The sequence below is a fragment of the Cervus canadensis genome, chromosome 24 (assembly GCF_019320065.1).
Source record: "Cervus canadensis isolate Bull #8, Minnesota chromosome 24, ASM1932006v1, whole genome shotgun sequence".
Classification (NCBI taxonomy): Eukaryota; Metazoa; Chordata; class Mammalia; order Artiodactyla; family Cervidae; genus Cervus; species Cervus canadensis.
Genome location: NC_057409.1, coordinates 37,183,455 through 37,327,633, shown reverse-complemented (window position 1 = coordinate 37,327,633; position 144,179 = coordinate 37,183,455). Strand labels below are relative to the sequence as shown.

The 144,179-nt window shown below is 39.1% G+C and overlaps 1 protein-coding gene and 2 pseudogenes across 4 annotated transcripts; 1 reads left to right on the top strand and 2 right to left on the bottom strand.

The window, feature by feature from the left end:
* Positions 1-75,894: 75,894 nt before the first annotated feature.
* Positions 75,895-75,992, bottom strand: LOC122426993 (annotated as a pseudogene).
* A 507-nt stretch (positions 75,993-76,499) lies between these two features.
* On the top strand, positions 76,500-103,892 carry LOC122426819 (gamma-crystallin F). 4 transcript variants are annotated; one of them, XR_006265236.1, is made up of 6 exons: positions 76,500-76,701; positions 76,921-77,098; positions 77,836-78,426; positions 79,558-79,846; positions 82,828-82,942; positions 101,590-101,682. XR_006265236.1 is itself a non-coding variant. In XM_043446007.1 (4 exons), exons 2-4 carry the CDS (start codon positions 101,502-101,504, stop codon positions 103,823-103,825), a joined length of 525 nt encoding a protein of 174 aa, XP_043301942.1. In that variant the 5' UTR covers positions 101,190-101,330; positions 101,433-101,501; the 3' UTR covers positions 103,826-103,892. The 4 variants fall into 4 exon arrangements, 1 of the variants encoding a protein (XP_043301942.1); XR_006265237.1 differs by lacking the exon at positions 82,828-82,942 and having other exon boundaries at positions 101,590-101,695; XR_006265238.1 differs by lacking the exons at positions 82,828-82,942; positions 101,590-101,682 and having other exon boundaries at positions 79,667-82,151.
* Positions 103,893-103,913: 21 nt separating this feature from the next.
* On the bottom strand, positions 103,914-137,908 carry LOC122426135 (annotated as a pseudogene).
* Positions 137,909-144,179: the final 6,271 nt, after the last annotated feature.

The window sequence follows — 144,179 nt, the reverse complement described above, 5'->3', positions numbered from 1 at the left end:
AGGAAATGGTTTGAAGACTGTTTTCTGTAGAGCTCCACGGCTTCTCAAACGTGCCTCTCTGCCATCTCAAAGAGGAAGAGTCAGAGAGAGAGAGGAGTTGTCACTGCCCTCTACTCCTCAGAGTAGAGTAATTTTACCTGCTTTATATAGCAGAGGAAACATGGGATTTTCTTTGAAAGTGTTTAAAAATAGTATTTTGTTAAAAGAAAAATTTGGAAACCATTAGGTTAATGTATTGTGCAGATACTAATTATTTTTAAATATAAGTGAATTACCTGCAGATGACAACATAGAAAGAAATGAATATTTAAAAAAGATATCAAGAATAGATGTTCTAGTTCATAAAAGAAAACACGTTTATCTAGTTGGCCTGTGTGTATCTTAGTTGCTCAGTCGTGTCCAACTCTTTGGGACCCCATGGACTGTAGCTCGCCAGGTTCCTCTGTCCATGGAATTCTCCAGGCAAGAATAGTCGAGTGGGTTGTCATTTCCTTCTCCAGGGGATCTTCCCTGACCCAGGGATCAAACTGGGGTCTCCTGCATTGCAGGCAGATTCTTTACTATCTGAGCTACCAGGGAAGTCCTAGTTGACCTACCATTTACAAATAAGAAGGTGACTATTTAAAAATTAAGCATATAGATGAAAGGTTTTGATGTGCAAAAATCAGAAAACTTTTGGCTTGTGGCACAATTCTAAAATGATCAAGAATGATTGGTGTCTCTCCATTGAAGCTCCTGGCAATCAGGTTTCAGTTAAGGATACAGAACCCCAGGGTTAGGGATTCTGAAGGGATGGGAAAAAGAATATTATGCAAACGAGCTTTTACACATTTACAATTGGATGTAGATGATGACTTCAGTTTGAACTCTATTTTAAAGGTTTTTTTTTTTAATGGTTGCTTTAGTGATATTTGAAGATGTGCTTAGGACTTTTTCTGTCACTATAAAGTACTTTAGCCTTCCATGATATTTTTTATTTCTGAATGTAGCATCAAACTTATACAAAATTTTCAGCTGAATATAGGTTTCCATGAAATTAAAAATAAATAGCATCAGTCCTTTTATGAAGTAGGAAAATCTTGATGAAATTATTTTATTTTCCATGCTGACCTGTGAAGACTGAGAAGCATGACCATTGTACAGAGTTTAACAGGCACAAAATCTATTTTTGCCCCCTAAGGCCCTTTTTGATACTCAAGCTTATGATTGAGTTGGGAGTCATTTTAAAAGGAAATAAAGCAAAATGGTGTAAATGGAACCTGCAAAAGTTTAAAGAAATGAACACATTCCTAAGTGACTTGGCAGAGAAAATAGACAACAGTGACCCCAAACTACTTTCAGCTAAAGCTTTTTTAGCATGTGTTCTCAAAGAGCGTGACAAACTTAATTTCTAATCAATAAGTAGTAGGTGGCTCAGATGGTAAAGAATCTGTCTGCAAGGCAGGAGACCGGGTCCAATCCCTGGGTCAGGGAAGATCTCTTGGAGAAGGAAATAGCAACCCACTCCAGTATTCTTGCCTGGAGAATTCCACGGACAGGAGAGCCTGGCGAGCTACAGTCCATGGGGTTGCAAAGAGCCAGACATGACTGAGCGACTAACACACGTTGCTTTTTTACTTCTATCTCTCTGATTTAATACTGAAGTTATTTATGTCCAACATACAAACAACACATATTCTAGTAAATATATTCTTATTAAAGCAGGCCAAGGGTAAAATATCTGATGCCCTCCCTACACAAAATCATCTATAATTTAGTAATTGAAATGTTCCCAGACAGAGGCAGCTATAATTCCCTGACATCAATCACAGGAAAGTGTTGAAGTTCCCAACAGAAATATGACACATAAAAGGCAAAGTGCTATTATTAGCATAGGAATTAATAAGCTGCATCAGAGAATGCCTCTTATCCTCCACAGAAAAACCTCTCCTATAAAGGAAAAATAAACCATTTGCAAATGTAAATAGAACTGTGCTTATTTTTGAAGTTTGTAGTGCCCATATTCAAAGGAGGAAATTACATGAAGGCCAGTCACTTTTTGACTCCATCTGTGAAAAATATCCTGAAATGCCTCTTATACAATAAGCAATAATGATATAAAATTCCACTTGTAGCAGCATGCTAAAAAAGATGATGCCAAATAGAAGCATTGCATCACAAGCATCTCAAATTTTTCAAAACATAGACAACATCTATGATGAAAGTATAATGGAAAGGGATTCTGATAGGAGAAGGGTGAAATGAAGAAAAATGAAAAAATTAATATAAATTCATTTGTTCTATTTTACAGCAACTAAATTATTTTTAATGTTATCACATGGTAATAAATTAAACTATTTGATTTCATGTAAATTCAAAGAAAAAGATGAAAGCACAAACAAACCCAAGGGAAAAATGGCTATGATAATTTATTAGAAATTTTCCAGCCACTAACAAGCCCCATTGAATCACTAAGAGTTCAAGTAAGAATTAAAAAAGACAAAAACCACTTGTGTCTAGCAAAAAGATTACCCAAGTTGAGAGATATCAATATACAGGCAAAATAAGAATTCCAGTAGGAATCTGTTCATATTTCTACTTTTCTTCTTTGAGCTGTGCATGCTGGTATCCTTTAAAGCAGCACCTATATATCAGAGGTATGGGTAACAATATATATAACTGAATCACTTTGCTGCATACCTGAAACTAACATTGTTAATCAATGATACTCCAACATAAAATACAAAATTAAAAAAAGAAATTTATGGAATTGGACAGTAAATCAGTATTTATCTACTCAAAGAGCCACTAGCAATCATAAATACTCATAATCTTGGATCAAGTATTAGATTGTGGCTTAAAACTGCAAGTACAGGGTAGCGTGGCCGAGTGGTCTAAGACACTGGGTTAAGGTTCCAGTCTCTTTGGGGGCGTAGGTTTGAATCCCACTACCGTCAAGTGATTTTTGAAATAATCCAGGCCAAACAGCCAGGACGGTGCTGGTCCTGCCACTTTAAGACAGTTTCTAGGACTTTCTTGGTGGCTCATATTGTAAAAAATCTGCTTGCAATGCAGGAGACCTGCATTCAATCCCTGGGTCAGAAAGATCTCCTAGAGAAGGGAATGGATACTCTCTCCAGTATTCTTGCCTGGAGAATTCCATAGACAGAGGACCCTGGAGGGCTACAATCCATGAGGTTGCAAAGAGTCAGACACAGCTAACGCTTGAAACTCCAAACCTACACTTAACTATTTTTTTTTCATTTATTTTTATTAGTTGGGGGCTAATTACTTTACAATATTGTAGTGGTTTTTGTCATACATTGACATGAATCAGCCATGGAGTTACATGTATTCCCCATCCCGATCCCCCCTCCCACCTCCCTCTCCACCCGATTCCTCTGGGTCTTCCCAGTACACTGGCCCAGAGCACTTGTCTCATGCATCCAACCTGGGCTGGTGATCTGTTTCACTATAGACAATATACATGCTGTTCTCTCGAAACATCCCACCCTCGCCTTCTCCCACAGAGTCCAAAAGTCTGTTCTGTACATCTGTGTCTCTTTTTCTGTTTTGCATATAGGGTTATCATTACCATCTTTCTTTTTTTTTGTTTTCATTTATTTTTATCAGTTGGATGCTAATTACTTCACAACATTGCAGTCGGTTTTGTCATACGTTGACATGAATCAGCCATGGAGTTACATGTATTCCCCATCCCGATCCCCCCTCCCACCTCCCTCTCCACCCGATCCCTCTGGGTCTTCCCAGTGCACCAGGCCAGAGCACTTGTCTCATGCATCCCACCTGGGCTGGTGATCTGTTTCACTATAGATAATATACACGCTGTTCTCTCAAAACATCCCACCCTCCACTTCTCCCACAGAGTCCTAAAGTCTGTTCTGTACATCTGTGTCTCTTTTCCTGTTTTGCATATAGGGTTATCATTACCATCTTTCTAAATTCCATATGTATGTGTTAGTATGCTGTAATGTTCTTTATCTTTCTGGCTTACTTCACTCTGTATAATGGGCTCCAGTTTCATCCATCTCATTAGAACTGATTCAAATGAATTCTTTTTAATGGCTGAGTAATATTCCATGGTGTATATGAACCACAGCTTCCTTATCCATTCGTCTGCTGATGGGCATCTAGGTTGCTTCCATGTCCTGGCTATTATAAACAGTGCTGCGATGAACATTGGGGTGCACGTGTCTCTTTCAGATCTGGTTTCCTCAGTGTGTATGCCCAGAAGTGGGATTGCTGGGTCATATGGCAGTTCTATTTCCAGTTTTTTAAGAAATCTCCACACTGTTCTCCATAGCGGCTGTACTAGTTTGCATTCCCACCAACAGTGTAAGAGGGTTCCCTTTTCTCCACACCCTCTCCAGCATTTATTGCTTGTAGACTTTTGGATAGCAGCCATCCTGACTGGCGTGTAATGGTACCTCATTGTGGTTTTGATTTACATTTCTCTGATAATGAGTAATGTTGAGCATCTTTTCATGTGTTTGTTAGCCATCTGTATGTCTTCTTTGGAGAAATGTCTGTTTAGATCTTTGGCCCATTTTTTGATTGGGTCATTTATTTTTCTGGAATTGAACTGCAGGAGTTGCTTGTATATTTTTGAGATTAATCCTTTGTCTGTTGCTTCATTTGCTATTATTTTCTCCCAATCTGAGGGCTGTCTTTTTCACCTTGCTTATAGTTTCCTTTGTTGTGCAAAAGCTTTTAAGCTTCATTAGGTCCCATTTGTTTAGTTTTGCTTTTATTTCCAATATTCTGGGAGGTGGGTCAGAGAGGATCCTGCTGTGATTCATGTCAGAGAGTGTTTTGCCTATAGGCAAACCTACACTTAACTATTTAGATACAACAATCAAATATAACACGTGATTCCTTATTTGAGCCTGGTTTGGAATAAAACACATGCAAAAATACTTATGGAATAAATTTATTTACTTATGGAAAAAAGAAAATTTAAACGTCCTGTTAATTAGGGAAGTATGTTCGGTGAATAGTCCTTTTTTATATATGATACTTTCATATTAATATTTTATAGGCACATGTGAAGCAAAACTCTCTGAATATTATATCTTTTTTTCCAGAAGAGGAAATAGAAATGCAAGCTACAGGTGAAAGTTTATTTGTGCTTAGTCGCTCCGTCGTGTCTGACTCTTTGCGACCTCATGGACCGCAGTCTACCAGGCTCCTCTGTCCATGGGGATTCTCCAGGCAAGAATACTGGAGTGGGTTGCCATGCCTTCCTCCAGGGGATCTTCCAGACCCAGGTATGGAGCCCAGGTCTCCTGCATTGCAGGCAAATTCTTTACCATCTGAGCCTCCATTTATTTAGATATTGAAAAAGAAACAAGCACACAAATTAAATCTTGGGAAATTCGTCATTAAGAAATATGAAAAAGTAAACACCTATCATAATTATTCCAAGAACACTGTAACAGAGAACATTTTACAATAGATTTTGACACATTTTAGTTGGGAGTTGTGGCAATAATTATCAGTGTGATCTTAGGTAACTTAAGTAACCTTTCTAGTTTCTTTCTCTAAAAACTGAGGGAGTTAAAACAAATGACTTGAAAAGCACTTTCAAATCTCAACATTCTGTCTTATTTTACAATAAGGGGGAGGAAAAGGAAAATTCAAAAATAAACATTCCAAATCACTTTTGAATCCTCTTTATTTTTACTTTTTGTAGGAAATATGGTTTTAAAAAATTAACTTGATTAGATTGCCTGTAATTTTTTTTAGATTACATCTAATTTTAACACATAAAATCTACTGATGACCCTGGAATTATGTAACACGTACTATTATTCTTTAGAGAAAATTACTTCAAAAGCCTTTTATCATGTTAGTGTCAAAACAAACTGTCTATTCTTAAAGATCAAGAAAACCAATCAGCCGTCATGGTCAAAATTTTACTCTTGGAAAATATTTCTCTCCCAAGTTGGAGTATAAGAAATATTTAATTTCTAAAATGATTTTCAAATGGCCTCTTGCTCCCATTTTTAATTTTTTCTTCTACCTGGAAAGAATGGACCTCATCTCTCCAAGCTGGAATTATTAATAAATAACCATTATTAGTAATTCCTGATGTAATGTAAATCGAATAAAAGTCAGAACAGAAGTTAATAAGTTATAACTTATTACAAGAGTTGTAAAGAAAGTGACCTTGCTAGAAGGAATGTAAAGATGGGAATGGAAAATATTCTATGCTTTTTCATTCAATAGGATCTGAGCCCGTGATCCACATGGTCTCCTCAATCCTAGACGCTACATTTTCTATTTACTGTCAGAATTCAACAAGGGGGAGTACCAAGAGGTGACAAAGAGAGTTACCTGGATGCCAAATGTGATATGCTCTCTTCTTGACTGCTGGTCCATTGACACATGGATTCGGGCAACAGCCTTAGCTGGTAGTTTGACAAGATGCATGCTGCAGACTCTGGTATAACTGTTCAGTTTTGAGAAACAGGATGTCTAACCTTGGTTAGATAGGAGTACGGAGACAATAAGCACAAATTCCTTAAGTTGGTCTTTAAAAGGAGTGATAAGTGGAGTCACTCATACTTCCATGCCTTTACTTCTGGAACAATGTTGGGGACTTGGCATTACATAAAGTTCTATGATTGCAGAAGCACTTCTGGATGATGACTGATGACTATGACCAGTGGATCCATGATCATAGACCCTTTCCCACACCTTTTTTTTTTTTTACTGTGCAGTGATGTTCTTGGTCGATATGATGTTTTACAAGATCCTGTGACAAAGGATCAAATGTTCCATAAACCCCTGGCTAGTGGTACTAGCCAAGGTCTCACATACAGAAAATTCAAAATCATATTCAGCTGGCTTATTTCTTCCGGTCATGGTCAATCACTGACTTAAGGCAGTCAGCTTGCACCAAGAGACTAGCAGTCTTCTCAAGAGAAATGTGCCATACTGGGAGCTCAACATTACCCTCTGTTGATGGTATGTTATGGGCAGTTGCAGAGCCAGTAGCTAGATGGTTTTTGGAAGGGGACAAGGCACATCGTTGAGTATATGCATGGTCTCCATCTCTGTCAGCACGGCCACTTCATTCATGCACCCATAGTGCCAGCAGCCCTAAGATGCAAATGCCATTTTATGTCAACTCAACGAGGCATTTTATCTATGTGTTTATTTTTGTGCCTCTTGATTGCACATGGTCTTTTACAACACCAGGCATTTACATGTGATATAAAGATTTCTATACTTTGTATCCATTCTCATACATTCATCCATACACCTCTGTTTCCAAATTTCCAAGTTTTTCTTTTGTTACTACTAACTAGCTGGCCAGATCCCTTGCTACTGCTCACATCAGTTCAGTTCAGTTGCTCAGTCATGTCAGACTCTTTGCAACCCCATGGACTGCAGCATGCCAGGCTTCCATGTTGATCACCAACTCCCGGAGCTTGCTCAAACTCATGTCCACTGAGTCCATGATGCCATTGAACCATCTCATCCTCTACCGTTCCCTTCTCCTCCTGCCTTCAATCTTTCCCAGCATCAGGGTCTTTTCTAATGAGTCAGTTCTTCACATCAGGTCGCCAAAGTATTGGAGCTTCAGCTTCAGCACCTGTCCTTCCAACGAATATTCAGGACTGATTTCCTTTACGATTGACTGGTTTGATCTCCTTGCAGTCCAAGGGACTCACAGGAGTCTTCTCCAACACCACAGTTCAAAAGCATCAACTCTTTGGTGCTCAGCTTTCTTTATGGTCTGACTCTCACATCCATACATGACCACTGGAAAAGCCACAGCTTTGACTAGATGGATCTTTGTTACTTCTCACATAGTCCTGCACATTTTAAACAGTGATCACTTATCTGCCCACAAAAAATAAAAAAGACTAGGTACATTGCTCATAATACAGCTCAGAGGGAGGATTTCATCTGTCACTGTCTTTCCAGGACATTCATTAGTGAGGGTATAATGCATCTTCCACTGTCCACTTTCAGTTTGTACCCACATATCAAGATGACCTATCCATGACCCAAAAAGCTGGGTCATTTCCTTCTCCTTTAGCTGATCATAAGTGATTTCCCATATAGCTAGAGGAATGAGCCAAGAGAGAGCTGCTGATGTAACCATCATGGAGGACATGGAGATTCGGAATATTTGTTGGCAATTTCTTATGCCAACTGGCATAAACTGCTACAATAGTATTCCCAAACTGGACTATTCCATCTCAAGGAAGCAAAGAGTCCTACCAGGATTTGTACTAGTGTATGGTTTTTTATTGCTGTGAAGTAAGTTACCACAGAATCCATTTCTTACAACATATGCCTATGATCTCAGTTGCTATGGACCAGGAGTTGGCAATGTTGGCAGAGTCTCCTATTCAGAGTGCCACCAGGCTGGACTTTCTGTGTCCTCTGGTTATATCTTCATCTTTAAGCTCCATTCATGAAATATGTGCTTTGAAATCCCTCCAGTTGTTTGCAGAATTCATTTACCCGGGACCCTGTAACTGAGGGTTCTCTTTTCTTGCTGTTGGCTGGGGTGCACTCCCAGTTCCGCAAGAGTACTCTCAGGACTTTGCCACCTGGTCCTCTCCAGAGGCAGTTCTCAGTATGGACTTTTTTATTCTCCAAGGCCAGCAGAAGAATGTCTCTACTTCAAATCCCCCCTTTCTAAGGACTCACCTGATTTGATCAGGTTCATCCAAGATAATCTCCCTTTTGATTAACTCAAAGCCAGCTGATTTAGAACACTAATAACACCTGCAAAATCACTCCACCTTTGTCATATTACATACCCTAATCAAGGAAGTAACTATATCAACTGTCCACACCCAATGGGAGGGCATAACAAAGAGTGTGTACCTCAGGGGATAGGAGCCTTAGGACCATCTTAGAGTTCTTCCCACTACATGTATCAGTCACAATCACTCCTTTATTCTTCTAATCACCAATCAATGATGTACGCCTTAATCAGGTCCATGAAACTAACTGCTGATTATTCTAATTTTCAAACTCTCAACGTGCCATCCATATTCAAGCAGTTGTAGGTAGTGCTGAGAAGTACTAGGAACTGATCTTGTTGCCAAGGATATTTTTGCATTAACACAGTGAGGTCACTAAAGTGCCCATTTTGCTAAGCGCATCAAAGTAAAACTGTTACCAGTGAGGGGGTGATATGACTCAGTCAGTTATTTCAACAAGAGATAATGTGACAGATTGGTACCAGCAGGATAGAGTGCTTTGAAGAAAATTATAGCACAAAGTAAATATGTTTTGATGAAGATAGAAAGGTCTCTAAATGTCTGGGACCTACAGGCTCTGAGATGAAGAGGGACATAAATAAAGATGCAAAGCATACAAAACTTCAAGTGATGCTTTGTATTGTCTACAAAAGCATTATTAGCATAAGAATTTAGCTGTAAGTTAAAAAATAATTTAGCATTGACAGTGTGGCATTTCCTTCTCCAGAGGATCTTCCTAACCCAGGGATCGAACTCACTGCTCTTAGTCTCCTGCATTGGCAGGTGGGTTCTTTACCACTAGCACCACCTGGGAAGCCCAAATGTAGAGTAATTTTAATCTACATCAAAGTAGAAGTTATTAAATTTGAAGTGTCTTAATTAGAAAAGCACATTCTAAGACCAGATAGCAAACAACCAAAAGTCTCTAATGCTTTGGCTTCCATTTCAAATCTGTACACTAAGGAATTCATCAGTAAATATGAGGAATATTAAATAAATTATTCACTAGTTGAATAATTTCAGAATATGTAAATTGGTTATCCATTGTACAGGTGTCTTTACCCTATTGTATGAACGTGTTAATGAACCAAGCGAGGCTGGTAGTTGCGTTTTATACCTTTGGAGTATGTGCAGCTCACAATTCCTTTTTTGCTATTGTCATCCACCATGTGACAGAGGATTATGTTGTGCCATCCAATCAGAATGTTAATTGATGACACTGAAAGAATACTGTCCTATTGGCTTCTGAATAAACTAGCAAGATGCTACTCAGAATGCATTAAAGGAAAGAGAGAGGGGAGTTTGAGTTTACAGTAACAGCTGAACTCTTTTTGAAACCTTTTCCTGGTAGATTTCTTTGGAGTGTGGCATACTTTTAGAACTCAAGACCTTTTAGGACTAACACCCAAAAAAGATGTCCTTTTCATCACAGGGGACTGGAATGCAAAAGTAGGAAGTCAAGAAACACCTGGAGTAACAGGCAAATTTGGTCTTGGAGTGCGGAATGAAGCAGGACAAAGGCTAATAGAGTTTTGCCAAGAGAACGCCCTGGTTAGAGCAAACACCCTCTTCCAACAACACAAGAGAAGACTCTACACATGGACATCACCAGATGGCCAACACTGAAAGCAGATTGATTATATTCTTTGCAGCCAAAGGTGGAAGAAGGTCTATAAAGTCAGCAAAAACAAGACTGTGGCTCAGATCATGAACTCCTTATTGACAAATTCAGACTTAAATTGAAGAAAGTGGGGGAAACCACTAGACTATTCAGGTATGAACTAAATCAAATCCTTTATGATTATACAGTGGAACTGAGAAATAGATTTAAAGGGCTAGATCTGATAGATAGAGTGCCTGATGAACTATGGATTGAGGTTCATGACATTGTACAAGAGACAGGGATCAAGACCATCCCCAAGAAAAAGAAATGCAAAAAAGCAAAATGGCTGTCTGAGGAGGCCTTACAAATAGCTGGGAAAAGAAGAGAAGCAAAAAGCAAAGAAGAAAAGGAAAGATATACCCATCTGAATGCAGAGTTCTAAAGAATAGCAAGGAGAGATAAGAAAGCCTTCCCCAGTGATCAGTGCAGAGAAATAGAGGAAAATAATAGAATGGGAAAGACTAGAGATCTCTTCAAGAAAATTAGAGATAACAAGGGAAAATTTCATGCAAAGATGGGCTCAATGAATGACAGAAATCGTATGGACCTAACAGAAAAAGAAGATATTAAGAAGAGGTGGCAAGAATACATGGAAGAACTCTACAAAAAAGATCTTCATGACCCAGATAATCACAATGGTGTGATCACTTATCTAGAGCCAGACAACCTGGAATGTGAAGTCAAGTGGGTCTTAGGAAGCATCACTATGGACAAAGCTAGTGGAGGTGATAAAATTCCAGTTGAGCTATTTCAAATCCTAAAAGATGATGCTGTGAAAGTGCTGCACTCAATATGCCAGCAAATTTGGAAAACTCAACAGTGGACACAGGACTGGAAAAGGTCAGTTTTCATTCCAATTCCAAAGAAAGGCAATGCCAAAGAAAGTTCAAACTACTGCACAATTGCACTCATCTCACACGCTAGCAAAGTAATGTTCAAAATTCTCCAAGCCAGGCTTCAGCAATACATGAACCATGAACTTCCAGATGTTCAAGCTGGATTTAGCAAAGACAGAGGAACAAGAGATCAAATTGCCAACATCCACTGGATCATCGAAAAAGCAAGAGAGTTCCAGAAAAACATCTATTTCTGATTTACTGACTATGCCAAAACCTTTGACTGTGTGAAGCACAATAAACTGTGGAAAATTCTGAAAGAGATGGGAATACAACACCACCTGACCTGCTTTTTGAGAAATCTGTATGCAGGTCAGAAAGCAACAGTTAGAACTGGACATGGAACAACAGACTGGTTCCAAATAGGAAAAGGAGTACATCAAGGCTGTATATTGTCACCCTGCTTATTTAACTTATATGCAGAGTACATCATGAGAAACGCTGGGCTGGAAGAAGCACAAGCTGGAATCAAGATTGCTGGGAGAAATATCAATAACCTCAGATATGCAGACGACACCACTCTTATGGCAGAAAGTGAAGAAGAACTAATGAGCCTCTTGATGAAAGTGAAAGAGGAGAGTGAAAAAGTTGGCTTATAGCTCAACATTCAGAAAACTAAGATCATGGCATCTGGTCCCATCACTTCATGGCAAATAGATGGGGAAACAATGGAAACAGTGGCTGACTTTATTTTTTGGGGCTCCAAAATCACTGCATATGGTGACTGCAGCCATGAAATTAAAAGATGCTTACACCTTGGGAGGAAAGCTTTGACCAACCTAGACAGCATATTAAAAAGCAGAGACATTACTTTGCCAACAAAGGTCCATCTAGTCAAGGCTATGGTTTTTCCAGTGGTCATGTATGGATGTGAGAGTTGGACTGTGAAGAAAGCTGAGTGCTGAAGAATTGATGCTTTTGAGCTGTGGTGTTTGAGAAGACTCTAGAGAATCCCTTGGACTGCAAAGAGATCCAACCAGTCCATCCTAAGGCAGATCAGTCCTGGGTATTCATTGGAAGGACTGATGTTGAAGATGAAACTCCAATCCTTTGGCCACCTGATGTGAAGAGCTGACTCATTGGAAAAGACCCTGATGCTGGGAAAGATTGAGGGCAGGAGGAGAAGGGGACGGCAGAGGATGAGATGGTTGGATGGCATCACCCACTCAACGGACATGAGTTTGGATAAACTCTGGGAGTTGGTGATGGACAGGGAGGCCTGGCATGCTGCATTCCATGGTGTCGCAAAGAGTCGGACACAACTGAGCAACTGAAATGAACTGAACTGAAGCCTTTTCATGGTAGATTTCTTTTGAGTGTATCATACTTTGATTTAGGACTTACTTTCATAGTAACTTCTCATGAGGTACAAGGTTTTGATTTCTCACCTTCTTCTTACCTGAGAGGCATTTGATATTAATTAAAAATAAACAATTATGAAAGACAAAGTTGGCTTAGTCCAATACACAACTGAGGTAAATGCAATCACTATGCCTTATATTTCTTTTACAATGTCTACAATTAAAAAGATTGAGCATAAAAAGTAAATACTTATTGATGAACACAGTTTTTGACTCTTGCAGATAAAGCTGACATGGATATTTGCATATAAATATTCAAATCTTTGTATGAACATAGACTTTCATTTTTCTTGAGTGGAGTGGAAGGGTGGGGTCATACGGTAGGTATATGTTTAAGTTAAAAGAAAAAACTGCCAAACTATTTTCCAAGCTGGTTGTATGATTTCACATTCCCATCAGTGGTGTCAGCAAGTTCCAATTTCTCTTCATAATCACCAGTACTTTGTACAATCAGTCTCTTTAAGTTCAGAAATCCTAATAGGTATATAGTGATATCTCAGTATAGTTTTAATTTGCATTTCTTTGAATAACAAAAGATATTGAGGATCTTCCTATGTACTTATTTGCCATCTGCATTTCTTCTTAGGTAAGTGTCTGTCTAAATATTTCCCCCCATTTTTGGTGGGAAGGGTGAGCTTGTTTTCTTCTTACTGAGATTTGAATGTTTTTTAATATTTTGGACAAAAACAACTTACATATGCGACTGCAGATATTTTCTGCCAGTCTGTGGTTTGTCTTTTCAGTAAGAGCCAGGACTTATGTGGTATAAGTCCTTCTTATACCACAACTTCTCACAACTGGATGAGTCTTGGGGACATTATGGAAGTAACACATAGGTGTATTTTCACACGAGAGAGAGGTGAATTGTTATATGCCCATGGGAAAGACTACAGTAGGTTGTATTTCCAAAAGATGACCATCCTGATCTTATTTCCACTCCATATGCTATTCTTACAATGAGACTGTTACACTCCTACTCTAAACGGCTGGGTCTTTTTCCAACCACTCTGAACCTGCTGGACTTTTGTGACCTTCTCAGCCAATAGCAGAGGGGAGAAGAAACACTATGTGATGATTTCTGGGGGTTGATCATAAAAATGCCATGCATCTAGGTTTGCTTTTTGAGAAGCCTTGTTCTTAGCAACCACTTGGGCATGCTCTGAGGAACCCCAAACTAGCCACTCAGAGAGACCACAGAGAAAGGTCACATGCAGATATTCTATCTGAAAGCTCACCTGAGATCTAAGATAGACTTGATCATAAACCCTGAAACATGAGTGAAAACATCACCATATTCTTCCACTCACCATCTATCAAGTTAGCTCAGCCTTCGAGACTTTCCAGCTAAGGCCTCAGAGACAAGTTGTTCTTGATGTGTGTTATTCTTCTTCTTGACCCACAGAACCATGAGTATAATGAAAATATTGTTTTACACCAGTAAATATGGAATAATTTTTTTACACAGCCATAGATAATTAACAAACTTTGAAATAATTTTGAAAAACTAACCAAGTACATTTTACTTTGATGTTAAAATTTTTTTCATTGTAAGTTACATATTTTAACAGAGTTCATTTCCTATTTCTTATAATTATGAAGGTTTTCCTAAAGTTCTGAGATATGACCAATATACTTGTCATGTATTTGAAAAATACATGAGCATATTTTTCTTTAGCAATGTAGGAAAATTTGCATTTTTTATTTTTCTTCATGAACTCAGACTTCTCTCACAATTCTTTTACAAATATCATACTAATGTAACATATGGTATTTTCAATAATTTATTTTTGACAGCATTTTGGAGCATTAAAATTTGACACTTTGATAAATAGGCTTAAATTGCACCAATTCCACCTACTCACATTGCTAGAGAGGTTTTTGATTATTTGATTACTTGTGTAGTTAACATCTTCCATTTGATGGATTCAAAGGATATTTTTAAAAATTCCACAGATATTGTTGACTTATAGCACAGTAAGATTCTAATTTACTAACATTTATAGTACTTGTCCTTTACCTCAGATGGGTTTCTTTGAGAGTCTCTTGTCTCTTAAGGCTGAAGTGACTGGATTCAGTAGAGTCAGTCTCTTACTGGGGCTCTCTTAAGTAAGGACAGTGCAGTTCATTTGACACCCATTTCTATCTGGAAGACCCAGCATCTCTAGTCACAGCTTTACTACAGAGAAGATCCAGATTATTTGTTACCACACAGTGGTGGCTCTAGGCCAGAGTGAACATGTCTTCCTTTGCTTCAATTTCCATCATCTGTGGAGAAGGTGATGGAAATGCTCTGGGTTCAGTAAGAACTAAATAAAACAGAACACAACAAAAAACCTCAAAATGTAATTATTAAAGCCAAAATGATTAGTGAATATGCACCAAGACTTTATGTTTTTGGGCTCCAAAATCATTGCAGATGGTGATTGCAGCCATGAAATTAAAAGACGCTTACTCCTTGGAAGGAAAGTTATGACCAAACCAGGCTGCACATTAAAAAATGCAGAGACATTACTTTGCCAACAAACGTCTGTCTGGTCAAGGCTATGGTTTTTCCAGTGGTCATGTATGGATGTGAGAGTTGGACTGTGAAGAAATCTTGAGTGCTGAAGAATTGATGCTTTTGAGCTGTGGTGTTGGAGAAGACTCTTGAGAGTCCCTTGGACTGCAAGGAGATCCAACCAGTCCATCCTAAAGGAGATCAGTCCTGGGTGTTCACTGGAAGGACTGATGCTGAAGCTGAAACTCCAATACTTTGGCCACCTCATGGGAAGAGTTGACTCATTGGAAAAGACCCTGATGCTGGGAGGGATTGGGGGCAGGAGGAGAAGGGGATGACAGAGGATGAGATGGCTGGATGGCATCACCGACTCGATGGACATGAGTTTGAGTAAACGCCAGGAGTTGGTGATGGACAGGGAGGCCTGGTGTGCTGCGATTCATGGGTTGCAAAGAGTCGGACACGACTGAGCGACTGAACTGAACTGAACTGATCCCAAAGAGATTGGGAGAAAAACATTTCTAACTTGGCTCTGCTGAAGAAAAATATTTCAATTCAATGTTCCTTTACTAATTTTAAATGTTCAGATAACTTTATAAACCCTAATAAAATAAAACTAAAAGGAAATGCTAAAAAAGAAAAGACTCCAGTTTTATCTTTAGATCTAATGACTAAGAGTGAAGCTGAACACAGTTAATAACAGACCCCTGAACAGATGCCACAACTTCTAGATGTTGAGCTCTTTGTGTGAATTTTAATTTTCTACTAAATTAAAACTCTGATCTTGGTTCTGAAACCACATTTCTGATACACATGACAGTCTTTCCAAGCTTAGACTTGACTGGCTGCAAGACTGGCTAGGGAACGTGGAGAGAGCTAGGGTTCCATCCTCTTTGTAAACTGAGACCCTTAGAATCAGCTTTGGAAGTATCAGCCTCCAGTGTTGGAAACCAAAGGACCTCCTTATCCCCAGAATTGGTTTTGTTTTTCTATTCTTTGTTTTAAATTTCTACAACTAAGAGTATGGGAACCCTGGGAGACTTCTGAAAATGTTTTTGTTTTTTTCCTGTGGCAAACATTCCTCTATTTTATTTGTGCTTCTGCCCCTTCAATTATTCTGCAGGGTATCAGAGGTAACAGTGACATTCTGGAGCTGGTTCAAACAGCCTCAGGAGACAGACTGATAAACTTTTAAGAATTTTTGAGTTTGTTGTTAAAAGATTGTCAACTTGGAATGGGTCATGCATGGCAGAAGTATTTCTACCACAGAAACTATCAGTTGCAGAAATACCTTGAGTAACAGGGTCACCTGATGATAATAAGCCTAAACTTTTCCTACTCTACCACTCTTTCTGTCCCAGAACAAGTTTCCCTGAAATACAAAATGAGAAGTAATGTAATACTGATTCATTCTTAAAAGGAAAAAATGCAACTTTCTATATGCAACTCATCAAGTTAAAATTCTCTACATGAGAGAATAATATATACTTGATCATAAATATCTGGATTCTAAATATCTAGAAACACAAAAACTATTCAGTATTTCTTTTGTATTATTTAGTGTGTTTAGAGAGTGAGACAGTTTGACTAATAAAAATACTATCATTTCTTAAAGTGGCCTAAATGCCTAGATTTGGATTCCTAACTTAGAGGAAATCAAACACAAAAGCATATACTTAATAAAATTGTACAGTATACAACTTCATTTTGTGATGATTCAGATAGTTCTTCACTAAATAAGAATTCTCTCTGTGAGCAATGTATTTCATATTTTAAATGTTTGAAGATTACTAATGAGCAGAATGTCAGGGACAAAATACACACATGTATGTCACAAGCAGAGACATTACTTTGCCAACAAAGGTCTGTCTAGTCAAGGCTATGGTTTTTCCAGTGGTCATGTATGGATGTGAGAGTTGAACTATAAAGAAAGCTGAGCGCCGAAAAATTGATGCTTTTGAACTGTGGTGTTGGAGAAGACTCTTGAGAGTCCCTTGGACTGCAAGGAGATCCAACCAGTCCATTCTAAAGGAGATCAGTCCTGGGTGTTCACTGGAAGGACTGATGCTGAAGCTGAAACTCCAATACTTTGGCCACCTCATGGGAAGAGTTGACTCATTGGAAAAGACCCTGATGCTGGGAGGGATTTGGGGGCAGGAGGAGAAGGGGACGACAGAGGATGAGATGGCTGGATGGCATCACCGACTCGATGGACATGAGTTTGGGTAAACTCCGGGAGCTGGTGATGGGCAGGGAGGCCTGGTGTGCTGCGATTCATGGGGTCACAAAGAGTTGGACACGACTGAATGACTGAACTGAACTGAACTGAACTGATGTCACAAAGGTGATAGTGGAGAAATTCAGATTTTAAGAGAAGTCACTGTTAGAGATATTCTGCCAATATTTGGAAGCACTTAGTACTCAATCATGGAGAGGGAAATGGCAACCCAGTCCAATATTCTTGCCTGTAGAATCCCATGGACAGAGATGCCTGGCCGACTACGGTTCATGGGGTCGCAAAGAGTCAGGCATGACTGAACAACTGACACACAGTACTTGATCAACCTAGCTTTTCAAAAATTTTTTCTCCATCCCATATATTCTAAATATGTATCATTCAGGGTTTCATGAGAAGAATAGAGATGCTATAAACATAATGGAGAAGAGGTTAATATAGGAAAAAGTGCTTAGTTAAATGATGAAGTTGCTGAGAGAGTAAAGGTTTGGAATACTGAGGCTGGGTGGTTGGAAAGTCAGTCAGCAACACCCTTCGACTGAAGCATTGGACTGAGTGGGGGCTCACTGCTTTTGGGAAAGTCAAGAGGCCCTGGCCACACAGCTCTATTACTCCATCAGACATCTATGAAGCTACCATGTTTGGGCAGCACAGTCTCCTGAGAATGGTTGTTTCTTCTTCACTTCCACATTCCAAATTTTTCAGGAGTTTCTGTCACTGGCAAACTACCATCCAGAGTCAAATAAGGAAGAGATTCTGAGAAACACAACTCCAGGACTTAGAATGGAATGATTGGTGGTTATCAAGTTGACCACATACAATATAGCATATGGCTTCCCTGGTGGCTCAGTGGTAAAGAATCTGCCTGCTAATGCAGGAGTCTCAGATTCAGGGAGATCCTCTGGAGAAGAAAATGGCAACTCACTCCAGTATTCTTGCCTGGGAAATCCCCATGGATGGAGGAGCATGGTGGGCTACACTTCATGGGGTTGCAAGAGTTGGACATGATTTAGTGACAAAACAACAACAATCTAGCACAGAATCTGTATTAGCCATGGTTCTCCAGAGAACCAGATTCCATAGGATGTATACATGTATGGAAGGAGAACTTTCCCTTCCAGGGCACAGCACATCCACCCTCTTGCCCTCTTATATACACATTCTCAAAATTTTTATCAAATTTCCCCAAAAGAGATAGGAAGAAAGAAGTCAGCCAGCACAGCCATTCTGAAACAACCTTTAAAAAGAAGAAAAAATGAATTAAACAAGGCATGAATATTTGTTTCTTTCATTTTAATAAACAAGGAAAAATAAAGGGGGAAAAGACTAAAATTCAGAAAAGGATAAAACTCTCCCATTCTTATGGCTTCATGCTCCACCCTCCACTCACAACAAACTTGATTTTTCTTAAATTTTATAAATCTGAATATTTATATATCTTAGCTTGCAAATTGTTTCTAGAGCAGGTTCAGGGAAAACTATTTAAAAGTGACAAAGCTCTCCTCACTCCGCAGTGAGCAGGTCATGGTCACCGTTTCCTTCACCTCAAATTCCCACCCCATCATCTGGGCATTGGGCTTGCCTTGTGGCTCAGCAGGGAAAGAATCTGCCTGCAATGCAGGAGACCTGGGTCCCGTCCCTGGATTGGAAAGATCCCCTGGAGGAGAGAAAGGCTACCAGCTCCAGTATTCTGGCCAGGAGAATTCCATGGACTACAGTCCATGGGGTTGCCAAGAGTCAGACGCGACTGAGCAACTTTCACTTCACTTCACCTCATCTGTGCATAACTTTACATTCTTATCCCAGGTAACAGTAATACCCGGTGTTTTAAGGTAGTCCTTGGCAACACTGAACCCTCTCCTTCTAGAGTCCAGTTGTTGTTCAGTCACTAAGTCCTGTCTGACTCTCTGCAACCCTATGGACTGTAGCCCACCAGGCTCCACCGTCCATGGGATTTCCCAGATAAGAATATTGGAATGGGCTGCCATTTCCTTCTCCAGGTAATCTTCCTGAATCAGGGACCGAACCCATGTCTCCTGCATTGGCAGGTGGATTCTTTACCACTGAAGCTGGGAAGCCCTGGGAAGCCCTACTACCTGGGAAGCCCTTAGAGCCTGATACCAACCTCTGTGATGCCACACGGAGAGGCCAAGTCTGATGCTTCTGCCAGGAGGGGACCAGTAGCTCAGCCCACCTGGGTGAGTTGCTAAAACAAGGAGACCTCTCTCCCATCTTTTCCCAGCTGAGGTTCCCACTGCACAAGAGAGATCCAGGAAAGGGAGATGTAAAACTTCTGACACAGTGGCAGAAGTGGTAACAGATATTTCATTTAGGGGCAAATCGGATGGAACCCGAGACTTGGAGAAAAAATGACGTAAAGGAAAGGAAACAGAAAATAAAAGGGGGAGGCAGGAATGGAGGGAGAGGAAGACAAGGAGGAAGAGAAGAGTGAGGCAAAGAAGAAAAGGAAGAAAGCAAGATGCTGCTGTTTCTGCCACTGCATCCAGTGAAAGGCAAAGGAGAAAAGAAAAGATATATCCATCTGAATGCAGAGTTCCAAAAACTAGCAAGGAGAGATACAAAACCTTCCTCAGTGATCAATGCAAAGAAATGGAGCAAAACAATAGAATGGGAAAGACTAGAGATCTCTTCAAGAAAATTTGAGATAACAAGGAAAAACTTTATTGTGCAAAGATGGGCACAATAAAGGGACAGAAACTGTATGGACCTAGCAGAAGCAGAAGATAATAAGAAGAGGTGGCAAGAATACAAGAAGAACTATACAAAAAAGATCTTCATGACCCAGATAACCACGATGGTGAGATCACTCACCTAGAGCCAGACATCCTGCAGTGTAAAGTCAAGTGGGCCTTAGGAAGCATCATTATGAACAAAGATAGTGGAAATGATGGAATTCCAGCTGAGTGATTTAAAATCCTAAAAGATGATGCTGTGAAAGTGCTGCACTCAATATGCCAGCAAATTTTTCATATTGAGTTTTCATTCCAACCCCAAAGAAAGGCAATGTGAAAGAATGTTCAAACTACCACACAAATGCACTTATCTCACACGCTAGCAAAGTAATGCTCAAAATTCTCCAAGGTAGGCTTCAACAGTATGTGAACTGAAAACTTCCAGATTCAAGCTGGATTTAGAAAAGGCAGAGGAACCAGAGATCAAATTGCCAACATCCACTGGATCATAGAAAAAGCAAGAGAATTCCAGAAAAACATCTGCTTCATTGACTATGATAAAGCCTTTGACTACGTGAACCACAAAAACTGTGGAAAATTTTTAAAGACATTGGAATACCAGACCACCTGACCTGCCTCTTGAGAAATCTGTATGCAGGTCAAGAAGCAACAGTTAGAACTGGGCATGGAACAATGGACTGGTTCCAAATTGGGAGAGGAGTATGTCAAGGCTGTATTTTGTTATCCTGCTTACTTATATGCAGAGTACATCATACAAAATACCAGACTGGATGAAACACAAGCTGGAATCAAGATTGCCAGGAGAAATATCAATAACCTCAGATATGCAGATGACACCACCCTTATGGCAGAAAGTGAAGAGCCTCTTGATGAAAGTGAAAGAGAAGAGTGAAAAAGCTGGCTTAAAACTCAACATTCAAAAAACAAAGACCATGGCATCTGGTCCCATAACTTCATGGCAAATAGATGGGGAAACAATGGAAACAGTGGCAAACTTTATTTTCTTTGGCTCCAAAATCACTGAAGATGGTGACTGCAGCCATGAAATTTAAAGACACTTGCTCCTTGGAAGCAAAGCTATGACCAACCTAGACAGCTTATTAAAAAGCAGAGACAATACGTTGCCGATAAAGGTCTGCCTAGTCAAAGCTATGGTTTTTCCAGTAGTCATGTATGGATGTGAGAGTTGGACCATAAAGAGAGCTGAGCACTGAAGAAATGATGCTTTTGAACTGTGGTGTTGGAGAAGACTCTTGAGAGTCCCTTGCACTGCAAGATCAAACCAGTCCATCCTAAAGGAAATCAACTCTGAATATTCATTGAAAGGACTGATGCTGAAGCTGAAACCCCAATACTTTGGCCACCTGATGTGAAGAACTGACTCATTTGAAAAGACCCTGATGCTGGGAAAGATTGAAGGTGGGAGGAGAAGGGGACGACAGAGGATGAGATGGTTGTATGTCATCACCACCTGAATGGGCATGATTTTGAGCAAGCTCCGGAAGTTGGTGACAAGCAAGCCTGGCCTGTAGAAGCCCATGGGGACAAAGACTGGCACAAAGAGTCGGACAGGACTGATTCACTGAACTGATCCGCCCAGAGGGCTCACAGTTGAACCTGTCCAGTCTGCGAGCAGCCAGAGGCATCACGCTACAGGCGCTGCCGCCCTGCCCCCAGAAGGCCCACCTCCCTCCCTGGAAAGCCTGGTGCAGCCGGATCTGCGGATCTGCAGCGTGGCAGGGCCAGCATGGGCACAGCCTCGGTGTCCTGGAAGAGAGCTTGGCCTCCCATCCTCCAGCCGCAGGCATCCTGTCACTGGCCGGTACTGTTAGGGTGGCAGCCTCAGAGGCACTTGCGTGCCTGGTGATGGGGGGCCTCCCTCTACTAGGGAATCCCCCTCTACCACTGCCACCAGCAGCAAACTGACACCAGAGCCCCTCTGGACAGAGGGTCCCAGGGGATCTTCCTTTCTGATATTCTTGGGGAACTCAGGGGTGTCAGCTTTAGTCTTTCAGATAGGAGTCCCCCACAGACGTCCATCCTTCCCATGCTTCTTCACTTTGAGGCTGGGATTCTGGTTATGCCTCCAGGAGAAAGCTCACTGGTCTTATCTCCACAAACCCAACAGTTGTATCCAGAGTTTGTTGTTTAGTCGCTAAGTCCCATCCAACTCTTCTGCAACCCAATGGACTGTAGCTCACCAGGCTTCTCTCTCCATAGGATTCTCCAGGTGAGAATACTGAAGTTCTGCAGGGGATCTTCCCCTCCCAGGGACTGAACCTTTACCACTGAGCCACCTGCGAAGTCCAGAATAGGCAGAGGGAATTGGAGGAGTACGAAAACAGAGAACAATTCTTGCCAATATAAAAAGTGAAACAGAAAACTTTGCAGAACTAAATTCTATTCCCATTTTTTCTTCTAATCAGATTCGTTGATTAATCTCAAATAAAGTTATTGGCACCCACTGTGTGCCAGGTATTGTTCAGCGCTGGAAATACATGTGCGACCAAAATAGATCAAATTACCTGGCCCTATGGAGTTCTCCTGATTGTGAACCAGGCTAGTGATTCAGGGACCAGTCACTCCTAATCAACCTCTCTCTGCTCCTTGCTCTCCCTCCCCACACTTACTCTCTCTTAGTGGTGAAAGCCTGTCCCACAAACCTCACGTATTAAATTTAAGAAGAAAATGAGAGAATATATAAGAACACAGAAGGCTCTTTGAACACTACAGAGAACTCTGCAAATGCAGCACATTGAACTGCACTGAAAAAGAAAAATTACCTCCTTACCATTTTCTGAGTTCAAAGTCTAACAAGAAAAAATGGACAATAAGTGATAGCATCTGGCACTTTGATCAATTACAAAAACTAACCAGTTAAAAAATGAAATTTTTAGATTTTATTTTAAATTTTGAGTTACTGGATTTCTCTCCTGTCCACACACAGAAGGTAATCTCAGAGTTCCTGGAATTGCCTTTGCTTTGGAGCCCCTGAGGTTAGATATCCCACTCTTCTTGTTGGTGGAAAATGACGGCAAATAAACACATAGTCAGATGGTGAAAGATTTTCATAAACAATATCATGACTTCACACAGTTGCATAGCTGTATTGCTTCAAGGAATTTTTTTAAAAATTAAAAATTGAATTACCATACAGTCCAGCAACTGAATTTCTGGGTATTTATCCAAAGAAAACAAAATAATTTGAAAAGATAAATGCATACCTCTATTGATTACAGAATTGTTTACAATAGACCAGATATGGAAACAACCATTGAGTGCCCATCAATGGATGAATGGAAATCGATTTGTTATTCAGCCATAAAAAAAAACACATGAAATCTTGCCATTTGCTAAATGAATGTACCTAGAGAGTATTATGCTAAATTAAATAAAGCAGACAGAATGGAAAATACTGAATTTTTCCACTTATATATGCAGTCTAAAAAACAAAACAAATGAACAAATATGACAAAACAGAAACAGAGTCACAGACACAGATAACAAGCAGGTCTTTGTCAGAATGGAGGGGATAGGGAAGGAGAGAAATAAGTGAAGGAGGTTAAGAGGAATCAACCTCCAATTGCAAAATAAATGAGTCACGGGTATGAAATGAACAGTATGGGGAACATAGTCAAAATTATGTAACATCTTTGTATATTGACAGGTGGTAAATAGACATTGTGGTGATCATTTTGAAATTTTTCAGTTCAGTTCAGATCAGTCGCTTAGTCATGTCCAACTCTTTGGGACCCCATGAACCGCAGCATGCCAGGCCTCCCTGTCCATCACCAACTCCTGGAGTTTACTCAAACTCATGTCCATTGAGTTGGTGATGCCATCCAACTATCTCATCCTCTGTTGTCCCCTTCTCCTCCCACCTTCAATCTTTCCCAGCATCAGGGTCTTTTCAAATGAGTCAATTCTTCACATCAGGTGGCCAAAGTATTGGAGTTTCAGCTTCAGCATCACTCCTTCCAATGAATATTAAGGACTGATTTCTTTTAGGATGGACTGGTTTTATCTTCTTGCAGTGCAAGGGACTCTCAAGAGTCTTCTCCAAGACCACAGTTTAAAGGCATCAATTCTTTGGCGCTCAGCTTTCTTTATAGTCCAACTCTCACATCCATACATGAGCGCTGGAAAAACCATAGCTTTGACTAGATGGACTTTTGCTGACAAAGTAATATCTCTGCTTTTTAATAAGCTGTCTAGGTTGGTCATAACTTTTCTTCCAAGGAGCAAGCGTCTTTTAATTTCATGGCTGCAGTGATCTTGGAGCCCAAAATAATAAAGTCTGTCACCGTTTCCATTGTTTCCCCATCTATTTGCCATGAAGTGATGGGACCAGATGCCATGATCTTAGTTTTCTGAATGTTGAGCTTTAAGCCAGCTTTTTCACTCTCCTCTTTCACTTTCATCAAGAGGCTCTTTAGTTCTTCACTTTCTGCCATAAGGGTGGTGTCATCTGCATATCTGAGGTTATTGATATTTCTCCAGGCAATCTTGATTCCATATTGTACTTCTTCCAGCCCAGCATTTCTCATGATGTACTCTGCATAGAAGTTAAATAAGCAGGATGACAATAATAGCCTTGATGTACCCCTCTCCCGATTTGAAACCAGTCTGTTGTTTCATGTCCAGTTCTAACTGTTGCTTCTTGACCTGCATACAGATTTCACAGGAGGCAGGACAGGTGGTCTGGTATTCCCATCTCTTGAAGAATTTTCCTCAGTTTGGTGTGATCCACACAGTCAAAGGCTTTGGCATAGTCGATAAATCAGAAGTAGATGTTTTTCTGGAACTCTCTTTGTTTCTTCAATGATCCAACGGATGTTGGCAATTTCATCTCTGATTCCTCTGCCTTTTCTAAATCCAGCTTGAACATCTGGAAGTTCACTGTTCACATACTGTTGAGGCCTGGCTTGAATTTTGAGCGTTATTTTACTTGTGTGAGAGATGAGTGCAATTGTGCGGTAGTGTGAGCATTCTTTGGCATTGCCTTTCTTTGGGATTGGAATGAAAACTGACCTTTTCCAGTCCTGTGGCAACTGCTGAGTTTTCCAAATTTGCTGGCATATTGAGTGCAGCACTTTCACAGCATCATCTTTCAGGATTTGAAATAGCTCAACTGGAATTCTATCACCTCCACTAGCTTTGTCCATAGTGATGCTTCCTAAGGCCCACTTGGCTTTGCATTCCAGGATGTCTGGCTCTGGGTGAGTGATCACACCATTGTGATTATCTGGGTCGTGAAGATGTTTTTTGTATAATTCTTCTGTGCTTTCTTGCCACCTCTTCTTGAAATGCATAGAAATATCAAATCACTTGTATAAGAAGAACTGACATAATGATGTAGATCATTTATTCTCCAAAAACATACAAACACATAAACAAACTCATTGAAAAAGAGCTTATATCTGTGGTTACCAGAGGTAGGGGTTGGGGAAGGGATTGGATGAAAGAAATCAAAAAGTACAAAATTCTGGTTATAAGGTAAATAAATGCTAGAGATATAATGTACAACATGATAAATGTAGTTAAAGCTACTCTATGCCAAATATGAAAGTTGTTAACAAAGAAAATCCCAAGGGATCGCATAACAAGAAAAAAATTTTTTCTATTTCTTTAATTTTGTATCTATAGGAGATAGATGTTCCCTAAACTTTCATGATTTATATAAGTCTAATCATTATGCAGGAAACCTTAAATTATACAGTGCTGTGTGTCAACTGTGTTGCAAAAGATTCCAACAAGTGAGTAGGATGAACCACTGACAGGCACAGACCTACACTGTGTCAGCGCCTAAGCCAGAAAAAAAGCAAAGAAATCAGTGTAGTCTCTAATGAAGTGTAAAACAGCTGAACACAAAAGAAAAGCCAACACATATTCTGCTGACGTGGGTTGCCATTTTCTTCTTCAGGGGATCTTCCCAACCCAGGGATCGAACTCAGGTCTCCCACATTGTAGGCAGATTCTTTAGTGTCTGAGTCACCAGGGAAGGCCAACACATGTCCCCTGGAAAGCGTATCACACCAGTCTGAGATCAGCAGTTGAAACCGGAAGGGCTCTGCTCATTCCCATACTAGGCGCAACAAGCAGCTTGCCCTGAGTACAAGGGAATTGCCGTAGTATGGGTCTTAGGGACTCTCAAAACTGATCATCCAGGATTCCCTTTCACAATGTGGCCCTACAATAAGGAGAAATTGCTAGGAGGAAATAAAAATCAAGACAGAGACAGTAGAGATAAAGAAGAGAACGTCCAGGTACAAGTGATAGCAAGCAACTGCATCAGAAAACAAGCGGCTGTGTGTGTGTGTGTGTGTGTGTGTGTGTGTGGTCTGTGTGTGTGTGGTCTGTGTGTTAACACTGCCTAAAAGGCGCAGAAGGTTATACTTTCTAAAGTTAACTTTTCTAGACTTCCACTCTAACTCCCTCCTTTCAACAGCTTAAGACAAACTAATTGGATTCCCGTGGATTTAAAAACAAATAGAAAACCGTTCTGTTGTTCCACAGCATTTAGTCAGAGTAAACCACATCAGTTAGCAAATGAGTTTGGCAAAAGTTTTCATCCTCCATTCTGAAACATTTTTATGAGAAAACTGAGACACTTTGAGACATTTATGCAAACAATATTCAATAATATTCGACGTGCATTTTTTTCTGCAAAGAAAGTATAATTCTCTCTGTTTTGAGCTTCAAATGAATATTTTGAAAACCTGTACTGAGAAAATGACTGAACGCATTATCTTTTATTCCCTAAAATGAAATAGCTTCTCCTATGCTAAGTATATACATAAACTATAAAATATCAGATGAAAGAGATGCTGGCTTTATTGGATGAGTGAAGTGATTTTTTTCATTGAAAACACATACTATTTTTTGTTTATCTGAAAACTGATAGCCCCTATTTATTACATTAATACTAGAAAAATCAAGGGTCTTTTTTTTTATAGTCAGACAACTGATTTAAATGTTGATTTCTTCAATGAATAAAATGTGGAAAATAACAACCATCTTTCAAGGTACTTGTTATGTTTAAAATAGGTAAGGTTGACATTATTTTAATCAAATGCCCTCCACTTTTTAAAGTAGGGAGCATGTAGAATCAGAGTTATTAGAATAATTCCACTCTTTGCTATTTCATTGAAATAACTGATTTTTCTGGATATTGTCTGTATAAGCCTCAATTCTTGTTTATTCGGGGATTTTTTTAATTAAAAAAATAATATTTTCCATGCTAAATTACACCTCAGAAAATTTACTCACCACCCACTGAGTCAGGCTTCTGTTCTCATCATGTTACTAAAATTAATTTCAAAGACATCATCAGTGACTTCTTTTAGCCATCCTCTCCTTTTCTTGGAATATTTTGGTGTCTATAGTGGGCTTTTCTCCTTGTCTTTTACCAAGCTTTCTGGTTACTCCTTTTAAGGTTTCTTTTCAGCATGTATTATACTGCCCTTCTTGTTAAAATGCTGATGTTCTTCAGGGTTCTAATAACATCATTTTTATGTCTCACTTTCCACACTAATTAGGAACATCCACTTTCAATTACTTTCTATAGAGTAATGACTGTAATCATTTTCTCAGCTCTGATTTGTAGCATTAACATCCTGCTGGACATCACTCCCCGGGCGCTCGATACGCTCAGCTTCCCATCCACACGACGAAGAGGCTGTGAGAAACTGACTCACAAGTTCCATATCAAAACAAATTCAGAACTGATTGTACTCAGTTATGCTTTTATTTCATCTTTCTTTGTTCCCAATATGTATTTAATTTGAGGATTAAAAGGCAGAGGATCTCAGCCTTCGGGGGAGGAAGAAATAAGTGGAATAGCTCTGAGCCATTTAACCAGCCTGGAGAAATAAATGAAAACCTTTATTCTTGACAACAGTGACTGAGGGTAAGTGGTATGAGTGGATGAGACCTTCTGTAGATTATCAAGAGTTTTAGATTCTGTTATAAATGCTGTAAAGAATGAACTCTAGAGACAAGTTGCTTGGGCTGAAATTCCTACCCCCTCGTTTCCTAATTGTGAGGTTTTGGGTAACTTAGATAAACTCTCTTTCCCTTAATTTTACAATAAGAATAGTAATAGTCCTCATCTCATAGAGGATTAAATGAATTAAAGCCTTAGAATGTCTGGCATGCAGTAATTTGTGTTTGATATTTTATTATTATTATTTTGGCTACACTGGGTGTTCATTGCTATGCATGGGATTTCTCTAGTTGTCGACAGCGGAGGCTACTCTTTGTTGCAATCTGCGGGCTTCTCATTGTGGTGGCTCCTCTTATTGTGGAGCACAGGCTCTAGGCGTGAGGGTTTCAGTACTTGCAGCACGTGGGCTCAGCAGCTGTGGCACACGGGCTTAGTCACTCCATGGCATGTGAGAATCCTCCCAGACCAGGGATTGAACTCGTGTCCCTTGTGTTAGCAGTCAGATTTGTAACCAGTGGACCACCAGGGAAGTCCTGGGCTTGATGTTTCTTATATCAACCTAGCTTCATGATGCTAACTTAAGGCAGCACAATCCAGAGAAAGGAACATCAGGGTGAGGATGAGCACTCTGGGGTCACCTCTGGCCTTGTCAGCATGGGCAAATCACAGTCTCTCTGGTTCTGCAATCAAATGAGGATTTAGCATGGATGATCCTAAATCCCCTTGTAGCTTTTTATTGCAGACAAAAAGTTATTTTTCCTGAAAATTGCTGCATGACACTTTCACATTAAATCATATGTCAGTCTAGTAGCCTGATTGAAAAATAAAGGACAAATACGAGCTATCATACTGTACCTTAAGGTTCTGATTGCTTATTAGAAAGAAGAGGAAAATGAAGAGTTATCATATCTCTAAGAATATAGAATTTCTTTTTATTTTATCCAAAAAGAAAGTTGGTGTCAAGTACTATTAAACCATCTATAAAAAAAGGAGACTACATTTTAGGCTCTGAGTCAACTGCATCCCAGATATAATCTGGTATTCTAAAAGTTACTGAGACAAGCCTGTCTACTGACTAATATTTTGGAGCAACTTCACTATAGCCATCAGTTACAGCAGTCTCTCTAAAGATAGTGGGCTTCCCTGAGGGGTCAGTGGTAAAGAATCTGCCTGCAATGCAAGAGCCACAGAAGACACAGGTCTGAACCCTGGGTTGGGAAGATTCTCCTGGAGGAGGGTATGGCAACCCACTCCAGTATTCTTGCCTGGAGAATCCCATGAACAGAGGAACCTGGCGAGCTACAATCCATGGGGTTGCAAAGAGTCGGACATGACTGAAGCAACTTGGCATGCACTCTAGAGATAGTAGTAAACTAGTTTAAAGGTGAAAAGACTATATGGAGCTTCCTTGGTGGCTCAAATTGTGTATATATATATACATATATATATATATATATATAAAATGAGAAAAAACTTTGATGTCATGAGTATGTTTTGGCAGAAAAAATTAAATGATAGAATGCATTTTATTCAACTAAGATGAATGTATTTTCCTGTTACATCAAAACATAAATGCACTCATTTTTAGAATTGCTTTTTAAAATTGTTCACAAGAAATGTAAGATTTTCCTAAATGAAAACAGAGTGGGCAGTAGTTTTAAATTTTAAAATGAAACATTGTTTTTAATTAGTAGAAATTACTTTATAATGTTGTGTTGGTTTCTGCCATACAACAATGCAAATCAGTCATATATATATATATATATATATATATATATCCCCTCCTTCTGGAGTCTCTTGCCCCTCCCCCCCATCCTAACCCTCTAAGTCATCACAGACAGCCACGCTGGGCTCCCTGTGTTACACAGAAACTTCCTACTATCTATTTTACACGTGATAGTGTATATAGGTCAATTCTACTTCCTCCATTTGTCCCACTCTCACCTTTTCCCACTGTGTCCACAAGTTCATTCTCTACTAAGTGCCAGGAGCCAGCACACGAGATCCCACCCATGACAAGGTCATGGGGAGAAAGCCTGACCGGCAAGGCGGATCAGGTTTTCAGGGATTCCGAAAAGCTGCCCCAAAGCTGCCCCCGGCGCTCACCTTAAAGATGGTATCTGTTCTTCTGATGCTTGCTTTAATAGATGACTCCCTAATTTCTATAACATAGGCAGAAGGCCTTCCCAGATTTCTTTCCAAAAAAGAATCAATTTAGAACTTTAATCTATAAGTTTTTTGGGTGGTGGTATTTTATGAGATTATTTAGGGTGAAAGGAGTGTTTTAATTTAAGCTCCTTTGCTGGTAGTTTGTTAGCCAAATGCATTTATGCCCTTGGTACTAATATGCATGATTGCTTATAATATTTTAATCATAAAATAGCATAAAGACTCTGATTATATAAAAGCCCTAATAGACATAGAGCATTTTTGAGGGGTGAAGGAGTTTTATTAGAAAATATAAGAAAAAATTATTATAAAAGTGTTTATTGAGTTGACGTTTGCTTGCTGTGTTTTGCTTGCTGTGTTTTGCTTGCTGTGTTTTTGCTTTTAATGTGCTAAGGTTGTGTTATAGAAACCACTGTTAATATAGTTAAAGATCTAGAGAAATAAGAACTTAGCCCTAGTGTGGTAACAATGAGATGGTTGTTAATTGTCAGCCAAGAGTGCTAGGCAGAAGCTGGCTCACCAAAGTCGTAGAGTCAGTGTGGGGTAAACTTCTTAGATAAACGCAACTGACAACTTCTGCAGAAGGATTAATTTTTGTGTTAACAAGGTTATACTTCTACTCTGTACTGTTGCCCTATGAGACTGCTACCTTTCAGTTAAGGTCACCATAGAAACAGAAAATAGGTTTACATTGACCTGACCTGCATAAAATGTTAATAGGCCCCAAGGCCAGAAGATAATGTACAAGACCCTCATAAACAAAGAAGTATGCAGAAAACACCCTGGTTTTGTGAAGGACAAGCTGACGTAATGTTAAACGATCTTCCCCTTAGAAATGTACTAACTTAGGGTATAAAAGCTATGGTAAAAAATAAAGGATTGCCAGACCCTGCCAGCTGCACCCCCAGTCTGGTCACTCTCTCTCTCTCTCTCTCTCTCTCTCCCTCTTTCTCTCTCTCTCCCTCGCAGACTTGGCCCTATCAAGGCTGGTCTCACGTGTCTTCTATCTCTCGCCGACGCCATTCATCCTGAGGGTACCCCCTGGATCCTGCTGGGGCTGGACCCCAGCAACTAAGTTCATTGGTACAATTTTTCTAGATTCCATATACATGTGTTAATATACAATACTTGTTTTTCTCTTTCTGACTTACTTCATATTGTATAAGAAGCTCTATGCTCATCCACTTCACTAGAACTGACCCAAATTCATTCCTTTTTATGGTTGAGTAACATTCAATTGCAATTCTGTACTGCATATTCTTTATCCATTTATCTACCAATGGACATCTAGGTTGCTTTTATGTCCTGGCTATTGTAAATATTGCTGCGGTGAACACTGGAGTACATGTGTCTTTTAGATTGTGGTTTTTCCAGTAGGTTTGCTAGGTCATATGGAAGATTTACGCCTAGTTTTTTAAGGACTCTCCATACTATTTTCCATAATGACTGTATCAGTTTACATTCTCACCAACCGTGCAGGAGGGTTCCTTTTTCTCCACATCCTCTCCAGCATTTATTGTTTGTAGATGTTTTGATGATGGCCATTCTGACTGGTGTGAAGTGATACCTCATTGTGGTTTTGATTTGCATTTGTCTAATAACGAGTGAGTGATGTTGAGCATCTTTTCATGTGCTTATTGGCTATCTGTATGTTTTCTTTGGTGAAATGTCTGTTTAGGTCTTCTGCCCAATTTTTGATTGGGCTGGTTGTTCTTCTGATATTGAGCTGTATGAGCTGCATATATATTAAAGTGAAATATTTTTAACAGAAGAAAAATTAAGCCTTATAAAACCTACTACAGGCCAGGCACCATTCTAAATGATACCCAAATATTAGCTTATTTATTTTATCCTCAATACACAGGATTCTCATCTTAAAAATGAGAAAGTTCAACTCTTAGAGTTTAAAAAACTTGGCTAAAGTCACTCTCAAAAGTGTGAAATCTGGGATAATACGTATTTTTAAAATAAGTTTTTCTCTAATTGTAAAGTAAAATATTTTTTAAAAGATAGAAAGTACTAAAAATATTACTAATAGAAATAGTAGCAGTAAGATATTAACCAGTCTTAGTATTAGCAAACAACCATAATGTCATGTTGCTAGATAACAAACAGAAAAAAAATGGCTTGCTTGGCTTTATTGATACAAAAAGAGACATGAAGTGAGAGTGTTTGGGAAGTACATTCACCAATCAGGAGAGCCTTTTGTTACAACCTGTAGAGCCTCTGTCATACCAGCCAGAGGAGCTTACAACCTGCAGAGTTGTAAAAGCAAGACAACACCTGGCATTGATATTTGTACACTACCATGTATAAAATAGACAGCTAGTGGAAAGCTGCCGTATAACACAGGGAGCTCAGCCTGGTGTTCTGTGACAACCTAGAGCAATGGGATGGGGTGGGTGGGTGAGAAGGAGGTTCAAGACAGAGGGGATATATATATATATTTACGACTGATTCACATTGCTGTATGTCAGAAACCAACACAACATTGTAAAACAATTATCCTCTAATTTAAAATTTTTTTTTAAAGATGAACTTAAAAAAAAAAAAGATAATGCCTGGGAGGTTTATCAACTCTGTCCAGCCACTCTTATAGATAGCTGGGTTCTTCAAATTATTTTTGTACAACATTTTTGCTCTTTATACAAACTCTACAATTTAGCCATTATTTAAAAAATATTTTGTAAAGGTTTTAAGTACTGTCCCATTGAACAAACTGACTCACTGTTTACAGCTATCCTATTAACTGATATTCTATTCAAGGTAAATGCATGAGTCTGTTGAATGTAAATTTTCTCCATGCTGTTTTATCTAAACTATAATTAAGGATCATATTCTAATTAGTAAAGGTTTATTTTTCTGAGTATCAATTCTAGGTGATACTAGAATTGTCTTAATTTGGAAGATTGTTTTCCATTGTCTCCTGTTTTCCATTGTTGATATTGGGAAGTTTACTGTAGGTCTGTTATTTCTTTGATATCATTGTTACTCTGTGGCTGCTTTCAGGAGTTACATTTGTCTTTGGTGTTTTGCAGTTGTACTCTCATGTGTTTATGTGAGGATTTATTTGTTTCCTGTATCAAAGAATTGGGGTTTTCTATTAAGTATGAAAAACTGTTAGGTGTTATCTCTGAAAATATTGTGCCTCTTCCATTTTCTTTATTTTCTTCCTGAGACTTACATATGTTATGTATTAATTTTTTAAATTCCATTCCCCATATCTTCTTACTCCTTTTTCATATGTTCCATAATTTATGCTTTTCATAATTTCCTCATTCTCTGGCAAGCTAGGTAATTATTGGGTTCCAAAATCATTGCAGATGGTGACTGTAGCCACTAAATTAAAAGATGCTTGCTCCTTGGAAGGAAAGCTGTGACACACCTAGACAGCATATTAAAAAACAGACATCACTTTGCCAGTGAAGGTCTATACAGTCAAAGCTATGGTTTTTCCAGTAATCATGTATGGATATGGGAGTTGGATCATAAAGAAGGTTGAGCGCTGAAGAATTGATGCTTTCAAATTGTGGTGCTAGAGAAGACTCTTGAGAGTCTCTTGGACTACAAGGAGATCAAACTAATCAATCCTAAAGGATATCAACTCTGAATATTCATTGGAAGGAATGATGCTGAAGCTGAAATTCCAATACTTTGGCCACCTGATGTAAAGAGTTGGAAAGACCCTGATGCTAGGAAAGACTGAAAGCAGAAGGAAAGGGTCAACGGAGGATGAGATGGTTGAATGGTATTACTGACTCAGTGGATATGAGTTTGAGCAAACTCCAGGATATAGTGAACAACAGGGAAGCCTGACATGCTGCAGTCCATGGGGTCACAAAAGGTCAGACACAGCTTAGCGACTGAACACAACAACAGATTGGAATATGATACATACTATTTTCCATTGTTGATATTGGGAATAACATTAAATTATTAAGAGATTCACTGAAAAAAGTTGTTTTCTCTTTTAGATTTGTCTTATTTCTCCTCCATCCATACTGTTGCAACAGTGCCTTCTCTTGAGAAGCACATTAAAATATTTTTGTTTTCATTACATTTTTCAAGAAGCAATGCTATATGCATTTCAATACACTTAAATCTCCATGTGTCCCTAGGTAGTCCATAAAACCAGCATAAAATTAAGATCCTAAAAGGACTTTAATAACTCTATAGCTGTGAATGGAACTTACAGTCAAAATTTAGTTAGGAAAATTTTTACTTAATCTACCAAAACACTCAAATATATAAATATTTTGTTGAATCTAAAAGAAAAAAACAGTGGTCTGAGCTATGGTGGTATTCTTCTGATAGGATGATCATGGAAAGTCTGCCTAATGGTTTTCTTTAAACTGAGACCTGAAATAAGAAAAGTTAGCTAGTTAGTGATGAGGAGGAGTTGTATACCAAGAATCTAGGATACTCTGCACAAAGGCTCTGAGGTAGAAATAATTCATTGAATTTTTGGAACTCAGTGAAGATGACTATGCTTACTGGGGCAAAGTAAATGAATGAAAGGAGGATTGGTGTGTTATGAGACTGGAGGTGAAGGCATGCATTCTGCTGAGTCCTCCAAGAAGCAGACACCAAGATGGAATTAAAGGTACAAGAGATTTGTTGGGAAAACATGAGTGACACTTGGGGAAATATGAAAGATAAGTGAGAGGCGCAAGAGTTGGCAGGGAGAAGCTTCAGGCCATGATGCAGGTCTGCCATCTAGAAAGGAGTCTGGGGAGATAAGACCAGGTAGAAAACAGTTCTCAGGAGTTTTCTGTCAGGTTGATGGAGTATCTTGGAGCCAAGCTTGCCCATCAGAGGATCCCATGTTTCAGGGAACAAATCTGAGTTAACACTTTGTCTACATTCAGTCCTTGGCTGGAGGCAGTGTAAAGAAAGATGGGTCTTAGTGAAAACGTGGTGGTAGATACAGACGGACAGCAGCTAGAGTTGCCGCACAGCTGCGCTCATTACAGCAAGTGGTCAGGGTGGTGCATTTTCATGGCCACCATGGTCCACTCTTGGCTAAATATTCTATATATAAGCTCATAGATAGTTTTGAATCTCTGGAATTGGTCTTGAGTGCTAACAGATTAAAGGGAGTAGATGGTTTCTGTATGGGTTGTCTTATTGTCAGCTCCTTTTATTAACACTGTTCCGTATTCTTCCCATCAAATATTTTTGTATACAGGAGGCTTTCACAATTTTTAGAAAATAAAGATTTCTCTCAGTTTTAGTACTTATTTGAAGCTGAGAGTAGTGGGATTATCTTTTTTTTTTAAATTATTTATTTTACTTTACAATATTGTATTGGTTTTGCCATACATTGACTTGAATCCTCCATGGCTGCACATGTGTTCCCCATCCTGAACACCCCCCCTCCCACCTCCCTCCCCATCCCATCCCTCTGGGTGATCCCAGTGCACCAGCTCTGAGCACCCTGTCTCATGCATCGAACCTGGATTGGCGATTTGTTTCATATATGATAATTTACAAGTTTCAATGCCATTCTCCCAAATCATCCCGCCCTTGCCCTCTCCCACAGAGTCCAAAAGACTGTTCAATACATCTGTGTCTCTTTTGCTGTCTCGCATACAGGGTTATCATTACCATCTTTCTAAATTCCATATATATGCGTTAGTATACTGCATTGGTGTTTTTCTTTCTGGCTTACTTCACTCTGTATAATAGGCTCCAGTTTCATCCACCTCATTAGAACTGATTCAAATGTGTTTTTCTAATGGCTGAGTAATATTCCATTGTGTATATGTACCACAGCTTTCTTACCCATTCATCTGCTGATGGACATCTAGGTTGCTTCCATGTCCTGGCTATTATAAACAGTGCTGCGATGAACATTGGGGTGCACGTGTCTCTTTCAATTCTGGTTTCCTCAGTGTGTATGCCCAGGAGTGGGATTGATTGCTGGGTCATATGGCAGTTCTCTTTCCAGTTTTTTAAGGAATCTCCACACTGTTCTCCATAGTGGCTGTGCTAGTTTGCATTCCCACCAACAGTGTAAGAGGGTTCCCTTTTCTCCACACCCTCTCCAGCATTTATTGCTTGTAGACTTTTGGATAGCAGCCATTCTGACTGGCATGAAGTGGTACCTCATTGTGATTTTGATTTGCATTTCTCTGATAATGAGTGATGTTGAGCATCTTTTCATGTGTTTGTTAGCCATCTGTATGTCTTCTTTGGAGAAATATCTGTTTAGTTCTTTGGCCCACCTTTTGATTGGGTTTTTTATTTTTCCGGAATTGAGCTGCAGGAGTTGCTTGTATATTTTTTGATATTAATTCTTTGTCCGTTGCTTCATTTGCTATTATTTTCCCCCATTCTGAAAGCTGTCTTTTCACCTTGCTTATAGTTTCCTTTGCAGTGCAGAAGCCTTTAATTTTAATTAGGTCCCATTTGTTTATATTTGCTTTTATTTGCAATATTCTGGGAGGCAGGTCATAGAGGATCCTGCTGTGGTTTATGTCGGAGAGTGTTTTGCCTATGTTTTCCTCTAGGAGTTTTATAGTTTCTGGTCTTACATTTAGATCTTTAATCCATTTTGAGTTTATTTTTGTGTATGGTGTTAAAAAGTGTTCTAATTTCATTCTTTTACAAGTGGTTGCCCAGTTTTCCCAGCACCACTTGTTAAAGAGATTGTCTTTTCTCCATTGTATATTCTTGTCTCCTTTGTCAAAGATAAGGTGTCCATAGGTATGTGGATTTATCTCTGGGCTTTCTATTTTGTTCCATTGATCTATATTTCTGTCTTTGTGCCAGTACCATACTGTCTTGATGACTGTGGCTTTGTAGTAGAGCCTGAAGTCATGCAGGTTGATTCCTCCAGTTCCACTCTTCTTTCTCAAGATTGCTTTGGCTATTTGAGGTTTTTGTATTTCCATACAAATTGTGAAATTATTTGTTCTAGTTCTCTGAAAAATACAATTGGTAGCTTGATGGGGATTGCATTGAATCTATAGATCGCTTTGGGTGGTACACTCATTTTCACTATATTGCTTCTTCTGATCCATGAACAAGGTATATTTCTCCATCTATTTGTGTCCTCTTTGATTTTTTTCACCAGTGTTTTATAGTTTTCTACATACAGGTCTTTTGTTTCTTTAGGTAGATATATTCCTAAGTATTTTATTCTTTTTCATTGCAATGGTGAATGGAATTGTTTCCTTAATTTCTCTTTCTGTTTTCTCATTGTTAGTGTGTAAGATTGCAAGGGACTTCTGTGTGTTAATTTTATATCCTGCAAATTTACTATATTCATTGATTAGCTCTAGTAATTTTCTGGTGGAGTCTTTAAGGTTTTCTATGTAGAGGATCATGTCATCTGCAAACAGTGAAAGTTTTACATCTTCTTTTCCAATCTGGATTCCTTTTATTTCCTTTTCTGCTCTGATTGCTGTGGCCAAAACTTCCAAAACTATGTTGAATAGTAATGGTGAGAGCGGGCACCCTTGTCTTGTTCCTGACTTTAGGGGAAATGCTTTTAGTTTTTCACCATTGATGATAATGTTTGCTGTGGGTTTGTCATATATAACTTTTATTATGTTGAAGTATGTTTCTTCTATTCCTGCTTTCTAGAGGGTTTTTATCATAAATGGATGTTGAATTTTTTCAAAGGTTTTCTCGCATCTATTGAGATAATCATACGGCTTTTATTTTTCAATTTGTTACTGTGGTGTATTACATTGATTGATTTTTGGATATTGAAGAATCCTTGCATCCCTGGGATAAAGCCCACTTGGTCATGATGTATCATTTTTTTTAATATGTTGTTGGATTCTGTTTGCTAGAATTTTGTTAAGGATTTTTGCATCTATGTTCATCAGTGATATTGGCCTGTAGTTTTCTTTTTTTGTGTGGCATCTTTGTCTGGTTTTGGTATTAGGGTGATGGTGGCCTCATAGAATGAGTTTGGAAGTTTACCTTCCTCTGCAATTTTCTGGAAGAGCTTGAGTAGGATAGGTGTTAGTTCTCTAAATTTTTGGTAGAATTCAGCAGTGAAGCCGTCTGGTCCTGGGCTTTTGTTTGTTGGAAGACTTCTGATTACAGTTTCGATTTCTGTGCTTATGATGGGTCTGTTAAGATCTTCTATTTCTTCCTGGTTCAGTTTTGGAAAGTTATAATTTTCTAAGAATTTGTCCATTTCTCCCAAGTTGTCCATTTTATTTGCATATAGTTGCTGATAATAGTCTCTTATGATCCTTTGTATTTCTGTGTTGTCTGTTGTGATCTCTCCATTTTCATTTCTAATTTTGTTGATTTGATTTTTCTCCCATTGTTTCTTGATGAGTCTGGCTAATGGTTTGTCAATTTTATTTATCTTCTCAAAGAACCAGCTTTTGGTTTTGTTGATTTTTGCTAAATCTCTAGCATCTTTGACCTGAAGGGATTTTGTGAGTATTGTATATAAGCAGTAAATATTAAATAGCATTTTGAGATTTCCTAAAATACTCTATGTAGTTGTCCCCATGATACTGATTAAGGAACAAATAGGAAAAGTAACTGGTTTAAAACATTCTAGGTAATGAGAAAAATTGTCTGGCTTTCATCTTTTTAGCTAGCTTGTAGGGACAAGCGTACTATTTTAATTATTAGTGAAATGAGTTTTACACTGATGAGAGTTAAAACAAAGTTTTTAGAGCCATAGAGGGAAATAATTGAGTCTCCTAAACCCAGTGTTATTATAAACCTGTTTATTTTCACTGAAATGAGCAACTTCATAAACACTTTTTTATAAACTTCCACACTTAAGATGGTAAAATTTTTCTCAAAAGTTTATATGAAATATCATAGACTCAGTCATGAATAAAATTGAAGTTGTAATCTCAGCCTGAAACTACCTCAATATCTCTTTTACAGGCATTTTTGGAAATATACTGCATTTAGTAAAACAAAATATTTTACTTAACCCACATATGGACATACCTGGGAACAAGCAGAGTTGTCTAGAAGTGACCCCAGGAGTTTACACTGAACAATGAACCAGGAGGAAAGTTTGATGAGTCAAAATAAAATTCATTTTAAAGTTACTGATTTTGACTGTCAAGTCAATGAACATGAAAGCAAAAATCATGGAAATTGGAAACGGGCTCATTATTGGACATTGCCTAGAATTATATACAGGTACATTTTTTTTCATATTATTGAAGATTACAAGTGAAATAAATTACAATGTTATGACAGTTATACAGAACATTACACTTCCCTGGAAGGACTTTATGTTCTAAGAAAGGTGGCTTATACCATGTGATTATAAATTGAACACTGATTCATTAGCTACAAAGTTCTTGGCTTTCATATCTTTCCTTACCAGTTTTTGACATTTTTGTAATATCTTAGCTATGTTCTTCTTTGGGAGAAATACAGTAGATCTATAAATAGCTCTATAGACATTTTGACATACTAATAGTACTGTTCCAGCTTGTACTGCTTGCCACACGACAGGCCAATAAATCGAGACAAGTTTTTAGGGCAATGAATAGCAACTATATTTGGAGAGCCAGCCGACTGAGGAAATGGTGGTCTAATGTCCCATATAACCATCTTACCTGAGTTAGAATTCAGACTTCTTTTATATTAAAAGGGGAGGGTATGTGGTTGTTTTGCTGTAACCTTCTTGGTATCAGACTCCCTTGTTCTTGCAGCTGTCCTTGTCCTTCAGGTGATGATGTTCCTGTAAACTTTTAATAAGACAAGTGTTATTCTTGTTCTGCAACTTTTTATCCCTATATGAATGGAAAAGTGTTACATCTTTAAAGGTCAGAGTCTTAAGAAAGGGCTATCTTGTATATTTCAGGCTATAGACAACATTCTTAATTTGTAGCAAAAGCAATAGAATACAAAGGTTAAAGTAAAAGAAGTAGATCCAATATGGAGTCTTGTTCTTCTCTACTATAGTATCTTTAAAATTAGATTTCAAGATGAACACTGGATTCAATGTTATAGTTCTAACACTACAAAACAGTTGTCTTTTTTAGCAGAAGGTCAAAGCTTGTTGTACCTTAAATCATGCGAAATGGATTTATTCAGTTTACATATCAAAGTTCCAAGTTGGCCACTGATAGAAGAGGGCCAACTAAGATTTTAGACTTTTAAAGGAAACATTATTGATCTCTGCTGTTCTTTAATTCTGCAGTTGCTATATATAGCTGGCTATTTTAATCAGCACTGCAATTAGCAACACAATTCAGAAACTTACCTCATTCATATTTTCATAAAAGGGAATTTGACCTTCATAGGAAATAGAAATGTGAATGTCAGTAAAGATTAAATCTGGATGATGGACGTGTGGGATAGTAGTCTCTCTAGCAGACAGAGGTTCCCACTACGAGATGGAGCAAGAAAGATGCATCCTTTTCACAACGGGATCATGTAGCTGTCTTCTCAATTCAGCATTTGATAGAAATGCATGGTGGGTGAGGAAAGCGTGGTCCTGATATCCAGGCAGACATGTTCCAGGAATGTTGGAGCTTGCCTTTATTATTTTCTTCCCCATTTCTGCCTGATGGTGAGATAAAAGCAGGAGATTCCACATGCGGGAGAGTAACTAAGCCTATGTGCCTGCAACTACTGTGCCTGCACTTCAGAGCCCACGTGCAAGCCACGACTTCCGAGCCGTGTGCTGCACGGGCTGCTGAAGCCCTCAGGCCTGGGGCTGTGCGACGAAAGAGGCCACCACAACCAGAGGCCCGTGCGCCGCAACAGAGTGGTCCCCCCAACTCCTGTAGCTCGCTAAAACTAGAGAAGGCCTGCAGAAAGCATCGAAGACCCATTGCAGTCAAAAATAAATAAATAAATAAAGAGTGAAGGAGGACAAAAATAAGCAAGCTTGTGCTTTTCTAAACAAACCAACACACCAAAATAAAAAAAAGAAGAAGAGAAAATCACCCTTGCTTGAGGTTTATTTATCTAAATTACTCATTTATTTTATCCTACCTTGATCAGATAACATTTTTGGAAGAATTTCAGTGATGGAAGAAATTTCATTTTATTTTTAATGAAGTTTTAATTACTTTCCCAAATTGGGAAATGGCTTCCTTTTCCATTTTTACTTACATTTCCAAAGTATATGGCTTGCTTTTTTTTCCCTGAAGTGCCAAGAAGATGCAGAGAAAATCTTAATTTTAACTCAAAATTCAGATCAGAAGCAGCTGGGTTTCCAACATAGAACATGCATAGTAATATCATTATTTAGAAATACTGAATGCTACTTCCCTCTCAGTTTTTTTATAAGCAAAGCTTTAAGTCAGTCTATATCCAAGAAAAGTTATCAATGGCTTTCAGACTACAGAAGGCTGAATTTTATGAGATATCAAAGTAGTAAAATTTTCAAATTTGACAGTACCATATAAACAGCAGTATATTTATATTTTATAAGCAAAATCCAAAATAAAATAAGCTCAGTTTCTCATTATGCTCCCCCCCCCCAAAATAATATAGGGAATATTAAGTTTTATTTTGAACTGGCCAAGAGATTGAAGTATTTAGAAGAGTGGCATGGTCTGATTTACATCAATACCTTACAAAAAATTTAACTGATGAGGGGTCAATATTAAGCATCTATTAGAGATTTGACACATCATATACCTAACAAATTATTTGCCTAAAAGTGAAAAACCAATAAATCAAAATCCCCTAAGAGCCTCAAAGCTAATTTTTAGTCTTGGTTTATTCATGGTTACCTCCTATTCTAATTTTGTGAGTAGAGATATGCTAAAAGGATGAGTGATATCACGGTTAATTATAAGAACGGCAGTTTTTATCAAGGACTCTCATTATTAAACTGTTCATTTTAATAAATAAAATTATTTAAAGAATCACTAAATCAGATAATATTTATAAAAGAAGCTGTGTGTTTAAAGACACATCACAGAAAGAATTGCCTGATCAACAAAGTATAAAACAAAAAGAAGATAAGAGTGCTGCAAATGAGAAAAGTTTGTAGTCTGTTCAGAAAACACAATAAATGGTTATTAGGCAAAAGCATACCTAAAATACCTAGGAGACAACAAAGGCATACTTGGTAGGACTATTTTAAATACCATGTCATTAGAAACATATATTTTCTTCCTGTCATTCTCTGTATTATCTATTCAAATTATAATCATAACCAAATTATTCTGATTTACTGTCTTCAATGAAGTTTTTGCTACCAGAAAGTAATCAATTAATTTTCCTTCCAACCACTAAAGTACAAATTTCATGAGAACTAGAAAACTGTCTATTTTGTACCACTGTGTCTTAGTAGTCTAGAACATTTCTTGACATATAATAGATGCTTACAAATGCCTAGCCAGTGTTCAGGTGGATTGATGTGTGAGAAGAATATATAAAAGCTGATACTCAAGTAGGGTTTCAAGAACAGCTGAATGAGGAGTGAAGCAGATTCCGTGCTCTGTGGCAGAGCTGGAAAAAAAGGTTCCAGCAGGCATGTGAGTGGGTAAGCAGGAAGCATATAGAGCTAATACAAGGGCTGAGTGTGGGCTAGTGTGTGGCCCAAACAAGAACAGGAATTCACTTGAAGACTGTTGTCAAATGGCCCAACCGGGTGCTAATGAGTGAGACTGGGTCTGGGCAGGAGGACCGAGGGGGCCTGAGAGGCACCAGTCCGCCCTCCCCCAATTTTCCTTCTTATAGAAAGAATAAATAAAGCCTTAAATCACTGCGCAGAGTCAGGAAACGCTGTTGCTTATTTGAAGGAGATTGAATAAAAAGGGAAAACAGGGATTGCTTTATGGAAGTATTTTATACCTTGATTTTGGACACAACTTAGCAACTGAACAATACAACTACGTTTATTTATCAAAATTCATATAAAGGTATACATAAAGAGTATGAATTTTACTGTATGTTAAATATTCCTCTAAGCCTGACTTTAGAAAAGTTATTTTTCAACTCTACAAAGTAATTATTATGCATCTGAACCATTAAATTGCACAGTTTTTCTATATTAAACATCCTTGATGAAACAGGGAATGAACGGTTTGGGGCCGACTGAGAAAGAAGGCTTTCTCCTTGTTTATTTACGTGTGTGTGTGTGTGGATTTTGTTCCTGAGTTTCTTTCAGGATGAAGGAACTTGTTGCTGTTGTTTAGTTGTTAAGCCATGTCCAACTCTTTGTGACCCCATGGACTGTAGCATGCCAGGCTCCTCTGTTCTCCACTGTCTCCCAGAGTGTGCTCAGATTCATGTCCATCCAGTTGGTGATGCTATCTAACCATGTCATCCTCTGCCGCTCCCTTCTCCTTTTGCCTTCAATCTTTCCCAGCATCAGAGTCCTTTCTAATGAGTCAGCTCTTTGCCTCAGGTGGCCAAAATATTGGAGCTTCAGCATCAGTCCTTCCAATGAATATTCAGGGATGATTTCCTTTAGGATTGACTGGTTTGATTTTCTTGCAGTCCAAGGGATTCTAAGGAGTCTTCTCCAGCACCAAAATTCTTTGGAAAACATCAATTCTTTGGCACTCAGTTTTCCTTATAGTTCAACTGTTACATCCATACGTGACTATTGGAAAAACCATAGCTTTGACTATACATATCTTTGTTGGCAAAATCTTGCCTCTGATTTTTAATACACTGCCTAGGTTTGTCATAGCTTTCCCTCCAAGGAGGAAATGTCTTTTAATTTCATGGTTGCAGTCACTGTCCACAGTGATTTTTGAACCCAAGAAAATAAAATCTGTCACTGCTTCCACTTTTCCCCTTCTATTTGCCATGAAGTGATGGGACCGGATGCCATGACCTTAGATTTTTTTCTTTAATGTTGAGTTTCAAACCAGCATTTTTCTCTCCTCTTTCACCCTCACCAAGAGGCTCTTTGGTTCACTTTCTACCATTAGAGCGGTATCATCTCTATATCTGAGGTTGTTGATCTTTCTCCTGGTAATCTTGATTCCAGTTTGTGATCCATTCAGCCCAGTATTTTGCATGATGTACTTAGTGTATAAGTTAAATAAGCAGGGTGACAATATACAGCCTTGAAGTACTCCTTTCTCAATTTTGAACCAGTCTGTTGTTCCATGTCTGGTTCTAACTGTTGCTCCTTGACCTCCATACAGGTTTCTCAGGAGGCAGGTCAGGTGGCCTGGTATTCCCCTCTTTAAGAATTTTCCACAGTTTGTTGTGATCTACACAGTCAAACATGCTTAAACATGTTGAGGAACAAGGGGAAATAAAGCTGGAGAAATTGATGGTGATGAAATAATAGATGCTACTATATAAGCAAATACAAACTACAAATTTAATTCTCCCCATGGAAACTAAGGACAGAACTTTCCTCACTCTGGTTTTGTAGTGCATTTACTTTAGAAAACTTGGTCATTTTAAATTCTTTCTCTGTCTCTTTGAAAAGTATATGAGTCATTCTAAAAACTAAATAAGGCTCTTAGTGGCTTCACAATGCAGGAATGTCTTTCTCAGGAATCTCTTTGAAATGTATCTCTTTGAAATGCAGTCATCAAGGGGCATAGCACCCTATCTCCTAGTCTGTGGGAAGGTAGGAGCTTCATTTCAATGGGCACCTTGCTCCAAATTGCAAAATTTCTTCCTGTCATAAAGATGTGATGTTTATTTTTCCTTTGGACAAAGCCAATTAACTGACATAGAAGGTCATCACAATAGCCAGGTGAATTTAGGGTGAACTATGTGTGACAAAGGATGCCATCAAGACCATTTTGTATGTAATGGGTTATAACTGCTTGTCATAAAAAGACGAGATTTCTGTCTCTGCAGTCTCTTTAGTGGGCTGCCTACGATGTGCCTCACATTCTGGCTTAGTGCTTTTTTAATAACTAAACTGAGTTTCTTCTACATTTGTAGAGAGGTTTTTCAGGGTTGAAAGAAGACATGCTTTTAATTATACTTCCTAAACACTAACTTTTAGAGAAATATTCATCCAGAGACAAAGATGAGAGGACTAAGGGGAGCACAGATGAGTGAGTGAGTGTTAGTTGCTCAGTCGTGTCTGAATCTTTGCAACCCCATGGATCTTAGCCCTGCAGGCTCCTCTGTCCATGGAATTCTCTAGGCAAGAAAACTGGAGTGGGTTGCCATTCCCTTCTCCAGCTGCACAGATGAGGGAGTAGTTAAATAATTTAGAAAACAAGGAAGAAAAAATATTGGTGGACATAAGATTAATTATAAATGTCTTAGTCTGCTCAGGATGCTATGACAAAATATAACAGGCTGTGTGGCTTAAGTAACAGAAAAATATGTTGTCATTACCTGGAGGTAAGCCAATTCAGTTTCTGGTGAGAGCTCTTTTCCTGGATTGGAGAGATAGAGAGAGATAGAGAAAGGGAGGGCAGGGGAAAGAGAGAGGGAGAGAGAGAGAGAGAGAGAGAAGAAAGAGTACACTTTAATGTCTCTGTTTTTAAAGGCACTAATCCCATCAGGAGGGCCCCATCTTCATGACCTCATCTAAACTTTATCACCTTGCAAAGGATCCACTCCTAATATCAGCACACTAGGGATTAGGGTTTTCACACATGAATTTTAGGTAGACATAATTCAGTCCATAGTTACAGTAAACAAAATTTATTGTAGACAAAATGCATCCAGTTATTACAATGGATATGTTATATAACATTGTTTTATATTATATTCTATTAATTATATTGTATATTCATCTTTAGAAAAGTCATGAAAATTCTCATGAAATTCCACAATTATATTTACAGTTATTGAACCAGAGGTATATTATTCTGAATATATTTTTTGTCTCCCTAAAAACCATCAAATTTACAGACAGATAGATAAATAAATCAATAGAAGGTAAAAGTTTAGATGTAGAATGTTTTTGACCAACAGAATGAAAGAAACTTTTCATATACAAAATCAGAGAATACTATAGTAACATACATATTTATGATTAGACAATTAAAGTATGTAAATTTCAAATTAGTAGTTTTTCATATTCATATAGAAGTGAATATGTTTTGGTCAGAAATAGCTTCTTCGATATACAATTTTCATTTCTGCTTAATGAATCTTGATTAGAAAAAAATCAACAAGATGTGTATATCATGTTTATGACTTTTTGTTTGAATTTGCATACACATATATTCCTTCTCCCTCACACACACACACACGTCAATTAAGGATCATTTTTTGAAATCAGAAAATAACTGAAGACCAGCAGGGAAACTAAAAAATTAAGCTGTGGTTTTTATCTTCTAGAGGAACTCTGTATTTACTCCCCGTGTGCCTTTCCTTGTTCCTTCCCTCCTTTCTTCCTTCCTTCCTTCATCCCACTGATGCCATGGGAGTCAAGGAGACCTGCTCCCCACTTGACCTTCTCTGACTGGTACCATTTTGGTCGGGGATTGAGGCATTACATCAAAGTCTAAGAAGGGTGGAAGTTTAGTCTCTTCCCTCAGGCTCTGGCTGGTGGAGGTGACGGGCTGTAGTTTTTCTTTGTGTTTGAAAGTTTTCTGTCTTTCTAGGCTGCCCTTTTCCTCGGATGTTTTTCTGTCTGAGCCCATTGGCAATTCCATGCTACCAACTTCTCTAGTATGTGGGCTGGGATACATGAGGCAAAAGAAACTCATGGAACTTATCAGCATGCTGTTCAGGTTTTGAGGTCCCTAGATGGTCTGTCTACTTGTTTTAACCTTTCAGAGTCTTCTTATGTTTGTTTTATGTATAATGTCTAGGGTTGTTAGCTGTACTTAACAGGAAGAATAGGGAAAATTATATCTATTTTATCTTCCCTGACACTGAGTCCAGAAAATGAGTTTTTGTTTAGGTTCACTTATATTTTCTTATTTTCATATAATAATGTTTTATTCTCATCTGGTAATGAGGTCTGCAACTCTCATAAAAATGTCATATGAAAAAGTAAGTAATATATGTGGATTACCATAGAAAGAAATAAAATTATTGCCATTAAGATCTAAGTGCATTTTATATTATATAAAAAATGATCAAAAGAAAATGAAATAAGTGGTTTTCACTATGACAGCTTGGTTCTTTAAGGTTTATGTGGTTGATCTCTCGGAATATAATTAGTTTTTCTTATAGGAAGTTATTAGGACAATGCCCAAATAAAACTTTCATGTGTCAAGCTAACTACATAAAGATTTCAAAGTGAAAGCTCTAAAATCACATGTTATTTTCAGTTCTATGCAGAACAGTAGCACTATGTCAAGTTTTTGCTGAGCCTTTTAGTAAACAGTTTCCTGCAGATAGAGCCTGATAGCATCACAGACCCTGGAAAATGAGAAAATTAAACAATAACATCATCAATCATGAAGATGAGATTCTGATGCTCTGAATTTTTCCACCAGAGGTTCTTTAACATTTATTACAATAAGAACTGCTACCACAGTATGTACATATCTATGTACATATCTATGTTCAAACAGTGGAGAAGCTGCAACAAAGGAAAGAAGGAAGATGGGTAGGAGGTAAGATGGTGAAATGGTTTTTGTGGTTGCCAGATAGAAATTTCCTATTTGAATCCTAGATCATATCACTGACTCTGAGGTCACTGGTGTTACTTAATCAGTAAGAGCCTTAATTTCTTTATTTATAAAATGGACTTATTATACTCTGCCTCAGAGTATCTTAAAATATAAACTTTTAATAAATAATGTATCTGGGTTTTTGGTCAACAAGATGTGACTAACCTTCCTACCAAGGGGGTAGAGTATGGACATAAACTAATGTCTATTAAATGCTTATTATGAGGACCAGTATTCTAGACAGGTCAACCTTATTGTTGATCTCCCTTGTAAGGGCAAAAACACACAAAGTAGATGTTATAAATAAGGTAACTTAGGCTCAGAAAGCTTGAGCTATTCCCCCTAATTCTTAAAGTTCAATCAGTCAGTTCAGTCACTCAGTCATGTCCTACATCTTGCTACCCCCATGGACTGCAATATGCCAGGCTTCCCTGTCCATCACCAAAAACCAGAGCTTGCTCAAACTCATGTCCATCGAGTCGGTGATGCCATTCAACCATCTCATCCTCCATTGTCCCCTTTCCCTCCTGCCTTTAATCTTTCCCAGGATTAGGATCTTTTCCAAGGAATCATTTCTTTGCATCAGGTGGCCAAAGTATTAGAGTTTCAGCTTCAGCATCAGTCCTTCCAATGAATATTCAGGACTGATTTCCTTTAGGATGGACTGGTTTGATCTCCTTGCAGTCCAGGGGACTCTCAAGAGTCTTCTCCAACACCACAGTTCAAAAACATATCGGGATTGGGAATACATGTAAATCCATGGCTGATTCATATCAATGTATGACAAAACCCACTGGAAAAAAAAAAAATAATAATAAAAAAAAAAAAGAAGAAGAAAAAAAATCTGAAAAAAAAAAAAAAAACATAAATTCTTTGGCGCTCAGCTTTCTTTATGGTCCAGCTCTCACATCCATACATAACTACTGGAAAAACCATAGCTTTGACTAGACAGACATTTATCGGCAAAGTAATGTCTTTACTTTTTAATATGCTGTGTATGTTGGTTATAGCTTTTCTTCCTAGGAGCAAGTGTCTTTTAATTTTGTGGCTGCAGTCACCATCTGCAGTGATTTTGGAGCCCCACAAATAAAGTCTGTCACTGTTTCCATTGTTTCCCCATCTATTTGCCATGAATTGATGAGACCAGTTGCCAGATAATCATTTTTTGAATGTTGAGTTTTAAGTCAACTTTTTAACTCACCTCTTTCACTTTCATCAAGAGGCTCTTTAGTTCCTGTTTGCTTTCCGACATAAGGGTGGTGTCATCTGTGTATCTGCGATTATTGATATTTCTCCCAGCAATCTTGATTCCAGCTTATGCTTCCTCCAGCCCAGCATTTCGCATGATGTACTCTGCATATAAGTTAAATAAGCAGGGTGACACTATACAATTCTTAAAGTTATTAAAGACAGATCTTAAAGTTAGTATACAGCAAAAACAAAGAAAGGGGGAAGAAAAAAAGAAAAAAATAGAAACAGGTAAGTTTATTCTATTTAATATGTTTCAAGCATATTTCTAGGCTCTGGGAATAAAAGAGTAAGCAAATATGATTTCTTCCCTGAAGGATTTCAGATTATAGTGGGGAAAGAGACACATGGATCACACAACTGCATAACAAGGAACTAAGATCAAAGTCAGTGCCAACCTGACATTATGTGAGAGAGACACCAACTTAATGGTGGAAGCCAGAGGGGCTTCCCAGGAGATGTCTAGGGTGGGGTCTGAAATGAAGCTGAAATCTGTGTGACTAACCCATTATATCATGATGTCTATCCATCATGTATCCAACTGGTAGGATTTCCTTCTTTTTTCCCTAGTTGATTAAAATTCCACTTTGTATATAAACATTTTTATCTATCCATCAACAGACACTTAGGTTGTTTTCCTGTCTTGGCTATTGGGAATAAAAGCTGAAATCATAAAACAAAGAGAAGATCGGTGGTTACCAGGGACTAGGGGGTAGAGGAAATGGAGGAGCTGATGGTCAAAAGGTACAAACTTTAAGTTATAAGATGAGTAAATTCTGGGGATCTAATGTACAGGATGGTGACTATGGTCAACAATACTGTATTTTATAGTTGAATAGTGCTACCAGAGTAGATCTGGCATGTTCTTATATCACCAAAAACAAACAAAAACTATGTGAGGCAACTTTAAAGTTGGGGATCTGTATGCATGGCCCAAACCTTCAGCTTTTCAGAGTCACAAGTTGGGGTTCCCTCCAGATGGTAAAGGCTTCTCTTGTAGCTCAGTTGGTAAGCAATCTGCCTGCAATGCAGAAGACTGGGGTTTGATACCTGGGTCAGGAAGATCCCCTGGAGAAGGAAACTGCAACCCACTCCAGTATTCTTGCCTGGAGAATCCCATGGACAGAGATGCCTGGCAGGGTACAGTCCATGAGGTCGCAAGAGTCGGACACGACTTAGTGACTAAACCACTACCACCAGAGGGTAAGGTGCTGGACTATGGGTGAGGTTTACAGTGAGAATGTGTCACAATATTTTGTACCAGATATGATGTGGGTATTTTCTCAGTTGCTTGATATGTAGGACTTACTCAGCTAGTTTCCGGATTTCTCTCAGAGAGAATTGGTCATTGTGGTAGTCAAATATTTGGTGCATCTGTAGATGAAGGAAAACTCAGGAGCCTCCAATGTCATCCATCTTGGTGACATTCCCTAAAGTTATTATTTTTTTTTGTATAATTTCACAAAAATACAATATAAAATCACAAATTAAAAGGCAAGACTTTCTTTTTCCTTGAGAATTTGCCAAGTTAATTTTATAAGTGTAGATGGCCTGTTTCTTCTTCACTGGGTTAATGAAAAATGTGATCAATTATTAAATGATATAAAGGCATACTGCTTTGTTTTAAGAAGCAATTTCATTTCCAACCTTGTTGGTATTTAACAAAACTTTTTTTAATGAAACACTCATAGAAGATACCTTTGTATTGCACAGATCTTTTGTATCAAAATTTCCATCTTAGGTTTTCTCTTAAATTGAACAGTAAAGAATGTAATTAAAGTGTTGTTATCAACAGATAAAGTCAAAATAAAACTGTCCCCAAAATAAGATTACTAAGGTTATCTGAGTACCAGGGTTACTACACCCTGGTACAATCCATATAATAAGGTTAAATTGAAGTGAATTATTGAATAATTAAGTGAATAATGCATTTACCTCTTAAATCAAACCCTCAAAGACTTCTGTTCAAATTTTGCAATTATAATTTCTTAAAGAAATACCATTTCCTTATGACATATTTATGACAAAACATGAAAATTTTAAGCTGAGAATAACAAATTTATTTTCCTAAGAGAATTAATATTTAAAAAGAAAAAAATAACAAATTTCAATTTACCTTGTGCTTGCTAAAGAAATTAAAAGATACAAAATGGTCATCATTCAAGCACAAAGGTGAAGGAAAAATTAAATACAATACAAGAAATAAAATTACTTAAATTTTCTTCCTTAAATCAGATTATTTTCTTCTAAAAAGGTTTCTGAAATCATACGAATCAATTTATCATGTTTTCTCGAAAGACTAATCATTCAGACCTTATCTTTTACTCACACACTTAGAAATGCCATTCACCTCAAAATGATACATTAGCATATTTTTCAAAGACATATTCACAGATATGCATAATGTGACTTATTAGCATAATCCACCTGCTTATGACATTTGGCAGTGTAGTAGCAAGCGGTAAATAGCTATTTAGGGTTAAAAGAAATTCATGATCCATAAGTTATATCTCAAAAGCATTTGAATTTGTGAAGGGAATGGTAACCCACTCCAGTATTCTTGCCTGGAGAATTCCAGGGACAGAGGAACCTGGTGGGCTGCAGTCCATGGAGTCGCAAAGAGTTGGACATGACTGAGCAACTAACACTTTCAGCACATCAAGGTCATTATATGCTTAGTCTTAATAGCTGACTTATTTTCAGATCTTTTGGAGTGAACGTGGTTGTCGAAAAATGTGTAAACATGTTTATTATTAGGGATCACTTTCCACTATTTATCATGTGAACCTTCTGTCTCCTGTATCATCCTTCACATGCTTCCTGTTAGTGCTGCCACAAATATAAATGCCACCTGCAAATGCAGAAATTGTTCTCACCCCAAAGACATCTGTTCCCACCGAATTAGAAGTGACTTGGTTTTTAACAAGTCTATCGTTTCTAGCCACAATCTGTGAGCAATTTATTAAAAACAATGGGATGAACAGTGTCTTCCGATGAGAAAGTTCATAAATATTAACTTTTTCTCAAAAATTCTCTAATCAGAAAATTATAAATCTTTTTTTATACTTACCAGCAATAAAATACCAGACACATTAATTAGCCTAAAAATGTGGCTGGCTTCCCAACTTGTCTCACTGAGCCTTGCTTTTCTGTAGGCTCTTCCATCTAATGTTTACTTTTATTAGACTAATATCCATGGCATCTTGTCTTCAGTTACTGGGTTCTGGAGACAAGCTACCATATCATGTTTTGTCTCTCTTTACCTGGGTAGTTGCTTTTGAAGTTATTTACTATGGATTTAATTTGGAGTCTATGGTAAAACGAAGTGTTGTGAGAAATCTGGTTCCTTTGGCCACATACAGTTTATTGTGATGTTTTGTCATATAACATTTTATGTAGTGGAGAAAAGGGAACCCTCTTACACTGTTGGTGGGAATGCAAACTAGTACAGCCACTATGGAGAACAGTGTGGAGATTTCTTAAAAAACTGGAACTAGAACTGCCATATGACCCAGCAATCCCACTCCTGGGCATACACACTGAGGAAATCAGAATTGAAAGAGACACGTGCACCCCAATGTCCATCGCAGCACTGTTTATAATAGCCAGGACATGGAAGCAACCTAGATGCCCATCAGCAGATGAATGGATAAGGAAGCTGTGGTACATATACACCATGGAACATTACTCAGCCATTAAAAAGAATTCATTTGAATCAGTTCTAATGAGATGGATGAAACTGGAGTCCATTATACAGAGTGAAGTAAGCCAGAAAGATAAAGACCAATACAGTATACTAACGCATATATAAGGAATTTAGAAAGATGGTAATGATAACCCTATATGCAAGACAGAAAAAGAGTCCCAGATGTATAGAACAGAATTTTGGACTCTGTGGGAGAAGGCGAGGGTAGGATGTTTAGAGAGAACAGCATCGAAACATGTATATTATCAAGCAAGGGTGAAACAGATCACCAGCCCAGGTTGGATGCATGAGACAAGTACTCGGGGCTGCTGCACTGGGAAGACCCAGAGGGATCGGGTGGAGAGGGAGGTGGGAGGGGGGATCGGGATGGGGAACACATGTAAATCCATGGCTGATTCATGTCATTGTATGGCAAAAACCACTACAATATTGTAAAGTAATTAGCCTCCAACTAATAAAAATAATTGGGAAAAAAAATAAGTGTCATTCTCAGAAAAAAAAAGAAATAGAAACAATCACTTAAATAGCTTACCTGATAGCTCAGTGGGTAAAGAAGCTGCCCGCAATGCAGGAGACACAGGAGATGCAGATTCTGGCACAGGACGATCCCCTGGAGTAGGAAATGGTAACCCACTCCAGTATTCTTGTCTGGAAAATTCCATGGACTTAGGAGTCTGGCAGGCTACAGTCCATGGGCCACAAAGAGTCAGAAACGACTGAGCAACTAAGCATGCAACTTAAATAAAAAAAGAAAAATCCAGCCTTCAAAGAGGAGCAGAAAGTGAGATGTTTTGAGGATACCATATGTGATCAGATGGGGAAGAAACATTAAAAGTAAAGGAAATCATGGAAAGAAAGAAGAGGATATAAAAGCTATTAGCTACTAAGGTTTTAGAAATTACTAGCAAGACTATATAACTTCATTGTATTTAATTTTTGGAAATGCCAGTATGAACACATATTCAGCATAATACAGATACAGGTGAGTATATATCTAGAAATATTTAGAGCTATTAATATGTATTTATATAGGGGATAGTATGGAAATACATGTTGTCTTTTAATGTCAGCTGATTTGCAGAAATAAAAATACACAGTACAATGAATGCATCTAGCATCCAGATTTTAGTTTCTAACAGCATTTTCCAATCAAATGAACTGACATTTATTTTAGAAATAGATGATGGTATGGTCACTCACCTAGAACCAGACGTCCTGGAGTGTGAAGTCAAGTGGGCCTTAGGGAGCATTACTATGGACAAAGTTAGTGGAGGTGATGGAATTCCAGCCAAGCTATTTTAAATCTTAAAAGATGAGGCTGTGAAAGTGCTGCACTCAATATGCCAGCAAATTTGGAAAACTCAGCAGTGGTCACAGGACTGGAAAAGGTCAGTTTTCATTTCAATCCCAAAGAAGGGTAATGCCAAAGAATATTCAGACTATCGCACAATTGTGCTCATTTCATGCGCTAGCAAGGTAATGCTCAAAATCCTTCAAGCTAAGCTTTAGCAGTTGTGAACTGAGAGCTTCCAGATGTACAAGACTGATTTAGAAAAGTCAGAAAAACCAGAGATCAAATTGTCAATATCCACTGGATCATAGAAAAAGCAAGAGAATTCCAAAAAAACATCTACCTCTGTTTCACTGACTATGCTAAAGCCTTTGACTATGTGGATCACATGAAAAACTGTGGAAAATTCTTAAAGAAATGGAAATACCAATCTTACCTGTTGTCTGAGAAACCTATACGCAGGTGAAGAAGCAACAGTTAGAACCGGACATGAAACAACAGACTGGTTCCAAATTGAGAAAAGAGTACATCAAGGCTGTATATTGTCACCCTGTTTATTTAACCTCTATGCAGAGTACATCATGTGAAATGCTGGGCTGGGTGAATAACAAACTGAAATCAAGATTGCCAGTAGAAATATCAACAACCTCATAAATACAGACAATACTACTTTGATGGCAGGAAGTGAAGAGAAACTAAAGAGCCTCTTGATGCAGGTAAAAGAGGAGAGTGTAAAAGCTGGTTTAAAATCCAACATTCAAAAAACTAAGATCATGGCATCCAGTCCCATCACTTCATGGTAAATAGATGGGGAAAGAGTGGAAACAGTGGCAGGTTTTGTTTTCTTGGGCTCCAAAATCACTGTGGACAGTGACTGCAGCCATGAAAATAAAAGATGCTGGCTCCTTGGAAGAAAAGCTATTACAAACCTAAACAGTGTAATAAAAAACAGAGACGTCACTTTGCTGACAAAGGTCCAAATGGTCAAAACTATAGTTTTTCCAGTAGTGATGTATGGATGTGAGAGCTGGACCATAAAGAAGGCTGGGTGCTGAAGAACTGATGCTTTTGAATTGTAGTGGTAGAGAGGACTCTTAACAGTCCCTTGGACTGCAAGGAGATCAAACCAGTCAATCCTAAAGGAAATCAGCCCTGAACATTCATTGGAAGTACTGATGCTGAAGCTCCAATACTTTGGCCACCTGATGTGAAGAGCTAACACACTGGAAAAGACCCTGATGCTGGGAAAGATTGAGGGAAGGAAAAAAAAGGAGGTGGCAGAGGATGAGATGGTTAAATAGCATCAAATGGACATGAGTTTAAACAAACTCTCGGAGACAGTGAAGGACAGGGAAGCCTGGCATGCTGCAGTCCATGGGGCTGTAAAGTCAGACGTTACTTAGCAACTGAACAACAACAAGAACAAGGGCTGCTGCCTTTTCTGCTCCTCCATCTCCTCTGGGGAGGGGCCATTCTGGGCAGACCAGGTGGGAGGTGCTGTAGGTGGTGCTGGGGGCGGGGGCCCGCCTCCTTCCAAGGCCTCTAGGGCGCTGGCCATGCCGTTGGCAAACTGCGTGGCATCTTCCTTGCTGCCAAAGTTGAGGCCCCAGACCTGCCGGGCCTCGCTCCACTGGTGGAAGTTGTGGGTGGCCTGGTTATACTTGACACCCCAGACGACGGCACAGTTGATGACCACCTGCTGGTCCGGCAGCATCTTGCGGCCGACCACCCGGAAGGAGTTGGCGGTGGGGTTGTGATAGATCTGGACGCGGCTGAAGGCCTGCGGGCCGTGCCGGCGGGCAGCCAGCGCTTGTTGCTGTCATCGTAGAGCATCACCGTGGCCCAGCTGGTGCACACAACCGTCTCCCTCATGGCTGCTCGGCGGGCGGGCGGAGCGCCCACGGGCTAGGTGCTCCCGGGGCGCCCCTGGCTCGGGGTTCAGAGGTTCAGCGCTGGTTCTAGGTTCTGCTCAGTCTCCCCCAGGGTCCCGCCCCATAGCGTCCGGCTTCCTGGGGAGGAACGTGGACAGGGCCGGGGCGGAGATGAGCCCCTGCAGAATAAATCTGCCAGTTTTTATATTAAAAAAAAAAAGAAGAAGAAGAAGAACAACAACAAAGGCAAGATAAGGAATATGCAAGACAATCCAAGAATATCTTCTATCCTGAAAAGAAATGAGACGCTTTAAAAGTAAAAATAGAAAAAGCACAATACAGATGGTATGTCAAATGGACTCAGGAGCTACCTATAAGACATCCAACAACCAAAGTTAGAAAAGTTCAAGCAACAAAATATATAAAATAGTACTGAATTATAATCCAGCATATAAAGTAAATATCCATGAGTTCCCTCTGACGTAAATGATTGAATAAATAACAAATTGAGAAAATTAGACAAATCTATACAGAAGTATTTTAGATAGTCCATGTAGATACTTCAGCCTCAAGGAATTGAGCACAATTCCCTACTGCCTAAGGGTTGGTTACACATAGTGATTTCCTTCCAAAATTTCTAGTATGGAAAGGAAGAAAAAAAGAAAGAGTAACATTATAGTAGAGAATGCTGGTGAACACTGCCTCAGCAGAGGCTCAAGGTTATCATGAAAAGTGGTAAGCCATGTTAATTGTATGTACATTGGGTTGATGATATCTCTGTGGTCTTCCTTCAAAAACCTACAAATCCAATTTAACTATATGAATTCCCAGTTGAGGGACAATCTGTATAATACCTAGCCAGTATTCCTCAGAACCCTGTTGCGGTTTCAACCAAAAGGAAAGTCTAAGGAACTGTAATAGCCAAGAGGAAGTCAAGGAGATATGAAGACTAATTGTAATATAGTATCCTGAATAGGATTTTCGAATAGAAAATTGATGGATATAAATTAAGAAAATCTGAATAAATTCTGGGCTTTAGTTATTACATATTAATTGGAGAAGGAAATGACAACCCACTTCAATATTCTTGCCTGGAAAATCCCATGGATAGAGGAGCCGGGCAGCTACAGTCCCTAGGGTTGCAAAGAGTTGGACACAACTGAGCAATATTGATATTACCTAATGGGTGATGGGAATCAAAAACTTACTTCAGTAATTGTGACAAATGTACAATACTAATGTAAGCCGTGAATAATAAGAGAAACTTGGTATGCTGCACAGTGGATAGAATTGTCTGTATTATATCACAACCTGTCTGGAAATCTAAAACTATTCTAAAATTAAAAATGTATTTAAAAAACAGGGCTCAAAATGATCAATCTTAGAATGATTACTCACCACATGAGTCTTTCAGTAAAAGAAGTTACTTTTCTTTCCTTGAATTCTGCTTAGTATGTTATTTTTCATAGTAAAGCCAGTGTCCTGACAATTACTTTCTAGAATTATTCTATGAATGAGAATTGTATAAAGGGAAATCTTCAGGGGGAGAAAAAGGAAAATAAATCTAAGCAATATTGGTGGGTAAACCAATTTAGAACCAACAAAGACTGATTTATTCTGTACTCAGAATTCAAATTAGCCCTAAGCTTCAGTGAAGAAGAGCAGTGGTGAAGAATATTGTGATTTTTCTTATGGCTAAAAAATGAAGAAATAATGTTGATTGATGTAAATTTAGCTAAGAATTAGATTTTTAGAAACAGAGTACCAAAGAATTAAAATAGGAATCAGGGAGAAATTCACTAAGTGGAGCTAACAGCTAAAAATGGATAATTTTACTGAGAGCTGTGGAAAGTAACCTATACGCTCTTACATCTAAAAATGCTATTCAAGTTGGATGCAAAATAAACACATCAGAATGATTTTTGTTTACCTGCTCTTTGGGTCAGCACCAGAATCAAGTATTATCATGCTAGAGAATGAGTAAGGAAAGAAAAACAGAGAGTACAAAAGGAGATGCATATGGAAAAGGAGAGGAAAGTTAGGATATGAAAAGGAGACTGCAAATGTTAAAACCAGAAGACAGTTTACACAATTCTTTAGCATCTTCAAAAGAGTACACAACTTCTCAGATACGGAAAAAGTTAGAGTACAATAATACTAAGGTGAGGGGATAACAAGGCACGGATGAAAACTGGATGAAATTAAGAGGTGATGGGACAGAGCAAGGGAAGCAAAAGCAAATGAAATGGGATATGGATGAAAAAAGTCATGATTTTAAGTTCCAGGTTGGCCAAAAGTTCATTTGGATTTTTCTATAAGATCCTGTGGAAAAACCCAAATGAACTTTTTGGCCAATCCATAATTCAGTGTCATTGTATTTACCTTGTTTACAAAAGAGAAAAAATATGCAGATGATGTAGTATAGAAATTTAAATAGTATAGTAGGTGATGATAAATGAATACCAAAATCTAACAAAGAAATCACAAAATGAAAGATTATAAAGCAAGCATATAGCTTATAAACCAAATGTGTGTGTGTATATATATATATATGCATATATATATACATACTTAGTATATTATTCTGTGTAGAGTATATATGCAACATATGTGCTATTGTCAAGTATACACACATACTTGAGAGTCCCTTGGACAGCAAGGAGATTAAATCAGTCAATTCTAAAGGAAACAAACCCTAAATATTCATTGGAAGGATTGATGCTGAAGCTGAAGCTCCAAAACTTTGGCCACCTGATGCAAAGAGCCAACACACTGGAAATGATCTTGTGCTGGGCAAGACTGAGGGCAGGAGGAGAAGGGGACGACAGAGGATGAGATGGTTAAGCATCACCAACTCAGTGGATACCGGTTTGAGCAAACTCTGGGAGTTAGTAAAGAACAGAGAAGCACGGCATGCTGCAATCCATGGCTTCACAGAGTGGACACAACTCAGCAACTGAACAATGAACAACACACACACACACACTTGGAATATGTATTCTATATAGAGAGAGCATATATATGTATATAATATATATACTTGGTTTATAACATATATATTTATGTGTAAATACATATATACATTCTGACATAAATATTAGCAGATTTAATACCGTACCAATGTAGTATAACATTTCAGAAATAGCTAACTAGCCTATTTAATATCAATTTTTCCCATCAAGAATAATTACAAAATCTAAGACAAAACCTCAAAAGAAATGTTTAAAGTCAAGGGAAACCTTGTGGGGCCAAAAATCCTACAGTGAAAGGAAACCCAGAGAGGAAGTGCAATACTTGGCACTTCTTTTCTTCTTGAGGAATTTGTTGCTGTGAAATTAGCAATTGAGAGATGGAGGATGTGAAGAGAACTTTAGCAGCCTTATGGGACTGGTGGAAAAACTAGGAGGTCCAAAATTGCTAAGTAGGAGGTGCCATGGTAAATGCCAGACTTTAAGTAGGGACTACCAAGGGATTGTGTGCTAAGAATAACTGAAAAACAGAAATAGACCAGCTTAAGACTTAAGTTCAGGCTCAACTCCCTTCAATCATCATTTGGGTTAAGTTGATTTGTCCCTACCTTTATCCTACTTGGTCTTCAGAAACAAAAGGAAATTATATTTGAAGGAAGATAATACCCATAGCATCAGTTTATCTCCATAATTTTTCATAAACATTATGTGGCATTCAATAAAAAGTTATCAGGAATGCAAAAAAAAGGGATCATAATCCTGGTCCCCTCTCCGTGGTGATCATGGAGTTGGCCACCTAGTTCTATCTAGGATATTCTACAGGGAAAACAGAGCTGACTAACAACCTCCAGTAGCCATGCCTTTGGAGCCATTAAAATGGTCAGATCAAGGCCACACTTGCCCCCAGGCTGTTGTCAGCAACAACAGAGCATGCCAAGGGTATCGGAACTGGGGCATTCCTCCCTGATGCACAGGCCAACTCTTACACCCAAACTTTTTTGAAGCCCAGAAGTGATGGATAAGCAAAACATTTCTGAGCACAAAAGGAAAACATAACCTAGTTCATCTTCCAGTGTTTCGTGGCAAAGAACTGGATCATCCCAATTTGCTAAAGAAATGTGCGACAATACTCTTTACTCTTTATTTGTTTATTTGTTTTTGTGCACCAAACTTTACTTGATACTGTTTGTAGGTAGACAAATACTACAGGCAGGCATGATACAAGTGTGTTTGGAAGGAAATTAAAGGTATAGACTTTTTAAAAATATATATTAACCTTTCTAATTCTGTAAAGCAATTAATCTTCAATTTAAAAAATAAATTTATTGTGAAGTAATTAGCCTCTAACTAATTTAAAAAATAAATAAATAAATAAATAAATAAAATTTAAAAAGATAACAACAAAAATATTAACCATTCTAACTAGGATTTCTAAATCTGAAAATGAAAATGTTTTGTATTACTAATTATAAAGCAAAACTGACTATCATCTCTTCAACAAAATTATGAGATGACAACAATTTCAAAAGTGTTAAATTTGGATGATGCATATTTAGGGACAATAATTTAAAGTGAATGTAACCTAAAAGCTATTAGAAATACATTTGAAATCTGAAATAAGTTTTATAAGATGTGTATGTTCTAATTGATAAGCATTAATTGGATTGAAGTCATCATGTTAAAATCAAGATGATATAGAATAAAACTTTGGATGCTATGATTAATTATTACAATTTCCAGGAAAGTTGGTTTCACTATCCCTTTATTCTTACATCTATGAATTATTCATGAAATAACTTAATATATGACAACAAAAGGTCCTTTTTATCTAAGTGATGAATGTTGATGGCTATTTTTACTGTTATAGTTGAAGGTTAATATATCCATCTGCATTTAAATAATTGCCCTATTCTCTGTTACAAGATTTATTCCAGAGAACAGCTCCATCGAAGTATATATTCAGTTTCCAAGCAAGCTAAAATGGTTCTCATTATGTCTGGATAAATTGTAGTGTGGACTATTCACATTCTGGTAGTTTTCAATGAGTTTATTCTATTTCTGGATTTCCTGGAAAATTATGTAATTAGATTTCAATCTCAACTACAGAATATCAAATATCCTACAAGTGTTAACTGGCACTTTCAGCCAAATTTAGAAATCTTGCCGGTTCCCAGTAACAGGTGACAGAAGGTGTAGACAAGGCTGACAACAGACTTCCTTGGTGTTCATGTAGCTTTCAGCACAACACTTACAAACCCTGAAATTTCACCATATATGGGACAGCAGTATAATAGAATCATTTTAATCTTTTGTGTGCATATCTAGAACTTTAATATTGAATGTCTTTTTATTTCTATTTATGTTTTTTAAAACACCACATGCCTTGTGGAATCTTAGTTCCCTGACCAGCAATAGAACCCTTGATCTAGGCAGTGAAATCACAGAATCCTAACCACTGGACCTCCAGAGATTCCCCTGAATGAATCTTTTAATTTATCTCTGAATGAATCTTTTAATACACACACGCACATACACACACACATGCCACAATGGTGCTTGGAATATAGTCTAACATATTAAAATTTTCTGCTTTTGAAATTCCAGCAACAGTGAGCTATCTTGTTAAGACGAATTTTCCCACTGAGAACAATTAAAAATTTAGGGAAAAATCCACCCCCCCCCCAAAACCCCACCTGTTTGGAATTAAGCCAATACTTGAGAAGCAAAGATCCTGGGGCACCAAGGAAGCCCAAAATGTGAGATACAATTTACCAAAACTGACACAATAATTCTGGTATCTAGAAAGAAATTGAATTATAATTAGAAATCTTCCCACAAAGAAAACTTTAGGCCTAGATTGCTTTGCTGGTGAAATCTATAAAACTTTTGAAGTATAAATACCCAAATTACAACTCATTCAAAATATAGAAGAGAAATCCCCTTTATACATTTTATAAGAGCAGCACAAATCTGTGACCAAATCAATAAAGATGATTTCTAGGGAAGCAAAACATAAACTGACAGCCCTTAGGAATATTGACACCAAAAATGCTCAACAAAATATAAGTGAATCAAATAGAGTGATATATAAAAACTAGTAATGTAACATTGGTGATTTTCCTGAAATTAGTTTTATTTTGAACTCAGACATTAATTATTGAATCCCAGTGTCCACATGGGAAAATAGAGAACAAAAAAGAATTTCTTACAAAACAAACAAAAATTCTTAACAACCTGAGAGGTTGTGATTTTTTTCTTCAACCCATCTGGGATCTGAAGTTGCAGGTCAACCAACCAGACCAAAATCAAAGGACAGATGGAAGCCTTCAGACAAATTGGGGCTGGTGGGCAAACCCCGGTGCAGCTAGATGTGGGCAAGAAGAATTCAGAGTAGTTAACCTGGAGGCCTGTGTGTGATGACGGGAGAGAATGGAGCCCATGGTGACTGAAACCATAAAGGGAATGTGCAAGTAGTCCCCAATTAGCAGGAACCCTGAAAACACATCCCCTCTCAGGGTGTAGACTTGAGAGAGGGGAACAAGAGCTGCTGTGAAAGTGTCATAAAATTTGGCCAAGAATCTCCTCTCCTATTTTCCTCCCTTGTGGCACAGATGAACAATATCTTTGCCTCCAAGATCTCTGAAAGTATGGAATCTTTTAGTTTCTAAATGAGGTAATTTAAAATGTTATATTAACTTCTATGGGAAGAGAAATTATAAAATTTCTGAATTTATATTATACATGTAATGTATAAGAACAAAATATCTTTCTTCTAGCTTCTCTGAAATATATGGCTGTGTTCTAGGCTGATAATTTCATGAATTTATGGAATTAACTTATTAACTCTATCGCTCTTCTAACTGAAGTCTTGCTCGAAACTTCCTGAGGGAAGTCTTACCCTTGCCAGGAAACATTTTGTACCAGGAGGGAATACTGGTTAACTCAGACTAGTCTAAATCTAGAGAAAACCCGTCTTGTTATGATATTTGCCAATTATTAATTTCTATGTTCTTTCAACCAATATTTATGTGGTGCCATTTATGTGTCAGTCACTCTCTTATATAATGGGGATTCATGGCACTTACATACTTATTGAGGGGCAGAGAATTTATCAAATAACGACAAGCATACATTTATCATACCTGAAATGAGTGTTAGAAAGGAGAGACTGGTCATTCTCTGACAGGTTAACACTAAAGACTGATCTGAACCGGGATGTCACAGAGGGCTCCCTGAGAAACAATGTCATTGGGATTGAAAGAATAAACAGAGAACAAGGTTGATTGGGGAATATTCTATAAGGGGGTGCCCAAGGACTGGACAGATGTATGGACAATAAACTTGCAGCAGGAGGGCCACAAGGTCAAGATGCTGAAAGAAGGCAAGTGACTAGAACCTAGAAAGCAGAGAACTGAGAAGGCTGCAGTAAGCCATGAAGACAGAGGGAGCCTGACCTGCAGGTACCTAAGAATCTTTGAAAGAACTCGGTCTTCACTCTAAAGAAAATGAGAAGCTAGCTACTGAAGAGGTTTAAGCAAAGCTTGGAGAAGGAAACACCAACCCACTCCAGTATTCTTGCCTGGGAAATCCCATGGACAGAGGAGCCTGGTGGGCTACAGTCCATAGTTGCAAAGAGCCAGACAGGACAGAGCGACTTTCACTTTATTTCACTTCAGCCACTCAGTCGTGTCCGACTCCTTGCGACTCCACGTGCTGTACAGTCCATGGAATGCTTCAGGCCAGAATACTGGAGTGGGTAGCCTTTTCCTTCGCCAGGGGATCTTCCCAACCTACGGATCGAACCCAGGTTTCTTGCATTTCAGGCAAATTTTTTAACAGCTGAGCTACCAGGGAATCCTTCACTTCAGAGATCTAAGCAAAGCTGGGAACAGCTGGCTCCCTCTAGTGGCCATACTGGGAACAGCTCTGAGGAAGCCAAAGAGGATGTGCGCCAAGTCCCTTCAGTTATGTCCGACTCTATGCGACCCTATGGATTGTAGCCTCCAGGCTCCTCTGTCCATGGGATTCTCCAGACAAGAACACTGGAGTGGGTTGTCATTTCCTTTTCCAGGGGATCTTCGCGACCCAGGGATCAAACCCCACCTTCTTCTGCCTCCTGAATTGGCACTCGACCACTAGCGCCACCTAGAGAACCCAAAGAGGATGAAAGAAGTGTTATTCAGTCAGTCATTCAGTCCAGTCAGACTCTTTGTGACCCCGTGGACTATATCACAGCGGGCTTCCCTGTCCTTCACTATCTCCCGGAGTTTGCTCAAATGCATTTTCATTGAGACGGTGATGCCATCCAACCATCTCATCCGCTGTCGCCCCTTCTATGAAAGTGAAAATGAAAAGTGTTAGTTGCTCAGTTGTGTCCAACTCTTTTTGACCCCATGGGCTGTAGCCAGCCAGGCTCCTCTGTTCGTGGGGTTGTCCAGGCAAGAATACTGGAGTAAGTTGCCATTCCTTTCTTCAGGGCATCTTCCTGACCCAGGAATCGAATCTGGGTCTCCTGCATGGCACGCAGATTCTTCACCTTCTGAGCTACCCAGGGAAGCCCGCCACTTCTCTCCCACTTCGCTTTCCCCAGCACCAGGGATTTTTGCAGTGAGTCAGTTCTTCTCATCAGGTGGCAGTGTTAGGAGACCTCTGTAATCACCTAGCCTCGCGGCCTGAGCCCTTGTGGGTGTGGCTGCTGTTGTCCCTTGGCTTGTTTGATTGAATTTCTCAGCTGACACATAAACAGTGTTGGTTTTCTTCTATTTCAGGAGAAATAAATATGCAAGGTGATGTATAAGAGGAGTATGAACTTGGCTGTGAGTAGCTACCCAGTGCTTCCTGTCGTGAAAATCCCCAACAACAGTAATTTTAATAAACAAAACCATTGCTTTTCCTTAAGAGAACTTGTAAACATTTATTTTATTATCATAGCAGAGATATTTAACTTTCTACAACTTAAATAAGGGCTTCCCAAGTGGTTCAATTGTAAAGAATCCTCTTGCCAGTGCAGGAGATATGAGTTTGAGCTCTGATTTGGGACGATCCTCTGGAGGAGGCAATGGCAACCAACTCCAATATTCTTTCCTGGGAAATCCCATGGACATAGAAGCATGGTAGGCTACAGTCCATGGGGTGTCAAAAAAGAGTCGAACTTGACTTAGCAACTACACAACAACAACAACAAACTGAAATACAGCCAAGAGATACATTTAGAAAATTCTTTAGAACTGCTTTTTTTCCACACCATGATACCCTCGCTGAGGCAATGGCATTATAATTAAATTGTTGAACTTTACTCCTCCACTCAAGGGAAAAAGCTACAATTCTTAATCCACGATATCTTTCGTGAGCATAAAACAGTGTCATTGGCAACTCCAGATCCATTTTTAGAGTGGATAATCAGATACATGAATCAAGGAAATAGCTGCCTTACTGTTAAGTGTTTGTGATTTGTTTATTTTTTTATTTGAGATTTTTTATTACTTGGATTGCTTAAAAAATCATCAAGTCATGCTTATTGCATAATGGCCAGAAGATTTGGAAAACACATCGCTGGCTTGGCAAAATTCTTAATTTCATAGTGAAACAGAGCAGGACTCCCGCCCTGCCCCCAACCCCGCCCCCCGCCCCATGCCAGCAAAAATATCCTCTGTCTGCCTTTTGTCTGCAGAAAATTTTAGCCAAAGAGTAAGTTTAATCAGAGAAGAGCGAAATGCTGAAACAAAGGGAAACAAAGGAGATTAAATAATAATAATGTAGTTGTTAGGCACAGTCAAGGACCTTTAGCTCTTTCTCAAGGGCTGTAGATAATATTCTGAGCCGTATCCTGTGAACTGTCTTATAGATACTAAAACCCTAGCTGGAGAAGTTAATACATGATGACCAGACTGTACCCAGGATATGAGCTGCCACAATTCCAAGAATTGGCCACAAAGTAATGGGAACAAATGGACCCTGGAAGTAAAGATTAACTCTACCTAAAGCTTCCCAGGTGCCACTCGTGGTAAAGAACCTGCCTGTCAATGCAGAAGATGTAAGAGACTTGAGTTCAGTCCCTGGATGGGGAAGATCCCCTGGAGAAGGAAATGGCAACCCACTCCAGTATTCTTGCCTGGAAAATCCCACGGACAGAGGAGCCTGGCAGGTTACAAGCCATGGGGTTACAGAGTCCGACACGACCAAAGTGACTTAGCACACATGCAAAACAGCTAAGGTGATGCTGGTCAGACCACTGGTGACCAGTCTGAAGATGACTGTTAGAGATGACTGTGCTGTTTCTGCATGTAGCCCCTCCCCACCACACACAGAGACACTCTGTAAAAGCTCTCACCCTCTATTGTGTGGGGGGTGTCAGCCTTCAGACAGATAGCTGCCCCCCTGCCCCCCACACCCAACCCCCCCCATCCCCCCACCCTCCCCACTCTACACCCCTCCCCTCTCCCATGCACCAGTTGCCAGCATCTGAAATAAAGCAAACTTCCTTTCCACCAACCTGGCCTGTTTATTGGCTTTTGAGTGGCAAGCAGCCAGGACCCCCTCCCCCAACACCCTTTCAGTAACAATATTAACACTTTCATAGAAGGCAATGGCACCCCACTCCAGTACTCTTGCCTGGAAAATCCCATGGACGGAAGAGCCTGGTAGGCTGCAGTCCATGGGGTCGCGAAGAGTCGGACACAACTGAGTGACTTCACTTTCACTTTTCACTTTCATGCATTGGAGAAGGAAATGGCAACCCACTCCAGTGTTCTTGCCTGGAGAATCCCAGGGACGGGGGAGCCTGGTGGGCTGCCGTCTCTGGGGTCGCACAGAGTTAGACACGACTGAAGCGACTTAGCAGCAGCAGACAAACCATGAACTCCGCTGCTGGTGATCTTGAAGGCGCTCCTTGCCTATGTTTCCCTTCGGGCGGACGTTGGTCTCTTTTTTCTTTCTAAATGGTACGGAAGATACGATGACAATTGCTGCACCTGGGGGGATGGTGCAGTCATTTGGGGTTACTATCAGGGCTGAGGTCCTTAACGTTGTTGTCAACCCATATTTTCTTGAAATAAGCAACATATTTTTAAAAACATTACTGCATCATATTCTTCTTACCACCAAGAAGGCTTCTGTTTCACTGATCAAGAAAACAGATGTCATAATTGCCAAAATAAAAATAAGTGATTGCCTAAATGAATAGTTGACTGGTATCCCAGTAGAGAATAGCTACAGGCTGAAAAGACAAAAGAAACTCATTTCCTGAAAGCCATAGAACCTTAGGCAAGAGCTGTTATTATTGACCTGTGAGGTCAATGAGGACAGGATGGACAGGAAGCTTAAAAACAAAAAAGACCTTGAGACAATATGATGTCCAGATTAGAGCTCTTGAAATCCATTTGGGGAACAACCCTGGAAATAAACAGTGACCAGTGCTTTTCTCGCTGCAACACTTTATTTTCTCCTTGTTACACTTTATTTGGAAGCAAAGGAGAATCAATAAAATATCTTTTCAGGCAATCCATACATTTCAGAAAAACTGTCATAGTCATCCCAGTTTAAAGTTTCTCTTAGGCATGGTAGGAAGACGGGTTTCACAATCACACTGACGGTCAGGAGACTATGGAGGCCTTCGATAACCTCAAATCAGCTCTGCTCAGGTGTGTCCGACACATGTGCTCTGGCAATGATGATGCCATGCCCTTTGCCTCACCTTCTTCCTACCCGTCAGTGATGAGATGGGAATTAAAATGATAAGAAAAGAAAAAAACTGTTCTCTGGTGAATGATTTTATATCAATATATTGAAATATTTAAGAATTTCTAAGAGGGCTTCTGAACAGGAAATAAGTTCAAGGGAAGTAGGTTTAATTTTTCTCTTTGTTCCCAATATACTGATGTATAAGGTATCCTGATTTAAGGGCATGTGGAGTAAATATGGAGCGTTATAGCCCTTCAAAATTGTTTGGAAACTTGGTTTTTTATTAATTAGATTTTTATCAGAGGAAATTGATGTGCTTTTTATTATTTTACCATGACTGTGTCTTTAATTGTCATTCCTAAAGAGTGTGAGAGAACAGGAGTGCTGGAGCCCCTATGAAGTGTGTACTTGAGGGAGTGAGTGTGTGTGCATTGTGTATGTGTGTGTGGGAGAGTTATTTTGGTGAGTAACATGATGACAAATTCCTTCACGTGATGGGCTTCCTTTCTCTTTTTTATCTTATTCCTTTCTGTTTATTGAACACGAGTGGAACAAACGATAAAAATGTTTTTTTTTTTGAAGTAGCATTTTGATGCTAAGCTTTTGCTAAATTATTTTTGGAATGTCATTGTATCTGTGCAGACATATCAGGAATGACTGGGTCTACCTACATGTGGCAATAAATAAGTTCTGTCACGTGCAGCATCCTGAATCAGTGAATCATCAGTGACCTTTAAAGGCAGAAAATGACCTCATGAAAACAAAGCAGATGCAAAAAATCAAAATAGTCTAAGAGCAGTTCTTTCTTCCATTGTGGGGTGACAGCAAATTCAGTTAACAAATGTTTAATGTAACCCATTTTGTTTCCACTGATATTAGTAGTTAATGCCAAATAAAAATATCCAATGTGCAGATAGGCTTTAAAAAGTGAAAGTATGAAAAGGGAGTTGAGATGATATTTAATTTGCACAAAAATGTATCATTTATTTATTCACACCGAAGCATTCCCCCTAAGAATTAAGCAGTTTATTTGCTGTATTAAAAGGCCACTATCTTAGCAACTTCCCTGGTGGTCCAGTGGTTAAAAATCTGCCTTGCAGGGGATACAGGTTTCATCCCTGGTCTGCGAACTAAGATCCTAAACCCACGTGCTGCAACTAGGAGTCCGCGGGCCACAAGGAAAGACTCCTTGGGCCACAACTAAAACCCGATGCAGACAAATAAATAAATACATATATTTTAAAAAAAGAACACTATCTTAGAGCTTTCAGATGGTCTGTGAAAGCACCCGAGAGATAAGAAGAGTTTACGTTAGAAAATGTCCTCAGCATTAGTATATGGAGGAGCATATGTGTTTCTCTGTGATTAGGATGGTGAGGTCTAGAAACCTCAAGCCTCTGGCCGAGTAAGAGGCCCATCATGTGGCCTGAGGTGTTGAATAGAACTCGAGAACCCCTATATAAGAGAAAAGGATCGGGTCTATTAGCCACCTTTATTTTTAAAGACTCATTGCTGAATATGAATTTAAAAAAAAAAAAATCCTCAAGTCTCTGCTTTTATTTTTCTTTAGGAAGAGAACCATAAAATCGAGAGGAAAAACAGCAAACAAACAAAAAACCTCTGGCTAAGCCAGTAGGTGGGCTTTTCTGGTGGCTCAGAGGCTAAAGAATCCGGCTGCAACGTGGGAGACCTGGGTTCAATGCCAGGGTTGGGAAGATCCCCTGGAGGAGGGCATGACAATCCACTAAAGTATTCTTGCCTGGAGAATCCCCATGGACAGAAGAGCTTGACGGGCTGCAGTTCACGGGGTGTCAAAGAGTCAGACACGACTGAGCCAGTAAGCATACACACAAGCTAATAGGTATTCTCTGAAGACTGATGGCCAGGCTTCTGTTGGCTTCTACCAGAGAGTTGAAACTGACTTTTCTTACTTTCTTCCACCAAGAAACCTTCCTTAGGATTTTACCTCTCCAGTAGCTCAGGTTTTGTTTACACTTTAGGGAATGCAAGTAATCAACACAATCTAAAACTATGACACTGGTTCCTTATTCAGTCTTTATAGAGCTTGTGGTGAAGCTGAGATCTGAACATAGGGAGACTCTTGCTTTTTATTGGAGGTAATTAAGATTTCTATTGACTGACTAGGCAACACTGAGCCCAGTGTTTATCATAATGAAGTTCAATAAATTGCTGTTGAACGGGTGAATGGATAGAGGCATGAATGAAAGATGAAGGAGAGAAAAATTAAAAATTAAGGGAGACGACAGTGAATTAGTAGGAAAGGGAGCTGATCTGAAAGGTCAGGGGATATTTGTGAATTCTGATCAACCTTGTGGAGACATCTTGCAATAATTTGGAAACAGAAGTGAAGAGCAGTTGGAAAAATAGGACTAGATTGTTTTTCATAGTCATGGTTTCTCTGGTTTTAAAATTTATATATATATTCATTGTAAAATATTCAGAAAATGAGGCTTCTCTGGTGGCTTAGTGGTAAAGAATCCACCTGCCAATGCAGGAGACACAGGGTCAATCCCTGGAGAAAGAAACGGCAACCCACTCTAGTTGTTCTTGTCTGGGACAAGAGGACAATGCCGTGGACAGAGGAGCCTGGCGGGCTCCAGTCTATGAGGTCAAAAAGAGTTGGACAGTGACTCAACAATAACCACAGCAACAACATTCAGAAAATACATGAAAATGTAATGAAATGTACTCCCTTACCTAGAGATAAAAATTATTAACATTTTCTATACCTATAACTAAAAACAAATCTTTGTAAGTCAGAGAAAAATTAGGTTTTGAAACCAAACTTGATTGTGACTCATCTTATTTTCTAAAGGACATCCCATGATTTGTACTAATGGATGTCTATTTTTTACAGGCATTGATGGGAGAATATGGAAATTTCAAAGCATCGTCCAGTTTGTTTTCTTGCTGTTGTTGTACAATGTCAGTGGTACTGTGGCAGAGCATAGTAGAATCTTTTCATATGCAATGTTGGGTTTGTGACTGAGAGATTTCAGAGCTAAATTGCCCAGTAAAATAAAGTGGAAAAGATGGTATTTGGATGAAGTCAAAGGGAGGAGGCTTTCCAAAGAGATAAGCAACCTAACTGGGAAGGAAATCCAAGAGTGTGGGGATATATGAATACATGTAGCTGATTCACTTTACTGTACTGGAGATACTAACAGCACTGTAAAGCAACTATACGCCAATAAAATTTTTAAAAGAAGAGATGTGTGAAATTCTTTAGAAAGCAATGACACATGATTATAAGATGGGCCAAAAGATATATGATATATTTTATCTAACATTCTTTTTATAAGTTGTATTTTTGGGCATTACTGACCACATGGGAGGAGAAGGGCACGACAGAGGATGAGATGGCTGGATGGCATCACCGACTCAATGGACATGAGTTTGGGTAAACTCCGCGAGTTGGTGATGGACAGGGAGGCCTGGTGTGCTGCGGTTCATGGGGTCGCAAAGAGTCCGATACGGCTGAGCGGTTGAACTGAACTGACTGACCACACCCATCTCCCCTAATTTTCAGCAGAGCAAATATTCTGGGGTCTTTGTCTGTGGAAATCAAGTTAAGAGATGATTTCTCCGATCTCTGGTAACATGGCATACAAGAAGGGCCCTGTTCCTGTGATGGCAATCTGATTCATTTACTGAACTAAAATAACAAATGTTGTGACTTGTACGTGGGAAGAACCTTTAAAAACAGGAACCGATGTTCCCCACTCCAATTCTTTCTCCCTGTGCCCTGTTGCTGGTTACAGTAGGTGATTACACTATAAATTATATAATGACTTTTCCCCTTAACAATACACTTTTGTTTTAAATCTCAAGAGGCAGACCTTTATTGGTGTTTCTCAACTCTGCCTGTACATTGCAATCACTTGGGTAGCTTTTAAAGTACATGGTGCACAGCCCTTACCCAAAGTTTCTGATTTATTTGCTTTTCAACTAATTTAGTCACACCTTGTGAAGATGTAGATTTTGGGGTGACCAAGTCAGAAGAACGTGCATAGAAAGTGAAACTATAGAGGGAAATACCCAGAACAAAGGAGAGAGCATTTGAAAAATACCCACAATGAGAAAACAGAAATAATGTCCAGATGTAGCATCCAAAGGAACAAGGAGGGCAGAGTGTCAGCTTCTGTTGGGAGTTAACTCAAGGACAAATCTCCCATACTTGGTTAGCAGAAGGTCACAGGTGGTCTCAGACCGAAGCTACTTAGGTGTGGATGAATGGGGAGGCTCGGGGCAGGGGGTGTAGGCAGGATCCTCTAAGGGGGAGGGTGGACATAGCAGGTGACGAGCACATCTTCAGTGAGTTCTACACATGAAGGACAGAGCACAATTCAGGGCAGCCCACATGTCGGTGGTGGATTCAAATGAACATTTTTATAGAAGTGAAGAGAACTTGAGAGTATTTGAGAGCAGGTTGGAAGCAGCACTTGGAAACAGAACTTGAAAAATAATTCAGAGTAAAGGGCTATCTTGAGAAGGGACAATGCTGAGAAAGCATAGACTTTAGGGTCTCAGAAAAGAATGCAAGATTCAGGTCAGATTGCTCAGTTTGACTCCATACTGTGAATGCCACAGAGGATGTGAGTGTCTGTGATCAACATGTGTGAGTCTGATTAAATTCCTTCCCTTCCTATGTATCAGTGTTGCTTCTATAAGATGGGCATAAAATAATACGGTAAAGGGTTATTGTGAGGAATACAAAAATAAATACAAATAAATACTTTAAAGTGGTATGCAGTTACATTAGTTTGTCATCATTATTACTTATATCTTTGACCCATACTATTAATAGCTTTTACGTCCATGGAAAGTCACATTTGAAAAACACCCACACTATTTCTAAGATTTTTCTGAAAAGAAAACTGAATTATCTGGAGCTCCCCTAAATTGAATATAGTAAATGAGAGTCAAAATGAGAAAATGAGAATTTAGTAAATGAGAGTCAAAAGCAGGCTGGTGAAAAACCCAAGTGCCTGTGAAAAGATAAGAATGTCCTTCCCTTCACTGCAAAACTGAATAGGTTTTGGAATTGAGGACTGCATGAAACCATTTCCTCCCTTTGATAACTACTTTACTTCCTTTAATGCAGATTCAGTAATCATCCTATGGCTATCCCAATGCTGCTATTTAGTTGCTGAGTTGACGCGGATTCTTTGTGACCCATATCCCACCAGGCTCCTCTGTCCATGGAATTCCCCAGGCAAGAATACTGGAGTGGGTTGCCATGCCCTCCTCCAGGGGATCTCCCCAACCCAGGAACTGAAACCACATCTCTTAAATTTTCATTGCCAGGTGGGTTCTTTAACGCTACCACCACCTGGGAAACCCCCTATGGCTATACTGATCTTTAAAATACAGAGCATCTCACACAAAAGGCAATGCAAAGGGACCTGATGCCATTGATATTTTCAGATCAGGCAGAAAGCTGGAATTACAGAAGCGATTTCTTCTTGCTCTGATAGCAGGCCATTAACGTTACACATCTCCCTTAATCTCACAGACGAGCCTTTCATTTTCTCTTTTCCCAAGTAGTAACATAGGGCATTAGATATTATTTTCCCACTGTGGTTGTTCTGATATTGTACATCTGCTCAATACCTCTCACTTCTATTTTGTGCTGGACCTCACTGATATTTCCCAGGTGACTCCTTCACTTGCCATCCCGGGGTAGCCACAAAGCAGGCCCCAATTGTAACACATTTCCTACTCTTAGAGACTCATTCCTATTCCTGTTATGCAGTGAATAATAGAGATTTATATTTATATAACACTTTTAGTGCTTCAGAGCCCCTTATACTGTACTCTGCCCATATAGTTTGATTTTCAAGATTTTTATTATAATTTCAAATCCAAAAGGTCTATGAAGATGGATCCGTTTAAAGCTCCAATTTATCAAATGCTGTTGCTTTTCCTAAATTATGGCTAAATATAACTGCTGCTTTAGAATGGACTAAAAGTATTTCTTTCTGTTGCCATTAAAAGCCTTCTAACCCTATCCTGGAGGCAGGTGGATAACCTACCAAGCCCCACTAGGTAAATAGATTTGTGGAGCAAAATTGAAATCTAATGATGTATATATTGCAGAGGTATGTGCAGTGTGGATAGGACAACCATCAGGTTGTAAGCCAATGGGACAGAAGTTGCTATCTGCTCAATAGAGGTAAAAAAGTAGAAAGAGGAAGAACCAAGAGGCCGAACAACAGCAAATGGGGTTGAATGACTTGTTTAGGGCAAAACTCTGGAGAAGATTCTTAAATTCTCCAGCCCAGAGAGTTCTTTTTTTTTTTAATTGGAGGATAATTACTTTATAATATTTTGATGGTTTCTGCTATACATTGACTTGAATCAACCACAGGTATACATATGTCCCCTCCCTCTAAAACCTCCCTCCCACCTTCCTCCCCATCCCACCCCTCTGGATAGTCACAGATCACCAGCTTTGGGTTCCCTGCATCATACAGCAAATTCCCACTGGCTATCTATTTTACATTGGTATGTATATGTTTCAATATGACTCTCTCAAGTCATCCCACCCTCTCCCTCCCCAGCTATGATCCTTAGTCTGTTCTTTATGTCTAAGTCTCCTTTGCTGTCATGCAAATAGGACCATCAGTACCATCTTTCTAGATTCTGTATATATGCATTAATAAACAATATTTCCATGGGGTCACAAAGAGTAGGACACTACTGAGGGACTGAACTAAACTGAAATGATATTTGTCTTTCTGACATGGCTCTAGGCTCATCCTAGAGCCTATTATACTGAGTGAAGTGTATATGCACCACAATTTCTTTATTCATTCATCTATCAATGGACATCTGGTTGCTTCCATGTCCTAGCTACTGTAAATAGTGCTACAATGAATACTAGGTACATGTGTCTTTTTCATCAATGGTTTCCTGAGGGTATATGCCTGGTAGTGGGATTGCTGGGTCATATGACAGTTTTATTCTTACTTTTTAAAGGAATTTCCATACGGTTCTCCATAGTGGCTGTATCAGTTTGCATTCCCACCAGCCATGTGAGAGGGTTCCCGTTTCTCTACACCCTCTCTAGCATTTATTGTTTGTAAATTGTCGTTTTTGATTATGGCCATTCTGACTGGTGTGAGATGATACCTCACTGTAGTTTTGATTTGTGACCCCATGGACTACAACCTGCCAAGATCCACTGTCCATGGAATTCTCCAGGCAAGCATACTGGAATGGGTTGCCATTTTCTACTCCAGGGTATCTTCCCGACCCAGGGATCGAACCTGGTTCTCCCACATTTTGGGCTGATTCTTTACCATCTGAGCTACCAGGGAAGCTAATAATAAGCGATGTTGAGCATCTTTTCACGTGCTTATCAGTCATCTGTATGTCTTCTTTGGAGAAAAATCTATTTAGTTCTTCTGCCCACTTTTTGATTGGGTTGCTTGTTTTTCTGGTATTGAGCTGCATGAACTATTGTATATTTTGGAGATTAATCCTTTGTCAGTTGTTCCATTCGCTATTATTTTCTCCCATTCTGAGGGTTATCTTTCACCTTGCTTAAGTTTCCTTCATTGTGCAAAAGCTTTTAAGTTTAATTAGGTCTCATTTGTATATTTTTGTTTTATTTCCATTATCCTAGAAGGTGTGTCATAGAAGATCTTGCTAGTGATTTATGTCAGATAAGAGTTTTACAGTTTAGGTCTTTAATCCATTTTATTTTTGTGTATGGTGTTAGGAAGTGTTCTCATTTGATTCTTTCACACATAGCTTCACAATTTTCCCAGTACCACTTATTTGAAGAGACTGTTTTTTCTCCGTTGTATATGTTTGCCTCCTTTGTCAAAGACAAGGTGCCCGTAGGTGCTTGGATCTATCTCCGGGCTTTCTATCTTGTTCCATTGGTCTATATTTCTGTTTTTGTGCCAGTACCATGCTGTCTTGATGACTGTAGATAGCTTTGTAGTAGAGCCTGAAGGTAGGAAGGTTTATTCCTTCAGTTCCATTCTTCTTTCTTAAGATTGCTTTGGCTATTCAATGTCTTTTGTGTTTCTATATAAACTGTGAAATTATTTGTTCTAGTTCTGTGAAAAATACCATTGATAGTTTGATAGGGATTGCACTGAATCCATAGGTGGCTTTGGGTAGTGTGGTCATTTTCACAAGACTGATTCATCTAATCCAAGAACATGATATATCTTTCCATATGTTTATGTCATCTTTAATTTCTTTCTTCAGTGTTTTGTAGTTTTCTACACACAAATCTTTTGTCTCTTTAGGTAAATTTATTCCTAAGTATTTTATCCTTTTTTGTTGCAATGGTGAATGGGATTGTTTCTTTAATTTCTCTTTCTGACTTTCATTTTTAGCATATAAGAGTGCAAGGGATTTCTGTATATTAATTTTTTATCCTGCAAATGTGCTATATTAATTGATTACAAATATGGAACACTTCATGAATTTGTGTGTCATCCTTGTGCAGGGGCCTTGCTGAGTATTGTTCCAATTTTAGTATATGCACTGCAAAGCAAGCACCCCAGAGAGTCTATGTGTGAAGATTTTACTGGAGGAAATTTCTGTGGGAAAATGAAAGAGTTTAAGCTTCCACAGGCAGTCCAAGGTCCTTTAAGGAGGAGGTGAACATTCTCTCTCATCTTTTCTTTAAGCCTTGTGCAACAATGTATCTTACCTAAGAACTGGCCTTTCTTTAGGTCCAGAACTAATGATCACACAGCTTAATGTCTTACTTATGGAAATGCTTTTCTTAGGCTCTATGTTAATGAGTATAATTGTAACAAATCTTGCCTGGGAACCTGTTTCTTAAGACTTGTACCCCCATTTCACAGCAACAGTTTATCTACCCCAGAGATGTTGCCCGGAATTTGTTCTCCCAGGCTAATCTTGTGCCAAAGCTATCTCAGGATGTGTGCCTTGGGAAAGGGTCTGGTGGAACTCTTACAACCTTGAAGTATTCTTTTTATCTATTTTCAGCAGCTAGTTGAAAGGTATATAAGGCCCTGCTTAAACTAGTGAGGTGGGTACTCTCCTACCCCCTTCTGATGTCTATGTCAGAAGCTTTCTCTGTCCTGTCACTTTAAATAAACTTTTGCACACAAAGCTCTGAGTGACTGAGACCTACCTTTCGTCCCAGAGTTAAATCTTCTCCTTCAGAGACCACGAATCCGATGGCGCTGTTCACCGTAAGCTATCATGTTGGGAGCTCATCGGGGATCTTCAAGACAAGGTAAGAATACTCAGAGCTGGGACTCTTCTGCTCTTTTACTGTAAAGTCTGTGCTTTTCTAACTCAGAAGCATATGGACCGAACTTCTTTTCCTGGTCAGCTTTCCCTGGTGTCGCTGACTTTTTAATAACTGCTTGGGGGATTAAAGCTACTAAGATAATGTGCCAGATTGTAGACTTTCAGAGGACTTGCAATCCATGCTGTTATTTTGTTTTTCTAGCCATACCCCCATCCAAGTTTTACAGGACACTGCAGTCAGGAACACATTAGAGAGCTAGCTGGAGCTGGAGCTCCAGGGACATCTCTCAGACTGGAAATCATCATCCTGACCCGAGAGACCCAGAAGCAAGTTCTTGTCACGGCTATGCCTCCGGATTGTACGGATGGAGACATTGCTGGTGAGCATAAGATTCCCGAGGACACAGACCAGGGAACTCCAGATTTAGGCAGATTGGAAATGCATCGGACTTCTTCCCTTGGTAGTGCTAGCTCTAAGTGGACCAGAGAAAGCCCGCCAGTGGCTCTTGTCCCAACTCCTTAGATATTCATTTTGTACAATCCGCTGGACAGGAATAGAAAGGTTGACCTTGACACTCCATGAACATGAAAGACTATTTTTTTCTTCATAGGCCAGCCCTCCATCATCTCCTTTGTTATCACATAGACTCATGTGGCAATTCTCAGAAGGGATACCATGGGTTTTCCGGTCATCCCTTTATGACTTACCACTTCTACTGCAGTCAGGAATATGCTTGAGAATGTGCTCAGGCACAAAAAAAAGATGGATGTTTCCCCTAGTGGTCTTAGCTTGGGAGACATTCCGGAAGGCTACTCTGCTCCACCCTGGTGGCACCAGAGAAAAAGGGGAAATCAAGCCAAGGTTTTAATGGTGAGGAATTGGACATCAATCTGGGATGCCATCAGCTCTACCCCTGGTGCATCTCCACCCCGCCTCGGTGGTAGAACGGGGAGGGCCGATAGTGAGACACCTGCGTCGGTAAGAGACAGGTTAACTCCAGCCAGGGAAGGAAGCTTAGGCAGAAGACCTTTCTCCACCCCCATCTAGAGCAGGGAGGGACGCCTCTGGGTAGAAAAAAAGCTGTGGTACTGGGTGCCGCTTTTTTCTCTCTTACAGATGGGAGCTTGCAGTTCCAGAACCACTCCTTTGAGTTGTATCTTGAAAACCTGAGATAAGTTTGATCCCCAGAGACTAAAAAGTCCCATACATAGTCTTTCTTTGCTTTAAAAGAAGACCTTACCTGCTCAGAGAGGACAATCTCTGCTGGGACAACTTTTATCACTCTGTATACCCCTGTCATCAGAGCCAGTTCGAACACTCTCTGGTTTAAAATTTTTATCTATGAAACTATGACTACAAAAAGGAGAGATGACATTTTTTGACACTGAATGGCCGTGACATTCTTTAGACTTCAGAGAAAACTGGTTAAAATGAAATCTTTTTGAAACTGCAAAACTGGCCCTTTTTGCACAATTTCCTTGTGAAATTAGGAAAAAGCTGGCTCATTGAAATACTTTTTTGGAGCTCTAATTCTGCTTGAGAAACAAAGACATGCCTGGGAAAAAGATCTGAAGTTAACTCTTATCATGTCCTTGAGATACACAGCCACTCTGTCTGCAACTCCCACCATGAGCAAACTGGTAGAACTTCAAGCCAAGGGAAACAAAAAAAGGGCAAAGAGACATTTTAAATTTCAAGTGGAAAACGGTGAGGTCTCTGTCTGTCCAGATTTATGTGTGTCTCAGTGTGTTGCTGTCCTTGGATAAAATTGCTAAAGGCTAACTGGTCAGTGAGCTCTATTTAATTGGTCTAAAGAAAAGTAAGTGCTTAAAAATCAAAGAGTTCTAAATTCAAGAAAATTAAAATGAATTTCAGGCATATGTGAACTGGGAGATAGTCACTATTGAATTGCTACCTGGCATTGATGTTTGTTTATTGATCTAATTAACACATTGTGAAGATACTTTTACAAATGACATAATTTGGGGTGATTTATGTTTATCAATCTACAAAATGATGATATAAAGTACAGTTCATGGTTACAATAAGGAATGGGATTACATTTTATTAAGGAAAAAGAAAGTAAGTCTAAACTAACAGGTGACTGTTTCTAAATGGGCAAATGGAATGATAAATACAGAAAGTGTAAAAAAAAAAAAAACACAAAGGCTTGTGACAAGTGGAAGAGAGTTTTATTCATGGTACAAGTTTCTTAAGACATTAAACTGCCTTTGAGCTCTTTTCTTTACTTTGACTAAGTGAATAACTATTGTTTCACAGTGAATGTAAGCTGGTACCAAACTGGAATTTGATTTTCTCTCCCTATTAAAAGAACAAGGTTTTCTTGGAATATGGCTTTTGATAACAGATTATGGCACGCATAGACAAAGCTTGTTCTGCTTTTACAAAAATTAACCCTTCATCAGGGAATTTAAAATGGATAAACAATGGCTATAAACCAAGTAGTTGGGGCTATGGGAAATCCAAGATGGCCGCTTGGCTTTTCCCGGCTCCCTGACAAACTTACTTTTATTTGATAAGAGAAAGCCTTTCTGGCTTCAGGGTTAATGTCTCACAGTAGATAAAAAAAAGAAAATGGTTAAAATGTGTTCTTTACAATCTCCAGTTATTGGAGCATGCACATTGCTAGGCCATACAGACATTGGCAAAAAAACTTCATGAGCTTCTTGGAGACTATTGCTTTCACTGGCATCCTCTGTTGTCGGAATGGCAGAACAAAGGGATTGGTTGCATGAGATTAAATAGACTGCTAAATATTATTACAATTTTCATGATTTTTTGTCTGACATATTACTGGCTTCTAATCTTTGTTTTCAGATATAAAGAAACTCTTCTCCTCAAGTCACTGATGGTTTAAAACAATTTAGTGATTTACACCTGTGGGTAAAATTAAAACATTTTTTTTCTCTCTGCCTCATCCCTTCAGAAATTGGAGACATTTGGGTTCTGAACAGCCTCATCAAAGTTAAAAAAAACTGTCTCCAGACATATACAGAAATCTCAGAGTATACTGGGGAGCTCTAAAAGAGAAATCCACCGAACTGATGTCAGGCCTACGCCATCTAATATGTTTCACTGAATATTAAGTTCCAGTTTTGCTATTAAGGTCTGTATTTACTAAGGCTCACTTCTTAGATAGTTCCTTGTGGTTATGTTACATTGCTAAGATGTTTAATTAAGTTATTAAAAAGGATGCTCTGAGTTTGTTTATAATGCTTATCTCAATAACAAGTCTTTGAATAAAGATCAGATGCTCCAGGATCTACAACCAGGAGATTAACAGCAGGCTACAGTCATTTAACAAACAGTCAGATGACCTGGAGATGTCACTGGGCTATACCTAATGGAAGTTCTTGACTTAAGTTCTTATGATTTTATCATTACTGCTAACTATAGTGTTTTCTAAATTGCCTGTTTCAAGAAGTGTTGTCCATTACATTATCAATTATGTGACTGAGCCACTGATATGATGATAGTGTACAGTTCCTTATGAAATCCATAGTTATAATGGTATGACTCTATATATAAGAAGCAGCAACAAGAGGGAATATTTTCCTGGACCAAGAGACTAGTGATACAGATGTGGTCCAGAGACTTTTGCTACTCACAGGTCCTAGTCCAATAACAGGACATTGAGTGGTCTATCAGTGAAATCTTCGACAGACCTGGGAATGAGCCTTCCCAGCACCGTGGGACATGATGGTCATGAAATGCCCCCCAAACCATGGTCAAACTCATGGCAATAAAGGGACCCTGCTCTGGTAACTTGCACTTCCTGCCTGTCTTTACAAAGATTTAACTCATGGACACTGCAGATGCTGACCTTCAACATTCCCTGAAAGGAGTTTAGGGTGAAAATCAGAAATTAGACACTCACTCTGTGCTCTGGAAAAAAAAAAAAAAAGGGACAAACAGGCCTTTGGACAGTTAGATATTTTCAGGTAAAAATTGTCTTGAGTCCTAATTCTTGCATCTTCTCATATCTAGAAAAACACTAAAATTGTTAATGGTGACAACTACATTAGCTTATATATTAATACCACAATAAGAGGTTAAAGCCTACTTAGACAAACAGACAACTGACTACCTGTCTATAAGTTTCTCTAGAACAGCTGTCTATATTGGGGTTCAGACTCATTCTTCCAAAAAGAAATGGTAATGTTTATTTTGTCTGTTAAGGTTCAGGTTGTCACTATTTCAACTACTTCTAACTAAGTTTGTTATACCCACATTCAAAATGTATATAAACATACCAAATGGCCCCCTTTTTATAAATAGGGAAGCCCACGTGTTGACTCTGTCTAGATCAGAATCAAAGTTACTACCAAATGTGACCTGATTCTTAGTCTTGGTTGGACCCCTGACTGTAATAATTCTTTTACTGATTTTTGGTCTCTGCACTTTTAAGCTGTTTGTTTAGTTTGTTTTTTCTAAAGGATACAACGGCTTCCCAGACAAAGTAATGGTGATGCAGAGAGTCTGGTCGCTCTTCAAAATGGACTCCCCTGATATTCCACTCTGGTCACAGACACAATCTTGGTTTATAAGCTCTCCTTGGTGGAAAACTATCTTGACTTTGATAACTGCAATCATATTATTTTTGCTGTTTGCTCCTATGTCTGTAACTGTATAATGAATTTTGTATCTAAGAGGCTTGAGGCATTTAAGTTACAAATGATTGTTCAAGCTCCTATGATTGCCACAGGCTCTTCCAACTATTACGTGGGGACCCTGGATCAGAGATCCTTAGTACAAGGGTAAGGAGAATATGATGCCTCAACAATTTAGGGTCTGCGCCCATTGCCAGCAGGAAGTTACAGAAAGATTTCTCCGCCCACTTCCCTGGCAACCATATTCTTCCTAAAAGAAAAAGGGTGGAATCAAAGAGCTAAAGCTTAGGCAGGCAGTCCAAGGCCCTTTAAGGAGGAGGTGAACATTCTCTCTCATCTTTTCTTTAAGCCTTGTGCAACAATGTATCTTACCTAAGAACTGGCCTTTCTTTAGGTCCAGAACTAATGATCACACAGCTTAATGTCTTACTCATGGAAATGCTTTTCTTAGGCTCTATGTTAATGAGTATAATTGTAACAAATCTTGCCTGGGAACCTGTTTCTTAAGACTTGTACCCCTGATTACACAGCAACAGTTTATCTACCCCAGAGATGTTGCCTGGAACCTGTTCTCCCAGGCTAATCTTGTGCCAAAGCTATCTCAGGATGTGTGCCTTGGGAAAGGGTCTGGTGGAACTCTTACAACCTTGAAGTATTCTTTTTATCTATTTTCAGCAGATAATTGAAAACTATATAGGGCCCACTTGAATTAGTGAAGCGGGTACTCTCCTACCCCATTCTGATGTCTATGTCAGAGGCTTTCTCTGTCCTGTCACTTTAAATAAACTTTTTCACACAAAACTCTGAGTGACTGAGACTTGTCTTTGGTCCTGGGATTAAATCTTCTCCTTCAGAGACCACAAATCTGGTGGCACAGTTCACTGTTCACTGTAAGCTATCAAAAGAAGATAGATAGAGAAGGGACTGAAAAATGATTGGAGAGCTATCAGAGTGTGGAACAAGCCTGAACCAGAGTGAAGGAGATGAAGAGGGAAGGATGGGAGCGTGTAGCTTCTACACCACAGTGAAATCTAAGGAAGTTTTGAGGGTCCATGAGCCAAATTCAGTCATCAGATGAGTCCCATGCCTCCATCAATGGGCCTGCCTGACTATCCCTGCTGCTGTCAGTCATCAGAAGGTAGTGATGAATTTCAGGGTAGCACCTGGGCCCTTGGCCAATGACTCTTCCAGCAGTTGGGGGTCTGCAAGGCATATTGTCATGACAATCATAGGATTCCTATGAAATTTACACTTTTGATATTTAAGATATGTAATTTTTGAGATTATACCTCATATACTTTATGGCAACCAGATACTCCCAACATTTCTGATGTTTTTCAGGAGGGAAGGGAAAGAGCAATGAGTCCCTGCCAATATTCCACTTAAGAAGCTAATAAAATATTGTGCAAGACATATGACTAAATATGAAATAAGATACCTGCAGAGTGGCTTCTCTTGCTTTTCTTTTCTTTCATAGTGATTTCCAAAAGGGAAGGGTTCATGCCAGAGTCTGCATGTTGGTCACAAACCGCAACCAAAAAAGAGAATGAAAAAGTGGTGATCCATAGTCCTGGTTCTGTCACACACATGTGGTAAGACACTGGAAATGTTACATCACCCAGGCTTTGGGTTTCTCCTTATTGAAATGCTATGGCTAGATTAGATTATCTCTGAGCTCTCTTTCAGCTCAGAAATGTTGAGTGTTGAATGCTCTCCACTGAAATGTCAAATAATAGCTCAACAAACTAACATATGGATTCAATGTAGTTATAATTTGGAGAGGTACCAAACATTTTGTTAAAATATGTAGAGGAAATTGAGCATGTTGCCTTAATGATCCTGAAACCCACTGGGTTGTGTAGGGTCTGGGCAGGAAATCAGACACAGAAATCGTTGCCTTAAGTGACATATGTTCCAGAGTTAGGGCTGTTCCAGACCTGAGCCGCACAGCAAGGAGCCACAAGTTCCCACCTACTGAGGGTCTTGTTGAACATGTGCAGGCTACACTGTCCTTCAGTCTCTGATCTGCTAGATTAAACCCAAAAATAATCATTCTCAGAATATGAGGCAAGCATGACCCCTGATTGCATCACTAATAGAGAGGATGTTTTGTTGTCCTTAGTGGAACAGATTTTAAAAATATGCCCCACATTTGAAGATTATTGCCTGATGCATTTTGTATCTAAAATGGGTAGTTGGTTCTGAGGCTATTCTGACATTTTCCGTGAATTAACTGGCTGAAGAGAGAAGGATTTCAGGTTTCAAGAAGTTTTCTTAGATAAAGAAATTTTAATAAAATCATCCTGAATCCACATTTGGAGGCCTATAGCTATTTTAATTCATCCAACTTGATCAAAATACAGTAGGCTTTAATTAAATCAAAACACAATTACAATTATGTTTTAAATGTTAGAAATCAACATAATCTAATTTCTCAGAGAACTAAATTCTTCAGAGGAGAACTCATTAATGCACAAATGGTGGCCGTCAGAAGTAACAGACCTAATGATGGCCAAGTTTTATTCTTAGAAAATTGACATATTTTAAGAGCATACTACCTAACAGTTTTAGGCACAGTCTCATAATATAACTTACTGATATGTGGAGTGGGAAATCTGGTCAATATTCACAGCAACAGTAAACACCTTCATTATGAATTAGAGGAAGAATTGGCTCAATTAACTGGGGACAATAATTCATAAGGTATTTTTGATATATCTTGTAATTCTACAACTAATGATGAAAATAAAGGACAACATTTAGTTAAGTCAGTTTCTGTGATAAAACATTTATTAAGGCAACAAAGATAATGGGGAACAAGCCTGAGATAAATTTAATACCACTGAAAGTCTTACCAAGAATTAGACTGAATATAATTTGATTAAAAGACCAAAAAGGGACTGAGAATCCCCAGGGAATTTGACTTTGGAGGCCAGTGGGATTTGATTACAAAATTTATGCAGTACTGGGGAAACAGACTCTTGGAGGGCACAAATAAAATCTTGTGCTCACCAGGACCCAGGAGAAAGGAGCAGTGACCCCAGAAAAGCCTGACCCTAACTTGCTTGTGAGTGTTCAGGAGTCTCTGGCAGAGGCCTGGGTTGACAGTGGCCTGCTGCAGGGCTGGGGGCACTGAGTGTACCAATGTGTGCACAGGACCTTTTGAAGGAGGTCGCTATTATGTTCATTACCTCCACCATAGTTTGGTCTCAGGTCAAACAACAGGGAAGGAACACAGCCCCACCCATCCACAGAAAATTGGATTAAAGATTTACTGAGCATGGCCCTGCCCATCAGAACAAGACCCAGTCAGTCTCTGTTATCAAGAAGCTTCCATAAACCTCTTATTCTTATCTGTTAGAGGGAAGACAGACTGAAAATCACAATCACAGAAAACTAATCAAACTCATCACTTGGATCACAGCCTTGCCTAACTCAATGAAACTATGAGCCATGCCATGTAGGGTAATTCAAGACAGACAGGTCATGGAGGAGGGTTCTGACAAAAACATGGTCCACTGGAGAAAGGAATGGCTAACCACATCACTATCCTCGCCTTGAGAACCCCATGAACAGTATGAAAAGGCAAAAAGATAGGACACTGAAAGATGAACTTGCCAGGTCAGGTGTCAAACATGCTACTGGAGAAGAGTGGTGAAATAACTCCAGAAAGAATGAAGAGATGGAGCCAAAGTGAAAACAAAGCCCAGTTGTGGATGAGACTGGTGATGGAAGTAGAATCTGATGCTATAAAAGAACAATATTGCATAGGCACCTGGAATGTTAGGTCCATGAATCAAGGTAAATTGGAAGTAGTCAAATAGGAGATGGAAAGAGGGAACATCAACATTTTAGGAATAACTGAACTAAAATGGACTGGAATGGGGGAATTAATTCAGATGATCATTATATCTAATACTGTGGGCAAGAATCTCTTAGAAGAAATGGAGTAGCCCTCATAGTCAACAAAAGAGTCTGAAATGCAGTACTTGGATGCAATCTAAAAAACAACAGAATGATCTCTGTTCATTTCCAAGACAAGCCATTCAATATCACAGCAATCAAAGTCTATACCCCAACCAGTAATCCTGAAGAAGCTGAAGCTGAACGATTCTATGAAGACCTACAAGACCTTCTATAACAAACACCCAAAACAGATGTCCTTTTCATCACAGGGGACTGGAATACAAAAGTAGGAAGTCAAGAAATACCTGGAGTAACAGGCAAGTTTGGCTTGTAGTACAAAATGAAGCAGGGCAAAGGCTAGCAGAGTTTTGCTAAGAGAATGCACTGGTCATAGCAAGCACCCTCTTCCAACAACACAAGAGAAGACTCTACACATGGACATCACCAGATGGAAGATATCGAAATCAGATTGAAAATATTCTTTGCAGCCAAAGATGGAGAAGCTCTATACAGTCAGGAAAAAAGGCCGGGAGCTGACTGTGACTCAGATCATGAACTCCTTATTGATAAATTCAGACTGAAATTGAAGAAAGTAAGGAAAACCACTAGACCATTCAGGTATGACCTAAATCAAATCCCTTAAGATTATATAGTGAAAGTGACAAATAGATTCTAAGGATTAGATCTGATAGACAGAGTGCCTAAAGAACTATGGATGGAGGTCCATGACATTGTAAAGGAGGCAGAGATCAAGATCATCCCCAGGAAAAAGAAATGCAGAGAGGCAAAATGGTTGCCTGAGGAGACCTTACAAATAGCAGAGAAAAGAAGAGAAGCTAAAGGCAAAGGAGAAAAGGAAAGATACACCCATTTGAATGCAGAGTTCCAAAGAAGAGCAAGCAGAGATAAGAAAGCCTTCCTCAATGATCAGTGCAAAGAAAGAGGGAAACAATAGAATGGGAAAGCCTATAGATCTCTTAAAGAAAATTAGAGATACCAAAGGAACATTTCATGAAAAGATGAGCACAATAAAGAACAGAAATGGTATGGACCTAACAGAAGCAGAAGATATTAAGATGAGGTGGCATGAATACACAGAAAAACTGTACAAAAAAGATCTCCATGACCCAGATAATCATGATGGTGTGATCACTCACCTAGAACCAAACATCCTGGACCACAAGTTCAGGTGGGCCTTAGGAAGCATCACTACGAACAAAGCTAGTGGAAGTGATGGGATTCCAGTTGAGTTATTCCAAATCCTAAAAGATGATGCTGTGAAAGTGTTGCACTCAATATGCCAGCAAATATGGAAAACTCAGCAGTGGCCAAGGACTGGAAAAGATCAGTTTTCATTCCAATCCCAAAGAAAGGCAATGCCAAAGAGTGTTCAAACTACCGTACAATTGCACTCATCTCACACACCAGCAAAGCAATGCTCAAAATTCTCCAAGCCAAGCTTCAACAGTACATGAATGGTGAAATTTCAGGTGTTCAAGCCAGATTTAGAAAAGGCAGAGGAACAGAAATCAAATTGCCAACATCCATTGGATCATCAAAAAATAAAGAAAGTTCCAGAAAAACATCTACTTCTGTTTTATTGACTACACCAAAGTCTTTGACTGTGTGGATCACAAAAAACTGTGGAAAATTCTTGTAGATGTGGGAATACCAGACCACCCTACCTGCCTCCTGAGAAATCTGTATGCAGATCAAGAAGCAACAGTTAGAACTGGACATGGAACAACAGACTGGTGCCAAATTGGGAAAGGAGTACAGTCAAGGCTGTATATTGTCACCCTGCTTATTTAATTTATATGCTGAGTATATCATGCAAAATGCCAGATTGGATGAAGCACAAACTGGAATCAAGATTGCCAGGAGAAATATCAATAATCTGAGATATGCAGATGACACCACCCTTATGGCAGAAAGTGAAGAAGAACTAAAGAGCCTCTTGATGAAAGTGAAAGAGGAGAGTGAAAAAGTTGGCTTAAAACTCAACATTCAAGATACTAAGAATATGGCATCTGTGTCTCCTCCCTTCATGGCAAATAGATGGGGAAACAATGGTAACAGTGACAGACTTTACTTTGGGGGGCTCCAAAATCATTGCAGATGGTGACTGCAGCCATGACATTAAAAGACACTTGTTCCTTGGAAGAAAAGCTATGACCAACCAAGACAGCATGTTAAAAAGCAGAGACATTACCTTGCCAAAAAAAGGCCCATCAAGTCAAAGGTGTGATTTTCCCAGTAGTCATGTATGGATGTGAGAGTTGGACTATAAACAAAGCTGAGGGCTGAATAATTGATGCTTTTGAACTGTGGTGTTGGAGAAGACTCTTGAGAGTCCCTTGGACTGCAAGGAGATCAGACCAGTCCATCCTAAATGAAATTGGTCCTGGATATTCATTGGAAGGACTGATGCTGAAGCTGAAACTCCAATACTTTGGCCACCTGATGCTAAGAACTGATCCTGATGCTAGGAAAGATTGAAGGCAGGAAGAGAAGGGGAAGACAGAGGATGAGATGGTTGGATGGCATCATTGACTCAATGGACATGAATTTGAACAAGTTCTTGGTGTTTGTGATGGACAGGGGAACCTGGAATGCTGCAGTTCACGGGGTCAAAAGAATCAGACATGACTGAGCGACTGAACTGAACTGAACTGAGCTGAAAAGACAACAGACACGTTTGAAGACATTGCCAGCCGTCTCCTGTACCTGGTTGAAATACCTGTACTATTTCTCTAATACATCCAAAGCAATTAAGAAAACAAAAGGGCAGCTATCTGTTTTTTGGTGTTCATCAAAAGAGCCATCTTGTTCTTATCTGTCTTAGTCTTGTTATCAATAGACCTAATAAAGTTCTAATTCCAAGTAACTGGCCAGGAATTATGAAGGTGACCAAAAAGGAGAAGACCCAAGCCAGTGAATGATTATCATAGACACTCACTCACCTAAAGTGAGAGTCTTTATAGAAACTAAAAGAAAAGCAAATTTATATTCCAGTCTGTACTATCAAATACTAAGCTACTCTGAGACACATGGTAACTGGGTTCTAGACCTGACCCTGCTGTAAGCTCACTGGCACGTGTCACTTAGGCCTTTTGGGTTCCAGTAGCATCTGTAAAAGTGAGAACCTCACACGTGGGAGCTCTTCCTTCTACCAATCACCCTATCTCTTTGACTCTAACACTTCAAGACCATCACCCTACAGTCCAGAGCACATGAGCAAGAATAGTGGAACAGCTAATAGGAAAAACCAACACTAACTTATCTAGCCTCTTAAGTCTCAGCCATCTTTAAAAAGACTTTTTCTTGATGTGGACGATTGTTAAAGTCTTTATTGAATTTATTACACTATTGCTTCTGTTTTATGCTTTTTTTCTTGGCCATGAAACATGTAGGATCTTAGCATCCAGATCAGGGATCAAACCTGCACCCCCTGTGCTGGAAGGCCAAGTCGTAACCCTGGACTCCCAGAGGAGTCCCTCTCAGTCGTTTTTGTTGAGGAGTTTTTGTTAATCATCCACCTTTATGAGCTTTAGCCCATTTTTCTTGCTAGGCAGTTCCTCATTTTATTTCTAAGAACTACACATCAGAAACCTTTTTGTTGCAAACCAATGACCCTTGGGTCAACCAGCCTTCTGAGGTGTTTTGTTTGGTCCTAAAGAACTGTACTCAGCTTGACAGGCAAGGTCACTGGGCAAGTGCTTTGCAGTGCAAGCAGCTGGCCCCTTCTTGTACTGATGAGTCACGCTTGACCTCTGTAGACCTGAATTTTCATCCCTTATGCTGAGATAAGCTTTGCTTTTACATAAATCAGGAAAAGTACACTGATGCACAGAATATTTTTTAAAAAGTTATTGTCAAATAATTAGTACTTTTCCTTTCTCCCACAAAACTTCAGGGAACCATAAGTGCTTAGGGACACAACACTAAGAAGGGACATACACACATAGACACAGACTCAAACACACAAAAATAATTCTACTTTGATGATGTTATATATATATATATATGTATATATATATATATATATGATGATGTTATATATATATATATGATGAGTTTTGCAGTTAGAAAAATCTCAAAAATAATCTCAATTTTTAGCCCATACATATGTTTTGGTGAACAAAATCTTCTTTGAATTTTGCAAATATGGGGGAAATGGGATAGAGACTGTTAACTGGAGAAGAACAAAACCTTTCTGAGGCTTCAGAGTCGCCAAGGTCACCTTCTGGCCCCAAGTGAAATTTGCTCAGTTGTGTCCGACTCTTTGCTACCCCATGGGCTATACAGTCCATGGAATTCTCCAGGCCAGAATACTGGAGTGGGTAGCCATTCCCTTCTCCAGGGGATCTTCCCAACCCAGGGATTGAACCCAGATCTCCTGCATTGCAGGTGGATTCTTTACCAGTTGAGCCACAAAGGAAGACCAAGAATACTAGAGTGGGTAGCCTATCCCTTCACCAGTGGATCTTCCCAATCCAGAAATTAAACCGGGGTCTCCTGCATTGCAGGAGGATTATTTACCAACTGTGCTATCAGGGAAGCCTGGAATCCCTGATATCTGGCCCCGGAATCATGATATTAATATTATTCTTTTTGCTGAGCAAAGAGACTCTCATGACTCTCAAAGAGTCATGACTCTCTTGTTAATCTCTTAATCTCCTAAATTTCTACCCCTCACTCCCGCTTTTTAATTCTGAGTATTCTGCACACAGAGAACCTTATTCTATGAAATGAGTTACTCCAAATTCTGTATACAATAGAGCTGCCTTAGTTCCTTTGAAAGTGAAAGTGAAGTTGCTCCGTCGTACCCGACTCTTTGCGACGCCATGGACTGTAGCCCACCAGGCTCCTCAGTCCATTGGATTTCCCAGGCAAGAATACTGGAGTGGGTTGCCATTTCCTTCTCCAGGGGATCTTTAGTTCCTTTTCTTGCTTACTGTTGTTCACTCTAAGCTTGTGTCTGTGTAGATTTCAGGACTTAGATATCTTTAGGGATTAATTTCTCCCCTTTCTGTGGAACCAGCACAGAGAAGTCCAAATGTTCTCCTGGGCTAATTAACTACTTTGGGAGCCTGGCATCTCAGAGTAGAAAGAGTTCTTAAAGGTCATGTAGCCTAGCCATGCATCAGACATTTAAACCTCATCTGCCATTTCATGTTGGTAGTTAAAATATGGCATGTTTATTTATCTTTACTGAAAAAGGACTGATGCTGAAGCTGAAACTCCAATACCTTGGCCATCTGATGTGAAGAACTCACTGATTAGAAAAGACCCTGATGCTGGGAAGGATTGGGGGCAGGAGGAGAAGGGAACAACAGAAGATGAGACGGTTGGATAGCATTACCAACTCAATGGATATGAGTCTGAGCAAGCTCTGGAAGTTGGTGATGGACAGGAAAGCCTGGCGTGCTGCAGTCCATGGGGTCGCAAAGATTTGGACACGACTGAGTGACTGAACTGACTGACTGAAAAAGAACTCAGTCTCTGATAAAGCATGCCACACCAGATCAAGGCAGCCTTGTTAAGTCTTACTGTGAGCTCACATCACTTCCTGTTTCTACTCATACTGTCAGTTCTATACTTGGGAATGTGCCTAAAGTAACATTTCTTAATACATTTTGATGTCCCTGCATTACTGTCTGTTTCTGCACCCTAGAAATTTCCAATCCCTTCAGGTCATTGCTTCACCAGTTTGATGGTTCTTTGGTAAATTTGGTCCAATCAATTTTTGCCAAAGGATAATGCCCAACTCAGGATTCCCAGGCAGCCCTAGTGGTAAAGAACCCTCCTGCCAATGCAGGAGACAGAGACTCAGGTTTGATCCCTGGATCAGGAAGCTCCTCTGGAGGAGGGCATGGAGACCCGCTCCAATATTATTGCCTGGAGAGTCTCATGGACGGAGGAGCCTGTCAGGCTACAGTTTACATGGCCACAAAGAGTCAGACACGATGGAAGTGACTTAGCATGCATGCACAATACCCAACTCAGAACAGGACACTTTCTACAGCGTTAGTTCCTGGACAGAGATTTCAGCTTCGTCCTGGATGTACTAATACCTAAATCACATTTCTGGGCAAGGGCTCATCCTTAGCAGTTCCGTGAAACACTGGGGGGATTAATGAAGCCAGACACAGCTGTTGAAAGTGTCCTTCCTGGAGAAATTTACCTGAGATTCATATCTCTTTCCCAACTCTTAAAAACTGAACAAAACTGTTAACAAAATGAAAATGAAAATCTGGTTCATTTACTTTTCAGGCTAAAAATTTTATTCAATTTTTTATATCTGCAGTTTCTTCATTAATATTTAATTTAGATTTGGGCAATGTACTCAGTTTTGTGTATGTTGCAGATATTTTTATCTGCTGAAATGCTTTGATTATTATTATATATTCTATTCTAGCATTTTGTAGGAATGTCACTTCCACTTTCTACTCATTTTATCCCCATCCTCCCAGACTAGCCCAGAGCAGTTGTATGTGGAGATAGCTGGCTAGGTTTTTCAGGCTAACTTGGTTTCTTGTCCTTAGTATACTCTTACGGCTCACAGCTACGGCCAGGTTGCAGTCACAACCCAACATTTGGAAGGTGGTGGAGTGCAGGATGTGCTGCACCAAGGAGACATGGGAGAGCTCATGCTCCGCAGGTTCACACAACTCACGAGAAAAAAAGAATTCTAACTATGTATGGTGTGTACGTGCTCAGTCATGTCTGACTCTGCAATCCCATGGACAGCGGCCCAGAAGGCTCTTCTGTCCATGGGGTTTCCCAGGCAAGAATACTGGAGTGGGTTGCCATTTCCTTCTCCAGGGGATCTTCCTGACCCAGGGATCGAACCCATGTCTTCTACATCCCCTGCGTTGGTAAGTGGTTTCTTTACCACTGCACCACCCAGGAAGCCTAACAATGCATGGTAACAGATGTTAATTAAACAATGTGGCGATCACTTGCCAATAGTATATACAAAGTATATTCCTTAATTTTAAAAAATAATACAGGAAACCTAGTATCTTCAGAAAGCAGAGAGAAAGCAAAGAATCTACCCTCATATGATCTCAAACTCATCTTATTAATCATGTTGGGCCCTGAATAAATGACTTCTTCCCCCTCCCCCACCCTGCCTCCAATCCCCAACTCCCCCCCGCCCCAGCAGACATTTCCAGAAATGCTAGTACTCCCCTTCTGCCACCAGCTTATCAGGGGTTGAAAGTTGTGTGGCAGGAATGTATCTTCATCTCTGTGTCACCACAGTTGCCTTAGAAATTTCAAATATTTGGAAATTCACACATATACACACATGAGAATTTGTCAAGAGATTTGGATTCTGGGGGCTTTGGGTGCATCTGAAACCAATGAGGGGGGATTAATATGTGTCCATTCCTCATGAGTCTCTGTTCTAGCCTGTTCACAGATGATCTCATTTCATCTGCTCAAAAGACCTGCAAAGCAGTTACCGTTAGTCTCATTTTACAGATTAGGTAGTTGAGGTTCAGAAAGGTGAAAAAAAATTATCCAGAATATTACAGCTACTAAGGTTATTAATAATGGTGCTTTCATGGGGTCGTGTTCCACCACCCTGGAAAGCAATGCCTTTTTTTCCTTTTAATTGCACTAAATTACCATGAATCCTATTTTTTCTAAGAACATGTCCTTTATACAACCACAACAACAAAAGGAAGCAGTATCACATGCTTCAAGGGAAAACAAAAACAAATAAACAAGACACAGTGAAGTCTCTCACCCCAGATCAGGAGGCTGCAAACTTTTTCTCTAAAGGGCTAGATAAATATTTAAGGCTTTGCTGAGTACGTGATCTCTGTGACACTTCTGAAACACTGCCATGATGGGATGAAAGCAGCCATAGACAAGAGAGAAACAAATGAAAGCACCTGAAAAACTTTAGCCACAAAAACACTTTTTACAAAGCTTTATTTACAAAAGCAGGTGTGAATTTGAACCTCTCCTGGGGGACCCATACAGCCTTGAAGAACCGGATTGCCCACGAAGACCTCTTTCCTCCCTGTCGCCATGCTATGCGGCCATGCAAAAGCATGGGAGATCACCTTTTTAGGTGGGTCAGGATATTTGATGTGATCCACCTGATGAGAAGAGCCAACTCATCAGAAAAGGCCCTGATGCTGGGAAAGACTGAAGGCCAAAGGAGAAGAGGGCGTTAGAGGATGAGATGGTTGAACAGCATCACCGACTCAAGGGACATGAACTTGGGCAAACTCTGGGAGGCACTGAGGGACAGGGTGGCCTGGTGCGCTGCAGTGCATGGGGTCACAAAGAGTCGGACACGACTTAGTGACTCAACAACCACAGGATATCTGAAAGGTCTGAGCTATTTTGCACAAGTCAAGAGAAGCAAAACAGAATTTGCTTCTTCAGTTGTTCAATATGTGCTCTTCATAGATGGCAAACATATTTTCCAAACTTAACGTGAATAATATTTTTTGACAGTTTTTTTGAGGGAAACAACTAAATCAAGAATGAGCATAGTGTTTTCTAGTTGACTTCAATAGTACCTTACCCTAATCAGAAATTAGGTGCATAACTGCAGATAGCCTGAAGGTAAACTACAGGTGATACCTTCATAGTATTTTGTCCCTATCTTTTAGATAGCTTGATTTTCCCTTATTCTTATTTTATTTTCAATTAAGCTTAACAAGGAGGAATAATTTGGGAGAAAAATAAAAATCATGAACTCTACTTTTTAATTTTCAATATAGAAATTACATCTGTACAATGTTTTCACCCAGAACAAATATATTTTTAAAATAATTAATTAATACTGAGAGAAAAGACAGTGGAACAATAAGTAACTGTCATTGTGTGGCAGGTTGACATTTAAAAGTTTTAAATTTAAAATTATATTTTTGAAAGGATATTAGTTCTTTACTATGTTAATTGAACTACCTCCAATGAACAGCTCAAGGAAGAGTCAAATTAAGTTTATCAATGCTCTGTAAAATATCCATGAATGTTATTAACTCTCTTTCCCTGTAATAGGCACAACCACAGTTACAACAGACACAAGCCAGCAACTATTCAATCTTGCTCTCTCTTAACAATCAACAAGGGATTAGGGCTCTTCTGGTGTCTCAGTGATAATCTGCCTGCCAGTGCAGGAGCCCTGGGTTCGATTCCTGGGTTGGAAGATCCCCTGGAGAAGGAAATGGCAACCCACTCCAGCATTCTTGCTAGGGAAATCCCATGGACAGAGGAGCCTGGTGGGCTACAGTGCATGGGGTTGCAAAGAGTCAGACACAACTGAGCAACTAAAGAACAGAAATTCAGAAAATAAACAAGAATTACAAGTATACATTGATTTGATAACCCACAGCAGGAGAAAATTACATAAAATCTATCTGGAGATGAACATCATTCTTTTCACAAACCACAGTTAAAGTTCTTCCAAAATTATATAATTTATGCCATATTTTCCATTTTCCTAGAAAATTTTTGGTGTTTGATAGGCCAGCCAATGGAGATATTTCATGAAGGATTTTGGCAAGGGTCTAATTGAGTTTTTCTGGTGCTATCAGTTGACTGTTCTGGATTTTCCCAATCATCATCATAAACTTTTTAGACTGATTATTTTGTGATATTTTGTACTCTTGCAAAGGAAATAATAAGCTCTCCATAGATATATCTTCCAGTTTCACAATGCATTTAAATTAACCAGCATATTTAGCTGTTGACCTACTAAAGAATTTCCTATAGCTTTTATCAGTTAGCTCAGTTCAGGTCAGTCGCTCAGTCGTGTCCAACTCTTTGCAACCCCTTGAACCGCACCACACCCTGTCCATCACCAACTCCCGGAGTTCACCCAAACTCATGTCCATTGAGTCTGTGATGCCATCCAACCATCTCATCCTCTGTCGTTGTCCCCTTCTCCTCCTGCCCTCAATCTTTCCCAGCATCAGGGGCTTTTCAGATGAGTCAGCTCTTCCCATCAGGTGGCCAAAGTATTGGAGTTTCAGCTTCAGCATCAGTCCTTCCAATGAACACCCAGGACTGGTCTCCTTTAGGATGGACTGGTTGGATCACTTTTATAGTAATGTTTAAAATTCATGAATTTGTTTACTTTTTAAAGAGTCAAAAGAGGAGCTAGAAATAAAAACCTCTTTGATTCCTTAGCATCCCAAAGTCATGAGTTATTCCAAAATCATCAGTGTATATGTTTAGCCTTACTACTTAACACATTAATATGCTTTACGGAGTGACACAAGTTTAGCTAAATTAAACAAAATATGCTTTTCATGAAGAACTGGATACTATAAAAAAGTATAGAATAGTTATTGCATATTTACTATAACTGCCTTTTTCATTTTTACAGTGGTGGTTTAAACACTAAGTCGTGTCCGACTCTTATGACCCCAAGGACCGTATAGCCTGTTAGTTCCTCTGTCCATGTGATTTCCCAGGCAAGAATACTGGAGTGGGTTGCCATTTCCTTCTCCACGTTTTTATAGTAAGTCCTGTCAATAAATAATATTAATTTAGGACCGGGTAAAGGAAACTTCAAAAGCTCTGTTTTGTGAATGGACACAAATTGAACAAACACAGTCATAACATTCTCTTTCATTGGATAAGATTAGTAAGGAAAGAGGATTGATTGTTACACTAGTTATATGAAAACAGTTAAATAGTTACATGAGAAGGAAAAAGTAAAAGTATTTCATAATGCTGAAACAAATGCAAAAAAAATAACTACTAGAAAGGAGCAGGTTAAATGATTCTAGGAACTCCTATATGCTGATATTACTTCATGATCCCACCATCCAGTGTGGGAAAGGCCTTTTGTAGCTTTCACATGACTTATCACATCTAAAATTATAATTTAATTAGTCTGCCTTTAGCATCCATCTACATTGGCTAGAATAAAATTCAAAAGGGTAGGCTCTCCACCTATTTTGTGCAATAATTATTCTAAACACCTAGGGCAGTTATTTGGCAAAGAATAGTAAGAACTTCGATAAGAATAAACTTTTCTTTCTGAATCATAGTAGTAAAATGATAAAGTTTAATTCCTCTTTTGAGGAGGGTTCTGTAATCATGGTGATTTAATTCAAGTTTGGATAGATGAGGTATACTTTGCTCTGATGAAAGCAGTTTAATAAGAAGACTGAGAAGAATTTTAGAAATTAGGTATTAACTAGGGTGGGACTGTGGGAAGAATTATTCAATTATTTTAGCTGCTGCTTTATGTTCTTGTCCTCTAAGATAAGGTAAGTTGATTGGCTCAACACTAAGATGATAGGGGTCTGAAAAGGATTTCTCTACGGAGCAATAATTCTCCTTTGTAATCTGCACATCAAAGAACAGTTAATATGTCTGTAAAACTAAATAATAATTTGAAAGAACAACAGAAAGTACAACATACTATTTCCTCATATCCTAATTTTCAGTTTTTTAAAAAAGGATCATAAAACCTGTCTGGCTATTTTTATATTTGTTGACAGTTGTTTCTCTTTTTTTAGTGATGAATAGAATTTTATGTGATAAAGATAAAGCCTTTGGTATCTCCTAAAGCCTCTGGTATCTCCAAACTGAACACCTTCATTTTGTAGAAAAAGTAAACCAGAGAGGTTTCTTGAGTTATTTACTGTCATAAAGCTAATTAAAATACTAAATTTCTTTCAATCATATCATATATCATTACATATAACTCAAATGTTTAAAAATATATTATCATATTCTATTGTAGTGTTTGAGTATGCAGCTTTGTTTAATTTTAGAATTCAGTATTATTCTTTTCTGTTGTAGCATGCAATTTAAAAATTTTTTTTTCTTAAAAATGAAAAAGATCTCTGCTACTTTTTGAGAATGAGGCCAATTATATTTTTCCATTTTCCTTAGAACAAAATGTAGACTTCCTTTTGTTGAGGTTGAATTACATAACTATTTAATAATGACATACAAGAAGCTCTTAGAGCAAAAAGGAATAAACAATTGAGAAAAATTTTCTCTAGGCTATGATTAGATTTTTCTCATTCATATTTTATATATAGGATATGTATGACAACAGCACAAAGAAATGAGTGAAATATGAATCAAGATCTCTTTTCAATGTTTACTGGCGTATGTTTTTATTTTGTTTAGGACAATATTTTAAGAAGACTTCTCTTTTTTAAAAAAAAAAGTCTGCTATAATTCCCAGTTTTACCATTGATGATTGTTTAGTAAATAAAGACAAGGACTAAAATTTTCCAGGTAAAAAAATTCACCAGTCTTGCTTCCTGAGTAATTTTTAATATCTTTTTCTCGGTTTAATTAAATTATTTGACATCAGACATTTAAAATATATTATTCTTTAAGAAGGGCTTCCCTGGTGGCTCAGACAGTAAAGAATCTACCTGTAATGTGGGAGACCTGGATTTGATTCCTGGGTTGGGAAGATCCCCTGGAGGAGTGCAAGGCAACCCACTCCAGTGTTCTTGCCTGGAGAATCCCCATGGACAGAGCAACCTGGCAGGCTACAGTCCATGGGGTCGTATAAAGTCAGACACAACTGAATAACCAAGCAAAGCACAGAGAAAAGTTTAGCAATTTTAAAACAGAAAGAATAATCTTATACTTTAAATGTAAGTTTATTTTCTCCTCTGCTATTCTGAGGTAGAATTCTTTTCCAGTAAATACATATTTTGTCACAGAATGTATTTAGAATTTGAATAACTTAAAATGCATATGATGCATATGATGCAAACTTCTTCCTCTTTTTTTTATTACCATGAAATTGAAAATTTTACTTCATTTTTAGTGTCTACCTTAGTATGCTGACATGAAAGGAGAGATACTTTATACATTTTGTACAGTCTGCATTTCACAACTGCTCTCATAAATTGATCACACATGAATTGCCTTTAAGTTATCTCCTCTTCTTAGCATGGATACTATCAATACATTAAAACAACGAATTCTCATATTAAATATGCAGACAGCTTGTAAGACCTTGATAGAAGAAAATTTGGGGTTCCCTGATAGCTCAGTTGGTAAAGAATCCACCTGCAATGCAGGAGACCCTGGTTTGATCTCTGGGTTGGAAAGATCCCGTGGAGAAGGGAAAGGCTACCCACTCCAGTATTCTGGCCTGGAGGACTGTATAGGCCATGGGGTCATGAAGAGTCAGACACGACTGAGCAACTTCACTAGACTAATGATGGAAAGAGTTGCCTTTGCCTCAACTGACTAATATTCAGGCTAATACTGCTTTGTATTATATACCAAGCTCCCTTGAGAACCTTGGTACCTTTCTGTAACCAGTGTTAGGGAACTGGTCTTTCAATAAGAAACAATAAGAATTGTTTCTTATTGAAACAAACTCAATTACAAAGTTTCAAGGTATACAGCCTATGATTTTTAGAGTAAAAATATAATTTGTTAGCTTTAAATATTTTATTCTCAAGAGGCCTTAAAAATACTTCAGGAAAGAGTACAATTACTAGGAAATTCATTATTTGATACACATCCTTGGGAAAATAAACATTGATCCAAAGTTTCAAATAATAAAACAATCGGTTGGGAGAAAATTTGCCACATCCTTTTGGGAAAACCTGCTATAAGCCGTTAGAGGATAGACCCTCGTGATTCAAGTTTTTCACATTTTCTTGCCAACATATTTAGTATTACATGCTTTATTTGACAGTGCTTCAGTTTCCCATTTTATATCCTGAATTGTTTCCTGAAAGACTGGTGTTGCTGTTGTTGCTTTTCCCCAAGAGCTTAGAGAAAAAGCTTAAATGCCCGAGTAGCACATTTGGAATATGCAGGATAAGAACAGATTATATCATTGCTAACCCCCATGCCCAATGCCTCTATACTACTTGTTTTTTTCCGTTCATACAGTAATAAAATCTTTCCCCATGATTTCCTTACTAGTATAAGTTGATGCCCTCTAGTTTCAGTCTCCTGAAAAGTTATACTTACGAGGAAATCGACTCAGCTTTAAAGTTTGCAGGTTAGAAGGAAAAATTTTGCCATTACCCTCAACCTTCTAACCTGAAAACTTTAAAACCTGAGTCGATTTCCTCGTAAGTATAACTTTTCAGGAGACTGAAACTACAGGGCATCAACTTGTATTAGTTAGGAAACCATGGGGACGCTCAAAAATATAATTTAAATATTAACTATGGTTGTCTATCATACGATGCAGCAATTTCACTTTTGGGCATATGTACAAAAGAAATAAAATCACTGCTTCAAAAAGAAAAATAAATAAATAAATAAAAAGCAACATGAATAACCAACTAATCCTCCACAATCTAAAAAGCAAACCAACCCATCACTAAGTTAAGATTCAAATGAAACAATTTCATCTTCTGACAACCATTTAGAAACCTTCAAAACAGAGCCCCAAACTGCAATCAGCTTCTAGACCAGGTTGTGAATTTGTCAAAGCCCAGTTTTAGGGCATTCTCCTTGCCAGCGCTTCACAGCCCCCTTTCCCCAGCCCACTGTTCACAGACTAATCCCCAGTTGTCCAGAACTTTCCATGTGATATCCACCTCATTCTTTTTCTTTTTGGCCCAGTGCCATGAGCTAATGTTTCCAGAATTTATCACATCAGGATTTATCGGGCCCGTGTTTTGTTCTCTCAGGATCTTTTCATGAGAAATTAGCAAGTCGTACTGGGAAATTCATATACACTGAGCTGTAAGGGGAAAGCAATTTCACTACGTCCTGTGGCTAGTAGGTCAAATATTTGTAGTTTAAAGGGTATTATGAGATTCACAATACCTTAAACCAGTAGTCTTCAAATATTTATCTTTTTAAAGTTATCATCATCTAGTGATCAAAGCATGTTTTCAAGTAAAGTTTTCTATAAAATAGGTACAAGTGAAAACACTCCCATTAAAGTAGGGGATAGGACAGGTACACCCCATTTTCCCCTCCTCCCTGCTCTCTGAGTGGCCTCAGAGCGTCTCTGAGGAATTTCTGTGGTTCCACAAACACAGCCTGCAAATGATCCCATTAATGCAGGGGGATAACTGCTTGTAAGAATGTCAGGCACATGGCTAGCGCTTTGAAATCAGTGGTTTTTAACGGGGCTGATTCTGCCCGCCATGGGGACTTTGGGAAATAACTGAACACCGTTGTTGTAACTGGGAGAGGAAGGAAGCAGGTGCTACTGGGATCCAGTGGGCAGCAGACAGGATGTTGTTAAACATCCAACAATGTTCCAGCCTAAAATGTTACAATAATGCTGAGATTGAGAACGCCTGCTCACAGAGAGGAGGGCGCCAGAAGCTGCTGGGAGTTGGGGGAGGAGGGAAGACTCCAGTCTCTGGAATCAGACTTAACTAGAGAGCCATTCGGGCTTGCTCAGGATTGGGGAAGGTAGAGAAGGCAGAAACTGTGCAAAATTGTGGGATTTAAAAGTTGGTTATATTTTCAGGCTAACTTGCATTTGACAGCAGCTAGACCCAAACAAATAAGCCTAGCACTTAGCTAGCATAAATATTAAACAGAAATTTACTGTGTGACTAATAACCACCATGAGTTGCCTCATGAACTCCAGAGTTGGGAGCTTCCTGGGAGACACTGGCTGCGTCTGGAGGTGACCCTGGTCCACTCCGTCTCCAGGGAGCAGAGCCGAGCCAGGCGCATGAACAGGGCTTCCCGGGGTCCAGCGCCCACCACCTCCCTTCCCCCGGTGTAATGTCTGCTGCATCCGCTCCTGAGCCGGGAGGACGGAAGAAGGCTCTCTCGGGGAAATCCCATCCTCCTTCAACCGTCCTGTGCAGAAGGCAGGGACCTCTGTGTCCCTCATCCTCGCACCAAGGAAAAGCTCTCTCATCTAGACGCCTCCCGCTGGGGCCCACCCTGACCTCTGACCCGGTCACTACCCCGTGTTGTTCCTCAAAAAAGAGATCACTTCGAATATTTAAAAGATAAATAAAATATTTCAGTACAAGTGTTAGCCCGGTTAGGCGCTTTTGCTCGCTCCCCATCTCCTGAATAGGCTTCGTTTAAAGGCCCCAGAGGCTCCAATGACAGTTTTACGCGGGTCATCAGTTCGAAAGCTCTGGAGAGTCTAAGAGAAAACATACAGTAAGTCCCCCACCCCACCCCCGCCGTCATTATATAGAAAAGAGACAGAAAGGAAATCCTCCTCACCCGGGGGCCCCTTTTGTGTTGTTCCTGCCAACGCAGCAGCCCTCCCGCTATATAGACCGCGCGCCGGCCCCACCGCCCTGAACTCCATGCCCGCGTCCAGCAGCCATGGGGAAGGTGAGCCCCGCGCCGGCGGGAGGGGCCCGCAGCCCGGCTGCAGGCCAGGCCTCTGAGCCTCTCCTTCCCTCCCTTGCAGATCACCTTCTACGAGGACCGGGGCTTCCAGGGCCGCCACTACGAGTGCAGCAGCGACCACCCCAACCTGCAGCCTTACTTAAGCCGCTGCAACTCCATCCGCGTGGACAGCGGCTGCTGGATGATCTACGAGCAGCCCAACTTCCAGGGCCCGCAGTACTTCCTGCGGCGCGGAGACTACCCCGACTACCAGCAGTGGATGGGCCTCAGCGACTCCATCCGCTCCTGCCGCCTCATCCCCCACGTGAGTCCGGTCCCCCTGGGCCTGCCGTGGGCTCGGGTCACGCCGATCCCCAGCGCCGTGGTCAGACTGTGGGACGGTGGCCTTCCTTTGCCGGTTCTAACCGGGTTCTCTTTTCCTTTATAATATCTCTTAATTGAGAATGCAGTGCTCTTAACTGAGATTTTATTTTCCTTTGCTAAAATTAAACTCACCTCTACTGGGGGAAAGTGTTCAGGGTGTCTATGCCACAGGTGATGAACTCCTCGCACTCGGGTGGTCTTAGGCTAGTCCCTGGGCTATTTCTTTCTTTCCTCACCTGTAAAATGGGGCTACTAGGGCAGCTAATTCGTAGAGCTGTGATGAGGTGGGAAGGAGATTGCCTGTCACCTGGCAAGCCACCCCCTCCTACAGATATTGACTACTTTGAACATCCAGGGTCTCTCAAGTCCTGCTTTTTGATTCAGCAAAACAACTAACCAGCAATGTGACTCCAGTAGCCCCTGCAAAGTCATTGCTATCCAAATAAAGCCCGAGCAGCCTGGAATTCCACAGTTAGGGATGCTGTAATTTGACTGTGACCGAGTCCTGTGGAAAATGCACCACTTTGGCTAAGTTTGAAAGACCCTCAGAGGGTTTAATGCCTTGATAGGACCCAGACTGGCATTAGGAGCCTGGAAATCTCAGCTTCCACCTTCCAGGCCTGACTCTTCTGGTTACAGCCTGAAAGTTCTAGTCATTAGTTTCTCATAAAAGAAGACAGAATGGTTGCCCCACGTGTGTCAGGCGGTTGTGAAGATCAAAATTAGGTAACGGACATGTGAACCCTTTGCAAACCATGGAAGATGCCTTAGCAGTTTTTATGCCTCAGAATGAATTGCTTATGAGAAACTTTGCTAAGGAGGGTTTGATGGTGGAAGAAGGAAAACTGAATATGTACCTGCCGGGAAGAAACAAGCAGATAAAGGCACAAGTGCTCAGAAGAGACAGACAGGATTCACCCAGGACTAACAGCCTCCCTTCCATTTTCCTAAAGGTCTATAATCTATCCATCTAGGCAGGCCTCTCATGAGTTTGAGCTTCTATTTTTATTAATAACCTAAAATTATTTTGACAGATCACATGTTAGAACTGAGAAATGAAACTTAACCGTTAACAATGGCTCTTGCTTTTCAGGACTTCAGAATAGCAAGACTCATAGCAGAGAGGCAGGAATTAGGTGTCTGGGCTGAATGATCACCATTCTGTGCCTTACTTACTCTGGGGAAAGCAATCCTGCTTCCCCTCTCCCCAACCTCTTCTAATGCTACTGAGACCCAAAATAATGCCTTTTGCGAGGGATATATTTGCTTTTTATTTTAACATCTAATTATTTTATATCCTCCAAGGGGACTCCAGACCACCAGAAATCTATCAAGGAAAGAACAAAACATTATATATAAAATTGTTAATTAAGAGTGGTACTAAGTAGGTACTAAATATAGTTCATGTAGGTTGTGGCCCTGGAAAACTCTAGGGAAAACCACGCATATCTTGATCTATGTGAATAGCACCCCCTTCAGTTCTGCAGTGTGTTGTCTACCCAGTTGCACACAGTGGCCCTGGTGTTGCCTGTCTTTTAAACTTGTCATCTCTGATGTAAAAAAGATTTTGTAAATGCCCATTTCCCCCAGGGGTGTGAGTGATTAGTGGCTAAGGACTAGCTTCTCTGACTTCTCCCATGTGCTGATTGCTGAACCCACAGACTGGTTCCCACCGGCTGAGGATCTATGAGAGAGAGGACTACCGAGGCCAGATGGTGGAGATCACAGAGGACTGCTCCTCACTCCACGACCGCTTCCACTTCAGTGAGATCCACTCCTTCAATGTGCTGGAGGGCTGGTGGGTCCTCTACGAGATGAGCAATTACCGGGGGCGGCAGTACCTGCTGCGGCCGGGGGATTACAGGCGCTACCACGACTGGGGGGCTACAAGTGCCAGAGTGGGCTCCTTGAGGAGGGCCGTGGATTTCTATTGAAATATTTTTACTCTACCCTTTTCTCCACATGAAAGTTAATAAAATATTTCCTGTGTGCTTGATGCAATAATGTGTTTGCCTCTTCCTTTCAAGCTCCTTGAAAGGGTGCAACAAAAATAAAGCTGGGAATAATGTGGATTTTCTTAACAAGTATCAGCGGGAAAGGTGATGTGGAGTAGCAGTAAAGAGGACAGGTTCAGGACAGAATGCCTGGTGCCACAACCACGAAAGAGGTTTAGTTGATCAGCAGGTTGCTTCACATTTCTGTGCCTCAGTTTCCTAATTTGCAAAATTTGGTGTAATGGTACTCTTCATTTCTTAAGTTTGTGGGGTGCATTAAATAAGCTCTTATTTTAAAATCTTTGACACATTTCAGTTTTGCATGTAATAGTTTTTAGGAAACTGTTCTGCAAGCTTGCAGGTGAAATATCTGGGCATCTTCTTAGTACTCTTTCTTTAGTAGAACTCCCTTTTGGAGACTGCCTTAAGTAAGATGGCTAAGTGCAGTTGCCTCAGAGGGAGACAGAGTTAGATAGAGATAGATGTGCCTAACACATCTTTGGTATAAATATATGTGACTACCAGAATAGTTTTATTAATATATGTGTATCCAGAGCACAAGGATAAGAACTAAGCACTACCTAATGAACTGCCCAGCAGTCTCTTCCAAACCTTTTTCTACTTGAAGTGAAGTCGCTCAGTCGTGTATGACTCTTTGCGATCCCATGGACTGTAGTCTATCAGGCTCCTCTGTCCATGGGATTTTCCAGGCAATAGTACTGGAGTGGGCTTCCATTTCCTTTTCTACTTAGGGGAGATACAAAACATTCAGACAGTGCACATCGATAAAAACAAGCACAGAGGGCCAGAAGTTCAGGCACAACGTACGTGATCAGGAAGATACCTTGCAACCATGCAAAGTTCTTGAATCTGCTATTGGCTAGGCTGCTATTGTCCCCGTAACTTGGATCAATTTTCATTACCTCTCACTCATGAATCAACATTTGCTAATAATTATAGTACTAAGGAAGAAACGGGGACTAATCATTTAATTGAATTCAGAATTTCTTTGCAGGAAGATAAAGTTAATCAAATGTAATCTAAGTAGGTATTCTATTATCTCCTGAATTTTCTTCAGTTGAAAATACTAGACTTCTTGATTTCAGATGCTGGCACATAGTTGAGAAAAAAAAACAAATTACTTCCCAGCTTAGGGGTATGACTTAATTTTGAAAATGGCAACCTCTTATTGAAATAAGTTCTTGGTGAGTTGAGTGGCCATGATTAGCAAAGAACTACTGCAAATCATTTTTTACTTGAAACTATCTAGCAGTTAAGAAATAAGTTCTTCCTGAAATCCTAAATATAGTAGTCAAATTATGTAACAGTTTACTTTCCTAACACACATGTACATTACAAGATATTGAAGAAGCCCTAAGGACATTCAGATCTGTGCTAATACTGTAGTCACTATCATGTGACTCTATTTGGCAAGACTTCATTTGGCTAAGTCCAGATTTCAAAGACTTAGTATGGACATTAGAATGCAAAATATCTGAATATTTTTCCAATTCATTTAATGTTGAAATATAATATTTTGGATATATTAGATTTAATAAAATCTCTTATTAAAGTTGATTTTACTTGTTTGATTTAACTGTTTCAGAAAAATTACATTTATGCCTCTTACTATAATTCTGTTGATCAGACTTCCAGGCTAAAAAGATGAGTTGTAGTTTGTATTCAGATACAGCTCAACCTGAAACTTGAGTTATATGAAAACCTCACAGTTAGGAGATGGCAGAGAACATGGTTAAGCTTTACATAGTCATTGAATATCCACTGCCTTATGAGGAGATACTCAATGAAATTATAATTTCCACCTATCGCTGATTGAGGGCATGGGGGAGTGGGCCCCCATCCTGTCTTATAATAGGTTTGTTCCATTAACTACACTGAATTGAAGTTTCAGCAACAAATGAGAAAGATCCTACCTTCTTCAGATAAAAGTCCCTTCTTTCCTCAGCTAATTTTCTTTCCTTTCCCTCTCCCTGTCCAGGATGGCCCTTCAATTGTAGCATTTTCATTCTGGAAGCTGCCATGTTTGCCTCCCTAAACCTTTTCAAACACTGTTGACGATGTTATAGATTTTATAAAGAGCTTGAAAAATAACTGGCTAAAAATAATCATCCTTGACTCTTTAACTACTCTGGCCAAATCAATACATTAACCATTGTGGAGCAAGATCACATGCTACTATTTAGGAGAACAACCAGTTTTTTAAGAGCTATAATGATGAGAAAAAGACAGCAATCTGCTAAAGAGTTTTTTTTTCATTTATTTTTATTAGTTGGAGGCTAATTACTTTACAATATTGTAGTGGTTTTTGAGATTTTTAAAAATGGTAAGTACAATGGAAAGTGAGAAAGAATAGTTGAACATTCATTCTAGAAGCCGCATCATCCAGTGCTGGAATATCAAGAGGAATTAGAGCTGAATAGAGGTGGTACAAGGCTGTGGTCCATGTGATTGATTTAATTAGTTTTCTGTGACTGTGGTTTTCATTCTGTCTGCCCTCTGATGGAGAAGGATAAGAGCTTATGGAAGCTTCCTGACGGGAGAGACTGACTGTGGGGGAAACTGGGTCTTGTTCTGATGGGCGGGGCCATGCTCAGTAAATCTTTAATCCAATTTTCTGTTGATGGGTGGGACTGTGTTCCCTCCCTGTTGTTTGACCTGAGAACTGGGCTGAAGCATGCCTCCCCTGATTCAGTGGCATTCTTTAGAAGATACCATGGTAGTATTCATAATACCTATGGTCTTTGTGTGTAGGATCTCCAAGTGGGTGCCTCCTCTGACCATCAAAATAATTATCTGAGTAATAACATTTGGAACCGGAGTCTCCATTTTTTGAAATAAAGTTAACTTCTGTTAAAAATGATTGAGAAGAGCCATATTCCCTAGGGACATCTGCTAGCCTCCTGGCAAGGTAAGAAAGTGCAGATAATCTGTTGCTTTCTTTTCTCTTTATTTCATGAGGTGTTCTTTGAATTGGAGTTCTGAGGAAACTATGGTTTCTTGAAACTATTCCATCTCCAGTAGCTGAAAAGGCATTAGCACTTGAATCTGGAAGACAGATATCAGTTCATCTTGGAATTGTTGGGCCATGCCGGATAAATGAAGGCATAAGATTCCGCAGCAGAGGTGATGTCTCCTTCTTCACATACTTCCCCTGTATTTCAGCCAGTTTGGACACTTCGTTTTTCGTTTTCTTTCTTTCCCAAAAGAAAACCAAAAACAACCTTGACCACGAGGCCCCAGGCTCTCACAGAGTCGAACATAGCTGAGTGACTGAACTGAACTGAACTGAAGAGGTGGCACAATTCTGTTTTTTAAAAGGTTATATATTGTGCATAGAATTCAGATTGCAAATGTTCAGCAAGAGGACACCAGTTCTCATTCAGTGTTTTTTTCTCCATCTATATGTTTACTATATGTTTTTTCATCAGAAAAAATCAGATAAGATGGAGTTTAATTTATTAATCCCTGAAATTTAAAGGATGTATATATGGTACTAGAGGAAGGGTAATAAAACAAGAGGGATCCTAGATGTTTCCTTCCTTATTAAAGATCCTGATGACAGGATAACTGGCAGGAAGGCTAGAGGTCTTCAAATGGAGGAAATAGGCTGCAAGTGTCAGACATTTTTTAATCTCTCTCATAAGCAGCAGGAGGAAACAAACTACAAGTGTCAGATTTCTTCCCCTTCTCTATACAAATTTAAAAGGAGGTTTCTCTTAAAGTTCTGTGTTGCCATGACGACATCTGGTTCCACCTGAACTTAACTTTTCTCAAATCTTGAACTAACCAACGCATTTTTCTCATGGAAATGTTTTTCTTAAGGAAAAGTTTTTCTTAACCTATGTTAATGAACTATGTATTTACCCTGGACTCTTTCTTCAAGTCCTTTGCCAAAGACTCAGAACCTATGTTTCACTCATGCAAATATTCTCTTAAGCTACATTTCCTTTCTCTTTTTAGCAGCCTGCTATCGGAGAAGGCAATGGCAGCCCACTCCAGTACTCTTGCCTGGAAAATCCCATGGATGGAGGAGCCTGGTGGGCTACAGTCCATGGGGTTGCAAAGAGACATGACTGAGTGACTTCACTTTCACTTTCACTTTCTAGGTTTGTAATAGCTTTCCTTCCAAGGAGCAAGCATCTTTTTATTTCATGGCTGCAGTCACCAACCACAGAGATTTTGGAGGCCAAGAAAATAAAATCTGCAACTATTTCCACCTTTCCCCCTTCCATTTCTCATGAAGTGATGGGATCTAATGCCATGATCTTAGCTTTTGTGAATGTGGAGTTTTAAGCCAGCTTTTTCACTCTTCTCTATCAGCCTCAACAAAAGGCTCTTTAGTTTCTCTTCACTTTCTGCCATTAGAGTCGTATCATCTGCAAATCTGAAGTTGTTGATATTTCTCCCAGCAATCTTGATTCCAGCTTGTGCTTCATTCTGCCCAGCATTAACCATGATGTGCTCTGCATAGAAGTTAAACAAGCAGGGTCACAATATACAGCCTTGATGTACTCCTTTCCTGATTTTGAAACAGTCTATTGTTCCAAGTCTGGTTCTAACTGTTGTCTAACTATGTCCAAGAGTCCCTTGGATAGCAAGGAGATCCAACCAGCCCATCCTAAAGGAAATCAGTCCTGAATATTCATTGGAAGGACTGATGTTGAAGCTGAAACTCCAATACTTTGGCCACCTGATGTGAAGAACTGACTCATTTGAAAAGAAAGAACTGACTCCTTCCCCTGATATTGGGAAAGGTTGAAGGCAGGAGGAGAAGGGGATGACAGAGGATGAGATGGTTGGATGGCATCACCAACTCAATGGACATGAGTTTGGGTAAACTCCGGGGGTTGGTGATGGACAGGGAGGCCTGGTGTGCTGCAGTCCACGGGGTCACAAAGAGTTGGACATGACTGAGCGACTGAACTGAACTGAACTGAACTGGAACTGGCCTGGCACCTCTGGGTGTGTCATTTAGTTTGCAGATTGAGGATCAAGGTTTAGTTGAATTTGAATAGGCATCTTGGGCCCATTTGATTTTAATCAGTTTATGTTATGCCCTTGGGCTATATCATTCTTTTAAAAGTTGTGCCCTTCCCCCTTCCCTCCTATTTCTTGCTTTTCCCAAGCCCCGTCTGGGCCCACAGTGTTGCCTCTACAATCCTCTGGAGGGACAACCAGAAAATAGCTGGTTCTTGGGAGGGAAATACCATATCATATCCAATCCCCCTAGATATTCAGGCCTTCATCTTCTGTGATTCCTACCACTTGTGCAACAACAGCATTTCTCAGTGAACCTGCTAGGGCAGGTGACAGGCACACAATGCCTGCTAGAAGCCCATCTGCTGGCATCCCTTCAAGGGCAATTGGGCTTCCAGGGATAATGTTTGCCACTTCGGGAGTTATCCCTGCAGGCCATTTGGGCCCAAACCCTTGCCACCCTTCTCCTAAAGTTACAAACATTCCCTTGGATCAAATCTCCACTCCACTTTTATGGAACATTTGGTCTGTTGCCTCTTCTCAATTGGTTCTTAAGCCACTTACTAACTCCTACAACCAGGACCCTGCCCCCTAGTAGGCAACATTGCTCCACCTCACTTATTATTAAAGTACTCTTAATGCCCCTAACAGGACCAGATAACCCACTCCTTTGTCATTACTGCTGTTATTACCTAGAGTGGGTCTATGACAGTGAAAGGTTTATCACTGGAGACACCCTAAGCTGCTCTTATGAAAGACTAGGGGAGGAAATCAGTGACTTACATTCCTTCAGAACAATAAGAGCATAAGGCTTATGTCTGTTTCACCAGGTTCCCAGTCTCAGGGCATAGACTTGAATTACTTTACATCATGGTATCTATTCCCATCTGCAGTGGACAAACCAGCAATAAGTTAAGATTACAACCCCTTCATCCTACCCAGTACTACCCAGTACTTTGGGGACACCCAACTCCAGCCTGGGGATCCCAGGAGGTTGATCTGCCTAGGGATCTGGTCCTCAGAAGCTTGTCACACCTCCATCTGTTCAGGAATCCGCCAGTCCAGGGGTCCCAGGAGGCCAACCTGCCTCAGCCTGCCCAGGGATTTGATCTCCAGGAGGCCGTCATGCCTCAGCCTGCCTGGGGACCTGCACCCTGACCCAGGGACTCCTGGATCTCAGATTGTGAGAGTACTGGCTAGGATAAGCTTCAGAAAGACTCATCACTAAGGAAGTCCACCCATGGAATTAGAAGGAAGCCCATTAGTTGTGGGACTGCACCTGGTCTCAGCAATAACTCAGGAGTCCAATGAGAACCCCATTGCCTTTCTGGAAAGTCTAAAAGAGGCCCTCCAAAAGTTTACCAGTCTGCACTTATACTCTTATGAGGGACAGGTGATTTTAAAGGACAAATTCCTGTCCCAGTGTTCATCAGACATCAGGATAAAGTTACAAAAGCTACAGCAGCAGGATCCTGATGCCTCTTTAGGTAAGACAGTCCAGCCACCAATATCTTTTATAACAGAGAACAGGAGATGGAAGCCAAAGCCCAGGAAAGGGAGAAAAGGAAAGAGACAAGGCATGCAGAGATGCTGGCCTCCAGGGAAGCCCTATGGCAAACCCCAAGTCCTTAAAGGACAAAGCACAAGGCAAATGCCTAATCTGTAAAAAGGTGGGACATTGGGCCAAAGAGGGTCCAAACCATGAAAAGTCCCCTAAAATGGCTTGCTACAAATGCCATCAATTGGGACATTGGGCGACACTCTGCCATCAGTACCCAAGAGGCTCAAGGTCAAGCACCAAGCCTTCCCTCAGGGTGATTCAGCAGGACTGAAGCAGCCTGTTCCAGCCAGCCTGCTTGTCACAGATAACCATCACAGGGCTGGAGCCAAGGGTGCAATTGGATGTGGCATGTAGGTCCAAGAATTTCTTGGTTGACACAGGGGCCGCCTACTCTGTCTTGATCTCCTACTCCGGAGCCTTCTCCTCCCAAACCTGTACTATTTTGGGTGCTACAGGAAAACAATTACAAAAATATTCACCCAAGCACTTCTTTGTTGCTGGGATGGACAAATATTTTCCCACTAGTTTTTGGTCATCCCTGAGTGTCCTACTCCTTTATTGGGAACAGATCTTTCCCTACCTTCAAAAGCTTGTAGCTTTTCCACTCCTGATAGAAGATGCTTTAAAACTCTCTCTCGGGGCAAGCTGTTTTCACCAGCCACCAAGTGAAACAACTCCTGAATGGAAGAGACCTCTTATGTATGTCTGATGAACGGATCCTCAGATATCAAGTAGTGCTGATGCAAAATCCAGGCCTGAATATATCCCCTTGTGCGGTTCTTAACCCAGCTATCCTCCTGCCTACTTCTGAGGGCTCTCACCCCTTTCACTCTTGCCTAGAAACCTTGGACCACTGGACAAAACCCCAAGAGAGATTGTCAGAAGATCCTCTGACCAATCCTGAGGAAACCTGGTACACTGATGGAAGCAGCTTTGTCTTGGATGGAAAAAGAAGAGCTGGATGTGCAGTAGTATCCAATGTCAAGACCATGGAGGCTAAACCTTTGCCACCAGGTACTTCGGTCCAAGTGGCTGAGCTCATAGCCCTGATTTAGCTTTAGAGCTGGGAAAAGGCAAAAGAGTAGCCATTTACACTGCCTCCAAGTATGCCTTTCTTGTGTTACATGCACATGCTGCTATTTGGAAAGAAAAACGCCACTTGACCATCTGAGGGTCCCCAGTCAAATATGGTTATAAAATCCTTAGGCTCTTGGAGGCAGTCCACCTGCCCCCTGAAGTTTCAGTCTCCCACTGTAAAGGACACCAAAAAGGAGCACAGAAGTGGTACGAGGGAACCAAGCAGCTGATCAGGCAGCTAAGAGAGCAGCATTACAGAACCATGACCTAATAGGGGTGGCCATCCTACTGCCACAGACTAATTTGCCAGAAACTCCTTCCTATTCTGAAGGTGAGACTCTTAAAAATAAGAGTGAGGGCGTTTAAGAAGATCATATGGGGTGGTTCCAAAAGGAGAGACTCCTTTTTCTGCCTGGGAATCTCCAAAGGAAGTTGGTTAAATCCTTACATGCCATCACTCATTTAGGGGAGAGGCCCCCAAGGATTACTAGAAAGGTCCTTTAGAGGAACAGGCCTCAAAATAACTATAAGGCAAGTGGACTCCTCTTGTCCCACTTGCCAGTTAAACAACCCCCATGGAGCTCAAAGTCCCCAGCTGGCCCAGCCCATCCAATGGCGTGGGACCTACCCAGGAGAGGACTGGCAGATGAACTTCACCCAGATGCCAGTTTCTCAAGTGTATAAATACCTACTAGTCATGATAGATATATTCACAGGATGGATTGAAGGCTTTCCCACCCAGACTGAGAAGGCTGAGGAGGTGGTAAAAGAACTGCTCCATGAAATTATTCCAAGATTTGGTCTGCCCAGGTCATTACAAAGTGACAATGGGAAATCATTTACTTCTAAAGTCACCCAAGGGGTCTCTAAAGCACTGAGCATTACTTATTATCTCCGTTGTGCCTGGAAGTCTCAGTCTTCAGGAAAAGTAGAAAGAGCCAACCAATTCTTAAAATCAGCAATAAAAAAGATAACCCAGGAGATCTCCCTGGGATGGAAGGTGGCTTTACCAATAGCTCTCCTCCACACCCATATTGCCCCTAAGGAACAGGTTGGTCTTAGTCCTTATGAGATGCTATATGGGAAATCTTTTGTTTATGTCAATGACCCCTTCCTAGATCCAGAGACTCAGACCCTCTGGTCTTATACCATGGCCATTGGGCAATTCCAACAAGATATACACTTGTGGGGTGTCAACCAGGATTCAAAAGATTCTAAAGAGCCACCACTACATGCTCCAGGGACTCAAGTCCTAATTAAAGTCTAGAAAGATGGGTCCTCAAAGGCTCAACTCCAGCCCACATAGAAGGGCCTCTACCCTGTAATATTTTCTACCCCCACAGCAGTGAAGGTACTAGGACATGACTCCTGGATTCACTACTCATTAGTCAAGCCATGAAAGAAAACAGAAGAGGACACTCAATACACCTTTGAACCCCTGGGAAATCTCAGATACCTATTCAGAACTACAAATGAGTGCCATTCTAATGAACACCGCCAAAATTAAGTTTCTGGGGATAAGATTTCTCAGACAGATCTAAAGAGCCAGCACAACTTGGCAGGGGTTGTATTCCAATATAGACCGGAAATAGATCTCCTGATCCTCAAACAAGGAGGGACTTGAGCCATCTTGAATGAGACATGCTGTTTCCGGGTAAATACCTCCAGTTAAGTTAAAAAAAAAAAAAAGTCTCACAGTCCTCAAGAAAAATATTCTATATCCTATAGGACCTCAAAGAACAAGCTGGAGAGTTCTTAGGGTGGCTACAATCTCTCTCTGGGGGATCCTTCTCCTGAAAATGGGGGATTTGGAGTTGACTAATGCCCCTACTAATCCTTGTTATCACCATATCAATGCTGCTTATGATTGCTGCATGTCTTATCAATGGTCTAACCCATTTTGTCTCTGCCCAGATCAACAGGCTACAACATGCAGTGCCAGTTTAACAAGGATATATAAAATTACAGCTGACCATGGAAAATATCACTCACTTTTAGACAGACACGACTAAAGGGACTCTGAGCCTTGAGACTAGCAAGAGGGGGAGGTCCAATGCCCCACACTGTCCCAGTTCAACCGGAAGTAGCTAGAGAGACCTTGACTTGGGCCTCTGAGGGGGGAGTGTTAGGTAATTAGAATAGGAAAAAGGAGTCCAAAATGGTGGTGGCTAAAAGAGAAAGAAGGGAAAAGCCCATGAAAATAGAACAAAGGAACCCACTGAAATGTTGTGAAGTAATTAGCCTCCAACTAATAAAAAAATTAAAAAAAAAGAAAATAGAACAAAGGAAGGTCAAAGGACCAGAGTGAGGACCTCAGGTAAAACATACAGCCCTCCTGGCTAGCCCAGTTTTACAAAGGGCAGGCCCAGGGGGAGGAGAAAGAACATATAAAAGGAGGAACCAAAATTGAGCCTGGGGCTTCTCTTCTCTTCGGGTCTTTTGGGTCGACCTGCCCTCACTCCTCGAGGATGTATTTTCCTTTGCTTTCTAAATAAAACTGAGCTGAAACATGGAGCTATACCACTGGTCTATCCATTGCTTCAAAGTTCTGCTGTGGCAAGACAGAACCGAGGAAATTACAAGCTCCCCTGACAAAATATTCCCTTGATATCTCCAATTTTCTTGAAGAGATTTTCAGTTTTTCCATCCTATTACTTTCCTCTATTTTCACTTTGAAAATTGTTCACATTGTCCAAAGTGTTGTTCACTTAAGAAGACTTCCATGTCTCTCCTTGCTATTCTCTGGAACTCTGCATTCAGTTGGGCATATCTTTCCCTTTCTTCCTTGTCTTCCATTTCTCTTCTTTTCTCAGCTATTTATAAAGCCTCCTCAGACAAACACTTGGCCTTCTTGCATTTTTTTAATTTGGGAAGGTTTTGGTCACTGCCTAGTGCACAATGTTAAGAACCTCTGTCCATAGTTTTTTAGGCACTCTACCAGATCTAATCCCTTGAATCTATTTGTCACCTCCACTGTATCATCATAAGGGATTTGAATTATAATCATCTCAGTTATAGAGGAATTCAAAGGGAGAGATTTTCCCTTCAAGATGCAAGCCTTGATATTTCGCAGAAACACATGAATATATTTGTCAAATAGCTGGATGAGAGTAACATTGTATGGAATTTCAAAACTAAAACTTAGAGAATTTGAGTAAATAATGAAATATTTATTAACATGTGCAACAGAAAACCTGAATGCTGTTCTTTGTGAACAGAATGCTAGTTGGTCAAAGGCAAAGAAAAAGACATACCAAAAAGGGAAACATTTTTTGTTTGTTTCAAATCATAGGCTCTTTCAAAACTCAGTTCAAGTACTTTTTTTGTTGTTGTTTTTAACAAGATGAGGCCAATAGAAAGCTTCCAGGATGTTTGTTTTGACATGCAGTTGTTTTTTTTTTTACCCTGCCACATTTGTAGCCACAGAGAAAGATACTGTCAGGCTGACTGATTGAAGGAGTTCTCCAGTCAAGCAAAATATAATTTTGATAAAAGACTAAATGAAGTGATAAATTGTTTATGGCACTTGAAAGGTAAAGAGTTACTTTTGCAAGAGTTATATGTACTGATTGGCTTTCTGAAAAATCTTTGCCCTGGACCGCAGAGGAGCTGTGTGTCATACTTAATAATTAAAAGGAAAAATAAACACTGAAAGATTTAATAATCTCTCAACCTGACAAGTAGTGTGCCTTTCACACAAGAGGTTCAGTACTGATACACATGTATGAATTATGTGCACTCACATGTTTATGTCAGATGTTAGCCAAATCAGTTATAGTATCAATTTAGAGAGGGAAAGGGGAGCGTGCAGAAAGAGTAGATTTGTCAGCAAGGTTCAGAGTTTATTTACTATTTTATAATTTTTATATCAACTTTGTGAAAAATGACAACCGTGAAGTATTTTCAAAACTATATTTTCAGAAACTCTCAGGCTACAGGCAATGTTGTCCTCAGAACAGCCATTAGTGAAGGAGAGGATCTCACACATCCTCAATTAATGTGAAAACCTATGCCGTGGAACTCCATGTCTGGCAGTACAGTGGCTAAGACTCTGCGCTTCCAATGCAGGGGGCCTAGGTTTGGTCCCTGGTCAGGGAGCTAGATCCCATGCGCTACGGCTAAGAGTTCACAGGCAGCAGCGAAGATCAAAGATCCCACGTGCCCCAACTAAGAATGACCTGGCACAGACAAATAAACAAATAATTTTAAAAAAAAAAAAGAAGAAAGAAAGGAAAAGCTACCCCTTTCTCATGTCCTTTTTCTTTAATTGGGTGCATGTTCTCTGTATTTGTTAAAACTGGTATTCCCAACTACTAACAGCTCAGTTCCTACAAGAATACGTCCACGTTAGTCAGTTTCTACATGTGCAGACCTGGAGCTTTGGGCATATCATCAAATCTTTCAAAGTCGATTAATTTACTTTGTCAGTTAAATGGAGTGAGATATTTTATCAATTGACAATCACCTTGCACAGTGCCAAGACTGGGTGTTCAGTAACTATGCCCGTCTTTTCCTTTCCTCATAGAAACTGATTGCTCTGTCTACCTAGTGATTCATGATGGGCTATTACTATTTTGAAGGCATTAGGAAAATCATGGATTTCAGAACTTTCCACTTACTCATCAGTCATATGAGGATATTGAGAAATGTAAGACAAAGCACCTAGTTGAGCTGCTAGCATGTATTATCATAAATGCTAGTTTTATTTTCTTTCTTTTCTTAATTTAAAGGGACTGTTTTTGAGATAATAGTTGACTATATTAAAGAAATATAACACTCTAACCTTTCCATTACTGGATTGGTTTTATCTAAATGAGTAAATGCAATTTGTTGTTGCTTAGCTGTTAAGTCATGTGCAACTCTTCTGTGACCCCATAGACTGTAGCCTGCCAGGCTCCTCTGTACTAGAGTGTGTTGCCATTTCCTACTCCAGGGGATCTTCCCAACCCAGGGATTGAACCTGTGTCTCCTGAGGCCCCTGCATTGGCAGGAGGATTCTTTACCACTGAGCCACCAGGGAAGCCTCATAACAAAATTTACTCATCACTAAATAACAGCTTAATTTTGTCATCTCTAACTAACAAAATAATTTTTTAAAGTGACTTAGAAAATCTTGGTTCTCTGAATTCCACTTTGTCTCTATTACATGTTGATAAGATTACAAGGTCTTCCTATTTTAACCCTGTGAGTAAATTATTTCAGCCTATAAAGTATTCTCAAAATACAGTCAGGGTTTATCACCCATTTATAAAGCTTCACTTGTCCTGGTGTGGTCTTCCTTTCTTAGAAAGGAAACTGATCAATGGAAAAAGGGAGGGAGCCAGGAAGCGGATGTTGACATCTGAACTGAAATCTGCTCTGAACTGAGAAATGAACTTCTGGGTGTTTTGTCTTCTTTGCTGCAAATGCTATTTGCAAATTGCCAGTCAATGCACTGTGATGCACAAAAGCTAGTGTGAAATGGAAATTTCTCTTTTAGGAACCAGGAAATAAGTTCTGAATAAAAGAATATTCATTCAGTGAAAGGAGAAGGTTGGTCTCTCTGGGCATCAGAGTTGACTGGATGCAGAGAAACTGGAAATTTATTCAGAAGCTTCTGGAACTCTAAACAACACTAAATCTAAATCACTCTAAGTCAACTCTAAATCACTGAATGTCACCAAGATTCTCAAATTCTATCCAATATGGAAACCAGATACGAGTAGTGGTTGCTTTGAATAGTTTTTGAAATTGAAATCTGATGGTTTCTAGAGTGGTACTCCTGAGAGATCATATTTTATTCAGTCAGGTTTTATGCATATTGTCAGTCAAGTGTTAAAAGAAGAAACATTGTCACAGGAATAATTTATCTCTATATTCCTCATCAACTGCTGTCTCTTCCTTTCTGAATGTGGGTATGTCCTGACCATTGACGGCTAAATATCCTCTGTCTATTATCTCTTTCCTTCTTACAAAATGCAAATCCTGTTCAAGTCCTCAACCTTCTCTATGTGCTCTATGATTCCCAGGAAAGGTAATCCCATCTCAGCTCAAAGGTGATTACTAGTCCTGGACCAGTTGTAATAATCCTACCTGCCTATCCAATAACAGAACTCAGCTTTCAACCAGACAGATCACAGCACTCTCCTGGAGACTGATATGAGATGAAAGTTGACATATGACCCAAATTGGCCCAAACATACTAAATAAATGTTGAGTAAATGTAACTTTATTTGGGGAATAGAAGTTTTTTCTTTGCCCTTCTGGGTCATTCAAGTTGCTATTTTTGCTATCTTCAAACTTCATGGGTAGGCTAACAGTACTTGAAAAGTCCAGAAACTATCCCATCTTATGAAAGCCAATGCATGGAGACAGGCAGAGCCATGGAAACTGCAGAGAAGCAGGAGTCCTATTTTAACTATACTTGGAGACTCCCTTCTCAGAACTTCCTACTATTCTTACATACTACATATTGTTTAAGCTAATTAGAGAAGGAATTTCTATTACATGGAGTCCTAGGCATTGTATCTGAGAAAGGGAAAAACTGATTCTATCTTAAGCTCCCTGAGAAGGTCCTCCTGCGTTTAATACAATTACATTTTTCCAAATTCCAGACACTGGAGAGATCATGTTCGACCCATGATGGTCAAAGATCCTCAGATCCACAGACTCAAAATTTGCGGGAACTGAACTTTCTTTCAATTCCTCACTGGTTAAGAATGAACCAAGATAATGAACCAGGCTCTGGTGTATGCTGTAAACCAAAGATTCCCCACCTTTTTTAATGCCATTTTAGATCAGATTTTTTGCCCCTTGCAACTGAATGCATCTTACATGAAAGTTAAGCCTCTAAAACATTAGTTTTGGTATATGTCTCATTGAGTTTTGAATTTCTGAGTCTGTGATTGACTGTCTAATGACATCAGTCAGTTTTCAAAAAGTCTGAAGGATTTGAAAGGGCCAGAAGCCCATTCTTTAAAAATAAATAAATAAATCTTTAATCAGGAAATTAAACCAGTGTGAAGAAACGGACAACATATATTTTCCCTTTCAAAACTTACGGCCATCTGTGTCTCTTTTTCTATTTTGCATATAGGGTTATCATTACCATCTTTCTAAATTCCATATATATGTGTTAGTATGCTGTAATGTTCTTTATCTTTCTGGCTTACTTCCACTACAATATTGTAAAGTAATTAGCCTTCCAACTAATAAAAATAAATGAAAAAAAAAAAAAAACAAACTTACAGCCAGTGGAGAACCTCTCCTGAGTTCCTTCCTTTAGTCCATTCCAGGAGAGACTGTAGCAGATTGGTTTCTGTGAGGCCCTGTGTTTTCCAAGCAGCCACGAGAAATCAAGAGAAAGTAAGGATCATCTGATCATAATGTCTGTGCTGTGTCTTCACTTGCCTCAGGCCAAGCACGTCCATGTTCCACAGTAGAAAAATGTCAAAAGTTCATACCTGCAAAACTTTTATTTGTATAATAACGTGCTTCATATTTCTTAAAAATAGTTAAACACTGATATTAATGCTGGATTTTTCAAATAGTCCTGCTGGGAGATTATTTACATTTTTATTCAGAAGTATTTCTGGCATTACATTTTTTTGAAACCCTGCTATAACATTTGGCATATTCTTTTGATAATTGTCCATGATGACAGATTTTGTATTCAATGTAGAAATGACATTCATCAGTACCGATGACTGAGAGGGACAAATTAGGTGAGTGATTAAATTGGGCAATATAGTTTTTGATAAAAAAAAAAAATTAAGTGATGTTAATTAAAAGAAAAACCTATATGTTCAAGAAAATGTAAAATATTTCCCCTCCAATTTGAATGGGACCAAATCTTCAGGAAAATTCTTAAAAGTTTAATAAATCATCAGAAATTCTTCTGGAAGAATACTAGACCTCTAGGAGAAATGCATTCTTATGGTTATCAAAAGGGCTTCCCAGGTGATGCTAGTGGTAAAGAACCTGCCTGCCAATGCAGGAAACATATAAGAGAGGCAGGTTTGGTCCCTGGGTCAGGAAGATCCCCTGGAGCAGCGCACAGCAACCACTCCAGTATCCTTGCCTGAAGAATTCCATGGACAGAAGAGTCTGGTAGGTTACAGTCCATAGGGTAAAGAGCCGGATACAACTGGAGCCTCTTGCCATGAACACATGCATGGTTGTGAAAGTTCTTTCCTCTTCAAGAATATTCTTTAAAAATGAAAATATTCCTGAGTGGGAGAGTTGGAGAATAAACTAATAATCAAAAATAATTTGGTGAGGAAAGTGGGAACTGGAAGAGACAGTATTAAGTATATGATTGTTGAAAGGAAAGGGGAGATATCTACCTGAAAAAATTATCTACTCTGAAATCTTGCCTAGGTCTTACCTATAGGGCAGGAAGAGAATAGCTAGTATGTGTGACCTCCACGTAATGAAAATCTAGTGCAGGTAATAGGAACAGATGCAACCAGGGGTCATCATAAATCATTGAATTTACTATATCTCACTTTAATCAATTCAAATCACTCTCTACTCTTGTCCTCACATTCAGAAAGACTTTATGGCTCCCTTTTTGTTGGTGAAGACACTTTATGACCTTTATGATTTAACACACCACAGGGAGCTTTAGGCTTCATTCTCAAGGATACTGCTCATTTTCTATGGCATAAAGGGAACAAAAAGTGACTTTTTTCTTTAAAAGATAAAGAATTTTAAGTACATTTGACACATCTCCCAGCATTTTATATCAAAGATATGTCATGTCTGTTTCTGAAAGGGATTAGGATAACTTAGATATGAAAACATACCAGAAAGAAGCATTTAAGCCTAAAACAAACCCGATCCCATTTCAAATAAACAACATGAACTTTAGGTGAGTAGATCTAAAGCATTTTGGGGCAGTGAAGTAATTTTCTCCAGGTTCTGAAGCATCTACCACAAATACAGAGAATACAATGGGTTGTATAACTTTCATTTTCTGACAGTATAAAGTGGGTTCATTCATTTCTAGATATACATTTTTACTTAGACTTACGTATGTGCTCAGTCACTCAATCATGCAACTCCATGGATTGTAGCCTGCCAGGCTCCTCTGTCCTTGGGATTTCCCAGGCAAGAATACTAGAATGGCTTGCCATTTCCTTCTCCAGGGGATCTTCTGGACCCAGGTGTCAAAAAACAGGCATCTCTTGCTTAGACTGAAACCCCAGCTTAAATTTAGCATGAAAATCCTTGTTTACAAATGGAGGAACTTTCTTCTGGAAAATGTATAGTCAGGAGAATGTGGCTATCTAGGAGCAAGTAGATACTTTGCTTCATCAAGTAAAACCAACTGTGCCAGGAGTAACAGGACTTGGACACTTGGAAAAAACAGAGTAATGATTACAATTCAAAAATTAAAAGAAACAGAACTGAGTTTAAAATGAGTGAAAAGGGACTTTCCTGGTGATACAGTAGAAAGGGGTCCATGTGCCCATGCAAGGAACACAAGTTTGATCCCAGAAAAATCTCACATGCCACAGAGCAACTAAGTCCATGGGCCACAACCGCCGAGCCTATGCCCTAGAGCTCACAGGCCCATGCCCCAACTACTGGGCCCGCATGCCTGCAACTACTGAAGCCCGCACGCCTAGAGCCTGTGCTCCGCAACAAGGGAGCCACCACAATGAGAAGCCCATGCACCGCCAGAAAGAGAAGCCCCGCTCACCGCAACTAGAGAAAGCCCACACAGAAATGAAGACCCAGTGCAACCAGAAATTAATTAATTCATTAAATAAAAATAAAATTAGTGTAAGGATCTGAATAGGTATTTCTCCAAAGGAAATATAAAAGAAGCTCAACACTATCGGGAAATGCAAACCAAATGCCCCATGAAAGAACACTTCACACTCACTAGTGTGGTTATAAAAATAAAATAAACAGATAAAACCAGTGTTGGGCAGGATGTGGAGAAATTGGAAGTCTCATATATGACCAATAGAAAAGTAGATACATAGTACAGTACAAGAAAACAATCTGGCAGTTCCTCTAATAGTTAAACTTACATTTACCATGTTACCCAGTAATTCCAATGCTAGATATTTACCCAAGAGAAATGAAAACATATTTTCCCATAAAAACTTACAAACAAAAGTCCATAGCAGCATTATTTATAATAACCTAAGATGTAAACAACCCAAATACCCATCTACTGATGACTGGGTAGAAAAAATATGATATATTCATACAATGAAATACTATTCAACAATGAAATAACTGAAGTGGGACAACATGGATGAATCTTTTGTTAAGCAAAGAAAGAAAAATCACAAAGGATCATATATTATATGATTCAATTAATAGGAAATTTCCAGAATAGACAAAGACAGACAGTATTGGTGGTTTTCTAGGGGTCAGTGAATTATTGGGTAGTACGTGAATTATATCTTAATAAAGCTGTTAAACTAAAACATAGACAAAGGCTTCAGGGTATATGGCTCACAATGTTATAAACAAAATAACCTTAGAATTTTTTAAACCAATTTTTCCTTCCTACTCATAACTTTCTTAATTTCCTACTCTACAGTAGGATTTTATATTTGATTCTTTAGCAGTCAAGTTGATAAAAAGATAAATTTCTTGAAAAAGTAGATAAGCATAAGGTATAAGTGGTTTTCACAATGTCCTACATGATCAGTAACGGATGTGCAAAAAGAATCTTGGTTTTCTGATTTTCAACCTAAATTTGGTCTCTTAGCAACATAACCCTTCAAGTTTCTGGTTCCAAATACTCAAGTCCAGAAAACAGAATTGGTTTCAAAAGCAAGGAAATATAGTCACATGGATGTCTATTAGAATAAAAATGTATGTAATTTGACTCCAGACCTTTGGAAAATACAGTACAAATAGGTCAGAACTCATTCAAGCCAAAGTTAAATAGAATAATTTCTTACTTCAAGTTGTGATTTTTTAAAAGGGACTTTTTTGTTGTCGTTCTTCCTTGCAAGAGTGATTTCTCAGGGAAAAGACACAATCTGTTGATTGACAATCAGTTTTTTTCCCCTGACCTCTCATTCACTGATTTTAAAATTATATTTAGAACTCAATATATGGCTGGGATGAAGAAATACTTGCGGAAAACAGGAGGTCAGGAAGAACAGAATGCTCTAAAACAAACGAGGAGGAGCTGAAGGTTGAAGAGAGCTTTTTGGCAACTCAAACCCTCATTTCAATCAGCTCTGTCTTTTTTAATAGCTCAAAGGAAGTCTTTAATGTCATCTCCATTCTGCAGAGAAAATACAGAGCTCTCTAGCTGAAATGGACACAGAAAGGCAGATACAGTCCTAAAAATTTTGTTTGGTGTTTTAAACCTTTTTTAAAAATTTTGTTTGTTTATTTATTGGTATATATATAGATATATATAGATATACATATATGTGTATATATATACACATATATATATTCATTCTACTTTCTATCCATTTACAAATATTTTTTCTTTTTAAAAAATTCATCTATTTTTAATTGAAGGACAATTGCTTTGCAGTATTGTGTTGATCTCTGCTGTATATCAACATGCATCAGCCAAATGTTTACATATGTCCCCTCCCTCTTAAATCTCCCTCCCATCTCCCACCCCATCCCATTCCTCTAGGTTGTCACAGAGCACTGGTTTTGAGCTCCCTGCAGCATACAGCAAATTCCCACTGGCTATCTATTTTACATATAGTAATGTATATGTTTCTGTCAGGCAAGTATATGCGCCTCGGTTCTTTGTCTCATCACAACAAAAATTTGGAGTGACGGACATTAACGCCCCCTCGGCGAGTCACAGCTCTCGGGTCTTGGACAGACCGTGTTATAGCTCTCAGGTCTCGACCGGGCCATGTTATAGCTCTTAAATAAATCAGTGTTACAGCTCTATTTTATTTAGATAATAGCAGGAAAATCCATCTTCGAGGTGTGAGCGCACGTTGATCCAAAGACACGAAGAGAAGAGCGCCCCATCGCGCGGGAGAGAGAGAGAGAGCGAGCTAGCTTTGGCTCCTCTTTTTATCTGTTTCTCTGTCCCTGGGCCTGTCCTACGTAAACTGGGCCAGCCAGGAGTGTTGTTAGTTTTACCTGAGGTTCTCACTCCGGTCCTCGGACCTTCCTTCTGAGGACTTCCTTTGTTTTATTTTCGCGGGCTTTTCCCTTCCAGGTCTTTTAGCCACCGCCATTGTGGACTCCTTTTCCCTATTCTAACTACCTAACATTTCCACGCTTTCCTCTCAATTCTTCTCACCCTGTCCTTCACTCACTGTGTCCACAAGTCTGTTCCCTATGTCTGCATCTCCACTGCTGCCCTGCCAATACCTCCAAACTTTTAACCTCTCATTTTTTTTGTGTTCCTGTTAACATTTCTATTATCTTCCCTTTAGGGCTCTGAGCCATGTTTCAGACGTTTGGTCTCTCTGGTACCTGGATGAGTTCCTTCTTACAGAGCAGGGACTCAGAAATGTGGCTGAAGGTATTGGTCTTTGTTGCCGTGGATAGTGGGGCTTTATTCCCCTGCTTTTATACTGTCAGCACCTAAAAATCCCAACTGTTCGTGACCTACCTTTGTCTTCCTCCTGTCTCTTCCCAAAATGAATTATATCTCTAGGAATGAGCCCATGTCTAGTTTGGGACCATGCTTTGGTTTTTCTGAAAATCAACTTGAAAAGTGTAGAGGTTGCTTTGCAGCTGGTGACCTCACATGCTGACAGGATGGAACAGAAAGGTCAGCTGGGAAACAGAAAGGGCGATCACTAAGACTTCAGAAAAAAACACCAAGCTTTTCTAAAATCAAAAACAAACTGCATTTGTTTCTATGTTGTCTCAGTTGGCTGTGTCTTTGTTGTACACTCAATTCACAATTTGGCTGATTAACAACATAAAGGTAAGTATTGCTGGCTTCTGGTGACTGGAATTAAAAGGAAGCCAGGTATGGCCTCTTCACAACCCCGCGTATACCATGCGGAGAGGAGCTAAACTTTGGCTAAAAATAAAAGTGTATTAGCAAGTAGGCAAGGAGGAAAAAAAAGAGAGGTCAATAATTGAGTCAGAGAGTGCACATGGCAAAACTGTTCACAGCAGCAATCGTTGGACAACGGAACTATTTGCGACAGACAATTTGGTCATGTACCTCCATTATTGATTCTCCCTTCTTAAAATTTGATTCTTCTCTTTCTTGTTGTTTTCCTAGTATCTGCTTTTTGGGGAGTCACAATTTTACTTCAGTTTTGGGAAGCGGAGTATAAATAAATTTAACAGGGGGCATTGTGTGAGGTGCTATGCTGTGACAAACTGCTCCTTTAAAAATAATGCTGTGCCCACTTACGCCTCACCCAGTGCTCTGATAAATTTCTGAGCTATTTCACTCACTGTTACCACCTAAAATATCTTTCCCTTTTTAGACTGCCAAAGCATGCCATTCTCTCCTTCACAACCTGGTTTACAGTTTATATCCCTCACCCTTCCTGTTACTCAAAATTTTAAAAAGATCAAAATCAACAACTCTTGTGTTATGTTTGATTATTCTTCTTTTACTATTCTATATGTAACTCACCTTTCAGCTTTTTCTTCAATGTATATCAGATAACAACATCGTTTCTCATTAGCTCTGATACTTACACACAAGACCGAGCCTACCATTATTCCTTGCCTGGATTATCACAATAGTTTCATAATAAGGTTCGCTGCTCCCACCTTTTCCTTTTACAGTCTATTTACACAGCAGCTAGCATGATCCTTTTTAACATAAGTCATATGATACTACTTTTCTGCTAAAACTCTGGCGAAATGTCTCCATAAAATCAAAGTAAAAGCTTAAGTCCTTAATATGACTTACAAGTCTCTACATAACCCAACTCTGTTATCTCTCTGACCTCCTTGTCTACCATCCCCCCATTATTTTACTCTGAAACACTTACACGGAGGAAGTCAGTATGCTCTTACTCTAAAGCTATCTCTCTAGCCATAACTCTCCCTGGTAAATGATTCTCCAGATTACTTGACTAGCCTGTCTTCATGCACTAAAATTAAGCTCCATAAATATATGAACTTTTGTTCATTGATGATTCCCTTGTCCATTAAACAGTGCCTAGTACACAAAAAATAAATGAATGAGTCTATTTATGTTAAGATACTCAGTCACTTAAATGAAGACTTGAGTTGTGCTAGTTTAGTCAGTTTTGTAAGAATATGCATTCTTCATGGAACTACATGGATAGCAGCATGTTGGGTGTTGACACGTATATTTATCATCCTCACTACCTCAACTTAAATAGAATGTCTAGTAAAGATTCATTTATGGACCAATGGGTTTTTAAAGAAAAATGCCTAACTCATGACAACTGTTTGTCATTTGCTTCACCAAATCCTCATGCAGAACAAGAGAGAGAGATGAATAAGCTTCATGATTCATCAATTTTTTTCACTATCTGCTAATAGATTCTTTTCACTGTTTCTATTCTGTGAGTCATTTTCCTTTTTATAGTTTCTCCATATCACTCTGCTTTTTCCTATAATAAAGCTTCAATAAAAATGATAAAAAATTGCAAAAAAATAGTTATAAATTTTTTTCTTATGATGAGAACGTTTAAGACCTATTCTCTTCGTAACTTTGAAATATATAATACAGTATTATTAACTACAGTCACCATGCTGTATGTCACATCCCCATGATCTATTTACTCTATAACTGGAAGTTTGCGACTTGGTTTGGGAGATGCTGAGTTCAAGACATGTATCAAGACATGTCTACGTGGAAATGTTAAATAACCAATTCCTTCCAAGAATCTAGAGGTCAGGAGGAAAATTTATGTGAATATGAAAGAGAAGATATCCTGGACTACTTCCTTGTTTTATCCACGGCATAGAGGAAAGGAGAGGAGAGGAAGCTCGCAAAGGAGACTGAGAGAGATTGGACGGGGCATGGGGGAAGAAGAGGGACAAGAACCAGCTGGGGGTGTTATCATGAAAGCCAAACGAAGGAAGTATTCCAGGACCATGTCAAACATAACCAACATAACCATATGTCATATTGGAAATGCCTAAATTATATGGAGGTACCACGGGCCCTATTAAAACCCATTACCATTGGAAAAGTTAAGAACACTTAAATATACACTTGCTTGCCGATTTTTAGCACTTCTTGTATTTCTTGGATTTTTTAAAACGTTTTGTTTAGTACTTTACTGATAGAAACTGAGGAGATACAAATATGATGATGCACGGTCCCTACTGAGATCTGCAGTCTGATGAGCATCTCATGGTTTTTTCCATCCTTTGATTTTTCTCCATCTTACTACTTTGTAATTTGTGAAGACAGAGTGAGACAGAAGGAGAGAAAACAGCGCTCCTGGCAGGGCTACCACACTGTAAGTGCCCTAGTCCTACCCAGAGAACATTCAGTGACTTTTTATTGACCAGTTCAGTCAAGAAAATTCCAATAGAGCTAGATAATACAGTAAAGTTCTAGGGATGAAATGTCAGATACTTCCAGCATTCTAGTTTTGAAAAAGGCAAACATTCATTATAGTTGAAAATCAAATTTGTAGCACAAGGATTAGAAAGAGACTAAAATACTAAATTCTAATATTGCAACGAGTTACTTTTCAAAACAATTGGGATTCAATATTAGGTGATTATTTTTAGGTTTTAATTAAACCTTAATTTGGTCATGACATTTTGATAGATTTAGACAATTTTCAGCCTTCCCACAGAGATTCATCATTTTCCTCTTCTGACAATGAGTTCTTCCCACACAGAATCTCAGCTTAAAGAGCCTCAGTTGAACAAATATAATTAATAACATACAGCCTTCAACTTCACGTTTAAATGCATTTAAAAGAATTATTAATGACTTTGAAATAACGAAAGAAGTGGAAAGAAATTGTTTTCCATTATGAAGAAGAGAATCAAAATATTTCAGGCAAGTCTTCGGGAAAAGCGAAACAAGGAGAAAGATATGGGGGAGGAAAGAGAAGGGAGAAGAGGAAAAAGAGACATATTCAGAGCTTTTAATGACTTTTATAGGATCTCTGTGCAGGATACCCCCATTTCCATGCTACCCCTCTTTTTCAACAACAGAAATAAACAAATTTCTGATACCTTGCACATTTCACAAAGAGCCATTTCCCTAGCCATCAGGTTTTAAGCTACTCCTAAGTTATAGGGATAGTGATATATGCAGTCTCAAAAGTGATAAATGAAATGCATAAAAGGGCAGATTTGGTAGCTATTAATAGATCAATTGTCACACTGTAAAATTTAAAAACAAGTCAAAGCAACAACAAAAGCACACATGTATTTTTAATTTGTTATTTATCTTAAGTAGGTATAAATATTGAGTGAAATTGTAACACAGAGAACATTATCTTTTTTTTTTATTCTTTAATTTATTTTTACTGAAGTATAGTTGATTTACAATATTCTGTTGATATGCTTGTATGTAGGACTTCCCTGTAGCTCAAATGATAAAGAACCTGCCCTCAATGCAGGAGACCAGGGTTCAATCCCTGGGTGGGGAAGAGCTCCTGGAGAAGGGAACGGCAATCCACTCCAGTATTCATGCCTATAGAACCCCATGGACAGAGGAGCCTGGCAGGCTACAGTCCATGGGGTCACAAAGAGCTGGACATGACTAAGTGACCAACATACAAACACAAGCTTGTATGTATTACTAACCAGGAAAATAAATCATAATAAGATATCATTACTTATATAACAAATAGGTTAAAATGTTAAGTCTTGTTTTAACAAATGTTTGTGAAAATAAGAACTAGTAGTACCCTGACATAAGGATAGATGGAGAGTAAATTATTAGAACCACTTTGTAGACAGTTTAGAAATAGTAATATTAAAGAAAGCTCTGTGTATCACTTCTTCTGCTACTAATATATGTGCCCCATGTACAGAAAAGTTTATTATACTCCCAACCTGGAAATATCCCTAGTATGAAGAATTCTTCTTGCTACACAGTGACTTCCTGATATTTTCAACTAAGTCTCATAAGTAAGGGTTACATTTAAAGAATATTTTCTCAGTACTCACCACCACTCTTAGACTGATTCAGAAAAGGCAAGAAGGATGTGGGAGAGTTTGCTGACCACTTTTTAGAAAGTTTGCATCATGTCTGAGAGAGCCACGGGAAGAGCTGGACAATAGGATGCCTTAGACTCTTACAGGAGACTGTCAGGACTAACAGGACTGATGTTGAAGCTGAAACTCCAATACTTTGGCCACCTCATGCAAAGAGGTGACTCATTGGAAAAGACCCTGATGCTGGGAAAGATTGAGGGCAGGAGGAGAAGGGGACAACAGAGGATGAGGTGGTTGGATGGCATCACCAACTCAATGGACATGGGTTTGGGTGGACTCCGGGAGTTGGTGATGGACAGGGAGGCCTGGCGTGCTGTGGTTCATGGGGTCACAAAGAGTCGAACACGACTGAGGGACTGAACTGAACTGAGGAGAGTGTCATGCTGTAACAGGAGACTGCTACAGCTATTCTATAAACAGGGTGAGAAAGAAGTTCACATCAGGGATGGTATAGACTAGGGACAAGAAAGAATCAGTCTTTGATGACTGTATTAGTCCATTTCTATGAATGAACTCCTGTGTGTGTGTGTCTGTGTGTGTGTGTTAGTTGACTCAGTCATGCCTGACTCTGTGACCTCATGAACTATAGCCTGCCAGGCTCCTCTGTCCATGGAGTTCTCCAGGCCAGAATACTTGAGTGGGTTGCCATTCCCTTCTCAAGGGGGTCTTCCTGACCCAGGGATCAAAACTGGGTCTCCTGCATTGCAGGCAGATTCTTTGCCACATAAGCCACCATGGAAGTCCAAGTTTACCCTACTGCTTGATGTCTTGATTTCTTCAGCCACATTGGATCAAGGTTTCTGTTACTTTCGGTGAAACTATCCAAACTGCTACAGGAAGCAAGTGTATCAATGCCAGTGTTGTTCATATGCATAACTTTCTTCTTATTTTGTTATAATATATCTAACTACAATATCAAGGTAAACTCTTTAGGCAAGATCCTTCCACAGCCCATACAATAATATAATGTATTTAAAAGCATCATAATGTAGTCCTCTAACTATTTGTAATCCTAACAAGAAATTATAGAAGTCTTCCTATTGTTATTCTTGAAGGCATAAATCACAGGACTTCCTAGCAATGCCCTCCTGTGTATGTGACCATGCTAGGCTAAAATATATCTTGCCTTTTATTTTTCTGAATAGGAACTTTTAACATTTCAAACAATTTTTTTTAATTTTATACAAATCCAGGTTTTACTAGAGAAAAATTACAAATTATATACAACTAAAAAACTATCCAAATATAGCCAGTCTTTACATTTTGTTTTTATATACTTTCTAAAATTTTAAGAAACTATGAACACAGACTTTTATAAAAACTGGGCTAATTAATGCACACTGATCTGAAATATCCTTTTAAATTCCCCCATTGTTACTAGGAAAACTGTTCCAACAACATAATTCATCTATCTGATTTATCTGGAACTATGTGGAAAATGTCTTTGGATAATTTTAATGAGGACTCACTGTAGAAGGAGTAAATCACTGACCCAGAAACATGGTCAAGTTCTTTTCAGTTATAGTAGCAACCTTAAAAGTCAGTGCTGAAGAAGTCTTGAATTAGAATAACAGGAGACAACTGATTTGACAATCTTTAAAGAAAATAATTCTGGAAATACCATCCATTACTCAAACCAGAAAGTCACGAGCCATGCTCTGAAAACATGTGTTATGTTTATGTTTTTCTCTAATTTTGTCAGTTCTTGGCTGAGAGATACAGAAAGGTCTTAATTTTTCTTATGCATGTCATAGGATATTAGTTTTGCCTTTATCCTTTTCTTTCCCATGTAGTAGTGAAAACCTACTTAATGAGCTCTGCCATTAATTGCTGCCAGAAAGTACCAGTAATTTCACTGTCTTGACATCAGAGCTATAAAAATTAATCTATTTGGAGAGTTACTATGGAAACAGGCAGATGCTGCCTTTATCTACCAAAGACCATAAATGCTGTTCTCACTCATATCCTAGGAAAAGCCCTAGAGGTTAGTGGGCTAGAAGAAAGCTATTAAACCTCAGGGAATGGAAAATATCTGTACATATTTTATTGGAGTGGTTTGGACTCAGTGTAGTTTGTTTGCCTGGAAAGCACCTGCCTTGCATGCATAAAACACATAATTAACTGTGTTTAAATTGCTCTCAAATTCTTTCTCATTGCAAAGTTCATCCTGGTTCTCAGTTTATGGCCCTCTAATGTCATCAGTCTGCAAGGACTCCTTATTTTACTTATTCTTTTTTATTTTACTTTCTCAATCCCATCCAACTCTTCCCACCTACCTTAGGTAGGTAGGAATAAGACATCTGTTTTAAGACATAGTTTTAATGTGACCTAATGCCACCACACCACTCTGCAGGTGGGCTGCAGAGTTTACACATTCACCCAAACTGAATCTCTTCCAGTATCCAACATCCAGATTTTATTTTTGATTATAAGTATGTTTCTGATTATATTTTGATTATAAGTATCTTTGATTGTATATGTGCTTGATTAGGAATCTTTTAACTATTGCTATAGCCTGCCTCTGAAAATAGACAGGCTTCTGTGACTTCTCTTTTCATTTGTTCTGATTTTGCACTACTCATCCTGCAGATACCCTGTGACCTTCTGTTACCCCCAGGGCCTCTGAGTAGTGAACTTTTAAAGCTTTCTCCTCTTTGAGCATCAATGCCATGATCTAGATTTTCTCTGCCTCTTCTCTTTCAACAGAAATGTGACTCTTTCCATAATCTTATTTCCCTTAAAGAGAAATGACAAAATAATGTAAGGAATTGATCCATGAAAATGAAAAGTGTTAGTCATTCAGTTGTGTCTGACTCATACAACCACATTGACTGTAGCCTGCCTGGCTCCTGTGTCCATGGAATTCTCCAGGCAAGAATACTGGAGTGGATAGTGTTCCCCTCTCCAGGGGATCTTCCCAACCCTGGGATTGAACCCAGATCTCCTGCATTGCAGGTGGATTCTTTACTATCTGAGCCACTAGTGAAGCTCTGAATTAGTCCACGCTGGCATCTTAAAGAATTTCAGTTTCTCTGATGATCCTCTTGACTGCTTGCAGGAGATGAACACTATCATTTCAGATTAGTTGCTAGTCAATACAAACCAACTACCTAAAGATTCATAGGCAGCTTTCGGCTTTTTTGTTTGTTTTTCTTGGGAACAAATTTCATTGCTTCTTTTCTTTTTCTTGGTTCTTCAATTATTTTTGATGAGTATTTATTCTCGAGAACATTTAATTTGTTAATCCTTTTTTTTTTTTTTTTTTTTTGCGTTCTCTGCTTAGTCTCTAACCAGCAAGCGTTGTATCTCAACTGGCCTATAGATCGCTTTTGTCCATTTTCAACCAGCACCAACAATTTGTAATAAATCCCCAAAGCTGGCAACTTATACATTTCATATATTCTGTATATATTCCTGTGTTTTAGAGGACCATCCATTATCTTTCTCATCACTTAAACTCAACATGTGCTGGTATGTTGGTGGTATAGTGGTGAGCATAGAAGCCTTCCAGCGTGTGCTGGTTATTTTCTCAGTTTTACTTTTCATCCAATACATTGCTAAATCCGCATTCCTCTTTCTTACTCCACGTCTCAAATATTTCCCTTCCTCTTCAAATCATTGAAGTCCTGATAACCTGGATATCTTGGCTAGGATGATTTCTATATCCTTCTCTCTAGTCTTTTCTCCAACAGTTTCTTCTTTTCTTTTCTTTTCTTTTTTTTGTTTGAAATAAGAGATGTGAGTGAGAAGAAAACATATTGAATTGAAAAAAAGAAATGGATTCAGCTTCCCATTTTACATTATCTGGTTGACAAGTCTAGAGAACACTACTTGACTTGGTTTATTTACCCCTACATATGAAAACTGCATGCAGAAAAAGAAAGTCTATAAGAATTACACTTCTACAATAAGTTTCTATTGGGAACACACCCTCCACTTTTCTGATCACATCACTATCTTCTAATCCTATAGAAGCTCAGGAAAAGTACAGAACTGCCGGCAGGGGTCCAGTTTGGACGTTTGCAGTTGCATATGCGCCCCATCTCTTTCTCCTTGGCCACTGAAGTGAGGCTCCTACCTCCCCACAAAGACTGGGAGACAGGGGTGCTATCACATTTCAAAGAGAAGACTTCCAGGTCTTTGAGAAAGGAAGCCCTGGGTTGTAAAAGCGGCAAGAAGTTTTTAAAAAAGATTTATATCTCAAAAAGTTTCCCAGGTGGCACAGTGGTAAAGAATCCACCTGCCAATGCAGGAGATGCAAGAAACACGGGTTTGATCCCTGAGTCCAGAAGATCTCATGGAAGAAGGAGTGGTAAACCACTCCCTCCAAGTATCCTTGCCTGGAGACCCCCATGGACAGAGGAACCTGGTGGGCTATAGTCTATGGGTTGCAAAGAGTTGGACATGACTGAGCATGCACACACACACATGCATATCTCAAAAGGGCAAAGAAAGAATGACATGTTTCCTAGAGTAAATGCTCTTAGGAAAGGAAGTTCAGGCAGGGAGAAGTCTAAAGTTTGGTTAAGCTGAAGGGAATTTTTAAGGCAGCCCTGATCAGTTCATTTCATTTGTGGCAGCATTCATGAATAAATATCCATGCAGTTAAAGGCACTGGATGTTCCCAATGGACATTACCTTAGCTTTAATTGTAATATTCTTCCAATTCATTTGTCAGGCATTCCCTAGAATGAGCTCATTTTCCCCCTGAATCATAACTACGTGGGTACCTCCTGGACTGGTCCAAATGCCAGGAGGATACTCACTGCATTAAAATTCAATTCAATCCAATCAAAGGAAAACAGTTTTAACTGCACTGCAAAAAACATGTCAAGTCCTTCTCAGCATTTATTCTAAATAGAAAATTGTCTACTCTTTCCTTTAATGAATTTCTAAATACCCCCAGAGGCTCTTCTCCAAATAAAAGTTGACTTTGTGCATGATGTGTGTGTTAGTTGCTCAGTCGTGTCTGACTCTTTGCAACCCTACATGGACTGTAGTCCACCAGGCTCCTCTGTCCATGGAATTCTCCAGGCAAGAATACTGGAGTGGATTGCCATTTCCTTCTCCAGAGGATCTTCCCGACCCAAGAATCTAATATGGGTCTCCTGCATTTCAGGCAGATTCTTTACCATCTGAGCCATCAGGGAGATTCCACTGCATGATACCAGTACCTAAAAACTAGTTTAAAATGGAACAAAGGGGCACATGGTGTGAAAGGCTCACAGTTGTACAAGTATAGAGTAAAACAGTGAAATAGTAAACATAGTTACTTGTTGTGCCAGGCTTTAAATATACGCATTGGTCACCGCCTGTCTACTCATTCACTGAGACAGATCTTTTCGCTGACATCACAGCTGACCGTGTCCGCTGGAACACTGACTTGGTTGGCATATATGTGGTCCCCCATCTGCATACACTGTTTGCACAACCACCCACATCTTGGCAGCCCAGTTTTCTGAAAAGGTACAGCTGCCTGATGAGATGACTCAGGAGTGTACCAACTGAAAACAGCTTGGCTTCAGCTGGCAGGTTGCTCTGTGTTCAAGGACAAAGCCCAGAAAGCAAAGGACTCAAAAAGTGTTTGTCAAAAAAAAGTGGTACCTCGGGCTTCCCTGGTGGCTCAGTGGTAAAGAATCTGCTCACCAATGCAGTAGACACGGGTTCAATCCCTTGTTCAGGAAGATCCCACATGTCGTGGAGCAACTGAACCCATGTGCTGCAACTGCTGAGTCTGTGCTCTAGAGCTCGGAAACCACAACTAATGAGCCCAACTACTGCAGCTTGAGCGCCCTAGAACCCGTGCTCTGCAGCAAGAGAAGCCACCACTGGGAGGAGCCTGAACACCACGACAGAGAGTAGCCCCCGCTCACCGCAACTAGAGAAAAGACTGCACAGCGATGAAGATCCAGCATGGCCACAACCAAACAAATATTTTTTAAAAAGTGGTGCCTCAAAACTCACTATTCCCCAAACACGTGACATAGTCTTCTGACATCATGTCTTTCCAAATTCACACTTGTTTAACCAGTAATACTGTGAATCTCTCGTGCTGTTCTGCTATTTTCCCATCTGGCAAATTTCAACAGTCAATTTTGCTCAAGAATCATCACTCCTATAAAACCTCTTTGATGTCTCATGAGGCTGAATCAATCTTCACTTCCATATTCCCAGATCACTTTATATACGCATCTCTCCTGGCACTTACCTCATTTACTTCAATGCTCTGATTGGTGAAAGATGAATAAGGCACGTCTCCAGCTCTGAAAGAACCCACAATCTAGCAGAGGAGACAGAAAACCAATTACCGTTGTCAGTTTAAACCCTGATAAATCTGCCTGATCATTGTCCAGGGTATTCCCTGGTCGGGTTTCATAAACCATCTCTGCCTTCCAGCTTTTTAAATTCCTCCAAACTGGGGTAAACTATTTCTGAATTGTTGTAGTTATTTGTGAAATAATTTTATTTTTCAAAATAGAATTTTAATCCTAGAGCAAATTATAAGATTTTTTCTAAGCATAATACAAACAAAAAGTTAGCTGTTTTGTCATTAAAATGAAGTAGAGCAACTAAATTTTGTTGATGAAGCCCTCTCACACTCAAGACTCACCTGTGATTCACTCATGACTTGCCTACATAAAAGGTGGAGTTTATAACAAATTATTTTCACACTTTCAGCCTAAAACCACAATTATTGTCCCAAGAATTTATAGGAATATCTCTTTTAGGACATAAAAGGGACTTATTCCCCTAACTTTTGGTAGTATTGATGGCTAACAGATCTCAGCTGAGTCTCTGTTCCTGGAAATTATTCTCAGCTGAAGAGTGTCCCCCAGACCAAGCCCAAGGAAGGCTAGCTTCCAGGGGGAATCTAGTGTTCAGTAATGGGTTGATGTGAGGATACAAAAACCAAACTCCTTGCCAACTTAAGACAGTTCTGCAAGGCCATCCCAGTACTAGAGCTCCTGGTGGGATTGGCTGAGGCCCTGGTTACAACTGCATCATGGTTCAAGTCTGCTTCCTTTACTCTCCATGGGAATGTTGATCTCAAGAGCATTCACACCCTCCCCCGCCACCCAATAAATTTCCTGCAGTCAAATCCCCATCCTCATGTCAATTTCCAGGAAAGCTGGCCAGCAACACGGAACACCCTGGGAAAAATATATAACACGATCACCAGAATTGCCCAGGGCTGGGGTTCTTTCCCTGGCAGATGTGTTCAGCAGAACTCTGACTGTGACTTGGGTCTCTGACAGATGAAGGGAAATCAGAGGGACCTGAAGCTGTCTCTTAAGGCTGACCAGACTCTGCCCAATAAGCCTATTACTTAACCCGTGCTATATAACATGATAGAATAAATCCTGAACCCAGGCAAGAAGAGAGGGAGAAACAACAGTACCCAATCTAGAACAATAATAACAAACTGCCTTATGGGACAAAGCAGTAAACCTGCCCTCTCTGAAATATAATCTAAATATATTTTCCACATCTTTTTCTTACATTGAGATACCTATTTGAAATTGCACCATCTTTGTCACAGAGAGATCATAGATTCTTAGCTAACAATTGTATCTAAATTAATATATGTGGAAATTTGTAAAATTAGGGATTTTCTGTCACATAAGCTTGGATACTTTGGTATTTAAAATATTTCATGCTCAACTCTGACATTTATGAATTTAACAACTGATTTCAAGGCCTGATCTTGTTTCTCTACCACTCAGAACTATTTGAATCATTCATCACAAGCCTTGTTTGTTTATCTATATGAAATAACTTTAAAAATTTTATTCAAATTGCATTAGAATGTAAATATGCTTTAAAAAGTAATATATGGTGCTACTAAACCTATATAAATGACTTTTTTGCCATTAATTACCCTTCACTTCAGGTAGGAGTCTTCAGTACAGGCAGTAATGAACTATTTTTAAAGGATAGAATTATAGACAGATACAGTTATAATTCATTATTTCAAATAATTATTGTCATTGTTGGAGGAATACAGTAGAGTCCAGATCCTGGGTTGGAACACAGCTATGTCTGGATCCTCATTTACCAAATCCAGTGGAAGCAGATACCATTGAATCTCATTCTTGGAGAATTAAATAAAGAGACAGGTGGTTTTGACTGGTCACAAACTTATGCAAGAGAGCTGGTTAATTGATTTCCTTGCTTCTGCCCTAGAGTTATAAGAGAAACTAACCTTAATGGGTTAAAAAAAATTACCAAAACTTTATTATACACTCTTCCTTGAAAAAAAGCTACCAGTTATTCCTGGATACTATTCTCCTAACCTACTTTGAAAAATACAAATATGTTTAAAAATACCAATATGTTTTGTAAACCTTCACGTGTTTAACCTGGAAGAAAAAGACCCCATGGCCTGCACCAGGCTCCTACATCCATGGGATTTTCCAGGCAAGAGTACTGGAGTGGGTTGCCATTTCCTTCTCTAGGGAATCTTCCCGACCCAGGGATTGAACCCAGGTCTCCTGCATTGATAGACGCTTTACCGTCTGAGCCACCAGGGAAGTTTGGAAGAAAATTAGGAGAGCATAAATCAAAGAATGTTTCTAATGAGAGAACACCATCCAGGTGTCAAGAGGTTTGAATTGTATTCCTAGGTCTTACCTGGATAAATGACTCCAGAAAATTTCTTATTTTCTCTGAATATGTAGGCCTTACTTAAAAAATGAAAATAAATTAAAATATAAATATTTTGGGTTCTTTTTGGTTTGAAAAGCTTATGAGTATTATTCAATATATTATTCAATATAACTACAAGAAGCTGATCTATACACATCTACGGCCATATTAAATATGTTAACAAAGAGACCTCAAAATTTTCACTATGTAATTACCTAACCTCACCCACACTCTATCCTCTTGTTATGATTTATTTTTCTCTACATACATCTGCAATATTAAATATTTATGTTTAATTTGTGTGTCCCACCTCCAAAAAAAGTAAGCCCATGAAAGCAAGAAGTTTATTTCATTCATTGCTGAATGTCTCAGAGTTTAAAATAAGGTTTATCACAGAGACATTTATTCAACAATAAACATATGCTCAATGAAATGAGTAGGTTAATGCATGAATTAATGAATAAATTGAGGCTTTGAGGAAGGAGAAAAGAAGGGAGGATGGAAGGAAGAAAGGGGGGAGAAGGAAAGGAGGGAGGGAGAGAGGAAGGAAGGAAGAATATTCACCTTTACCTCACTGATGCCAACTCCTATGACTCACCTCCACACTCTTTATACATGTCACCCTGGCCTCCTTTCTCTTCCTCAGACGTGTTCGGCATATACCCAAATTAGAACTTTCTGGAGTGGATTGGTTTGCGTGTGTGTATGCTTAGTCGCTTCAGTCATCTTTGACTCTTTGTGACCCCATGGACTGTAGCCCCCCAGGCTGCTCTGTCCACAGGATTATCCCGGCAAGAATACGGAGTGGGTTGCCATTTCCTCCTCTAGGGGATCTTTCTGACCCAGGAATCAAACCCACGTCTCCTGCTTGGCAGGCAGATTCTTTACCACTGAGCCACCTGGGATGCCTGCATTGATTTGCAGAAACACATAACTGATATACCCTGTCTGGTATATTCTTCCTCCAGACATCAATATGGCTGTTTCATCCTCTTCAAGTTTTTGCTCACATGTCACCTTCTCAGTAGGACCCACCCTAAACACCATATTTAAAATTGTAACCCACATCCCACCCATCCACATTGTCTGGCTCTCTGGATATGTTTACTTAAATTCTAACACTTCTCAACATGTTTTTCCTCTGAGACAATATTAATGCTGTATGATTTACTTATGATTTTTCTTGGTTATGGCATTCTCCTCATATACAACAACCAAAATGTAAGTCCATAAAACCACATATCTCAATTGAATATATTCACAATAACATGTTAAATAAATATTTTTGAAGTTGAATAGACCTGAATTCAAAATGAGCTAGAAACACTATCACCCAATCTGGCCTCAGGTTTTAAGCTAAAATAAATAACACAGAGTTGATAAACAGTAATTATGTTTAAAATATTAATTTACACTTTTGAAGAATTTGGACAAATATATAAAAGCCTTTATTTTACTTTCCCTAAATAAATCCCTTTAGTTGGCAATGATAAAAGAGAAAGAGAATTTATAAGACAATTACCAGGGATAAAGTGCAGTGGACTTTTGTTTTATTCTAAACGAAATTTTTTATGGTTAGAAGTCATTGGTATAAAGAACAATAAAAATGATTTTTATAGTTTTACTAAGGTGGTTAATACATTTTTTATAATGTATGGGCTAGACTCTTATTAACAAAAATAAAGATTTGCAATAGGTAATGTGTTGTAAAGTTCACACTATATAAATATGAATATACAAGCATGTTGAGGATTCTCTATATATTTGTATTCTCTATACTTTTCTTTCTGTCTACCTGTTTAACTCAGCCTTGTGTAGGTAACCTAATTTATTAGTTTTTTTAAGGTATCATTAAGTGTCTTATTTAGTTACATATGCACAAACAAATATGTATTATTTTTAATCATTTTTTAGAAAAGATAAAATATATACTCACTTACAAGGTACCTTTTTCACTTCACAGTATATTCTTGACTTTTTTTCCTCTCTATCATACATAGAGACCTCCGTTTCCCAGGATCTCATTAGGTGGATGGATGAGAGCTTAACTAATGAGCCCTCTATAACAAAGTGCCTTCTCAAGCCAAATTAAACAGACATTTTTAAGTGACTGAGTCTGACTACCATACATTTAAGATACAGAAATTTGAGACATCTCATTATGTAGTATTTCTTAAGGTCACACACAGATATCTATTTTTTACATTACACAAGAACAGAAAGAAAACTTATTAATAAAAACGTACTGTTCTTGCAGAAGATGTATTACTCTCTGCTGGAAGAAATCTCTGCCACAAGGAAGGTGATATATTGAATGAATATAAATCAAACAATAATTCACAAGCTACAAAATCTATTGTATTTCTCAGTTTTGACATTTTGAAATTCTCTGAGAAATCTTTTTCCTGGTGGGAAATACAAAATGCTTTTAAATTGTTTTAATGATAGTCATCATTCTGATGATATCTCTAAAAATAGTGAGATTCAATTATATAATTCTAACACCGTAAAACAGTTGTTCTTGGGAGTAAATCAAAACCAGTTTTGTCTTAAAACTTTTGAAATTGAACATTTGACCATATATGGACATTTTTAGTATAAGAAAAACAACTGAGCTTTTTGATACTATTTAGAGAAATGCTATTGGTTCTGGTTTTTCATTAATTCTCCAGATGTCCTTGCTTTTCTCTCAACATTGAATTTATCAACATAGCCCTTGAACTGCCATCCATTTAGGACTCTCCTTTTGGTACAATTACAAGATTTCATTCTAGCTTTCTTCCCTGGCCCACTACACCTGGATATCAGAGTAGGGAATCAAAAACATTTATCTTCATAGAGCCCTCACCAGTTTCATTGCTAGGTACTATTATTTTAATTTTCAGATAAAGAAAATGAACTTAATGTCATGACTGTGAAGTTGAAGAGCTGCACTCAGATTGACTCCAAGAATAAAGTCCTTCCTTTAAACTGACAGACTACTCTTATATGATGTGAATACAGCATGATAGAGTAGAAACAAAATGAACTTGGGTTTTGAAAGATTTGATATAAAACTCATAAATGTACAATTTGGATGATGTTGGCAACTAATTTATCTGAACCTTCACCTCTTATACCCTGCCCCATGACATGAGGACAATACTTTCCATGTAGCATGGAAAGTAGAGTGCATGTCTAGTCCAGTTGGCTCAATTTTTATTACCATTATCTTTATCATTATTTGCTATAGGGCATCCCAGGTAGGGCTAGTGGTAAAGAGCCTACCTGCCAATGCAGGAGACATAAGATATGCAGGCTCAATCCCTGTGTTGAGAGGATCCCCTGGAGGAGGGTATGGCAACCCACTCCAGTATTCTTGCCTGGCAAATCCCATGGACAGAAGAGCCTGGCAGGCTGTGGTCCATAGGGTCACAAAGAGCCGGACATGACTGAAGAAATTTAGCACACACACAAGATAATGTAAAGCTCTGTATATCAAAGTGTTTTAAAATAACTTACATGTTTATTATAATTTTCATAGGTTATGTGAATCCAGTTGTCACTTTTAAAAACTCAATTCTTATGTTTGAAACAATCCCATTTACCATCATATGAAAAAGAAAAAAAATACCTAGGGAAAGTCTATCTAAGCAAGCAAAAGACCTGTACTCTGAAGACTAAAGCAGTGATGAAAGAAATTGAAGATGACACAAACAGATGGAAAGATATACCATGTCCTTGGAATGTAAGAATCAATGTTGTCAAAATGTCTATAGTACCCAAGGCAATCACAGACAGGTTCAATGCAATCCTTATCAAATTACCAGCACCATTTTTCACAGAACTAGGACAAAAAATTTACAAATTTGTATAGAAACACAAAAGACTCTAAATAGCCAAAGTAATCCTGAGAAAGAAAAATGGAGCTGGAGTAATCAAACTCCTTGACTTCAGACTGTAATATAAAGCTACAGTAAACAAAAGAGTATGGTACTGCTACAAAAACAGAAAGATCCATGGGTCAGGATAGAAATCCCAGAAATAAACCCATGCACCTATGGTCAATTAATCTGTGACAAAAGAGGTAAGAATATACAATGGAGAAAAGGCAGTCTTTTCAACAAGTGATGCTGGGAAAACTAGAGAGCTACATATGAAAAAATTAAATTAGAACTCTCTCTAACACCATATGGGCTTCCCTGGTGGCTCAGATGGTAAAGTATCTGCCTCCAATGTGGGAGATCCAGGTTCAGTCCCTGGGTTGGGAAGATCCCCTGGAGAAGGGAATGATAACCCACTCCAGTATTCTTGCCTGGAGAATTCCATGGATGGTGGAGCCTGGCGGGCTATGGTCTACAGGGCTGTGAAGAGTTGGACATGTCTGAGCAACTAAAACAACACTAACACCATACACAAAATAAACTTAAAATGGATCAAAGACCTATATGTAAGACTGAACTCTATAAAGCTCCTAGAGGAAAACATAGGCAGAACACTGTTTGACATAAATCACAGTAGCTTTCTGGATCTACCTCCTAGAGTAATGGAAATGAATACAAAAATTAACAGGATCTTATTAAACTTAAAAGCTCTGCACAGCAAAGGAAACCATAAACAAGGTTAAAAAACAACCCCTTGAATCTGGGAAAATATTTGCAAATGAAACTACTGACAAGAGTTTAATCTCCCAAATATACAAATAGTTCATGCAGCTGTATGTCAAACAAACAAACAAACCAATCAGAAAATGGGCAGAAGGTCTACATACACATTTCTCCAAAGAAGACATACAGATGACCAATAAAACACATGAAAAGATTCTCAATATCACTAATTATCAGATAAACACAAATCAAAACTACAATAGGTATCACCTCCCAATGGTCAGAATGATCATCATCAACTGTCTACACACAGAAAATGATGGAGAGGTTGTGGAGAAAAGAGAAGCCCCTTACATTGTTTGTGGGCATGTGAATCAGTACAACTACTGTGAAGATCAGTAGAGAGGTTCCTTAAAAAACTAAAAATAGAGCTACCATATGATCCAGCAATCCTAGGCACATATCCAGAGAAAAACATACTTCAAAATGATACACACCCCAATGGTCATTGTAGCACTATTTACAATGGAAGCAACATAAACGTCCATAGATAGAGGAATGGCTAAAGATGTGTTACATATATACAATGGAATATTACTCGGCCATAAAAAAAAATGAAATCATGCCATTTGCAGCAACATGGATGGATCTAGAGATTATCATACTAAGTGTAGTAAGTCAGACAGAGAAAGACAAATATCATATGATAGCACTCATATGTGGAATCTTATTTTTGTTAAGAATGATACAGATGAACTTTTTTACAAAACAGAAATAGACTCACACACTTTAAAAGCTTATGGTTACCAAAGGGAAAAGATAGAGGAAGGAAGGAATAAATTAGGAGCTTTGGATTAATAACATACATGACTATATATAAAATAGATACACTATTTATAGGACTAGATATAGGACCTACTGCATGGTACAGGGAACTCTACTCAATATTCTGCAGTAGCCTATATTGGTAAAGAATCTGAAAAAGTATGACTACGTTTATACATAACTGAATCACTTTGCTGTATACCTGAAACTAATATAATACTGTAAATCAACTATATTCCAAAAAAATTTAGAAAATTTAAAAAAGAATGAAAATTAAAAAATAAAAAGGAAGGAAAAAGAAGCAGTTCTATGAACTTGTGAAATTTTGCAAGTGGTATACATAATGAACCTATAGAATATCTACTAGTCTACATGAAACTTCTGTGTGAAAGTTTTTATATATTTCTCTGACAATTCAGAATATGAATCTAGGTTGTGGTTTTTAATAGTTTGAAAGGAATAAATGTAATGTGATACCTAGAGTATTTAATACCTGGACCACTGAGAAATTGGAGTTACTTTGATCTCAAAACTATGAAAAATATGAACTATGGAATTAATAAAGTATAAGTACAGTAAAAGAAAGGAAATGATTTTAAATAATGAGGCAAAAGCTCAGCTAGCAAGAAGAAAAATTTACCACAGACTCTCTATGAGCCTATAGTGTTTTTTCTAATTGTTTTATTTCTTTAAAGAATAGTCAGTGTGTGCAGCCCTAGCATTGTGCTATGGATTTATTTCTTCTCCCTGGAGTATGTGGAAGGCAGGTGGGGTAAGGGGGGAAAGCAGATGGCAGAGGTATTTCTTTGTCCTTTTAGATGTTTGTTTCTAAAGTAATGTTGTTCTTGTTGTTATTTAATTTCTATTCATTGCTGAGGTCTCTACCTAGAGGTCACTTTCTCTCAGAAACCTTCCTAGACACTTCTGAAAGAGCCCTGGTATAGTAGCTACAGACTTTCCCAACCAGAGTATTGCTACTATTTCAATCGCTATCAGTGCTCCTAAGGCTTTCGCTTCTACTTCCTTATTACTATTAGCTTCTATTTCCATATTACATTCATTAATTGAGGATGTTTTATGTGCCAATATTGAAATAAACATTTTATGTGTCAGTTAATTAAATCATTATAAAATTCTGATATGAAAAAGATGCAATGTTATTCTCCTTTTACTTTAGGAAAGGAAGGTTAACTCAGGTTAAGTCATTGGCATGTTTGCCCAGCTAGAAGATAGCAAAGTCAGAATTTGAATCCAGGTCAACATAACTTAGCCATTTTCCTGTATCTTCCCTCTCATAAAAATAGTTTCTCTTCTCTGCTAGCTAGGAAGTTCTGTGAATGCAAGAGGGTCTGTGTCTGTATTTGTTAACATTAAATTTCCTATACTTAACAGAAGCCATGGCACTTGGTAACACACAATACATAACTGTTGAATGGATGTATGTAAAAATATTTGGACATCATTTGAAAACTTTAGGGGAAAACTGGTAATTCAAAAACCAGACTCAAATTAAATAAAG

Coding starts and splice junctions, on each gene's coding strand:
- LOC122426819 (XM_043446007.1), top strand. Junction 101,833..103,552: donor CCTGCCGCCTCATCCCCCAC/GTGAGTCCGGTC, acceptor CTGAACCCACAG/ACTGGTTCCCACCGGCTGAG.